At 43.1% G+C, this 144,179-nt stretch overlaps 1 protein-coding gene and 2 long non-coding RNA genes across 3 annotated transcripts; 2 read left to right on the forward strand and 1 right to left on the reverse strand.

Annotated features, from left to right (window-relative positions):
* Positions 1–37,311: 37,311 nt before the first annotated feature.
* LOC132328089 (uncharacterized) lies at positions 37,312–71,265 on the reverse strand. The gene is made up of 3 exons (XR_009486682.1): positions 71,162–71,265; positions 70,733–70,866; positions 37,312–37,466 (listed from the first exon to the last, which is right to left on the reverse strand). It is a non-coding gene; the product is annotated as an uncharacterized LOC132328089 (long non-coding RNA).
* On the forward strand, positions 62,914–87,071 carry ISX (intestine specific homeobox). Its single transcript, XM_059847869.1, has 5 exons — positions 62,914–63,085; positions 70,697–70,933; positions 81,370–81,521; positions 85,430–85,546; positions 86,230–87,071. Exons 1-5 carry the CDS (start codon positions 62,914–62,916, stop codon positions 86,464–86,466), a joined length of 915 nt encoding a protein of 304 aa, XP_059703852.1. The 3' UTR covers positions 86,467–87,071.
* Positions 87,072–130,247: 43,176 nt separating this feature from the next.
* LOC132328090 (uncharacterized) lies at positions 130,248–134,438 on the forward strand. Its single transcript, XR_009486683.1, has 3 exons — positions 130,248–131,283; positions 132,153–132,278; positions 132,814–134,438. It is a non-coding gene; the product is annotated as an uncharacterized LOC132328090 (long non-coding RNA).
* The last annotated feature ends 9,741 nt before the right edge of the window (positions 134,439–144,179 follow it).

The raw sequence follows: 144,179 nt of genomic DNA on the forward strand, positions 1-144,179 counted from the left end.
TTGAATTTTCTTAAATTTCCAAATATGCAGACTGGATGCTGGGCATGCTGACTTTGACTTAGGGAACATGGATCAGTCCGGTCTGATCTCCCTTTAACAGAAGAATGGAAAGATTTTAAATGGATTTAGACACAATCCCAAAATTTCTAGGACCTTTGAGGAATAGTAAAATGACTAAAAGTGTCATGGGAAGGCTGGGAATCTCAGTGTCAATGACTGAATGAGCACAGAGGTGGGTAGTTGATGTATAATGAATATTTTCACCAGAAAAAAAAAACTAAACTAAAAACAGAAGGGAGAGAGAAATGAGAGTTTTCCTGAGAATGACAGACTTCTGTCATCATTTAGGGAGCAGGAGCTGGGATTGGGAATTGACAGTGCAAAATTTGTCTGCTCTGTGGGAAGCTCTTAGGGAGGGACAGAACTGTTTACAATGTCAAATTGAAATGTTCTCCAAAACCTTGCTTGGCCTGTGTGGTGCTCGAAGATTTCTTCTCCTATAAGACACAGAATGTTTTTTGCTCATCTGAGGGCTTTCTGAAACAGATGGTAAGTCCCAATGTGCCATGTAAAATTAGAGAGGAAGACTGTCTCTAGAAGAGAATCTGCAGAGAAGGGAGAAAGGTCTTTATTAGTGATCTTGTCCTTCTCCTTTTTACTGTAAACCTGTGTAGGCTTCTGGGGAGGACAAGGAGTCACACAGCTCTGCATTTCTGATGAGCTGGAGGGCGAGGGAGCAGTTCAACTCTGGGATCCAGGAATGTTAAGTTGTACCCAAACCACTGGTACTGGCTTGGTGAACCAGAGCAGCTCTACTCACAGGAAAAGCGTGGGGTTTGCTGGAGACTGCTGCTAGGGTTGGGTATTTTTGAGGTTTTGCTGACATACAGAGTTGCATGCATGTGACTGTGCACAGGTTCGGAATATCACCTGGAGAGAACCGCCAGAGCTCCAGGACAGGCCAGTATAGGATTTATCTTCATGCAAGGACTAAAGCTTCAGTCTTCTACTTCCCTTTAAAACTCTGCATGTAACTAGGCTTTACTCCTTCAAAATCAACAAAGCATTATTGGCTGCACCACACAGTCTTTGCTGTCCTCTATAGCCTGCCAATGATGCTTTGACTGGCTAAAGTAAACTTTGCTGGCCAAATGACTGTTTTACTGCTTGGGTTGGTCAGTGCTTGTCCTTAGGCCTTTTGACATGTTCTGGCCAGGAGGAAATTATTCTCTGCAGAGATATGGATTTTTTTTCTGCTGTATGGGCTATCCTTTCAGAGCAGATGGGAAAGGCATATATAGCATTATATCTGCAATGTTTTAAAGAAGCTGCAAGAGAGGGAAATCAGCATCAAGCGTGATTATAAACAACATCTGGAGAATAAATCTCCATTAAACAAGGCTGAGGAGGAGGGGAAACTAAGAGGGCAGCTAAGTCAAATAGCAGAAAAAACCTCACTTTAAATGCTCTCCTGGACAAGCTCATATAGACTAATTAGCTACTTCATGAGCTGGCTAAAATGCAAGAGCTGGCACTTTTCTGTTAAGCATAATCATAAAAATATATTTTCCTCACCCTATTTTCATTATACCATGACTTAATACTACAAGTCTGGTTTTACCTCAAGCTATATTCTCCTGCACTCAGCCTTAAACCTAGTTGAGGATAAGGGTACCTAAATAATCTCTGTCTACCAGGCATAATCCTCCACTGGAAATGAAATGTTAAATTCAGAAACCAGCCAGGGGCATGGAATCACCAGGATATTGCTGGGAGAGGCAGTAAAAGCACCAAATCATACCAGATATATCTGGTAGCTTTCTATTATCATGAGGCTTTTTGTAAAGGGGCAAGCTGTTGCAGGAAGGAATTCAGGTAGCCACCATGAACTCTCTACAGAGGATAAACCAAACCTGCTAGCATGGAGAAATGCCTTCACTCCTGCACATCCTTGCTGCATAGAGAAAAGCAGTTAGCACAGGGAATTTGTCTTAATGCAGTTTTACACTTTAGTGTCCAATTTTGCTCAGGGAGGAGGTGCCTGGGGATTTCCAATACATCTGTTCTAAGAGGGAGGGCAGAGGGAAATCACTTTAATTAAAGTAACAGGACTACACTTTGAACCTTTACAATCTGATCAAACTGGAACAGAAGGAGGAAAGTGGGGGGAGACACAATGGAAAGGATTTATAAAATATAAATCATAAAGCAGAGAGGAGAGAACATGACAAATGGCAGGCCAGGTGCATCTTTCCTAAGTGGTGCTGAATTTAGCCCAAATCCCTCATGCTTTTTTTCCCCTTGGTCAACTGAACAGATGTCTGTAGCCTTCAGATAAATTATAAAATATGGAGGGAGGAATTCTGCTTGGTGCTGTTGCCTTGCAAAAAATCCCAGCTGCTGGTTTTTACTGTGTTTACATCCACTGCTCAGGAATTAGTGGGAAAGAATACAGTGAGCAGCTGGGATTTGTAGGGGACAATGGGCTCTTCCATCAACACATTTACTCTTCTTTTGCCTTCCTGTTGACCTCCCAGTGAGCTATCAGCTTTACTTCCCTTCATGTTGTTTTAAATATAGGCGGCAGGGAAATAAAACACTGTTTTTCTTATGAGTGTTCCTTTTCCTACCCCCTGTGTTTACTACCCTATTAGGAAAGTTAGATTGCAACTCATGAAAAGACTCGCAGACAGAGTGAATTCCATGCCACGCCTTTGGCTGGTGCCTTCTCTAGGCTGCCCCTAGATGAATTCCTGCTCATCACTTCCATTTTAGCCTCTTAAACTTCTTTTCAGTATGGCCTGCCCTTTCTGAAGACCAGGCACAGAGATTTATGTGTAAACTGGGATTACCAAGGCCATGACCACATAACCTACCAATGCCATTAAGGATCTAAATCCCTTTGTAAAGCTGAACTTCATTGAGTCTCTTTGTTTCCCTGCTGTCCCTACTTCCTCATGCCATTGCCAACTTCACAGTTTATGGCTGAAGGGACAAAGCCTTCAGATCCAAGGGGGCAGGATGCTACAGTGTCATCAAGAAGGGACCACAGCGTTCACTGTTGCAGGATGACTGAGGGATGAACTGGGGCTTTGCAGTGCACTTGGGCACATTTTACTGACTGGGAGAAGAAAGACCATCATATTCTGCAAATGCAATTTAGTTCAGACATAAACCAAAGATGTTAACTTAAAATCTACAGCCTCAGTCATCTATACACATTCCTAACCCAGTTAAGAGCTCTTCCTAAAAGCAAAATTCTCATGCACTTCATCCCTGTTCAAAAGCACAGGGAAACCACTGCAACCACCATGAAAGCTGTACAACGACACGTTGGTGTCTTGCAGCCTTGGAACAGGAAAGACAATATCTGCACCTTTCACTTGCTACAGACCTAGCAGGAGTTTTCTTTTCAGGTTTTGAGAGCAACATATCATGGCAACACATATGGGAGTCCTTCCTGCTTATATTTCTGGAAGTCCTTATTTCAATCCCTGGTCACCATAATGTTATACCTTGCACACACACACACACACTCACTCAACAGACTCCATATTTTTGAGTTCTGATTTAAAAGAAGATATAACAATTCTTGCAGCCTGGTATCTGTGTCTGGCAGGCCATCTGGTGAGCAGGTTGCAAGAAGAATCTTTTCCTATTCCAAGAATCTTTTCCTAATTCTTCAAATTAATTTTTTTCCCCTACTTCACCTTGATGAAAAAATAATCTTGAGCTCCTCATGATGTTGATCTCAAATGAGCTCTAGTCTATTCATTTCTTCTGTGAAGGATTTATTAAACAGAATGTAAAGGGTAGAACACAATAATGAAGCTTTAATTGTCAAACTGTTTACCTTGTTGTCCTCCTGCACCCCAATGAAAACCAAGAAGTACCTGATATTGGAAATACTAATTATTTTATAGATAATTAGCTGCAATTAGTCATAAACACACCTGATCTCACTTAATAATAGCAAGAGGGGGAAGTGAGAGGTGTGGGGAGAAGAAAGAACCCTTTTTGAAATGTTGAGATATGCAAAAGCAACAAGAGTAAGAAAATACACCTACAAATTAGATTTGCCAGTGTCAGTCGTAGAAAGTAATAAGGCTGCAGAATAGGCAGAATTCTAGAAACGTGATGAAATAGTTGAAACTTCAGCTTTATGTAGTGAACTAAAAGAGGCTGCATTTTGGTCTGGTTTCCTATCAGAAGTTTACATTCTTGTGTTTTGTGAGTATAATCTCTTCCTCCACTCTCCAGCAAACAGAGTGCTGAATTTTAACCCACTCATTCGACAGAGGTGACATCAAGTTTCACTGAAATAGTTTGCTTATACACAAGTGCATCTCCCTTGAAGTCAGAGGCAGAGATCCATCTGTGAATGAAAAGCCAAGCAATCCACATGAATATGAGTCTTCGTTGGACGCCTGGCAAAAAGTTTCAGGCAGACTTTGTACCTCCTTAAACTCCAAAGTCAGCGACCAAGAAAGATGTCCTTACAGACATGATGCTCAACTTGCACCAGAGCTCCCAGAACTCATTCTCTTTTCTCACTTTTTCTCACTGTAGTTATCAGTGAGGAAAGGAGCACCAGCCCTCCTCCCTTTGCTCTGTGACATGCAGTGTGACCAGGAGGTGGTGGTGGGTCATCAAAGGCCACGTTCACCTCTATGGGTGCTGTAGTGCTGCTGCCAGGGCAGGGGGCATGGCAGAAGGCTCAGGGGGAGCAGACAGGAGGCACGTACTCTGTGTGGCTCCCCACACATGGCCCAGCTCTGTGACTCTACTGTTACTGCAGCAACTCCCCTCTCACATCTTCTCCCTTCCATACTTGGATGTATCTTTATAAGGACAACTCTGCAGCTTTTCTTTTGAGCTTCCCACCCTTTAAAGGAAGACAAAAGAAACTAGAAATTTTTATGGTATCTGGTAACAGGCCTTCACCCAGGGGGGATTGAATTGCCAGTGCTATTTCTCCCAGTGAGATCAACAAGCTACTGTGTGTATACTTTAGGCAGTACTTTATGGCCTTTTAAATCAATGTGCTCACAGATCTCTCTCAGCATCACCTATGGCACAAATTCTTTTTCTCCAATTTTCTGTAAGCTGCCATAATTAGATGGATTAGAGGAGTAAACAGTCCATCAATGACCTTCTTGAATGTAGTAGATGAAACTCTGCTATACAGCACCACATCCCATTAAAAGCCTGCCTCACTGAACACAAGCTATTTCACAGTGACGGAGGTCTTAATAACCATGCCTAAAGGGAAGTTATTATTGGAAAGAAATATCAGGCATATAAGCCATGGCAAATGCATGGATGATGTTAGGGATGGAAACTCACATCATCAGGTTGTGATCCAGGCCAGCAGACAGCAGAGCAAATATGCTGCTGGACTGCTGTGCATAATCTCAGAGTTCAGCATGTGTACCCCATGTACACCCCTGACTTATGTCCTGAAACATGCAGAAAAGAACTGAATTTCATTTCTGCCTGTAGTGCCTTTTGCCCTATACCCTTTCTTATTTATGAGTTTTAACCCAGAGCGTGCCACACTACCAAAGTCTCTGTACAGTACAGAGCACTGCCTTACAATCCTTTTTATTCCATATGCCGATGCTTTTGACAAGCCTACATCCTGGTTTCTTTTATTTGTACTGGTTTTTGTTTTTTTGGTTTTGGTTTGGGGTTTTTTTTGTTTTGTTTTGTTTTGTTTTGTTTTGTTTTGTTTTGTTTTGTTTTGTTTTGTTTTGTTTTGTTTTCTAACATCAGCGTGAGGCTTAGTTCAATAGCACAGCCTTGAAAAATTATCTAATTGCTTCTCTGATGCAGTTGACAGACAAAGCATTCTTTAGAAAGGTGATATGGGCAGATTGAGTTACACCAGGAGAGGTTGCAAAGATAACCCCCAAAAAATGCAAATTCTCTCTGCTATTTTTCATAGGACCATCCTGTTCAAGTGCTTATTATTTTACTACTTTATTCACAAAAATACCAAATGTTTTCTGACTGTTAGCATGGATGATTACCATCTGACTCCCACAGTCAGACAGCAAATATTTTGTTGCTTTTTTCTTGCAAGTACTGACTTGTGGGACTTTTGAGGAAATGTGTTGCTCTTGACAAAACTCCCTTTTTGAAAGATTTACATCCAGGATTAAAGCTATATTCATAGGTGGGTGAGACCATACAAATGCAGATCAGCTCAATAACCCCATTAGTTCATCATTTATTTAGGATGTAATACAGCTACAAAATTCTGGTGAACCAAGATGGACAGGGACCTGAAATCCTCTACAAGAAATTGATGCTTTAGATAATCCAGGATGTAAATTCCTCTTTCTTCACTTACCCTCTTATTCCTAACTCACATTTAAAAAAAAAATGTATATATAAACAGAGGGTAAAAATTCTCTATTACTCCCTCAAGATTGCTTACCTTAAAATCCAAAGGATGATATTATTTCTCTTCTCATTCAGACAATTCGAAAGCCTTTCCCACTCACTGAGCAGGTGCAGGGGGAGTCAGAAGACCACTCAGCTTTATACAGCATTTTCCTCTACTTCAAACAGTAGGTATGGAACCTTGAGTTCCCTATATTTTTGCTAAGTTCTTAGAAAAACAACAAGGGCTTCTGTTCCAAAGAATTCTGCATATTTGGTGAATATCCTGAATCAGCTGTCATGGCCACAAATCTGCAAATACTACAACATTCAAGTCCCAGCCTTAGACATGTAAAATGGAGCTGGGTGTTGCTCCAAATGGTTTAACGTGGAGACTGAAACATCTCGCTGCCCTCAGGGAGTTTCTTGCTCAGTACAGCTGACCATGGTCAGCCAACATTCCACAAACAGCATCATAGAATGGTTTGTGTTGGAAGGGACATTAAAGATCACTTTGTTCCAATTCCTGCTGCCAAGAGCAGGGACACCTTCCACTAGGCCAGATTGTTCAGACCCCCATCCAACCAGGCCTTGAACAATGTTTCTGGAGATGGGAAATCTACAACTTCTCTGGGAAACTTCTTTTGTTGCCTCGCCACCTTCTGAGTAAAGTTGACGAACAATTTAGACTCAAATATGTTGGTGTTGTTTATCTACTGTTAATGAATAACAAGCACACCTCTAGAATAAGGACTGATTTTCACAACCCCCTGAAATTTATCAATTAATTTTTCAGCTGAACCATTTACCCACCTGTGATAAGCTTTAAAGGAATGTATCTGTACAGTAGAACTGGACATCCTAGAAATGCAATAAGACCTTCAGATGTCTTAGTGTAAGCACAAAATAACGGAGTGTTCGAAATATATATTGTCTCCTAGTAGTTACAAAAAAATGCTGAAAGTTGAAATGAAGTATTTCTGTAAAAATAAGACTTTCAAGAAAGCACCCAAAATTCTGGGCAGCATGAGGTTATGGTCTTCCCAGTAATAGCATCTCTGCCAGTCAGTGTGGACTCTGGATCTACCTTTCTTCTGACTCAAGAGTATGCCTTGAGTTAGCTAAGTCTGGTCCAACAAATAAGCCAAACCACAGCAAAATTCACAAATGCTGTGGCCCAAGATGATGTAGGGAAATGTAACATTTAGACATGATGTGGACAAACATGAATGTTTGGGAAATGGAGTGGGGCATGGTATGTGGCTGATTCTTCGGATCCTGCACAGCATCTGGATATAAGCATGGAAAGGTCTTCAAGTGAGAGGGAAGGAGTCAAGGGAAAGGTGGAGATGAGAGCCAAAGCTAGGAGCACTTTTCTCCATGCTACTATTTTCAGCACTGCTGCAGATAATTTGTGTTTGGATATGAGCAGCTGTCATCCCTGTGCCTTTTACATCTCCATAGAAGTCAATCACGATCTGGCACAACTCTCTGCTCTCCCCAGGTCTGGCTGCTGCTGGAAAACATTGTTTCAGCCTAAGCATTGCAGTTCTTGGTATGCATGATTTTAATGTGAACACTCAGCAGTAATCTCATATCCTTTCTGTTGGACAGTTTTGCTTTGGCTCATCTAGTTTTGAATGTTGCTGAGTTTTATAGGGATGTTCTCAGTCAGTCTTTAAAATTAATAAAATAAGTCCTTTAAAACCCAAGCGTATTTGAGGTTCATCATGCCAAAATAAACATACAATGACTTGTAGATTGCTGACATGATGCACAAAGAAGAAATTTTAAGCCACGCCAATCCCATACCAGAGTGAGCCTTATCCTAGCTGAGGAATAGATAACACCAGCAGAAGGAAAGAGAAGTGACTGGGCATCATATCAGATATGATGAAATATCAGTGGGAGGAGAGCTTTCAGAACTTCCATGATAATTAATTTGAGGTTGGAGAAATGAAGGTCACAGACTCTTTCCAAGCTTGATTTTACAAAGAGCAACTAGCAGCAGGAAGGAATGCTGTGAGTGGTGCCCAGCCCACCAAAGCTGCAACCAGGTGCCAGGGTGTGTGAAGATGCTGCAGCAGAAGGATTTCATACAAGTTGGAGCACTGGCCCTCTGAATCAAACAGAGCCTGTCATGCTCAGGAAGGTGAAAAAGGGAAGCTAGAGAACTCATCAAACATCAAGCTTCTCCTCCCTCCATCTCTTCCTCTAGATCATCCTTTATTTTTAATTGCCATAACTCACCTGCCATTACTTAACTGCCATTTCTCATCCCGAAGGACCAGGCATTCACACTGACTCTAGACAGAGCCCCTTGTCACAAAACATAATGGCAATGCTTTCAATTCACAAAACAGTTCCTTTCACTCTTCAGTATGGAGCCTGCCAGGAGGGAAGCAGGGCAGGGGTATCTGTTCTCTGTGAACTCGGAGCTCCCAGTTTTCCACACAGTTCAGGAAAGTCTCTGATGTTTGCCCTGCTTCTCCTCATAGAGAGCAAAGTTTCCTCTTGGAAACCAAAGATGATTGGAAGTGCTCTTCTAAAGCAAGGGGAAGGAATACAATGAAGGGTAAAGGGAAACACTGTCAATCCCTTGGGTTGTGCATGCACAGGTATGGGTGTGGATGTGTGTGGGTGTGTGCATCTTCCCTCCCCTTCCCCTTCCATCTCATTTCTTACAAAACAGGCAGGAACTGGAGACAGATAAAAGGATGTGGCTTTCTACCCCTCCCCTTTCTGTACTATAAATTCTTAAGCAGGTCCAAGAGAGAGAGTAAATTGCTTTTTCAAGTTTTATCAACAAGAGAGCAGCCCAGAAGAGTTACAGTTCAGTGCTCAAAGATTGCGTTCATATTTAGCGTGAAGCTTCCAGACCAGAAAATAATTAAATATTTTCTAAAAAAGAATTTTTTATATTATATATATATTTATATATATATATATATATATATATATATCAGGAGGGGTGACTCCCCGCTCCTGATGGTATAGAATTTGCATTTTGTGGATGTAACTCATATACCTGATGCATTTCTAAGTTTCCAGTCTCATCTGAAGTAAATTGCTTTCTGTAATCAGGGTTATAATAAGACCTACCCGAGCTGGGGCACAGGAGGGATGTGCTGGACCATGGAGATAGCTCTACTTAGAGCAAACTATTTCACAAGGCATTTTCCAAAAATGATAATTTGGGATTTTCAGATATGCAACACTCCCCTGAAAAGCAGTTTTTTGAGCCTGCTCTGTGTCACAATTCCTTACTTTAGAAATATCAGATGCTATTTCACGAGTTCTAATTTTCAATTAGTAGCAAAATTGAAAGATGGGGAATACTGAGAAGAGGACATATTTCCACATACATGTACATGTACTAGTCTGTGACAGAAAATTAGAGAAAAGGAATGCTGATAGATGATATCAGACAACAACATGAAAGAGAACCTTTTCCTTGAAAATTAAGAATGTATATTTGCAACAATAATTTCTGTTTATTCCATTCAAATCCATTAGGTTTTGAATTACATTGTTCTTTCAGAAAAACTGACCCTCTTTTCTGAAAGCTTGGGAGAACCAGGAAGGGTCTAATCTGGTTTTGGTTTCAAAAATGAGCCTTGGGAAGAATTTTAGTCTCCCTGTGACAAATCTCCATTTAGGGGGTACAGCATGGCAATTTCTGGTTCCTTCTTCTCTATCAAACTGGTTTCCCTCCCTATTAAAGTAAGAGAATAGAACTTAAGAAATCCAAAGCAAAGCATACCTCATCAGTTCTTTGAAAGAAGAGCTTTTTATAAAAGAAAAAAAAAACTGGTTTTTTTTGACAAGGAGGTGTGCTGTATTGCCAGCCAGTCTTCCCACAGCTTTCTGTGGAGTGAGATGATGAGACAGCAGCAGAAAGGGCAGGCGTGTTAGGGGCCAGCTCACAGCTCTGTGATGATCCTGACTATGGAGTCTGTGGTTGAACTCTCTTACTTCCTGCAACATATCTCCTGAAGCCAAAGGGAACTAACATGCACTAAAGTTCCCAGGAAATTAGGATTAATAAAGTTCTCATCATCTGCTCCTGAAGCCATAGGCTTGGAATTAAACTCCAAACCTATGCTCAGAGTCCTCCAAGCTGCTGGTTTTGGCTGCCTTCATATTTAGGTTGACATCACTATGGCAGTTATAATTTTAGTAGAACCATAGAATTAGAGAAACTTTTAGGTTGATGAAGACCTTTACGACTATTAAGTCCAACAATAACACCACCAAGTCTGCCACTAAACCATGTTCCTAAGTGTCACTTCTGAACAACTTTTAAACTTCTGAACAACTGAATCACTACCTCCAGGGATAGTGATTCAACCACTTCCTAGGCAGCTCATTCCAATGCTTGGCCACCCTTCTGGTGAAGAAATTTCCTGGTACCCAATCTAAACCTCCCCCAGTACAACTTCAGGCCAGCTTCCTCCCGTCCTATCACTCATTACCTGGGAGAAGAGTGACTACCATGTGGCTACAGCCTCCTTTCAGGCAGTTATAGAAAGTGATAAGATCCCCCCTGAGCTTTCTTTTCTCCAGGCTAAACATCCCCAGCTACCTCAGCTACTCCTCATGGGACTTGTGCTCCAGATCTTTCAGCAGCTCCATTGCCCTTCTCTGGTTATGCTCCAGCACCTCAGCATCCCTCTCATTGTGAAGGGCCCCAGAACTGAACACGGGATTTAAGGCACCAGTGCTGACTACAGGCCTGCTCATGTTCAGTTGCTGTCACAAGCACCCCTTATGTCCTTTTCCTCCAGGCATCTTTCCAGCCAGGCTTCTGTGGAGCTCAGCCTGTGCCACTGCATGGGGCCATTGTGACCCAACCACGGGACCTGGTGCTTCGCATGCTACCAACAACGTGGCAGCAACAGCAACGTGTTTATCCCATTCATGCAGGGAAAAAGGCCCTCTGCAGTTCTTTCATTCCTGGAACAAGGAGCACAGGCACAAATCTGCAATCTCTGATGTAAAGATCATTAACTAGTAATCCCCCCTTTCACTATAGATGAAGCCCATTTTTACTGTGACTTTGTCCACCTTAGTGGACGCATCAGAAGACCTGTCATTTTTGTCACTGACTACTTGTGCCAGTGCACTAATATTGCTATATAAGTGTTTAAAATAATAATTAGAATGGAATGAATAATGAATAAGCTGAATAATTTATTCAAATATATTGCAAAACTTGAAAAACTTAGTTGATTAATATATTTAATAACTTGCCCTACCCCTATCTTTGTGAACAATATGTTTAAACTGGATGAATAATTTGTTTTTAAAAAATTGTAACATTTGTTATATAAATCATCTACTTAATATTGTTCAACCAGCTCTAAATAATAGTTCATTACCAGCAAGTTCCTTCTTAAATGGTCACTCGAGGCCCAAATAATCATGTCTGAGCATTCTGGGAAGACTTTTTGCTTATGAAATACTTATTGTGATTAAATATGAACTTTCTAAATTAGGAACTAATTTTTCTTTTTAGTGGACTAACAGAAGACAAAGCAGTAGCAGAAGGGAATAAGGATGTCTCTCTTTTTCCTGAAACCATAGCAATAGGCCCATCTTCAGATGGGATGAAAGCTACCACACATGAAGTAGTACAGGAGGACAGAAGTGAAATTATGCCCAAGTTCCTGTTTCCTCATCTCCAGTGTCAAACTAGAGAGAGAAACTCCAGAGAGAAAGCACTGAGCTCTACAGAAGGGATCCTGAAAGAGGAAGTTGTACCTCAGGCTAGAGGGCTTGCAGTATGTAATTGCAGAGTTAACATCAATTCAAATAAAGAGAGCTTTCTTCAGTTGGGATATGAAGAAGGAGAACTCCAAAACAGAAGTGTCAAATAAGTAACCCTTTCACCCAAGGGTACTTCCACAGTGAGAGTCAAGGAACCCACATTAAGGCCAAGAAAGCAGTAACTGTTCCTGCTGCCTGATAATCACCAAAGGTCATGAGTGAGAGATTTTCTTGTCTATTGATCTAGTGTGCTTTCCCCAACCCTGGATGCTTTTGTTCAGCTCTGATAGATTCTCAGACCCAGGACTGAGCTTCCCCAAGGAGCCATGCAGTATACTTGGTAGCATTCCAGCTTTTGATATTGAAGATAATATTTATGACTCAGGGAGAAAGAGCTCATATTTTTTTCAACTCCTACATGGACTGACTTAGTTGGGTTTAGCCTTGAAGAAGAAATATATAGCAAAGTGCCCTTAAAGATTAAAATTGATTTTACTTTTTACAGCTTTGCTGTAAAGCCCTGGGCTGAAGTACAATTTGCAGTTGTAATTATAGTATTTTAAACACACAGTTCTTACTTGTAGCCTTTGTGGTTCTGGCTCAGATACCTCTGAACATGTGACCTTAGGGGTTTAATTCAAGTTTTCTCTCCACAATCATCTCATTAAAAATTTTATCATGTAAAGATGAAGCTCACAATCCTACTTTTCTCAGTTACCTGTAAAGCCTTTTGTACAGATAAACCCAAGGGGCAAAGTACACAGCCTCTCCAAAGACTACTGGGCACTGCCACGTGAAATGAAATTCACAGGTTGTTCTTGTTCTGAGATGGTTCTTCAGGATCCTCCATGACAGGTTTATTGGTTTTGGTTGCCCACTTGTGACCACTAGTCTAAGTGTTTGACCTTTGAGCATCTATCTGAGGGAAAGTACCGGTGTCTTTGATAAGGTTTGAGAGCTGTGTGAAACTGAATGTCTCAAGGCACCCAGGTCAGTACTGTGTGGGAAGATACAAGGCTGGAGTGCTGGAGCATTCTTGAGCTTTGCCTTAATTGTCTTACCTATGGAGCAAGTTGCCACATTCCAGCCTATAGGAAAACATTGTTAACTGAGGAGTTGGGGCTCCACTGTGCACCCATGTCTTGAGTAAGATGGAACCTTAACAGTCAATAGGTTAGTTGCCTGAACTGAAGATTATATTTTATTTAACATGCTCCAAGTAAAGACTGGAAGTCTCTTTATGTATCCCCACGTATACAAGGATTGTCTCTGCAACATTTGGGGTTGAAGTAACATTCAGTCTAGCTGGTCCTGATTAATTGAGAAGGACTTGGAGAGAGAGCAATTTCTGTACCAGGCTCAGCTGGATATTTCATACAGAAAAACAAAGAGCATGGATGGAAGAGGTATAAGATGTGTTAATAGCAATGCCTATGCTGGATTTATATATATTTCCAGAGGGCTGAACAAGCAATTACAGATGGGAGAATGTGGAACAGCCATGACTCATGTTTTGGGGAAGGTTGACAAGCTTATAGGCAAGTCCTTCCACACTGGCAGAATGTCCATGCACTACCTGGAGTCCTTGTCTCCTGCTGCAGGATACCAAGGGAATCTCACTGGCTTCAGTTGCTGCAGTTGTAACCAGTGGCAGGAGAATAGCTTTCCCTGACATGCCTTTCTCTATCTGTGAAACAGTGGGTTTAAAACAGGGACTCCACTATGAGCTCCTTTGTGAGAGTCACTGCTTTAGGACATGCAGACTGTGACCTCCTCATCTCTTGTTTTTATAAGATCAACATTCCATCTCCCTTGCCTTAAGCCATTGCAAATGTTCTTGAAGATATCACTCATGTTTCCAAGTACTTTAAAAGGTTTAGCTCAGCTGGAACTATGCTTCTCATTTGTGTGTATATCCTGTACAACTTATCTGTTATTTGAGCACAAGAGGCATAGAACAAATTCATTGCAGGATCAGAAAAACTCCCAGACTTCTCCATGTGTGTGTGTGTCTGTGTGTGTGTGTACATGCAGGGGCACATTTCTCTGTGGAAACTTTAATTGGACTCTCAGTCCCCTAAAAAAAGGTACAGCCAATGGATTTGTTTACAAAATTCAGCCACTGAATATTTAGTATAAGAAGAGCCAATTTCAAGCTGTGCACTTGCAAAATCAGGCAATGAACTGTACAGACATCTGCTATCTAGCCTCGATTTATACTGCAATGGAAAGCTCTGTAATGTAAAGTGATATTAAACTAACTGGTATAAAGTGGGCCTCAGCCTTTAACTGGCAACCTGGAATGCTCACAGCTCAGCTTGGCTGGACATCCAGGATTGCAGCCCATGAACTAAAGCATTGCAACCTCTCAGCTCCTTCTACAATGTTACTTCAATGTTATTTCACCTCACAAGGCAAAATAGGAAACCAGTCTGATTTGCTGCATATATAGACATGTTTGGGAACTTACTAAATCATTTAAGTTGTCTGCTTTTATAATATATAATCATGGCAGCTAGGCATATACAATGTTCTCATCTCAAGCACCTCCGCAATAGTGAATGTTAAATCTTTTGTTACAGTTGTATTACTGGCCTTTCCCATAATTTCAGAGAACACCTGATATGCACCAAGGTTGGAAAGATTGCTTCATAAGGTGTGGTTCTTGTTTGCTTTCTATAGTACATAGTCACATTGTCAATAAATGACCAGAACTGCTCTGTGTTTAATAAACTCCTGTGTTTAATAAACTGCCCTGTGTTTAACAAACTTGTGTGTTTAACAAATCTGCATTTTGCTTTTTCACCCATGTCTCTTTCTCTAGGTTGCAGAGTCCAAGTATATACTCCCCCAAGCATTTCATTTTTAGTGCAGTCAGAAAATTTGAGTTTTCTGCTATAATTTTGTTGTCTTTGAAGCCTCGTGCTCCTTGATCTTTACTTGGCCTTACATAATAACTAGCATCTCTGCATTTTTGCAGTTCATTTTTTGATCCCCCTTACTGAACATTCCCAGACAATTGTTCCTTAGGGTTTGTTTTGGTTTGGATGGGTTTTTTTGTTTGGTTGGTTTTTGGTTTTAGTAGGACACAGCTTTGTGTTTGTTTAATAATTCCTTCTTATTCCTTATAAAGCTTCCTTATCCTTCTGCTAAGTTTGGCCTATCATTGCTTGGTCTTTCTCAAATGTTTATGGAAAGGTAGTGTTTGCTGTAACAATGCACCATGGCATCTTTGAAAAATTTCAATGCTGTCCAAAAAAAAAGATTTTTATATTGTAACCAGTTATTTTAGTTCCTTTATACCAAGACCACTTATTTTTTGTGTAGTTAGGATTTTTTTAAAATTCATCAGTACAATAGCAGACCTCTTGGCTCTTGCAGGAGGAATGAGGATGTTGGACATACAGAACTGACACCCTTCCCAGCAGCTCTGTGACAGTAACCAAGTTCTGTACATTGGTGATGACTTCTCATTCCTTTTCATTGTATTGTATTTCCATAGAAAAAGAAATTGTCATTGTCTGAACTTTCAGCCCACACATCATTCCCCACAGTGAAGTTTACTCAGTAAATGAGGGCAATTGTAATCTTCTTTTATTGTTCTTTCCTGCTTTCCTGGATCCCCTTCAGTGTGTCAATCTCTATCACCATCTTCATCAGGCAGTGTGTACTACAGTCTTAGTGCTGTATTTTGCCTACATGGGACTGGATTTTGATTCATAGGGTTTCTGTTACATGCTGACAAGATTTTCTTGATCGTTAATTTGGTTTGACTCAAAGTTTCTTTCAGGCTATGATCCATTCATCTATAGAGATCATTTTGTCTTCTCAGTATCATTTTTCAAATTAGTATTACATTGTCCATATGCTTCTCCTTCCACAAAATCTCCAATATATCTTTTATGTATTTATATTCATTTAAATCTAAATATTCCTATCTCCCTTAACTGCTACTATTAAGGTAGATGTATGTATAAAATTACTTTTCACTTTCTTCTATCTGTGCCATTGTGCATTTGTTTGTAACTTGGCAATTTCTAGGTTTTGTACTTTGTCTCACCTGAGGATGAAGAGTTATTCTAATGTCAGTATGTTCTCCAAATCCTGTGCTCCTCAGCACCCTTCTGGGAGAACCCTCCTGTGCACCATCAGCAGCTGGAACTGCCCTGGGCACACTTTCTCCCATCCAGACATCTCTCTAGTCTCAATGTTTTTTTTTTGGTATCACTTATGTATATCATTTTCCAAACAGCATTACCTATTCAAATCTGCCTGGCCCAGAGTTGATTACAAGAATGTACAGGGGAAAGCTGCTAAGGAGTTCCTGCTCTTTTATCTCCCTATATATCACTGGGGATGGTGGCCACCAGCTCCTTCCCAATATTTCCCAGAACTCTAGCAAAAAGCATTGTGAGATGTGATGTTTCTCAACCTACAGGCAAACCAGGAAAAAACTTTTGCTGGAACCACGAGCCCAAACAGGGATATGTTTAATAAGCAGTATCCACAACACAGGTGCCCACTCCAGTCTCTCACATGCAACAGTTTCTTGTAATGTCACCCTCCTCACAAAACAAAAAAACAAACCTACTTCCCCTTCAGGAAGAACGTTTTCAGACCCACAGGCACACAGACCATAGTAGCAATCACAGACAAATAACAATTAGAGAAGGAAAATGGCAAAGCAACAGTGACAATAATTGTGGTGTCATAGCTGACCACAAGTCTGGAGGATGGCAGGATCCCTCAAGGACTGAGGAAATTGTTCTTACACCATATGAACACAAAATCAATGCACTATGTTTAAAGAAATGGAAAGGCAGAATCACATCCTGTCTTGCATGAAGAGTTTTCTCAGTTGTTTTTCCTGACCAAAACAGAGAGGCAGAGATTTTAAACTGGTGCTATTCTGTCGCTCCTCACACCCTTTAAGGAAGGTTTGTGCTGGGGCTGCAAAGATACCCTAGGCCCTCACACTTCAGCTGGCTTCATGTACTGGGCTACTCAAACTGAAACAACTCCAAGACTTTGTAAATCGTGGTAGAGACCAATTTCCCTTCCCTTCCCTTCCCTTCCCTTCCCTTCCCTTCCCTTCCCTTCCCTTCCCTTCCCTTCCCTTCCCTTCCCTTCCCAAACCTTCCCTTCCCTTCCCTTCCCTTCCCAAACCTTCCCTTCCCTTCCCAAACCTTCCCTTCCCTTCCCTTCCCTTCCCTTCCCTTCCCTTCCCTTCCCTTCCCTTCCCTTCCCTTCCCTTCCCTTCCCTTCCCTTCCCTTCCCTTCCCTTCCCTTCCCTTCCCTTCCCTTCCCTTCCCTTCCCTTCCCTTCCCTTCCCTTCCCTTCCCTTCCCTTCCCTTCCCTTCCCTTCCCTTCCCTTCCCTTCCCTTCCCTTCCCTTCCCTTCCCTTCCCTTCCCTTCCCTTCCCTTCCCTTCCCTTCCCTTCCCTTCCCTTCCCTTCCCTTCCCTTCCCTTCCCTTCCCTTCCCTTCCCTTCCCTTCCCTTCCCTTCCCTTCCCTTCCCTTCCCTTCCCTTCCCTTCCCTTCCCTTCCCTTCCCTTCCCTTCCCTTCCCTTCCCTTCCCTTCCCTTCCCTTCCCGGAACTTCCCTTCCCGGAACTTCCCTTCCCGGAACTTCCCTTCCCTTCCCGGAACTTCCCTTCCCTTCCCGGAACTTCCCTTCCCTTCCCTTCCCTTCCCTTCCCTTCCCTTCCCTTCCCTTCCCTTCCCTTCCCTTCCCTTCCCTTCCCTTCCCTTCCCTTCCCTTCCCTTCCCTTCCCTTCCCTTCCCTTCCCTTCCCTTCCCTTCCCTTCCCTTCCCTTCCCTTCCCTTCCCTTCCCTTCCCTTCCCTTCCCTTCCCTTCCCTTCCCTTCCCTTCCCTTCCCTTCCCTTCCCTTCCCTTCCCTTCCCAAACCTTCCCTTCCCAAACCTTCCCTTCCCTTCCCTTCCCAAACCTTCCCAAACCTTCCCAAACCTTCCCAAACCTTCCCTTCCCAAACCTTCCCTTCCCTTCCCTTCCCAAACCTTCCCAAACCTTCCCAAACCTTCCCAAACCTTCCCAAACCTTCCCAAACCTTCCCTTCCCAAACCTTCCCAAACCTTCCCAAACCTTCCCAAACCTTCCCTTCCCAAACCTTCCCTTCCCTTCCCTTCCCTTCCCAAACCTTCCCTTCCCTTCCCTTCCCTTCCCTTCCCTTCCCTTCCCTTCCCTTCCCTTCCCTTCCCTTCCCTTCCCTTCCCTTCCCTTCCCTTCCCTTCCCTTCCCTTCCCTTCCCTTCCCTTCCCTTCCCTTCCCTTCCCTTCCCTTCCCTTCCCTTCCCTTCCCTTCCCTTCCCTTCCCTTCCCTTCCCTTCCCTTCCCTTCCCTTCCCTTCCCTTCCCTTCCCTTCCCTTCCCTTCCCTTCCCTTCCTTCCCTTCCCTTCCCGGAACTTCCCTTCCCGGAACTTCCCTTCCCGGAACTTCCCTTCTTTGCCTCCTCTCCTGAGGCATTGAGTATAAGAGCATTCCCTTTTCAGTTATTTTCTCTGAACTGAGGGGCGGGGGAAATGTCACATTTGGGAATATGAAATCTGGCAAGAAGGAGAAGAGACAGGAAGAAGAGAATTATTCTGGTTTGTCCAAAAAGAGTTCTGAACTGCTCTGAATTGGGAAATTTTTCATTGGCTTTACAGTTAGGCCCTTGTTGGCAGAAAGACCTCAGCTGTGGGAGTAAAAGTCCCATGGTTTTGAGGTCTCAGAAACTAACAGGATCCTCTCTTTCATCTCAAAAGGAGATGTTTGTTTTACTGTCTTTCTTTTTTGTTTTACTGTCTGCATTACTTGTAGTTTCTCCCTTCTTTATCATCTGCTGCTCTCTGTAACAGGGAGATTCAGCACATCATTAAGAACAAGTAAACACCATTTAAAAAATTCCACCTCATTGTCACTGCATTGTTTTGAATTGGATTATTGACTCTTCAATAATTCCAGGGTTAGAGAGAAGCAGGCAGAAAGCTAGTTTTGAACCCTTCTGGGTAAACAGCCTGCTTACAGCATCCAAAGAAATGAGTTTACTCTAACTGCATGCTCTAGCTAGGAGAAACTCCAGAGATTTTCTCAACTGTAGCTCACACTCAGATGGCCCTATTTTGGGCAAGTTGCTGCTGACTAACAAATTTTCTTCAAGCACCATGAGGAGCAGGACATCACAGCACTAGAAATTTAAGGAAGAGGCTCCACAGCATCTGTAAGAACATGGTATGAATTGAAACACTAGTCCTTTTTCTGCAACAGATAAAGGATCTCACAAAAATTCAGAGTGCAGATGATTTGTGACTTTGAGACCATAAAATGCCTTCCTTACAAAGGAACTGAGAGATGGGACACTCTCAGCAATGCTGGGAAGATGTTGTTGTGTGAGTAGGAGGGAAAAATCACTTTAGTCAGGTAGAACCTGTGGTTCCAAGAGGTAGGGGGAAGTACTTCCTCCAAGGTCTGATCTAAGGAGAAGATTCTCGAGTGTTTCCTTGAAATATTATCCAACTCAGGGTGTACTCTCTTGGGTGAGAGGGAAGATGAAGTCTCTGTCAGACACTGCTACCAGGTTGTCCCAGGAGAGGTGACATGAGGAACAGAGTGAAGAAACTAATAACTTTTATTTAAAGGGACAGAAAATAAAAACTAAGTAAATGTAAATTTGGGGGTAAAGTGCACTCTGTGAGTCTTTCACAGAACAAAGTTGGCTTATGAGGTCTTTTCTCACAGTTCATCTGTCCTTGAACTCAGGATATGATGGCACTTGTTCAGATAGCCATTCCCCAGCTCCTTTTGAATCAGTCTGCTTTCAGTTTTGGGTATAGAAGCTTTCTCTTATTTTTGTATCAAGAAGCACCATGACATCTTTTTAAAATCTGTCTTTGGCATTTTCTAGCACAGATAGGATGGGGTCTCAGTTTCTTGAGAGATGATGTGCTCCTGCTGTTTATTCCCTACTTAATCCTCCAAGTGTGGCATCAGTCATCTCCATGCAACTCACTGAGACTTTCCAGGCACAGGATTATCAATGACACGGACTCCAGTGGGGAATGCACAGCAGGAGCAGATGCATGGTAGAGGCAGAGAAAGAGAAACCTGTTTTCATCCAAACAAGAACTCATAATGAAGTGGTTTTTTGGAAGAGAAAAAGTGGAGGCAGCAAATATGCAAAATATAGAAAATGTACCTGATATCCTGAAAAAAGGTATTGTCAGGGATCCTGGCAATTACAGTTCCATTAATTTAAATTCTATCCTTGGGGTGAAAATGAAGCAAATATGAGAGAAGGGAGGAGGAAAGAGAATCACTAAACAGCTGGAGATAAAATTTTAGTAATGTAATTTCAGTAACATGACAATGAGTCCTCAGCCCAGCTGGATCCTCTAGGCACCAGTAAAGTACAAATAATAAAAGAATAAATCTTCACAAATATAAGATATCTTCACAGATATAAAAGGGTTTAAAATAATTAAAGCAGTTGTGCCTACTGAAAATTCAGTTGTTACACCACATTTTGGTTTTCCATAAAGTATTTGATATTGCATCTCCCATGAATGTACTTGAATAATTAATTGAGATTGGCTTCAGTAGGAGCACTGCCATGGGGTCTACAAATTGGCAGAAAGAACATTAGCAAATTGTAATGATAAATGGCAGTGTTTGGATTTGGGGGAGGCAGCTACTGGGGTGCCACAGAGATTGGTGTTATGTCCTACCTCATTTATCACCCTCATTAATTGGTCTGGAAGAAAAACAAACAGCACATTAATGAAATTCGCATTCAATGCTGAACTGAGGGGGAGTTTTAAATCCTTGTAGGGATTAATAAAAAGTAAAATCAAAAACATTCAGGAAAAAAGAGAGGTGCAAGGACAGAGAATTTTTTTTCTCCTGAAGGAAGTAATGCAAGTGCTAGGTCTTACTTGGAATATTTAGGGAAAAAACATTGACAAAAAACTGATTCTTTTTAGAAGCCAAGTATTCTAAAATATGTGAGAACATGTCCCCTGGAAATGCATCCAGTCTTAATTACAGATTGCAGGTGATGAGTTCTAACTGTATGTTAAAGATTTGAAAAGAAAAAAACAACCTGAAAAAAGCCCAAACTGACCCAGAATAATCGGTTTATTGACTAACTACAGTACTGATTGATCAGTCATTAGTCAACGTATTTTATTACCAACATCATGGCAACTGTCTTGTTCTGGTGTTTTTTCTTCTCTCTCCTCTATATGTGTGTTCAAACCTTAGCAATCCTGAAGGCTCTTATTATAGTTTTCCTTTATTTTTCTCTCGGTTTTTTGTCTTTGTCTTTTGCCTATTTTTGTTTCTCTTTTCCTGATATGATCTGCAATTACTCACCAAGAATTAGTTTCTTGGACAGGCCAATTGCTTGATAGATTGCAATGCTTCCAGAAGCCAAATACACCTGTCGCTCAAGAGCCCTAAAAGAAAACTTCTTGTAAAATAGTGGTAGAAGCATAACAAGGCATTTCTGCATTTTCCTTTTGATTGTTCTTAGTATAATATCAAACAGATTTTGATGCTAAACTTAGCACATGCTTGGTTTTACAGGACTTTGCCTTGGTAATTGAATACTTTCACTTAAGTAGGACTCTCAGATTTATTTCTTACTAGTTTAAGTCATAAATGTAAATCAGAAAATATTTCTCAATATGGTGTACTGCTTTAAAAAGGTCAAAATGGTTTTCGTTTCCTGCACAGAGACTTTGCATCATTGGCTGTTCAGGATTCCAGTGGTGCTGCCGCCAAAAGTTGACCAAAGCAGAAAATAAACTAATCTATATTCAGCATTATGTCATCAGTACCTTCCCAGAAATAGGCAGCATGTTCTCCTTGAGGGGTATAGCACTGTTTTTTAGGGGAAATCACAGTACAACACATCCAGAGGAATTTTCCATCAGTTTGACAGCTCTTCAGCACTAAAACCTCCTCTTCCTTGGTCTTGAAAATTTTGCAGTGAAAGGTGGTAGAATAACAGAATCATCAAGATTGGAAGAGACCTTCAGTATCATCTAGTTCAACCACAAACCCAGCACAACGATAATCATCTGTAAACCTCAAGTGCCACATCCAAGTACTCCAGATCCTTCTGCAGCTTCATTGCCCTTCTCTGGACACTCCTCAGCACCTCCTTGCTGTGAGAGGCCCAGAACTGATTCAAGGTGCAGCCTCACCAGTGCTGAATACAGGGAATAATCACTGCCCTGCTCCTGCTGGCCACACTGTGACTGATCCAGGCCAGGATGCCATTGGCCTTCTTGGCCACCTGGGCACACCTGGCTCATTCAGCCACTGCTGGCCAGCACATCCTTTCTGCTGAGCAGCTAGCTCAGCAGAAAGGGCGCGGTGGGCAATCTTGTTCAAGACACTCTGCAGCAGAGCAGATGAACAAAGATTCTTCTCTACATGGCTGCAAATGCAGCTGGCATCTCCTGTACTGTTCTGAGCACCACATCACTGGAAAGATATGGAAAAGCTGGAGGGCCTTCAGAGAAGAGCACAATTATTATTAGGTAGTGGAAAAGCTTGATTGATATGGAAAGATTAAAAGAGCAAACAGTGTACGTCTTGGCAAAGCAATAACTAAGAGGAGATATGTTACTCATCTTCAAATACGTTCAAGGAAAATCCCAAGAGGAAGAGACTTTGTGCAGGCTAAGTACAATGGGGCATTGCATAATAGGATGAACTTCAGAGAATAAAAAGTTGTGAAGTTTGAATGTTAAGAAAAACTTCTTCCTTTCTAGTAAGATGTGGAAGATCTCTGGAGAGACATTTCTCTAGAAGTGCTTAGATTATACTGGTCCCAGTAGAAGAGAAGATTTCAGCAGCCATTCCAGGTGGATCAAAAGAGGGAACACTCTCCTGACATCAGATGGCCGCTTCCTAAGGCCAGAGACCCTAAATGGCTAGCTGATAGTTTTTGTGAGAGAGGCATCCTCTTGTCTTTGAAGCTGCCATGGCATGTGCTGTTCAGTGAGAATATCACCGGGGCTGCATGCACTGCCAGCCCACTCACTGCTTCAGCAGGGTGCTGTATTCTAAGAGAAAGGCCATCTGTGAGATGTATTCAGGAGATTCCTTTATTAAGACTTGACATAAATTAATGTGTACTGAAGAACAAAGGAAGGGGCGGTGCCATATCCCAGTATATTACAGTAACTCTATTGAATTGCTTGTCAAAAAGAGACCTTGATTGAAATATTGCAGCAAGGATGCAGCAAGAATGCAGCAAGGATGCATCCAATAGTATCTGCTGGCTCACAGTCATTAGTCAGCGCTGGATTGGTAGTCATGTACAGCAAACTGCTGCACCAAAGATGTTGATTTGCCTGGAAGGGCCAAGTGGGAGGGGCTTTTTTTTCATTTATACAGAACAGATATACAGGATTGCAAGGTATCATTGTGTCAGATGCTGATCTCTGCAGGAGAAGAACTTGAAGAGCGGAGAATAGCTTTTCAATAAAAGAATCTAGGATACATTAAGATGTTACTCGTTGGGTCATAGGTCCATTCCTTTAGATGCAATAGCAGTAACAGCAAACTCTCTAAGCTTCTCTGCAGTAACTCTCCTGGTTATACTTTTACCCCATGACAGATGTGAGGTAATTTACTTAGGGGTGGCCTTACAGGGGAATGGAGGCACTGTAGCCAATTCTACTAGGTCCCAGCACAGCTGAACTCTGCAGCCTGAGGATCCCAGTTTCCCTCTGTGCCTGAGCTCTCTCAGATCACCTCGCATTTATTCAGGCATGAGTGCAAAGGTTACTGGTTACCTCTCTGTCACTTAGTCAAGTGTCCATAACCCAGCTAAACACCATATTTTCCCAGAGGAGCTAGATATTTCCATTATCTTTTTGTTCCTTTATTTACCTGAATATTGACTCCCTTCTTGAAATATTTACCTGAATATTTCTTCACCTTCTCTAGGCCTGTGGAATAACTGTAGTGTTAGCAATTATTTATGGGAGAGCTGCTGATGCATGTGACAAGAAATAGTGCTAATGGTGATGTCTGTTAGCCTGTAAAACAGCTCCCCCAAGTAAACTGGTGGAAGTCACATTACTTGGATGTTTTAAAACCATCCCGGACAAAGCACTGTAAAATATACTGCAGGGAGCAATCTTGGAATGGCAGCAAGATTAATAATAGATTACTCTCTCATTCAGCCTAGAAAAAAACCATATGAGAGTATTTAGAATACTCCAGAGACGGGCCAGTTTGGCTTGTCCTTTCAGGGGTCTATATGGGCTGTGCTCCTCTGCAAACACCAGGTTGGATTTGTCTTTATGTAGGCAGAGAGGTGGAAGAAAAGGGGAAAGAGCAAATATGAGAGCATGGTGTGTTGCATATATTGCCCCGACCACCTTTTTTTAGGACATTCCCCTTCACTGCCCCTGTGCTAGTCATCACTCTCACACTGTAAATGTTTCCCCTAATTGAAACATTTCTTTACTCTGATCAGCTTCAAATCCACCTGCAAGAACCCTGAAAATCCTGTTCTTTACATCTTTTAGCTCCACATCCCTGTATGTCACTGCTGGTGTCCCTAGTGAACCAATGGCTGGCTACTGTGAAAAGGCTGATGTGCTCAACCCCAGAACACAACCCTGATGGTTTTGTACAGATTTGGCCAAAAATACACACCATGAAGAGGTTAACAGCTCATACGGTTACACCACAGTGCAAAGTGCACACTTTAAACTAAGGAGCAGCCAACATAAAAGTCATAGTGATTAGTCTCTGCTAACCTGACAGGGAATGATAGATTTGATAAGTGATGCTACTTTTCCACTCCTTGCTATATAACACACCTTTAAATCAGGTTAAGGCTCACCAGACAGGAGCAATCATTGTAAAACATGTTTGGCTAGGCAGTGTCCTGCACTAAAATATCTTTCTGAGCCAAAAGTGGGGGTTCATTAAATTTCTACAAGAAGAGGCTGAAGGAGCCGGACTTTTCAGCCAGAAGAGGCAAAGCTGAGAGGATCTAACTCACTACTACTCCACTACTGTTCCAACTCTCCTCTACTACTACACTGCAGGGATACTCTCTACTGGCTACCAAACTGGCTGGATAGCCAAGCCCAAAGAATGGAGGTGAGTGAAGTTGAATCCAGTTGACAGCCAGTCACTAGTGGTATTCTCCAGGGCTCAGTATTTGGGTCAGTCCGGTTTAATACCTTTATCAGTAATTTAGATTGGACAGTAGGAAAAATTTTTTCAGCAAAAAGATTGTTAAGACTTCCCCGGGAAGTAGTGGAGTCACCATCCCTGGAGGTATTTAAAAGAAATGTAGATTTGGCACTTAAGAAGACATTTTTAGTGGTGGACTTGGCAGTGCTGGGTTAACAGTTTGATTTGCTGATCTTGCAGGATTTTTCCAATCTAAATGATTTATGGCTGTATGATACTATAGAGTGTGCATGGCAAAAGGACAAGAAGAAAGGTCATCCTTTGCAACAATGGAAATTTCAATTTAATATAAGGAAAGATTTTTACCATAGGTGTGGTGAAAACAACACAAGAGTGGCCCAAAGGATTTGTGCAATCTGAGAGATTTTCAGTGCTCAGGTAGGTAAGATCCTGAGCAACCTCATCCATTTTGGTAGTTGGCATTCCAGAAGCAAACCTTCTGATATAAATGGTTTTATTGTTTTCTGATTTTGCTTTTTAAAATGTGGCTGGCTATTTTCGTGTTCAGATAAAAGCTCCAAAACCCTTCTGAAAGTGTGTGTCAGGCACAGCAAACAGTGTCACTTGGGAAATTATGGCTTTCCATCTCTTCTGTGCCTCAGTTCTTCAGTTGTTGCACCATTCACAAATCTCAGTGCTGTTGTGCTCCCTAGGTACTTGAGAGGAAGGAATTAAATACAAATGCTTTCCATAGAAGTGAAATTCTAGGAAGGAATCACAAACACATACACTCTTTAGACAATTTAAAGCAGAATTTATTATTCTATTACTTGGCTTGCTGACTTTTTGCCTGTCACAATGGCTTTTGTTGATTCCACCTCGTCCCTGAAGACAGAAAACTAAGCTGACAAATGCCTGCCAGGCAGGCAGCACTAGCACTGTCATTTGCATTTTCTTAGAGTAAAACTGGAATTTGTTGTCAAACCTGAAATTTCTCATGACAAAATTTCAGTTATGCAAAAACTGGTTTTAGGCAGGATGGTCTTTAGCTAGCTCCTAATAAGAATTTATCCTTTTCCTTTTCTCTTTCTCATCCACTTAGCCTTTAAATGATTACAGCTCTTGTTATAAACTTACCAGACAATGTAACATAACATTTATCTCCTGTCAAGGCCAAGGCATCTAGGTTTTTCTTTTAATAGCATTATTTAAAAATAATGGCTCAAGTGTTACAGCCAAGTGGAAGCTACTGCTTATTCCAGCTTCAGAGTTTGCTCTGTGACTTAAGGAAAACTGCTTAAAACTGTCATTTGTTAAACGAGAATACTCTTTTCTATCCATAAGGAGAAGCAACTTCTTAGCCTGGAAGGTCCAAGTTTGGTGCAGTTTGCAGCCCTGTCTGCTTCTGCCCTCTCTTCTCCTGCCCTCACTTAATGGGAAGGCATCATTCAGCAAGGAAAGATAACATGGATAGGAAGGTAAGGTCAGATTATGAGAATTTATTTTGCTCATATTGCTGCTGCAAACCAATAGCTTGTTGCTTGAGGGTCTTACCCTTTGCTCTGTGGGGTCATTTAAATCTTGCTGAAAAATTCCTTCTCCCTCTCAGCCCACAAGAAACCCAGCTGCTGTTTTCCTACATCTTGGTCTCTGCTGCTTCATTTGTGATGTTGGTATAGCTAACAGTTACTTTCTTGCCTGTTGGAAAAGGACTAATGCAATAGTCTCCCTCCTGCCACCATGCTCAGGAGTACTGGTATGAATGAAAATTTTCCCCCTACTATAACTCAGGCTGGCCAAATCTGACTTAGTTTCCAAGAATCCATCTCAGCAATGATCTCCTGTAGACCCCAAGAAAGCTGGTGATGCTCAGCTGGTGATGCTCAGTCTTGCTTCTCATCTTGCTAGAGTAAAGCTTGGGAATGCTCCCTAGAAGGAGGTGGTTAGGGAGGTCACTGTGGGTGTGCTCCCCTTCCAAAGCCATTCTGCAAAGACCTTGTGGTGTTTGTATTTCCCACCTAAATATGCTTTCCATGGGCACTGAATTAGCCATGGGAAGGGAATGGGTCCTGGCGCAGCCCTCTTCAATGCACAGACTAAAAGGTTTCACCTGCAAGATGGGCATAGCTGGCTGAATGTCGGAACTCAGGACATCCCTTTGGGAGTCCGGAGTTTCCTGGGACCCTTGCCAGGGGGCTTGGAGACCCTGGCACACAGCCCAGAACACCAGTGGGTTCGATTATGAACCACGGAATAACTTGTCACCTTTATAGAAAGAGATAAAAGCCACAATAGTGTAAATAGTGTAAGAATAAATAATTACAGAGTCTAAATGTAGGTTTTAAGATTTTTGGTATAGGGGTTTCTGGTGACAAGATGGAGGGATTTGGGCGTGTCTAGCCTTTCTTCTTCTTCTCTACCTCCATCTTGTCTGGTGATGTTGGCACTTTTAGATTGGTCTAAAGTAGAAACTCACTGTCTAATATAGATGATAGGTATTGGAAAATAACTGTAAATATTGTACACGTAGTTTGTAGTATATAAAGATAACACCGCCCTGGAGGAGGGGGGAGTGCCTCTGGCTGTCCTGCCAAACGGATCTCGGCTGGACAGGGAGAAAGAACTTTATAGATAAGATGCAATAAACAATCTTGAGACCGAAAAAATGAAGAGCCCTGACTTCTTCTTCAAGTACCGGGCTGGGAAAAGGAACTTTCGAACTTTAGTCGGGGTCACTCTGACCAGCTAGAAAGAGAGACCCCGGCAGCTGAATGACTGAGTTGTCTGATAGTTCAGAGACAAACCTGAGACTCCAACTGAAATGCATTTGATGGCTGGAGTTCAGCCTCTATTAGGCAAGATTCCACATTGTAAAGTGAATCAGCTTTGCACCTGTTTTGTCCCTAGCATCTCTTGGCTAAGAAAGGCCCACCATTCTGGTAAAAGGCATTAGAAAAATATAATAATATTTTAATATTATTTTATATTTTATTTAATATTTTATAAATATTTTATCATAGTAATAGATCCTATTAAAAATACTTTGATCAAAGATCTTTCTCATTTTCTTTCTTTGTTTTCTTTATTTCTCTTTCTCTTCCTGCCCCCTCTATTGTCTGATTATTCTAGACAACTGTGTCTGATGACCTGGGAGAATTGGTTGTGGTCGTAAAATGTCCATGAGGCTGGAGGGTAGGAGCATATATAAGTACCAGATAGATAAAGTGTGACATATATACATGTAAGACTCACATGCCCTGGTGCTGGCTCACAGTAAAGACAGCACCTAAAATGATTAAGTACAGAATAGCTTTGGTCTGTGTTTCCCTTTCCAATTGCTGACTTTACTGTGTCTCCTGGAGTCATTTGAAGATACTCACCTTCTGCAGTCCTGTCTCCTGACTCTCATCTCCCTGCTCCCACCCCTCCAGCAGCCCCAATGTGACACTTGGATGATCTGTGTTCAAGGCCATGTTTGACCATAATCCTTTTGAATACCCTTGTTTGGGGGTTTTGTGCCACTGCCACCAGTGTGTCAGCTTGCCATCTATACAGAGAAGGATTAACTCTGCTTGCTCTGTGTGTGTGACTCCTAGGATGAGGCCCTACCTACAGCTCTGAGCTGGGCTCACCTGGCTAAGCCCAGAGGCAGATCACAGCAGGCTCCCATCCCACTGTGCCCCCTCTGTGGGGACATGCCCTGAGTGACTGATCATCACACTGACACAAACAACCCCAGCCCCTGAGGGACTTTATGGCACATATCACACTGGTGATGTACAGCATAGCTTTTCTATTTCCGTAAAGTGGAGGTATCTCCCCTGCCCCTGTAACCAAACTGTTCGTCTTGCCCTCCTTCAGAAGCCTGCTCTGTGATCAAGGGAGCTTTGTGTCACATTTCACAGATGCCCGGTTGAGGCACCCAGGCTGGGATCACTGAAAAGAAAAACCTCCATTTGTTCTAAAGGCATCCCTCCAAATCTTGTCACAAGCAATCAGACAAGCTTGGCAGAAAGAGCCCTTAGTTTTGTGTTATAAACAGAAAAAAATAGTATATGATCTAAGCTCCTAACTGTGCTTATATCTGTTTATTCTGATATTTCCCTCAGCACATATCATCAAAAAATATGTTAGCCAGAATATTTTTCTCTCTGACTATCTTCCTGTCTGCCTATTTTTAATTATATCAGAATTAGGTGATTGCTGCTGTGGATTATGTTTACCTGAAGAATTTGCACACTGATGACAGTATTTTCATACCTTAGCATAAGCCTTTTGGCTTAGTAAAACATTAGAGTTCCGAAATGCAATGTCCCAAAGGCAAAATACCCTGAGAAATAATGATATGTCTGCAACAGCAACTTATCTGCACCTAGACACCCTCTATATTTGAAGGTAATGAATTAACAAAAGCCTGAAGATGATCTTATGTGTAACAAATGAATCTGAAATAGAAAACAGTTAATGTGTTCAAACTACTGTGGTTAAAATTTTGAACTTATTTTCTGTCTGATGCTTGAGAGATTCCATATCACAGCCTGAAGACTTGATTATCCACACAAACAGAAAGAACTAGCCCTGGCTGTCAGTGAAGCTGTGGCTACTTGACCCTGGCTGGACATGAGGTGGCCACCGAGGCTGTTCTATCATTCACCTCCTCAGCTGGGCATATGAGAGAAAATAGAGCAGAAGGCTCGTGGTTTGAGATAAAGACAGGAAGAGATCACTCACCAGTAACCATCACAGGCAAAGCAGACTAACATGGGAAAATTGATTTATTACTAGTCAAAATCAGAGTAGGGTAATGAGAAAGAAAACCAACTCTTAAAACACTTTCCCCTCATCCCAACTTCTTCCTGGTCTCAACTTCGCTGCCCATTTTCTCTACCCCTCCTCAGCTGCACAGGGAGTTAGAGCATGGCCTCTGTTGTCAGTTCATCACACACAGTCCCTGTCATTCCTTCGTCCTCAGGGGGAAGACTCCTCACATTCTTCCCCTGCTCCAGCACGCACTCCTTCCTACTGGAGACAGCTCTCCATGAACTCCTCTAACATGGGTCCTTCCCATGGACTGCAGTTCTTAAACTCCAGTGCAGGTCCCTTCCATGGAGTCAGTCCTCCAGGAACAGACTGCATGTGCAGCAAGCCAGGAGGCTTGAAGCAGACCTTGAGTGTGGAAGCCCCTGCCTCTCCCTGGGAAGGAACACAGAGCTCAAACCCACTCCAGGTAAGGCAAGCAGCTCCACGGTCCTTGCTGAATCTTCAAAGCACTGAGGAGAAGGATGCCCTGTGCTGCAGCAATTCCTTGACTGATGGCAGGGCAGCAACTTCTGAGTCAGCTCTGCCCCAAATCAACAACAGCTCAGAAGACACCAGAGCCCAGCCTGCAGCAGCTAACAGGTGATACCTGAGTATCTGCAAGAGTTCAAGTCCAGAGGATTGCTTGGTCTGTTGGCTTTTGTTTGGGTTTTGTTTTTGTTTTTGTTTTTTTTAACTAAACAAAACATGATAACATACTGTTTACTATAAAAATATTAAAATTAAAAGTTCTGGCACAGTTGGTAACCCACTACGAACACTGCTGAACAGTGACTCTCGTTCTACCGCCTGCTTGTTAGACAGGTACCACAAAACTGGACAGGGCAGTCACAAGATGTGATTCAATGACTGGGAGTGGAGAAAGAATGAAAGAGCCCGCTGCCTTTCAGGGAAAGACTTAAGGAGCTCAATCTGTTTCAGTTAATCAAAAATAAGATTGAGAAGCGGTGTGGCTACAGGGTATAATTACCCACATGGGGAGAAAATACTGGCTACAAAAGGGATCTTTAATCTAGCAGAGAGACACATAAAAAGAACTAATTACCAGAAGGTGAAGCCCAGCAAATCTAACATAGTAATGGGCACAACTTTTTAGGAGCACAGATGATTAATCACTGGAACAAAATACCCAGGGAACCAGTGGGTTCTCCATCTCAGCGGTGAGGTTGAATGCTGCTCTGTAAGACTTGCTTTCAGCATGAGATGCCAGACTCCCTAAGGACACTCATAGTGGAAACCTGTGGCCCGTTTTGCACCAGACCAACAATTCTTTCACCTCACATCCACTTTACCTCAGGATCTCTTCTGCACAAAGGCCTTTAATTCCACACCAATAATGGTACTTTCTCACCTTAACTTTGCCATTTTTTCTGATGTTTCTTCCATGGCCAGTTCTGGGAATAATTATTGGATACTCAGCCTTTTATTGCTCCTGATTGTCATGCTCTCCTCGGCCTGGACATCGGCCCTATTTTCCCCACACCATCCTGTGACATCTCTCCACTTTTCTCCTCAGAGCCTGCTCTGTTGCATTGCATGCATCCCGAAAAAAAGCTGTGTTACCCAACAGCTGAACCAACCAGGGCAAGGAGCCCCAGGACAAAATCTGTCACTCTCTGCTCTCACTTGTCACCTCAGAACTTCCTGCCTACCGTGACAACTACACGTTGAGGGACACACAGATTCAGAAAGGATTTCCCAGGCAGAGTTCTCCTTGTGCTACCACACACTTAGCAGCCTCTGGCCCTTGGAAAGTGTCTGCTCTGCCTCCCCCTTCCTACTCCAGCAGATGGACCCAAGGCACAGGAGTCAGGCTCGCCACCAACCCACCCCTACTGCTTCCCTGCAATATATTCCCTGCCACAGCTGGAGTGTTTGTAACCTGGCAAGTCCCTGCCACTCTGCAGACAGAAGGTTTCACGGACTTGATGTAGTTTTGTGATGAAGTGGCCCACCTGCTGGCATTTCTAGGCCAAACAGGCTTTTGAGGGAGGCTCTATTGGTGAAGTTCATTTGCCAAGAGTGGTGCAAGGCTCCAGTCCCACCAGAATCCTCATTAAACTACTCTTTTTTGTCATCTTCATCTTGCAAGGCAACTTTATCTCTTCCTTCCAGGAGTGGACATGGCTAATGTAATCTTTGGATTTATCAGCATTTGGATGGATTACTAGAAAAAAAAGCAAAACTGGGCCTCAGTTTAAGGCTGCCACTCAATTTTGAATAAAAAAAAAAAGCTGCCTTCTATTTGGCTGAAGCCTCAGAAGGCACACAGAGCTTCTTTCCTAGTACCTTCTCTAGCTCTTCAATAGTGTCTGGCATCAATTCCAAGTCTCATTTCTCAAAGAAGCTGAAAGACTGAATCTGTTCTCCAAGAAGGACCAAATTTCAATCCATGCCCTTGGTGGACAGCTCCTCTGAGCCAATGTCTCTGAGAATGAACAGCAAAAGAGCTCTGATGGAAGGGAAGTAAATCTGTGTGGAAATTGTTTAATTGGAGATCAAGAACACTCCCAAGCCTGGAGGTCCCTAAAGGGTGTCACTCAGCTTTCCTTGGAGGCAACTTTATTGGCACCATTGACACAAACAATAGAAAAACCTTTATTCTCCACTCATGCCCTTATTCCCTTGTAAGACAACAGCCTTCAATGAAGAGTGCTGGCCCCAGAAGGGAAACTGCAGGAGAACCCCTGAACCCTGTGTGGGAATTAATGAATTTTCTTCAAGTGAAAATTGCTTGGAGGCTGCAGTAACGGATGCAATATAAAACTCTACATATAAGAAGGAGAACTTGACCCAGAATTTCTAGGTCAGCTGTCAAAGCAATAAACCTAATTTCTTGCGCTTGGAAATGAGTGCTGAATAAGGGAATTGCAGAGATGAGGACTGCAGCTTGTAGAAGATGAAGTCTAACCCACCCAACTTCAACTTAATCCTAACATCAAATGCTGTTCCAGAGCTCACTCCACAAGCACTGTCACTAGACCTGCATCATTACCATTGCCCCAGGAAGATGTTGCAAATGAAGAGTTTAGGTGGAAGCCCAGGATTCTCCTGTGGCTTTCCTATCATCAAGATCCCTAAACTTACAATTTTTTTTCCCCCACTAGAGTTGGAAGGGCTAGGGGAAGTCACGAAGGAGCAATAATTCAGTACATTAAATATACATGCATGTGTATATATATTTATGAAGAGAGAGAGAGAAAAAGAGAGTTAAGAAACTGCAAATCTATGAGCCAATCACAACTGACCTTCTCCCCTCCTTCAATCTTTTTCATTTATAGTGCAAAATAGACCTTAAGTTCCAATTCCAAAGTAATCATTGCAGTAATTCCCTCTAGAAGATAATCACTATTTACTGCTTGCATTTTCACCTCAAATAGAAAATATCAAACTGTAAACATAGAAGAACTGGGGTTAAAAAAATGTATCCCCATTTTTCTCAGAATGGCATACCTGGAATATATATTGTCATGTAAAAATTGAATTGTGTATTTCCCACTGAGTTTTCAGTAGCAACAAAGTCCCGTATTTCTGGAGCCTTTGTCAGTGATACTTATATCTCCACAGTAACATGGCATGGAGTAAGGCCACAATCCAAACATTTTATCACACAATGACTGCATGTTGATGCACAGCATGGGGAAGCTGTGGTGATGAAAACCAGAGATACCCAAAAAGAACCATCTTTGTAACAGTTGTAACATCACTGGTGATATCAGCAGCCAAACACTGGTGATAACCTACTGGAATTTACCAGAAAGCATCAGAAGATATAAAATTACATTAGGATCATGCTTGCATATGCATTCAGGATAACACAGGGATGTGTTTGCCATGCTAACAACACTAATCAATTAACAAACCTTCCAGGCCAAACTAGAACTGAAAAAAGAGATGTTAATCCAGTTTCTAAAGTGCAGCAGTGCACAAAGTGTGGGCTCACTCCATATGTTCTCTCCCTCCTTGCAGAGTAAACCTCAGTGTTGCTTTTGCATGTTTAATGACAGTTTTCTACAAATCACTGAGCCTAGGAAATATTGGAGGAGCTATGAGTGATTAAATTCAGCTGGAGCAAGGCCAGCTCATCTCTCCATTCTTCAAAGCTGGTGGAAAATGTGCACCAGTAAGAGGTGAGGGTAGTAAGTTCTCCGGCATAAAGAAAGCAGCCGCCCTGCTGAAAGTTTGCCCCAGAGAGGCTGTCCTGCATGTGGTCATGCCTCAGCCCCGGCCAGTCTACTCAGCCTCACCCTCATCTTTCTACAATGGGATTGAATGTTTTGTACAGTAAATAAATAACCTCAGGCTATGAATCATGAGGCTATTATTCCTTCCAGGCTTTCTGTTCTAATCCAGAGCAGAAACTTTCTAATGATGCCATCAGCTGAAGGAAGGAAGAGGAAAGAAAGGAAGCTTGAGTTATCATAGCCTCTGGATAAAATAGTATGTGTGCAGTACACAATTGCTTGTTTGTTAAGATAAGGTGTTGTTAGCAGTGAGCCCTCTGACTGCCTGTAATAAGGCAAAATCAGTTTGATACCTGGCCCCACTGCCAGGTGAGAGCCAATGGCCTGTAATGCACCCACTCTTTTCCTTTCACTTACACCCTATGAGATTGATCACAAATGGCCCTTTGCAAATCATGAAAAATGAGCCTTATTTGTGCCCAGCACCATCCTATCATGCGTTTACTCCATCTCCACAGACCCCCCCACCCATTTCCCTCCTTCCCTCCCTTCCTAGAAGATGCTATGTGGGTCAGGAATGTGACAGCTCACACATGGCTCTCTATTCCCAGCTCTGCCATATGGCTCTACAGGCCAGAACCCAGAGAGGTCATAGCAGCTGCAGCACAGAACTTTTGGGCTTGTATACTCAGACTGGCATCCAAAATCTGTGCTAAGGGCCCACAAACACTATGGTGCATGGACAGAGGGGGCTGGTGTGTCAGAGCAGCCTGAATATGACACTGAGCAATTTAGTGAGCACGTGCATGTGCCAGCTTTAGCACTTGGTGTGTCCTGTCTTTTGGGAGAGTAAGAGGGCTCTCCCCATCATCAAAGGAAGATGTTCCCATTCCTACTTTCCAAGGATGGAGAGTAGAAGTTTTGTCCCTATCCAGTGATGATTCTGGGGCAATCTCTTCCTAGTGGGCAACCAAGTTTGTTTCTTTGCCTAGTAAAGACAGACTCGTATATCTTTTCAAACATTTGAGATGTGTAACAACCTGCCCATCTTTTAGGCTTTCCCAACCCTTAACCAATTGTCAGACAGTAAGGAAATACTTTTGCTCTGTTGCTCTCTACTCCATTGATTGGAGCACTTGCCTCAGCAGGCAGAATGTCTGGGTTTTGCATTTTACCCTGTACAGTTGTTGAAATGTAAGGTAACAACTTCCCAAGGCTGAGCTTATTAGCTTGTTCACATGAATGTGACTTGAAATCTTTCAAACTGGAGCTCGCCTTGCAATGCACTGCTGCATTGAGGAGATACCCAGAGGGCAAAGGGCTGGCTCTGATCCCTCCAGGCAAGTCCATCATTACAGGAAGTGCCACAGAAGAGCAGAGAACAGAGCATGCATGGAAATCCCAAGTGTGTGGCAGTGCTCTGATTGAACATCCCATACGTGCTTCCAGAGCTCTTACAAAATCCTTGTTTACTACTTACCTTTCAAGACCTGTTGCTAACATATCGTCTCCTGTCTTCACAACCTTTGGCAGATGCCTGCAAGAGTAGCTCAGAGACTGGAAAGCAATGCCCAGTAGAAAGAGTGTCCCCAATATTTTCCTTCAGTGAGCAACTTCCTCATCACCTTTAATCCCTGTGAGACTGGACTCCTTTTTGTTTGCCAAAGGCTGTCAGGTTCAGTGTAGGAATTGCAAATGTTCATCTCTTGATCAATTGCCAAATACTTCTTCAGGAACAAGGAGAAGGATGGCTGCTTATTGATGCCAGCCTGCATCCTGAACTAGAGATTTCCAGCTCCCACAATTTAGATTGCACCCTGTTTAGAGTGCAGCAAAGAGAGGCCATAAATTACAGTAAGCTGTGAAGTCCAATCACAGAAGAAAGATCAGAATAAAATTCAGGAGTATTTTTCTACCCTGTCCTGTGTATGTTCCCTATAGATCAGTATAGCAGTAGGAGGGAAATGTGTACACCCTGACAAGAGTCCTTCATTTGCTGGGAGTCCGGGTCCTTTCAACACGTTTCAAGTTGTTGAAGCATTTGAAATGTAGCCAGCTCATTATGCATTGAGATTAGTTACAAGGTATTTCAGTAATAAAAAGTAGAGGCATGTAAACCTATTTTATAAAAGTCTGCTCCCCACACAGGCTGTACACATTGTGGTCATTCTGCTGGAACTACTCAAGGAATGCAAAGTTAACCATTTCTCTAGGTCTTTCCAAAGCTGGGGTTGTAAGGCAAAATTAGAGGGAAAAAAGCCTTTACAGTGCATGGTTGGTACAGGATTTTTAAACCTTTAAATCACAGCTAAAGAAAAATCAATTCCCTTCAAAATAAGGCTGGACACTGTGCAAAAGTACAGCTATTTACATGGCAAATCACAGTTTTCAACTTTCAGCCATTTTGCTCATGAGTGTTTGAGAAGGGTTACAAGATACAATGGGAGAAATGCATTCTGCTTTTCATTCTCACTCAAAAATTGTCTGAATACTTTGTATGTAAACTTTTCAAAATTATTCACCATGCATGGGCACATTTTAGTCTAGAAGGTAGGTACTTCACAAGCCACAACTATTGAAAAATACACTTTTTAATAAAGAACAGTTTACCCTCTTAAATATAGAAATAGTTGTCTCTTTCTTTAATAGCTGACATTGTGTCATTCTAAACATAGAAATAACACATCATTTTGCACCATGTACCTTGAATCTAGGCTTTTAAGACTTCTAGGATGAAAAAAAATTGCCAAAAAAAGGTGAAAAATATGAAGGAAATTGGAAAAATAATCAGGTTGGTTTTTTTCTATTCATTTTTGAAGCACAAGAAGAATGAAAGTACTAGTGCTTGCAGATGTTGCAATAAGGTGTTGACTTACCTGGTTTTACAGTGAGATCATTCTACTCTAATCTTGTAAGGATTTTTATGTGATCATTGTAAATGATTTTTCTCTCGGCTTTTCCTACACTAAACGAGAAACCCACGCAGCATTCGGTAGGAAATATTTTTTAATTTTTAATGGAAGATACAGTATGGTTCCTTGTGGCAGCAGATCTGCTCCATGGGAAGGGCTGGTCCTTGAAACACAGGACAGGCACTTTCCAAAACTGCATGGAAACTCTGGCTTCTGCCAGGACCAAAGCACCTGTGGAAAAACAACAGAAATGTCAACAAGCTTAACAGCCCTTTCTGATAACCAGTCAGTACGCAGTACCAGAGCATGCAATTCTAAATCTCCTCCCAAGAAACCCAGCTTGCCATTTGGTTCCTATGTCAGGAGAGAAATGCTGCCTTCTTTCTTGAAATGTGTACCTCCACCTGAACTGCCAAAGATTTTCTCTTTTTTTTTTTTGATTCCCTGATCTTCATAATAAATGTGTTCTTTAATATCAAAAACTATGCAATTCTTGGCCATTTGCACAGCACTTGCGCTGTCCTGAATTTCAGTTTCATGCAGATATGTGTGAAATGCAGGAGCTGGCACAGTTGAGATGCAGCTCTGCCTAGTCCACTGTCCTACCTCTGACAGCCGAGGATGCACAGTTACAGCCAAAGAGACAGTCCCAGCTCCACCCTCACCTCAGAACCATGGCATCTTTCTTCCAATGCTACCCCAAAGCTTCCGTGGCCACTGGGGGTCCCAGGCCCTGCCTGTACAAGCGCTGCACCCCTCCGTTCTGTTGTGAAAACTCTGGTGTCCCAGAACCACCACTAGGTGACAGAATGGCAGGGAAAATGCCTTTGGAGAGCAGAAGTTCACAACCGAATGAAAAGATGTCACACTGTACCGCCTCAGTCAGACACTGTGGCAGCAGCAGTAGCACTACAGCTGCCAGTAGCATTTTCTTCCTTCCTGCTTCGCTTTGTACTGCTCTGGAGTTGCTAAGTTGATACTAGCCATGCCTCTGTTGCCATTTGGGCATATGAGTGCTTCATGACGTGGTAGACTTTGCAAGGATGCAAAGATACAATCAAATCAGATCTCACCCTAGGGCAAAGAAGCAGACAGTCAATTCAGGCAAATTTTATCAAGTGATTTTAATACATTTGTTGTTCTTACTCTTTGGGGTAATAATGGGCAACAGCTTTGGGGACAATTGCACAAAAGGTGCCTCAATTAGGACAAAATATAATTTTGTAGGTGCACACAAAGAAAAGGGATAAGGAGAAAGGGAAATGATACAGTAAAATTTATGATTTATGAAGAATTCTTCATTTTACTGCAAGTCATAATGGACTCCTGCTGCTTATAATCTTATTGTAATCAAAGGGTTATATTCATTTCTTGCATAGTTACATGCACATAACTGATTGAAACTACTAAGCATTTTATGCTTGCTGTTAGGAGCAGAGGTGCCACACAACTAAATAATTTACTACAGCTGAATTAGAAACAGTGAAGATGGCCTAGAATGTTATAAATGTAGATAATGTTGCTCAAGGATGTATAGCATTGTCCCTTTGACCTTTTGCTGGGGTTAAGCCAGAAATGGTCACAGGCATTGGAGGCAATTGAAGGACAGGTTTCTTGAATACAGCAGTCACAGAGAACCTCAAGAAGCAAGGATAATGCAGAAATCAGGGGAAAAAAAATGTTCCAAAGCTGAATTCTTCTGAATTTTTGTGTTATTTTGAGTTTAGACTGATTTTGAAGAAAAGAAACGGCAGCAAAACTATCCTTGCCCCGACTTCACCTAAGAGATTGGTATCATTTGTCTTCTCAAGTGAGAAACAACATTTAATGAAGGAGTTTCTACCAGTAATTAAAGCATCTAGATCTTCAATGCTTACACAGCACACAGAAGCTCATGAATGTTGCAATGTGGAAATAAGGACAGATATCCAAATCCCTATTTAGCTAAAAAAATAAGTAGCACTTGTTCTCAGATGTGCCAGACCCCCCAAGGCTCCAGTCTAATTGCTCTCAGAGGCTGTGGACAAACATCCTTCTTCAGATCCAGCTGTGCTGCTGGGTGTTACCACTGCAGCTGCTCATCTGTGGTGTTCTCCATCCTCTTCCCACCCCTTCCCTCCTCTAGTGTTAAGCACCCTTTTGAACCAGCCCACGCAGCAGTTTGTGTCAGCATTCTGTAGTTTGTGCCAAGCCAATTCATTCAGCTCAGTTTAAGTGGTTTAAATAGGAGGTGGCAGTAGTGATTGTAGCCCTGAAGCACAAACTTTGGGCAGCAAGGCAAGGATAAATCATCATGCAGGAGCCACCTGGAAGCTGATGAAGAGAACGAAGAAGCTCAGGTGCAGAACAGAAGTCTAGTAGCAGTTCAGATCTAATAAGCCATTTTTTCATGATGGGAAAGAAAAAGTCCCAGGGAATTATCTGCACTGGGTCACTCCCATTGGCTGGACATACTGGACCAACAGGTCTTGTGCCATCCTGTATATCTGATTTTCCAGCTTCTCCCCTGTTCTGGGATGTCTCATCTGCAATTAATGGAAGGAAACTGTTCAAGTATGGCTGCCATCTATCCACAGTACTTGGGTCACATTCTTTGTTCTTCTGCCTGTACATGCTGAAGTACCAGTGACCTTCAAAATCGTTGGGGTTTGGTATTTTTTAGGGATTCAGACAAATATTTCTTGTCAAGTATCTTTGTTTAGCATAATCAGTCCAGAAAAACATGAATTTTCTGCCTCCAAGATACGCCCCTAGCAGCTGTGATGTAAACAAAGAGTGTCTAGCTCCCGATACCTGATGTGTTCCCATCCAGGGAACCCCAGTCCAAAATGTGACAGGAATACCTGGATGAAACACTTAAAAGGCTTGGCTGGTCCCAAAAACACTGTATTTGAAGAAGCAGCATTTGCCCTTACAACATCTTTTGGTCAGCGCCTCTAAAGAGCAAATCTTGCAGCCTTTCTCATATAGGAAGTGATGTAGGATGATTTTATCATCTCTCCCCTTTGCCCAACTCCAGCTGTTGGAAGATGCTGTCATGCAGTGTTTGCTAAATAATATGAAAGTCTCAAAAGGGTGGCAAGACAAAATAGTAGCACCCATGCAAGAGACAGCCCAGTCTCTATATCCCTGCCTTTGGGAAGCTGTGTCCACTGATGTATGAGATATCCTAGCAACTTTCTCATCAAGTGATTCTCAACTGCAGAGAAGTCGGGGATCCCCATCCAAATCAGCTGACCCAGCTGGAGAGGAAGTGCAATCAGTTAGAAACCAAATCAAGAAAGTATTAGCTAAAGTCACCTTGCTCTCAGTGAGGACAGGTCATAATCCTCCCTGAGTCTTTCTGGGAACAGGAGAGCTTAGATAATGAATCTCGAAGTCTCCTTTGTCAGGCACAGTAATGTGACACCTCTAGCTCTCCTCAACTCATCCTCTGCAGCTGACTGATTCCCAAGGAATAGCAGTGAACTTTCAGATTCTCCTCCAGCACACAAAGGGCCAGGGAGCATCCACCAAGGAGCTGTTCTTACATTTTCAGTTGCCTCCTGTCCTACCCCAGTCAATTATGCACTGTAATAGAGGCAGCTAGAAAGTGAAAGTGTTCTGCCCGAGAGCTTGCTCAATTCATAGGTGTGAGTGAAATCTGGGCTTCTCTCAGTTTTAGTATACTCTAGATTAAATTAAAGGGGAGATATTTGTGTTAATTTATCTCATAACCTGAGGAAGGCTTTAGAACAATTTGAAACATCAGACAAGTTCAGAGAGTGATTCTCTGAACTGATTCTGCAGTTATGCCTCATAACCCTGAAGAAGACAGTGCAAAGGCTTATAATAACAAGCAGCTCTTTTATGTATAGAAATGCTGATTCTAATTCCCCTAGCTTTACAATGGCATGGAACATTAAGGTGAAAGCAAATACTATTTTTGCGTAATTTTTTCTTGCTGTTACAACAGGGACAGACACAGGGAGAAGGGCTGATGGGACTATAGGTCTGATTACAACATATACTGGCTGCCATGCAGTCTCTTAGCCACAGGTTTGGGAGTGGCTGCTCCTTTTTCCCCACTTTCTTAGATAGTGGTTACATTCCACTCAACTCTACGCTACTAAAATTTGTTTAAAGACCTTTCTGCAAATGAGGACAAAGGGCTGTACACATTTTCTTAGATCAGTCCCTCATTTGTTTTGTTTTGCAGTGAACAAAATAATTTCTATGGTTCCTGTCAGGTTCCAGAGTTAATTTTGGAAACTTTCTAGAGAGGGATTAGAAAGTAGAAATTATCTTCTTGTGGTCGATAGAACCTGCATGCTCGAGGGTGCCTCAAAGGCTTTTGTCCTCATTATATGAATTCGTGACTAGTTCTTTAAGCTTCAATAAATTATGTCCTCAAATAAAGACAAGTAATGTGTACAACGTTACTAATTTCCCTTGTACAAGAAAGAAAAACACTCAGCAGTATGAAGGAGACCTACAGTATCCCTCCTTTATGACTCATGTCCATCCATCTTCACAGCCTTTTATTCTGGACTTACTGTTTGAAGTCTTTTTTGCTCTTCCCTTTCCAGAAAATATTCACTCTCTGAATGGCTTGGCTTGATTTATTAGGACAAATTAATTTAAATCACTGCTATTAGGAACATGGTAAACTTCTGCTCATGTACAAAAGATGAAAGGTAACAGCTATGAAGTGATTATTTCTATTACTAGGTTTCTATATCAAATTTCAGACAAAACATTCCTGCTCTTAATAGCTTGAATGTCCGAAAAGAAATCCATGGTAACTTCATCAACATTGTCTGAATCTTTTCATAGACTGGATGTTTTCAAGAAATAATATTTTAATCATCTTTCTTTATGAAGAAGAGAAGATCAGTACAATGTGCTCATTCTGTTGCTTAGGCACTCAAAGTTGGCACTGGCTTCACATTAGGGTTGTTCACTTGGTGACTGCAGGATGCTGAGGCCCCAATCCAAGAATGTAATGAAGTACTTGGGCCTGAACATAAGCCTGAAGGTAATTTTTCAGACAGTCTTGTGTTCATTGGCATAATCCTGCTCCAAACACCTTGCAGAAACGGTATGGGGAAACCAGAAGGGAAGGGAGACGGCTGTTATTTGCAAACAGTTTTGACAAAAAATTCCAAGTATGGAACAGCTGACACTACACAGTACATGAGGTGGTGGTCTCCTAAGCAAATCCATGGGATGTGAATCATTTACATCAGTCTCCTTAACCTCCTGGACAAAGCCATTGTGCTGAACTGCACTTCATTGGACTGCTGTAACTGGCACCTCTGAGCACAGTAAGCCTATTCAAGTAGGGATCCTGTTACTTGTTCTGCTCTTCTTCCTGTGACAATCAGTTCAAAATTACACCATTAAAATAATCTCTGCATCCACTGAGAAAGGGGGCAAGTGGGAACTACAGACAGATGTGGAGCACTGGAGTTTTTTAAGCCCAAGTTCACCCTCGGCCGGAGTCTGGCATGCTGTTCAGGCACCCATGCAGCAACCCCAGGCACGATGACACGTGTGGGCAGAGAGGGGATTCATCTCCCTCCAGTTTCTCAGAATCAATGGCCAGCAGAATCTGATTTGCCCTGTCTGCAAGTCTTCTGGTGTGAGAAAATAAGAAACTTTGGCTGAAAGGAATGGGTCCTGGCCACAGAAACCACAGACTGCAAGGTACCCACACAGAAAATTCTGTGATAATTATCAGGATCTTGTGGCTCTGGAGAGCCATAAGTAAAGCTTACTTTACCCAGTAAAGTAGGCATGTGCCTGTGTACAAAAAGGAGGATGTGAGGGTTTGGGTGCAGTAAGCTAGGCACACCTCAATTTGTGGGGACAGTCTTAAAGAAGAAATTGTTGCATTTTATTTCAAGTTAATTGTGTGCATATTTCTCATCAGTATCTCATCATCAGTCTAGACTATTGGAAATGGTTTTGGTATTTTTTTTTCCTTCAGCTACATTCCTATTCTTTGCAGGGGCAAAATTACTCATGAATCTTAAACAGCTTTTGCACAGAATCAGCTTAGCTAATGAAAAAACAGAGAAGATTGCCATAATCTCTTGAATCTAAGGAGTAATATAGAGAACTGATTCTATCAGGATGAGGAAGAAAGGAAGACATGAGAAAGGTGGCCAGGTGCATTATGAATTTTTTGCAATATATTTCTTTAAAATATGTGGGGGAGGGAGAGTTGACAGTATTTTAACAATACCATTATTTTACATCATCCTTCTCCTTATTACTTATGGACAGGCTGATGCTGAGATTTAGTACAGGAAACAGTTTTAAGAATCCATATATCTTGGCTACAGTTCATGTCCTCAGACTGTGCCAGAACACCAACTGAATGTTTAATATCTAGCCTAGCTATGCATTTTTAATGCAGACTTTACCATTATGTTGAAATAACAGTAAGCACTAATGGCAAGTCTTTTTCTTTTTTAACACAAATACAAGGCAGTATCCAGAAACTGTACTGAAACAGGAGTAGTCAGAACCAACATACACTGCAAAAACCTATGGTTTCTTCCCAGAGACAATGTGTCATTCACAATGACAATGGCATGAAATTAGATGTGACCACACTCATGAATAATGTTTGCTGAACTGGGAGCTTTTCACTTGGAAGATTTAGGCAGGTCTGCAATTTATTCTAGTGCTGCCCATCTGTATGCCTCAGCTATGCCACTTGAGGTGTGTTTGTCACTGAAGGCAAAATGAGTCATGGCTCTTCTGCCAATGCTCCGCAGACTTGCTTTAGATGCAGAGGTGGAAGTCACATCAGCCTGTCAGCCCTCCCACACCAATGTGGTGGCCCAGCACCTCACCAGTGAGGCTTTTTTGGATCCAGGCTTTGTTCTAGGGTCTCTGCACAGCAGTGCCCTGGGGTGTTTTCAGCACTAACTAGGTCAGAGATCTCTGACCAAGCACTGCTTTGAGCAAATGTTCCTTTAGAAACTATGAGGATTGTTATATGAAAATAACCAGAGGAGACATCTCCTCTTTCTTTCCATGGCCTCTCTTGTTCAGTTAAGCACTGATGGCTTCAAGGCAGGGATTCTTCCAGTGTTCGTGTAGATAGAGCACCTTCAGTTTCAGTGGCAGCTGCTAAGCACGAGTGCAGTACACAATAATTAATATGCATTAATTGCATATACCAAAGAAATCAGCTGACTGGCAGGTCCTATGTATCCACTTCTGAAAAGATTATTTGATCTTTATTATTCTCTTTGCTCTTAAATACATACATAACTGTATATACATATTTATCCTCTATGGAAAAAATTTTAAAAATGGACCATTTTAAAAATAAGGTATATAAGGCCTGAGGTCTGGAAAGAATGAGAGGGATGTTCCTAAGCCATGAAATTTTCTGTATTTTGAAATGGTGTCTTGAATTTTTAAAATTATTTATGGAACAAACATACTAGGTTTTCATTACTGCACAAGTCTTTGATTCATTATGCTTTTCTATTGAAAACAGAAAAAAAAAACTCAGTGTAAGGGGAAGAACTGGAGATCAGCTGCTACATAAGCAAATTAAAAAAAAAAAAAAAGAAGGAGAGACAATCTATATTCTTCTTCTTCTGCCTTCCTAAAACATAAAGCTTAATGGATTCTTTCATTGGCATTGCCTTTTGCAATATTCTGCTTTGGGTTTGCCTGGTACTAATTTAAAACCTACTTACCCCAGTAGTCAAGACCAATTCTGAGAAGTGATGCTTCCTCACTGGCACAAGGTCTTTCTCCAATAGACAGGGATGAAACCGTGCAGGAGGAAGCAGTTAGAGCTCTGCAGCAGCTCACCCATGGCCCTGAAGTGGGATCCCTATTCAATAATCAGGCACCAAACAGAAATATTTCTGTTTCTAATGCAAACAACGTTTCTGGGTTTTGCTTACTCATTCTGTCACTGAGACACCTGAAAAGGATGGGTGGCCTGTTATGTACCAAAAGCAAACAGTATCACATTTATTTTCCTCAGAAAACTTAAGTTCTCATCTCATGTCTTCATCCCAAGGTGTCCAAATACCATCTTAATTTCCTATTTCAGATGCTAAAGAGCAAGTAAGATGCTCCTGATGCCTTAGTTGTTTCTCTGGAACATGTTAGGTATTTTGTCATTGTTTCCTCTGTCAAAACTCATACCATGGACACACTGTGATAGGAAGAAGTAACTCAGTTGCCTAAAGAACCAGCACCTAGTTCTCACCACTGGCTAAAGTTAGTTGAAATTAATCCGACTCACTGCTACTTTCTGGGCAGCTCAAAGATACCTGTTATAAGCTGCTCATGCTGTGCCAGCAGTCCTGCTTCAATCAATGCAACACCTCACACAGTGAGACATGACCCAGCTACAGGCAGAACTGATTTTCCTGTTCTCGAAATCAATGAATTCTGCCATTGATTTTCCTTAGGACCAAAATATTTCTTTCTCTTCAGGATAATGATATAAGTATGGCCTTGATGGTTAAAAGCAAAGGTCTGTGCAGCCCAACAGATTAAAAAAAAAAAAAAAAAAAAAAAAAAGAGCAGAAGCAAGGCTGGGAATAGAGTGATTATCCCCATTCCTTTCCAGCAGCTAGAAAGTATGTTTTTACCTGAGCTTGTAGGTCTGTCTACATCACTCAATGCATACTTTTTTTACCTAACGCCAACACATTTATTTAGTTGTTGTTTTAATTTAATTTCATTTGAGCTTTCACGATTTCCTGTGGCAATGAGTTCCACAGCATCATCTCTTGAAAACATATGGTGCTTCTTGTAAACTAAGTGTCTAAGAAATTGTTCCTTCTGCCCTCGCATTTAAGATGTGAACACTGCATTGGTTTGCATGGTAAAAAAAAAGTATGTTTTTATCATGTTATCTATTTATTTCCTAATAATTTCTAATACCCCATTTGTCTTATTGACCACTGCTAGCTTTGAGGTGATTGTTTCTGAAGAATTATGTGTAATGATTCCCAAATCTGTTTTCTGAGTGGTAATAGCTCATTTAGAGTCCATCACTGTGAATGTATAGTTAAGGTTGTTTTCCTCCATGTACATTACTTTGCATTTATTGACACTGAATTTAATCTGCCACTTTATCACCCAATCACTCAGTTTCTTGAGCTCCTTTTTTAAGCCTTCACAAACAGTTTTATCTTTGACTGTGGTAAATAATGGGATGCCAGCAGCTGGATACAACAACTGATATTCACCTCTTTTCAAGGAGAGTATTTAGAGGCATGCTGTGCCTGTGGGACCACACCAACAATCTTCCTCTTCTGTGAAGAACATCTACAAACTGCGTCTCCAAAACACCCAATATCTCAGGAGTATCTAGGCCATGTGACTTTTCCCTGCTCCTTTGTAAAGACTCATGTCCACCCATAACTTTTTTCTATATTAAAACTCCCTTTCACAAAGCCAGGCCTCCTAGTCCCTCCTGGTCCCAGCCCATCGCGGGGAGGTGACGCTCACAGTTACAGTTTTCTTCCCGCTGTGTCTCACCAGAGAAGCTCGTCCCGCCCTCCCGCGGGAGCAGCCCTCGGCGCCCGCCGCCCTCCCGGAGCTCCTAGCCGGCGCAGCCCGTGCATCTCAGCCCCTCGGGGAAGCTCCAGGCCAGCCGTGCCCAGGGCTCCATCTGGCGGCGACCGGCCGGCACGGTCCCAGATCCCTACTAAGACCATCAGTCATTCCCTCCTGCTGCTCTCGCTGCCATAGTCCTTCCCAAGCCACGGCACTGTCACAGAAATTATGCACGTCCCAGCAACAGTGGGATATGAATGCTTTTACAGGGAAAAAAGCCCAAAAAATCCTGTTTACTATTCTGTTGCAATCTTCCTCTAGGGGAGGTGAACGAAGAAAAAATAACTGAAGGCCATGAAAAGGTATAGCTGATGAACAGGGAGCCCAGGACCCTGTCAGGGTAGCACACCTCAGCAGGGAACTTACCTGCTGTAACTCAGAGCTCAGTGCTTTTGTTAGCATGCTGCTAACTCATGGCAGACTAGCTATGTCTGTAGAGTGCAGAGTCAGAAACACTGAAAAAGAAGTTGCTTTCTGTTATGAACAAAAAAGTTACCGTTTTTTTTAAGAGAAGGGGCTGCAGAGGAGTTTTGAGTTGAGCTGGGAATTGATCGCTGGCCAAGAGTTCTTTGTTAGTGAAATGTTGGAATCACCCCTTGAGTATCCTTAAGTACCGCCGTTTAACTCTCTATTGTGGAGAATTCTTGTTTTTCAGTACCACCCTAGCCTGTTGCCAGGAGGATGACAACCTCACCTCGGACGGTGGGGAGAGGGAGATATTTGCATCTCAGGAGACATGCAAATTTATCTCAAACCCAAACTGCACTGGATCGGGACCTTCACCAAATCCTGGAAAATACCCCAAAAAAGACGAGCCAAATCAGAATTGAGAAGTCAGGGTGGTGTCTGGACATCAAGGCCGAGGTCCGAAGCCGGCAGACATGCTTGAAAACCTCGGTCACTCCTCGCCCCAACTAAAAACGATGCCAGTCGGACACAGGACCCCCTGGACTCATAACCTAAACTGAGAAATCTGCGTATACCCTTACTGTCTTTGTGAGGACAGGATTCCAGGCCCTGCCTCCTAGGGGACAGAGCTGCAAATCCTCTTCTGAGTCACTGCTGGGAGCGGCGGCAAAACTCCCCTGATCTGCCAAAACCCCATTTTGAGCTGATCACTCTAATAAAATCATTGAATGGAGGAAAATTTCCTGCCCTGTTTATCTCACTCTCTGCTTTATTCTACACGTGCTCAGAGAGAGGGCACTGAGAACAGGGGGGGTTCATCGCCCTCACTCTGGGCAGCACTGTGTGTCGAAACAAAAGCCAGTGCTGAAAAAAAAAACTATCTTCTTAGGCTCACACCCAAGGACTAAGTCACTTCTTTGGCAGTCTGTGTTAAAAGAGGGTTCCGCAGTAGAAACAGCATCGTGGTACAGCAAAGTCAAGCACAATTCTACTTGGAGAAACCAGCGTGTTTGAAACTATTCTGTACATCTCTGAACTGCATGGTGCTAACATGCCCTATGCATGTAGAAAACAGTTCAGATACAAATATTTAAAGTACAGCCATGGTTTAGGTCATCTCAGTCCAGCCCAATTCTACAAATGGCAGTGTGAAGACATAAAAAGATTTTTGTAGCTTTTTTTCCCCTTAAGATGACTGCATTAATTGGACACTTCTCATCTTACACAGAGAAGTGCTTCCTAGTTCTATACTTTTCCAGCATCTAGAACAAGGATGCCCTTAGGTATTAAAAGACAGTAAGCTGCAAACTCAGTCTAGTCACTTGAGAAGCCCAGCTAAAAGCTACATTTTGGAGCATTGAACAAGGATGGAACACAAAATCAATGAATAATATGACTACATATCCACAATTAAAAAATGCATCAGATTGAATCGTATTTCCAAGCAAACAGCTTCCATATTTACACACATTTGCAGGCTATTGGTCTGAAAGACACACACCTGAACTGCATGGAAAGGACCCACTGCAAGGTTGAATGCAGTCATGATGTGCAGGAGTGACTGGGAAGCCTCAGAGCCATTCCCTTTTCCTCTGACCAAGCACGTATACTATCTGGCCTTGGGGAAATTTCAGGTACCAAATGAGGCATTAAATCAACCTCAACTGGAAAGCTTTGTTAAGAGCTGCAATTCTAAGCCAAAAAGCAAAACCCTCACCTGATCACTATTCCAGGCCAGCCAACACCTGAATCATATACATTGCACAATTTATAAATGTAAACACTTTTTGTCTGTGTTTCTTCAACTGCTGCCACTGCACTTCAGTAGTGTGATCCAAAACCTAGTGCTTTTTTCACCTGTGAACTAAGTCCATATGAGGAATGCAGAAGGGCATTAATTTATTTCCTCCGTGTGTAAAGGTCTTCATTGCCCTTGAAATCTAGTACTTGAGCTGTGTGTGGTCCACGGATACTCAGCCATCATCTCAGGCAGGAAGCCTGACTGCATGGATCATAAAAAGCACACAGATTATTTGTTAGTTGTGTTTTGTCATGCAGAGGGTGGCTAAGCATACCATGGAATCACAGAATGGTTTGGGTTGAAAGGGACCTTAAGGATCAAAGGGACCTCAAAGATCATCTAATTCCAGCGCCCCTGCCATGGGCAAGGACACCTACCAGACCAGGTTGTTCAAATCCCCATCCAGCTTGGCTTGTTACAAAAAAATGACTTGTTTTCACTTGCTTTATCTCTCACAAAGCAAATAAAATACTCTCAAACTGCATTTATCACAGCTTCTTCAAGACAGACTCAATGCTGCGCAAATTCTCTTTCTCTGTGTCTTTAAAACATATTATCTGTATTTGGTCTTCTAAAAATGTTACCAAGAAGACTTATCAACAATTGCTTGTGAAGACAGTAGTGGGAGGAGAAGCTGACCATTAGAACTGAAAAGCAACTGCAAAATGGGTAGGCATGAGCCAGGTTAAGCAATCAGCTTGTACTTAAGGTTTAACATGTTATTTCCTCATCTTTCTCCTTGCTGCAGTTGCAAATAGAAGAAACGTGCAAGCTAGTTTAATCTTTGTTATAAAAAAGATGGGGAGTCTGTCAGGGTCCACACACTAAGGACCCATGCACTCTCTCTGGATTGAAGTGTTCTGGATTTGATTAGCTCAGTTACAGATGGGGAAAAGTTCTTAGTAAAAAGATTTTTGTGGAAGGCAGAGACTATCCTTTTTGAGGACAAAGGTAATAAAAAGGTTATGCTGCAGCTCTTCTTGATTTTCTGCATGTCCATTATCCATAGGCTGGATATTAACTGTGCAGTCACCTGTGGATGCTCCACACAAACCACTATGCGATTTCCACATCCAAAGGGAACATCAGCAGGGTGCTGCAGTGTCCCAGGTGGGACTTTGGTTCTACTGGACATTAGCTTCAACACGTCTGCACTGACAAGTGTTATGAACAAAAAAAGGGTTACCCTTTTTTTTTTTTTCCAAAAGTTGTAGAATTACAAGTTTAACCAGTTCTGGCAGAGAAGTGCTTTTGTTAGCTGTTTGTTGTAATCACCTGTTAAGTATCGGGTCGTTAGCCATCTATGGTTGAGAATTCACTCTATTGTATCAGCATCACCCTGCTTGTGGCCAGGTGGGAGGATGGCACCCCCCCTTCCAGATGGTAGAGGGGAGGGAACCAGGCGTTGATATGCAGATAAGTTTAGAGCCAAAATGCAATGGGGCAAGCCCCTATTCCAAACGCAATTAATAAACCCCTAAACCAGGGAGCCAATATGGAATTTAGAGATCAAAGTGGTCTCTAGACATCAGGGGTAAGGTGAGAAGTCAGCAGAGACTCTGAAAACCTTGATGGCCCCTCACCACAACTTCGGAAAATGTTGGTTAGAGCCAGGACCCGAGGCTGCCGACTCCATTTGGGTTTCCTGGTGTGTATATCTGTGCTTCACCTCGTGAGTACAGATGCCCAGCTCTGCCTCCTGATATACAGAGCCGCATTTGCTTACTCCTGGTGGTCACTCCAGTGAGTTGCCACGGCGAACCCGTGGAACAGTCGGGCTTCCCAACCTTGAGCTGATCATTTTTAATAAAAATCACGAAAAAGAAGAGACATTTCCTGCCCTGTTTATTTCAACAAGGTCCCTCACCACATCCTTTGGTCTACTGTCTCCTCCCTGTATGTTGTCCACACTCTTTCAAATGCATCCTGTGCCAGCTGTCTTACTCCTTTTTGTGAATTGTGTTATGCCTTTCTGTATCACTATTACCTTGCATTATCAAGAGAAAAAAGTCCTTGCCTATGTATGACTTTTTATGAGTGTGTAATTATTTTACTGCTGTGTAGCTATGTTGTATTAAGGTGATGCCAACTGAATATTTAGTGATTTAGCTTGTTACGCCCGAGGTGGATTTTTATTGAAATGTGATATTTCTATTATGAAATGTGATATTTCTATTATTGAAATGTGATATTTCTATTATTGGGGCTATAAGCCCCAAGTCCAAAATGTGCATCTTCAGAACTCTTCTCAGAATATTCTCAGAAACTTAATTTCAAATGTATTTGGTAGTTGCAACACTTCTGTAATAATGATAAAACACAGACATGCTGCAAGCTTGATCCAACTAACATTTCAATCAAAGGAACTTTTTATTTTACATTTATGGCAGTCAGGGTGGGTCCATAACTTTTAAAGAATATTTAAGTGAAACTGGAGGTCTTCATGTATAACCAGGAGGATGCTTGAATGCAGCATTCAAATTACTTGGCACTACACTGTGGTTTATGTAGGACAATTTCTAAATAACCACTGCCAGAACATGAAGTGGGATCTACAGATACTTCTCATGTCCCTATTGTTAGACAAGTGACATTACATGTGCTGTTAAGTGAGCACTGAACTAAATGTGACAGATTTGGAGATGTAAAAATAATGTGACTTTGCTCTCCATTTTCTTCATTGTTCATCAAAGCAGTAACAGAAACTTATTCTTTAAAACAAAGTTAATAACAAGCTGATTCTTAACCACATTTCGCTCCTGCCATTAGTGTACTATCCTGTAAAAAAATTTAGAGAGTATTTACCAAAAAAAAACCCCTACCAAAGCTGGCTGTGACTGCCTTCTGTCTCCAGTACAGGGATGGCAATTAGTATGTAGTCTGCAGGGAAGATCCAGAGGATGGAGCACGAGGCTGTACCTGCCTTTGCAGATCCAAAGGAATAAATCTACATGATGCCCAAGACAGATTAATGCATAGGAGTGTGCCTGGAGCTCCAGCTCTGCTTTGATGTAAACAACATTTGTGTTTTCCTTATTAAGAAATGCTTTTAGCCCTCCTGGCCATAAAAGAAAGCTGGAAATGACAACCTGTGTGTCATGGATAGAGCAACATCTGCTTGAATCTGCCGTCAGCGTCCAGCAGAGAGAAAGGCTGTACCTAGAGCTAAAAGGAAATCACAGGGACTTTTTTTCCCCTAAATAACTAAAGAAGACAGAAAAGATTTTTCATTTTTAAAAATTCCATTTTCATGGATTCCATAACAAAAGCATTGACAATCTGAAAATGTTTTCATTTTTCAAAGCTTAGTCCCATAATAAGGCAACTAAATGGAATATTTCAGACAATTGGTTTTATTTTTGGCAACCTAAACTGCAAATAAGCCTCAGTCTTCAGCCAGAAAGGAAATTAACTGTCCTGTTCCATTACCACTGCTGTAGGCAGGGGTGGGGAGAGAGAGACAGACCCTGCACAAGCTGCCCCAAACAACCCTCACCAATCTGTGACCAGATTTCTCTTTGGCTGTGCAGGGGCTCCTCAGTGCCTCGTTCTGGCCATGCAGAGTTCAGTTCCCCTGTGCTATGTTGACGTGTGGTGGGGGTAAATTTTCACTCTTTCCTCAGAATAGGCTGTGGAAATACTTACTGGATCATAAAATAACACTACTCTCGTAGTACTTTTCAGTGGCTCACCAGTGACTGAGAACTCATCACCAAAGGAGGCTGAATGAGTCAGGAAAAAAACACAGGGAGGGGTGATCTATCAAGCAGCTCTTGTCTTTTGCTTTCTGGGCTGAGAAAATGCCCAGAAATCCCCTCAGAAGTTGTCTCAACTAGACAATCCTCACCTACTTCCTTCTCTTCCTCCCCTTTCTCCTACCGTGGCAGTGCCATAGTCTGTGTCACAGCCACGGTGGTTTTAGCACCTACTGGGACTCGCTGAGAACACAGACAATGGACCAAAACGAGCACAGGGAAGGGGGCTGGGGGCCACAGCTGAGGAAGAAAGAATTCATGCAAATGAACCACTTTTCAGGTGATTCATCAGTCCTACCTGTGAGATGGAACATCCCACCTTCTGCAGACACTCTGGCCATTTATAAAAGCTTTTAGTATGTCCTAATGCATCTGCCCCTTAATGTATGAGCAGAAGCAATCTCAAATCTGGCATTGCCTTAAGCTTTCCAGTACTTGACTCTGCAGCCTCAGCTAATAATGTTCTTTAGGCAGACTTTCTGGTATGTGACGTTATGGATAAAAAGCAGACAGTTCACTTGAAGTGAGGCTGGGTTGGCACAAAGCTACAGAAATTTTGTTTTCCTATAACAAACTGCAAAAAAAAGAAAAAGAAAAAAGTCCAACTATATATAGCCCAAACAATTTTTATAGACTGTGCCAATGGCACATCAGAAAATACAGAAATATGTTTGAAATGTCTGTGGTTATAAAAACATGAGATGGCTTCTTGCAGGAAATTTATTTGAAGTGCATGAAAGTGGCTGTGTTAGATGTCACCCAGAGGAACTAAACTAGGGCTTTTCTTTCTCAGAGGCATAGACAGCTTTAGCAGCTGGATCTAAACTTTGGCTGAAGTGTGGGCAGTTCGTGGGCGAGACCACAGAAGGATCTGCAGTTAGTTGCAGGTCAGAAGTACCCACTTCTCTGAAGTTTGAGTTCTGGTGCCACTACATAAGTGGAAATACCATGATTCAAAGAGCAACTTCAGAAGAAAAACCATGCAAACCATGCATTTGCCCTGTAATTGGGCAGTTTACTTTGGTACGCGACTCAGTTTCCCAGCAGACCCCCATGGGCCCATCCAAACCCTTACAGTGACTTGCTGCTCTCCTCCAAAGATCCTTGAGTCACAAGATCCTCCTTCTACCCCTGCTTCTGCCACTTCAGCACTTGGCCTTTTTCTGGAAGGAGGCAGCAAGGAAGCTCTTAATGGGTCCCCGTGGGGCATCATAGGAAGTCCAGGAGTTAGGAAGAACATCAGGCACATAATTCATGACCTGCCTCAGGCAAAAGGGGGCAAACAACAACAGCAGCAACAAAAACAAAAAAGCTCTTCCCTCCAGAGTAGAGTAATAGGAGTTCCCACAGGAGCCCATTAAACAAAACAAAATGCTGAGAGCCTAGGAATATTGTGCACTTCATCATTTTCTCAGGATCCCCATGGATAGGGCAGGAAAAGTTGCAAGGCTGTCTAAGTGGAGGGAAGGAACCTGGGAGGTGTGTGGGCTCTGCCAGGCAAGAGGGACTTGTATCTCCTTGGCAAGTGAAAGAATGTCTCCTTTGTGTGCCTGCAGGTGATATTTTTCCTTCTCTAGTCTGTACATGGATATCTTGTGCTCTCCCAAGATTTTGCACAGCCTCAGTGGACTGTTTGCTTGTTCTGCCATTTTGCCATCTGGCCAGCCTAACACGACTGTCCCTGGCAGTGGTTGAAATTTTGATGTTTTGTCTAAATTTGAAAGTGACATTTTCCTCAGGTTTTGTAATTAGAACTAATGAATTGCTACAGTGCAATCTGTTTTACTTTCTCTTCATGGAGTTTGACCTGAATTTTAGCACTGACAAAGATGATGTGTTGACAGGATAGGCTGCAAGGGTAATATCTCCAGTCTGCTCTGCAGATGTGTCTTGCTCCTGCCCAGAATCTTCTCCTGCTATTAGGACTTTATTATCTATTGCTCTCACTCCTCTGTTAGCAAAGACATTATTCTCCTCTTGGGACTACATTTGTTATGGCTCTGAGGACATATCTTCATGCCCTCCTGGCATTCCTATTCAGGACCTGTAGAGAAATTAATACAAACCACCCCACCTCATCCTAAAATAACACTTAAGGTCTTGTCAGGCAAGAGGATTCAGGACCAGTTCACTCCCTTCACTTTGTGGGATAAGTATGGTTTGGGGTATTTGACAGAAAAAATCACAAATTATTTTAATCTACCCCACTATAAACTTCTTAAAAAATGCATGTATGGGTGCTGCAAAGACTGAAGTTTAAAGAAGACAGGAAAACTCTCAACTTCTCTTGTGCTTTCTAGAATAAGTCACCTGAAAAACAGGTTTTAGCAACCAGCCTTTAACTGATTTTAATTTACTGGCTTTCCTTACAGATATTGGGTGCTCTATAAAGTTTCCTGAAGAGGGGAAGTGGAGAAGAAGGTGCTGATCTCTTCACCCTGGTATCCAGTGCTAGGCTGTGTAGGAATAATTCAAAGCTGAGCCAGGGAAGGTTTAGACTGGACATTAGGAAGCATTATTTACTGAGAGGGTGGTCAAACACTGGAACAGTCTCCCTAGAGAAGTGGTTGATGCTCCAGTCTTTAAGAGGCATTTGGATAATTCCCTAAATAACATGCTTTAATTTGATCAGCCCTGCACTGGTCAGGCAGTTGGTCTGGATGATCACTGTAGGTCCTTTCCAACCAAAACATTCTATTCTATTCTATTCTATTCTATTCTATTCTATTCTATTCTATTCTATTCTATTCTATTCTATTCTGTTCTGTTCTGTTCTGTTCTGTTCTGTTCTGTTCTGTTCTGTTCTAATAATTCTTTCCCACCCTGAAAAGCTGCAGAAACCCTTTTATGCATAAAATCAAGGTTGCTCTTGGCTTATAAATCACAGGCTTTACTGTATGATATAACTGCAGGAGAATCCTTGCTTGCAAATCAGATGGGTAACACTACCACTTCTCATTCTGTGGCATCTTTTCATCGTGGGAATGTCTCAACTTCAAGTGGAAGATGAGGATGTAAGACAATTTTCATTTCCCCACCTGGGCTGTCACAGCCCTGGTGTGCTCATCCCACAGGACATACTGCCCTCTCCTGCTTGGCTTTGAGAGGCAGAAATAGTTCAAGCAGTGATCCCCTGATGCTGGCTCTGTCAGCCTGAACATTGAATTAATTAGTGGCAACTAAAGCACTGTTTCACAACACTGTTTGGAAAGCCCATCATGTGAAAGGTGGTTAAAATCCATGTAGGGTGTCAGAGCCATTTGGGAACTTTATGACATGGTAATGCTTTTTCTTTGTGGAAACCACAGCAAATTTAGAGAAAGGTAAGGTTGGCAAATCCATACACACTGAAATCTGTGACCATCCCAGACAGATAAAAACCCTCTTACACATGCAGTATAGAATTTCTTTGTTCCCACATAAATTATTTATGCAGTAACTGTTTTCCAGGATACCTCGCAGAGTGGACTGCTGAATTTGAGAAAAAATATCTGCAAAAAAAAAATGGGCTTAACAACATAATATTATAGTTAACTATGCATCCTGTTAATCAGGACAGACACCACCCTTAAGAAAAACATACATATTACAACTTTCTCTAAATATTTTTTTGCATCTATGAGACCAGGAAACTGGGTCACCTGCAAAAACGTGCATTTGCTCTGCACACACAGAGCTCTGCACTACCTGGGGGTGCTGGGGTTGTTTAGATTCACTGTTCACTAAAATTAAATAAATTTTTAAAACTCTTCATGTTCTTGATACATGCTATTCCAATAGTCTTTAAAAGGTCATTTTGCCATGTTCAAGATTATTGCTTTATTTAAAAATGAATTTATTACAGTGGAAAAGTAATTGAAAGTTCAACAGCAAGACAAAACATTTTATTATGATCAAAATGAAATATTTTTATTGAGCTGAGACTAACAGACTGAAAAAAAAAAAACCAAAACCAAAAATGCTAACCCAAAACAAAAATTGAATTCTTTTTTGAGTCTATCAGAGTTTGACTCTTTTTTCTGGTTTGGTGTGGGAGCTTACAATCTCAAAATCTTCCCAGCATGGGAAGGCTGCTTCCCATGAAACTGTACCTAGGCTGTGAATTACTTCCAGACCAGTAATCTGTTGTCAGGAATGAGACAACAGATGCCAGCTCCACCCCATTACTGTAATATGAACATTTCCCTCACAGCCAACACACTGATGGTCAGCTAAACCTCGCTGACTTCTGCCTAAGACTCACTTGGTCTGTCTGTGCTTTTTTTTTTCATACAAACACACTGTGTTTGTTCTTCTGGTTAAGAACACAGAACAAAAAATAACTTAGTCTCACACTCCCAGTCTGTGCACTGAATGGTTGGTTTGGGAGTGGAGGATGTATGTACTGTACTCCAGGCACGTCACTTTTAGATAAATAATCTACACTGCTTCTTGAGGCGTTTTCTCTTGAAAATATAGGAATCCTGAGGGGTGTTAGGAACATTTCCCTCAGACATTTGCCTAAGGATACCTTTAATTGCCCATTGGCAGAGCCAATCACCTCCTTGCTGGCAAATAAGAGAGTTTGTCATGCCACTGTTTCAAAGAGTATCTTCTGCTGGCATCTCCTTATGGATTGTGCAGTGAAAGCCTAATCCTTTAACTGCAGGTACCCTGCAGGACAACAGCAGCTCAGCATAGCACCAGTGATTCCTAGTAGCATTCAGTGCCTCCTCCTTCATCACCTGGATGATGAAGAACCATTCCAGGTCACCAGAAGTTCATTTCCATGCATCACCACAGACATATATTCAGTACTAAGCTACAACCAATTTGAAATAATGAGCTGCAGGTCATGGACTTTATGTTTTACTCTGTTATTGATTCCTTGGGCTTTTCCCTCCCCTTTTTGTCCCTGGAGAATTGGTTTTATTTCTGTACATGTGGATGCTGTAGCCTTCTTCAGTAGGTGGGGAGAGAATTGTTGTTCTCCCCCAAGTTTGCAAGGATGGACCTCATTAAGCATATTCCTTCTTTATTTTTAGCTTTCCATCAGGCAAACAGCAAAAAAATCAAAGCTTGTTTATAGCCATGCTGGACAGTTTTCCATGTCAATTGTTGCTCCATGGCCTGAATTGTTATGAAAAGGATAACCTTTGATCTCTGCAGCCCTTCCTACATATAACAGCTCCTGCTCCATTCAAAGCAAATTGCTCCCTATCATTGACTAACTAAAGATTTTTGATGGAAAAACCTCTGCAAAGGGCTATGGGGAGCAGGCAGTGGAGAAGAAGCTTTATGAAATACAAGAATGGATTAAACAGAGGGTGAAGTTGTTAAAAAACACCTCTAAATTATGTAATCAGTGACCTGGGCTCAAACTGTTTGTCTCCTTCCTCTACTGCAATCCTGCTGCTGCTGTTACAGGTTTTGGCTTGGGAGAAATATTTTTCTGAATCTGTTTCACCTTGATGGATTATGATGCCATTTTAAATGTCAATTGATAATAACAGTGCCATTAAAAAATAATAAATGTTATCTGTTTAAACCTACAGTGTCCCTTTTATTAATATTTCTAATTTACAAGCATTTTGAGGAATCTACAGAGACCATGGGGCTAATAAACCTGAGGTGAGAGGGGCTCCAGAAGCAGGCTGGGTGAGATTTACGCTAGATCACTGCCAGCTGCTGAACTTTGAGGAGATCAGAGCAGCTCAGATGTCACTGGGGAGATTGGTAGAGTCCAGTAAGGCGTGAAGGATGGAAGACAACCTGCAAAGACATGAGGCTCCAGAGGTGATGTGGGCAATTTGCAGGTGCAGGTGCACCGGTGTGTCTCTGGCTGCCTGAGCTCACTGACTTGCTCTGAACAGCTCGGTGAGCACAGGCCCTGGGAGATGATCTGCTGTGAGCTGCAGCATCCACGCTGTGCATAAACACTGCACAGCTCTGACTCTGAGTCACATTTCTGAAGGGAGTTTAAAGGAGATGCTTCAGAGGCATTGGGAGGAATATCATTCCATTACTGCCTTTATCCAGTGGAAGTGACCAGTCCTTTTTCATGACTGACAGGATAAAGACAATTCTTCTTCCCCCTTGAGATAGACAGTATAGGACAAAAAATTCCAAGGTATTGAACCCAAGTTGATTTTAAATCTATGCATCCAGAATTTTTCACTTTCTGAAATTCTTTAATTTATAAACCTCAGGGGTTCTGTGGACCTCTAGATTTGCCTGGCACTGAGAGGATGACTTGGTAAAATCAACATGGCACAATTTTGTTCTAGACAGCCACCTTCTGCTGTAAAGGGTTTCCTTCAGAGCTCAGCAATCCCAGAGGAAGATGTGTTTCCTGCCTCAAGGAATTTATAGACTAAATTAGATGGGTAGCACAATAATTGTAACAAATGAGAGTCATCTGCATTTCCAGGTCAAGCAGAAATATAAAAATATCCCCAAACTACCCTGCAAAAGCCAGCATATTAGAACTTGGCAGAAAAATAACTTCATTCTCCACTAATTTAAAAGTAAATAATTTCTTGTTTTGAACTTAAATAATTTGTTACATTTCAGCAACTCTATCATTTGAGAAAGGGGGTCAACTGAACTATTTTAATTTGCAAAATGTTCATTTGCATTTCAAGGGTCTATTTTTTGCCACTCATCTTTATTTTAACATAATACAAAGCAAGGAAATTCTGGGCGAGCAGTCATTCCAAAGGCAGCATTTAATTTTTTTAAAAATTAATGAAATTGTATTTATCACTATTTTTCCACTTCTGTATTAAAAGTAGTAAAATGTTCAAGTCTTTTGGTACTACTTAAACATTTTGATATCAAACCTGCCTTTTTTCTGAAGAAACTTTTGTACACAAAACATGGGATTTATGCATCATTACACTGCTGCTTTCTAATCCCCTTGCAAGAGTTGTCACTTATTTATCCTATTTCCTCCTTTGTGCTTTTTTTGTTTTCAAATATAGAAGAACAAAAATATATTTCTTAGTTGACATTGCCTTCAGTTTCAATAAAAAAGTACAATACAATCAGACAGAACAAAAATAAAGCCTTCACAAGGACACTTTCAAGTTGTAAATTTGCATATGAGCATCTAATTTAAGCACACACAGAACATCAACTTGTCACTGCAAGCAGCAGGGAGGTTTAAAGTTGCAGACTGAGACAGACTAGTTATACAAACATGCACAATTTGATTTTGTGACATGGGACTACAGAATCATCTCAGCAGGTACCTGCACAGAGGGAGCTGGTGGCAGTGGACATAGGCAGTGCAGGCACTCTGAGTATGGGGTAATGGTGAATTCACTCGTGACCATAGAATAAGTATTTATTCTATTCTGAGATGGAAACTTGGAGTCTGCCTGTCTCAACTGTCTTTACTTCAGAAATTTTTTGACATGAATGCACATGTACTTCTGCCAGAAGGCTGTGTTTCTCCCTTTCAAAACTGCGTGCGTTTAACACAGCAAAAATGGAGCTGGGGCAAGGATGAGGGATAGGAGGTATATTTTTTACCCTGCAAGTCTCTAGGCTAATTTACTCAGCTATTTTATCCAAATATATGGATCCTCTCATGAGGCGTACTGGGATCTATCAGACTTTCCTGTGAAATCCTCCTCTTCCTCCTTCTCCTGCCCCTGCAGCAAGATATGAACACCTAGGTTTTAATAACAAATCAAAGCTAAAGTTTTCTATTGCAAAGAAAAATGTAGCCTTGCTTCATTTAATAACTGAAATAGACAAATCCATAGGCTTCACTCCTGCACCTATGTAGATCCTTCAGAAAATGGACAGCAGAGAAGGCTTAAAACACAGATGTCCCTAGATCTGATTTTCCTGTGCCTGAAGCTTACAGGTAAAAGTAGCACAGTAAACATCAGAGAGTTCAGACAAGGTAATATACACTAAATATAATGAAGGCTGGGTCAAGGACTCTCAACTTGAGGCACCTGGGAAGTAAGATTTGAAGCCATTGCTGTATAGGAAGCCAGAAAGCAGGAAAAGTGGCTCTCTTCTTAATGCCTCAGGCAAACAGAGTAGGGAAAATAGGGTGTTTGTAAAAGAATGTACTAGGTTGCTCCTTGTGCTTTTTCATGGGTTTTGAATCAGGAATCACAAGTAAAAAAGGGAAACCCTCTTATTAAACAGGCAGTTTTAATCCAGGATATGGATTCAGAGCACCTTTTTTTCATTTCTCTCTGCATACAGACTCACCTGTTCTCAGCCCATAAATTACCCACTCTCTCATTCTGCCTGAGCAAAGAAGGGGGACACATCCCTCTTTGTGTGCCCAGCCGGGATAATGGACTCTGGCAGCAAAGCTGGAGAGGACAAAGCTTGGCTAGAGGGACATTCCTCCAGTGCAGGGATTGAAACAGGAGGATGTTTCCTGCTTAATGGAGAGGGCCACAAGAACTTTTGCACCCACACAACAGCTGCCACCTCATCACACAGCCAGGAAGGCACAAGATCCTCCTTTATAGAAACAGCAGAGGGATATGAAGGGAACAAATGAAAACACTTCCCACTCTATGCCATGAGTTGCTTGCCTGTTTTGCCACTGGTACTTTTGGAGGACTGGAGCATTTGGAGGGTTCCTTAAGCTGCTTTTGCCAACTGGATCTGGACAACCAGTGTTGTCAGTGTGAAAGACGCTCACTGGTCTATCCTGCCACCTGGGGAGAGGTTTGATTCATAAAATCAGATAATTAAATGTTCTTCATCACAACTGGCTGCATCATTTTGAACCTCTTCCATTGTTCTTTTCCTCATCAGCCCCCACCGTTTTCCCAGTATCTAGAATCTGGAAAAAGCCGAAAGCCTTTCATCTTATCAGGTGTGGTTTATTGCCCCCTGGTTACACAGTAATTTTGGTCTCCACTCCATGAAAAGGTCATATGATGGGATATCAGCTCAAGAATTGTCAGTTCGCTGGACAAATAAGGCAGGGACTGCCAATACAATTATAAGAGCCTGATAAGGAAGGCACAGAGAAGAGCCAGCAGGAAAGGGAGAAACGACCGTAGCAATTTAAAAGGTGAGGGGCAATCCCAGAAGAAGGCAAGAAATGCCCCTGGGGGGAGGGAAAGAGAAGAAACAGGAATGTATCTAACCACATTCTTCCCAAAATAAAAATTAACAAGAAGATAGAAGTGGCTCAGGAGAGGAATCACAGGTATTCACCCTCATTAACCGGGAAATCTCCTGCTGTGCTAGATGCCTAATTGGGAGGCTTAAGCAACTGGTAGGATGATTATCAAGCTAGCTTGCCTCATAGCTTAGGATGGAAAGAAAATAATGTTTTCTCTTTACAAGTAGAGATGAGGGGTAGAAGGCACTAATTCCTACTCCTACACGTGTTGCACGGGCCATCTCTTTTTCTCTTGTGACTGATAAGATGGGATGATGTTGAAAAGCACCTGCTTGGAAAGTTCAAAGGGTTTTCACAACAAAAGAAAAGAGAATCTGAACCAAAGTTGATGGCTAGGAGGGATGGCTGAAGGAAAACCTGGGAACTGCCGGCGAGGAAGCTTTTCATATGTGACACCTCCTTGTATGCAAGAGAAGTTTACAGCTTCTCTCTCTTGCTAGTAAATGGTCCGAGGTTCAAGCATTTGTCCTGCCAATTATTTTCTTAACTCCATAATGGTACAAATCCAGTGGGTTTTTGCAGGTTTCAGCCTGAAAGCAGAAAAGGAAGATAACTACCCCACAAACAGGATTTACTAACAAGAGGCAACCCTTCCCAGGGCATCTTTCTCCTGGTTCTGCGAGGAGCACGCGTCCTCCTGGAACGGCCATACGATTGTTCAGAGCTCCGTAAGCACAAGAGGCAGGGGGAATGTTTAGCAGTGGGTGGGGTTGGTAAGACTTTCAACCCCACTTCTAACGCTGTCTTCCGAGACGCAGGCAGTGCAGGTGCTGGTCCCAGGGTGATCCGCGGCGAAGAGCAGGCGTGTGCGCTGACTTGCGGGTGGCCTTTTTCTCCTCCCAGGCTGCCGCGGGTGACCCGGGCATGGGTGGGGAGGGACACGCACCATCCCGGCCGCGTGTCCCGCGGGCTGCCCCGGGACCCAGGGCAGCGCCGCCTCACTCTGTGTCCCACGGCCGCTGTGGCAGGAATATGACGGACCCCCGGGTGTGTGCTGGACAGAGGAAGCCCAGCCTGTCCTTCTCCATTGAGGAAATCTTAAAGAAACCTTCTGGCAGCGCTGTCCCGAACAGTGAAACCGGGAACAGAAGTAGCTATGCTGAGAGACCTCCGTCCCTAAAAGCAGGGTCACCGGCGGCCTTCGGTAAGTACCAGTCATAAAACTGAAGGAAAATGCTCCTTGCTTTTTGGTCCCGAAGGCTGTCAGGTTCAGCCATCTAGAATTTTAATTAACTTTTATAGAAATTTGGGATTTCCCTTATCTGGTACAAATCATTCATTATATACTCAGAAATAATATTTTAAAAATAATTTGCTTTCAACCTCGCTGTAGATTGGACTCTGGGGTTTGGTACATTGTAAAGCCTCAATGTCATTGCAGAGGTGAGTATGCAACCTGAGAAGTTATTTCAGGTAGCTATCTTCAGTGAGGAGTGCTTATTGTAAAAAATACAGCATCTTTCCTTTTAAAAACAATACTCTTGTTATCTGGTAGGGGGGAAAAAGACAAATAAGTGAATGCCGTAAGGACAGGTATTCAGGCTCAAGAAGTGAGCCTAAGACTGCTGCAACTTAATAAAATTTTTTGAGTTTCACTTATACCAGGAGTTGACTATTGTCTGGAATTACAGCCAAATCTTTTATCAGCATCCTTTTCTGATAAATTTGACCACTCACCCTCAAGCAGGAGAAATGATCTGTAAGGGTAATGGTAGCTACTGGAGTGTTAGAACCCAATTGCTGGAATAAGAAAAGAGAAAGCATATATGTTTAATAATTTCTTTTTATCATCATGGACACTAGGTTCTTTCATGAACTAAATAAAAACAGCTAGGAGAAAACTTGCATGATTTAGATCTTAGCAAACCAGCAAGTGCATTAGACTTTTTGACCAGTTTTCACAGTTTAGTTACTCTGGCCTTGAGTGAACTTCTACTCCCACAGAAATTGTCTCCTTCTTTCGTTAAACAAAGAACAACGTCCAGCATTTTCTGGATTAAGTATTTTTTCATCTTTTTCAATCTGCATTTTCCATAAAAAACAAATATGTATACAAGCTGGTCCACTTAAACAAAAAATGACCTGTACTTTTGGCACAAAATTTTCACTCACCTGTCACTCAACTGCTTTCAATAAAGCTTAATGCTACACTAATTTTTTTTAATATAGAGCGATACTTTCATGGACCAGGACCCCATTTTCCAGGACACTGGATGAGCCAGCCATTAGTAAGGGAGAGAGTCTTTTTCCAAAAGCCTGTCAGTCCAAGAAACCACTCACATAGCAAGCAAACAAGACCGAACGGTGAGGGAAACTACTCGCTACTGTAACATTAGTTACTGGGGTTGGACTCAAGCACCCTAACACTGACTCTTAGTCATGCTTTGCACAAGATTTGGACTTCTTTTTGTTCGTCTGTGACACGGAATGACTTGTCTCCTCACTGTGTGGCAATCAACCCACCGCTCACCTCTCAGCATTGGGGTTCAACATACCACTGCTGCCTTTGTGCCAGTAACTGCAGCTTCCCGTGGAAACTTGTGTTTGGGAAGGAGAGATAGCATTGTGTTGGTTTTTCCCAGAACCATAGGATAACTGGGGTTTGGGGGGACCTGTCCTGGTCATCTGCTCAAAGAAAAAGCAGTTCCAAAGATAAAACGAGGTTGCTGAAGGCGTTGGCAAGTGTTGCTTGCCTGTTTTGCCACTGGTACTGTTGGAGGACTGGAGCATTTGGAGGGTTCCTTAAGATGCTTTTGCCAACTGGAACTGGACAACCAGTCCTGAAGGAAGCAAGATCTTGGTAGTTTGTAGAGGTGGACAAGGACATGGCTGATGCTGCTGCTGGTGCAGTAGAGCCCTGCAAGGGTTGTGAAGGGGGGAGAAATGCTGCTGTGAGCTCTGGCAGTGTGGTTTTGTGAGCTGAAAGTCCTTTCCCAAAGGCCCATAGCAGTAACTTTGTGCCACTGGATCCAAAGAGAGACAAATAACACCACTGAAAATTCAGTCAGTGCTTGTTCACAACAGGGGCACAGAACTGCATTTCAACAACATGAGAGTGTTCTCTGGGAACACAGACAGGACCTTTTTGTATTCTTTTCCACAATCAATATGTTGAAGCCCAGTTTCACTGAGTGTCCTAGCCAAGTGTGTCTTGGCCGCTGCAAGCACGAGGGTCTGACAAGCCTGCATGAAGGATGTGCTGGGTTCCTGGGACTGCACCACTGCCCTGCCAGTCCAGCTCACCCCACGTTGTTCCACCTGAGTATACAGTCAGTTTTCCATCTTGAAAGCAATGCAGGCAGACCCATCAGGCCTTGCCTTTGGGTTTTCTTCACCACCTTCACACCAGAGAGAGACTGTAGCTATAGCAAGAGAATATTGTGACTCTTCTTTCCCCTGCTAGAATGCAAGGCTGGATTCGTAAACTTAAGGGAAGGTAGAATATTAATTAATGAAAACAGTATATATATATATATGTGAAGATTCATTTAATTGTTGCTGGAAGTGGGAGAACAGGAAAGCCGTAGATATCTTCCAAAATGTTGTTGTACTTTGTTTTTGCAATTGATCAAGGAATTAAAAAAAGAAAAAGGGAAACAAAACTTTTTCACTGTTTGTTTCTTACCTAAGAATGCGGTACCTAAATTAATTACCTTTTGCTTTCTGAGCAGAACTGTGATTTATTAGATAGAGTTTATTTATTTCAGAAGTGCAATACACTGTGCTGTACATCTTGGGATAATTGTTGTATTCCATCTAAGTCATTCAGCTTCATGCCACATAACACTGTCATTTAAAAATTGTGTAAATAATCAGCCACATCTAGTATGGCTCAGTGCTGGCCAAGGTCAGGGAACTGAAATGAGCTAGGGAACTTGCTGGAAATTCTAGGATGGGACACAAATCCAGCTTCTTTCTCATAACAGTTCAGCAGCAGCAAAGAAGGGTACTACAGGTCAGGGGTTAGTTACATCTTACTAAGGATTTTAAGAACATTCCCCACAATCCTCTATGGTATTTATCTGACAAATGCTATGATTCATTTGAGACAGGAAGATCCAAATGGCACCACATAGGCTACTGTAAGGTAAATACTGAGGCCAGAAATTACCATCTGATGTAGACAGTCTCAGTGCCAAGATCACACTTGTCCTGGAGTCTAAATCTACTTATGAGCTGAGGAGATGGGTAGGACCAGGGGAGCAGAAGGTGCAGAATGTCCGAAATGGTTGGACTTGGTGGTCTAATATTTGGAGTCAATGATTTTCAAGGTCTTTTCCAACCTATGATTCTAAATGAGGGGTGCAAACCAAGATTCCCAAGAAAACCAATGGGTGCTGGATCAGATGACTTCTAGAAGTTGATTCTAACAAATTATTCTGAGTCTTGACAAAAAGGATGTTGTGTTCTACAGTGCAAGCCTCTCACAGAATGGTGGGCTTGATCATGTATGGGAAGATCTCTGGCCCTGACTCCTGAGTTCATATGTTTTTGTGAGTGTAATTCCAGTGGGACTTGGAATAAGAAGTGTGCAGTGTTCTCTGAAGCATTTGGCTTTCCAGTTGCCGTGTTAGTCATAGGGGAGTTCACTGCACAGACACAACAGCTAGAGGACCTGGAGCTGCAGTTACTGAAGCTGTTGAAATCATTGAAAGACTCTTACCAAATTAAAAAAAAAATAATGGACAAGAAGACATTTTAGTATGTGTCTGTGCTTTTTCTTTCAACCTTTTGTCACAATGCTTAGAAAAGGTAACCATGGCCTTTGCAAGGAACACAATTAAACACCCAGTGAGTGCTGATCTCCTCCTTTGTGCCAACTCTTTCATTTAAAACACAGAAGAATATCAGGCCTATTTCAGAAAAAAAAATATTCTGAAATTCCTGGGAACCTGATTTTAATGTATTTGAAATTACATCTGAAGTGATTGTTCATTACTCCCCTGGTTTCTGCCAGTGAGGTTTCACCAACAGGAGATCCTTTATCAAGTCAGGGAAAGCTTGGGATGAGAGTGTTACACCTGGGAAATTAAAAATGAAGCTGTAACAGATATGGTAATTTTGTCATTCTGCCGGTGTTATGCTCCATCATGTTAAGGATATGCAAATTAATAAGAATACAACCACCACTTCACACACAAATGTCAATATGGTGATTGTTCACCTTTAGCAGCACTCCACCCATCTCTATCACTAAAGAGGAAACAAACTGAAGGAATCTAACTGAACAGATACCATCTGGCTAGTAAGACCAATTCACCCCACCTACTGCAAGGAAACCAATAAACCTGGAAAGCAAAAAATATGAAAGAAAGAAAAATATGTAGAAGAAATAGAAAAAAACCCACAATTCAAAAATGCTTCCATTTCTCAGTGGGAAACTCTTCCCTGTTCACAGCCTTAGTAAGACCCTAAAATCACAAACCTTGTGCTTCCTCAGGTCTGTCTCTCTCCAGTGATTACACAAGAAGGCTTAAATGGAACTTAGGTCATCTGAAATAACCTCTGCATTCAAAGTGAAACCCTACTATCTTGCCTGAAATTGTCCATCTTGTCCTATGCAACTGAAAGTCAAGACAAAAAGACAAAAAGACCATTTTGAGCAACAAGTCAAAATAATTTCTGTGCATGACAGTAACAAGTAACTCATGTGCTGGGCTGAAATGTCATTGCCTTCTCTGGGGAAAAAAAAAAATTTAAAAAAAAAAAAAAAAGAAACCCCTACATTCTCTGGAGGAAGTTTTGCCTCATGTCAGTTTATAGCTGTTTTTCAGAGCTCCCTGCTGGAGTCACATGAACATGTACCAAAAAAATTCAAGCTGACCTAAAGAGCAACCACTTCAGGCAGGCTTTTTACTTGATCATAACAACAAACACCAGAGAACATTGCAATGCAAACAGGATTGGGGCTCCTAACTCTCAGCTATGTGCTGTAAACTCAGTATTATTAAACTCTGCCTTCAATCTTATCCTCCAGAAAAATTCCTTGATTAATTCAGAGGTTCATACTTTGAGGTTCATACATCTTTGATCTCAAACAACAGATCCGCCCACTCCTTTTCACCAGTTCACAGAGACATTGGCATTTTCCAATCTGCCTGGGACTGTCTTCCATTTCTTCCCTGTTCTTTCTACTTCAGTCTGTAATTGCTCTATCTGTGCTTATACATAACTTGTGCTCATCACCAGGGTATGTGAGCATCTCAGGAAAAATATAGGGGAGGAAAGTTGTATATAAAGAATAAAGACATGTGAAAAGTCTTCTATAATTTAGGAAATGCTAATGTCATTCTTAGAAAGCTTTAATCACTCCCCATAAGGGCACCTTGCTTAGGTACCCTTACATTTTTCATTTCTGTAGGATATAAGCATCATCACTTTTGTAACATATGAATTCTCACAACATCACATCTAGCAAAGGAGTGCAACTAGTCCTTAATTTAGGGATAGGAGACTAAGATAGAAATCCTGAGCTAGGAACCTATGCCAGTACTGATATCCTTGATCATCTGTTATTTAACCCCTGCCTCATGCTAGTGACAATTCCCAGGTCTAGCCTTCTCCTTTACCTCACAAATATTATTCAAAACCTCACCTGTTTTTTCTCCAGAAAACTCAAAGTTAGGTGATACTAAAGGAATAAAATTAGTTCCATTTTGCACAATGTGCCCCAAACGCAGAGGTGGGCCAGGTTTTTAAGGTCCACGTGACTGTACACATGTAATTGTGATTAGAAGGTTACTCAGATTGGTGATATTTTAAATAGATAACATTTGAACATTTGAATTATTCTTTATTGAAATTGGGCTTTGGCTAATTTTTGGACCTCTTATAACTTCATTTTCTTCATGCAAGTGTCAACCCTCTATAAAACTCCTATTGTGAGACCTCTTAGTGAGGGCAGAATCAGAATTAGGTACTTTGTCTCCAGATGTTATAATTATCATTGCTCCAAATCTGCTTTCAAATAGAACTTGTTTGTTTGAGAAAATAAATCTCTGACAAGTCTAAAAAGTTAGATATTTTGCCAATGCCAGACATGACAACAAATATATATTATATATATGTGTGTATATTATATATATATATATATATATATATACACATAAAAAGTATATTAAAAAGTGGAGTTTCTTCAAGTACACCCTGTGGTGGTTCACACCTGCTGCCATTTGGATATGAGAAGGGAGAGGGGACCACCCACAGGTGCTTCAGAACTCAGATGTGGGAGTCTGCCCAGGAGTGCAGTCCATTATTACCTAAGGATTTTAATGTTCTTTGGCAATAATAGCAGACAAACCTGTACTGTCATATTTGCTCCCAGGCCATTCAAACAATGAAACCTAAATTCCACAAAAGGTACCTTATGTTTATGTGTTGCCTTTTACTCTGGCTTTCCAAGCAAAGAAATGCAGGTGGGGAGGAGGACTAGAGCAAATTCTGGGTTTGCCATTAAAGCAGCACAGACATAGAGGTCTTGTCTCTGAAGAGACAACTGAGCCATGATTGCAGCTACCAAAGGCAGCACATCAAACATTCAGCATCAGGGTTTATGGCAAGGCTATAATATAGAAAAGGGAGGTGGAGAGTGGGGTATTTGGTGTAACTCTCTTGGGGTGCTAACAGGCACAGACAGCTCACTGCTGTAAACCTCGAGGCTTCCCAGCGTGTTACATTTCAGTGCATGGCTTTGCAAGGTCTGCTTACATTCATAAGGAGGAGTAAGAACTCATACTACATTCATGAGGGCAGAGAAGTCATCTGGAAGGTCTTTGTAGTGCCCCTACTACACAGCTGAGGTAATGGTGTTAGTAATAAGGCAACACTACGGCTGAAGAAAGATTGTGGCTTCTGGGGCCAATTTCCTCAGCACTTGGGGTCAGGTGTCCTAGCACATGATATCACTGGATGCTGCTGAGGTTACTGTAAAGTTTGTTTATAATGTTCATGCTCAAATTTAAGTTAATGTTACAGCTGTGCTTAGTGAAAATAGGCCAACACACGCTTCTCCTGTTTGTCCAGTCAACAAGAGAGTACAGGTGATTTCACAAAGATGAGTTGGCTGTCAGTACCTTTCTAGATATCACCAGCATCACTTGTCACAAAGGCAGAGGGGAAATTTGACAGCCTGGGCAGAGGCTGCCTTTAGAATTGTCCAATGCCTAAATCAGAGGAGCAGGCAGCCCAGGTGGAGAAACAAGGACAGAGGGACCTGAATTGGGGAAGACACTGAATTTTAGCCTAATCATTGGCCCATTTTCCTATAGGGCAGATGTACCCTATGCAGGGACATTTAGGAAAGGACCAGACTTTTAAAAGCATTTGGCATTCCATGGCAATCTTGTTGACAGATTTTCAGAGCAGCTCAATATCTACTTTGTTTGCAAGTTCTTCCAAAAAGGCAGCCACAAATTTGGATACTGACAGGGAAGCTGAGATTTCTTGATCTTTTGGTTATGTCTCCTTATTTTTTACAGTCCTTCTTAAAAAAATCTCTTTATAAGGATCATTGAAAGTTTTAAGGTGAAAGGAAGCAGAAAACAGGCAAGATTTGGGGGTCAAATTCACCGAGATCCTGTGTCTGCAACATGGGCTAATCTTGGTATTGAAGTACAGCACAGAAGGATTAGAGCCATTTTAAATATGATCAGGTTTGAATGGTACAATATCCAGACCACTTTTTTCACACAAACTGGAAGGTGTGCTGAATGGTGGCTGCTTTATTCAAAGCTGACTTGTGCCGTGTCCTTCACAGATTCCAGCAGCCAGAGTCAGTCTGACTGTGACTTACCTTCAGCCAAAATGCTTCTTCCCACCACATGTGCTACACCCATGGCCAAAGCAAGGAGAGTACAGGTAGCTCACTGCAGAAGACCTACTGCCAACCCAGTGTCCTTCCTGGGTGAGGACATGGGATGTGAACGTCTGGAAGGCAAAAGAAAACATGAGGAAGATCAGCTATGTGGCTTCCCCGTGGACCATCCACTTCACAGTGAGTGCCTCTCTATCCAGACTGTCCCCTTCAACGCCCCAAAACAGAGCTGTTATCTTGCAATTATGTACATGGCGATACCAAGCAACAGACAGCACGAGTGTTTCCATTGGCTGAGTCACAGTAGATGGTCATAGCTCTTGGATGAGTCACAGAGACAGTTCTACATTCTTGCCATCAAAAGACTGAAGGGCCACTATTTGCTCTAAAGTTCCAGCTCAGTCTTACCAACTCTACCAATGTTGGTGGTAGGGACTGCTTTGGGTGTTCATTGCCCTCCTGCTTGGGGTGTGAGGAGCTGCCACGTTCTGAGCCTCACTGCCAGGGTTGTGCAACGCCCATTTCCTGGAAAATGTGCATTGCACAACGTGGGGAGAGAGACAGGTGAATACGCTGAGTCAGCTCAATGTGTTCTGTATACCTTGTACCCACTGTAGAGGTGATGAAAAGGTCATCAGCATGCACACAGGCAAACTGGCGACAGGCAGTAGATCTGGCAGGATGTGTCAGGCACAATTTTCAATGCTGGCAATGTTGGTGAATCTGCTAATTTAATTAGTTGTGAGCATTGGTAAATAGTGGTCTATCTCCTAGCCAAAGCACTGGACAATACAAATATCCTTTTCCAATATGTTGCACAGAGACTTTAGGCTAAGCAGGATACGTGGTACCTGAATAAGATAAATTCCTAACAGACAGACGGCAATTAATTAGCAGCATGTGACAGAAATTTCTCTAAGTTCTTTGTGTTTGAGGAAAAGTAAATACAGACATTCAAACTACACTCCAGAAAACAGGTTTTCAGCAGCAGCAGAAAGGGTTTTTTGCATAGTTTGTTATTATTTACTCCAGGGAAAAGAAGTCATTTTAAGTCCATTGAAGATGGCAGATGTGGGGTTACTCAGCTGGCTTTCCTGAGATTCACACATCATCCTTGCTCCATATTCTGCAAGCTGGCAGGAGAAGCAACACTTTCTGTGAAATACATTTGAAAGAAAATCCTTGTTTCTGCCACTGCTGCCATGGTGTACATGAGTCTTGTGACAAGCTGCTGTCACCTTCTCCTCCTACACGAGACAGCCATCAGTCTTGATGCAGGGAGAAGCCTTGTAAGATAACTGGAAATTTAGCTTTCCTCTGCCCTGTAAGCTGCACGCAGCTCATGACAGCAGGGCTAAATCATGTGGCCTCCTCATAGAAGAGCCAGGGCTGTATGCATCTGGCTCTCAGAGTTGCCTCTGAGCATAAAAGTAGAATATTCACATATTCTCTGTATGAGGCAGTCTCCAGCCAGGAGGCTCACACCATAGCTGGGAGGTGGCTATCCTGATTTGGCACTTAGCCTCGTTGACCAGCACCATGATGGGTACCAGCCTCATCAGTAAAGCAGAGGAGGAAGCATGCAATTATCTGCACAAAACAGAGCCAACATGAGCAGCCCCCTTCAATGACAGCTTGTATTTTAAAGGCATTTTAAACAAAATCCCTCTGTTCCCTGGCCACAGTGAGGTTTTGAAACCAAGCAGAGGTTTAATGATCTGCCATTTTCTAGGCTACTGGTTCCTGCAGTTGCCGAGCCTTTGATAGAAACTGGCTGGAGAAGGAGGGATAATCCTAAAGCACTGGAACGACGTTTTCCCCGTGGTGTGCAAACAATGATGTTTCGGATCCTGTTCATACACTATGTCATTCCTAGCAGAGAGCTGGAGGCCTGGGTTTAAAACACTTTCCTGTATCTCAAGTTTCAGCCTCCTTTTTCCACTTTACATTACAGGGGAAGAGCTGGTAGTTCTTTTTCTCCTGCCTCTGGCTGTGGCAGGTTATCACCTTTCTTAGACAAAGTCAGCAACAACACCTGCAGGAAGGGTAGACTGCATCATCCCTGGAAGCAGTCTGTAGTCCAGCTGATAGCAAATTAACTTCTGTTTATGCACCTGTCAACTGTGGGGGTCTTCAGACATGCTTTTGGCATGGCAGCTACAGGTCAGTTGCAGGTCCTCTGACAAGGCACCTTGGCAGTCCCAAATGCCCATAGCGTATCCATGTATGTGTCTCCAGGACCTCCCTCACACCCACACCAGATGCCTGTAAGCACTCAGAGAAACATCACCAACCTCAGCAGCAGGAGACCTTTCTGATATGAAAAGACATCAGAAGCCTTTAGCGGGGCTTCTAAGACAGAGCCCTGACCTCTCTGTGTTAGAACACATCTATTGATGGTTTGTGAGGACGGGCCCTGGGCTCTATCTAGACACACACATCTGTTGTCAGGGAAGAGAAGAAACCAGGTGTGCTATACAATCACCTTGGAGGCAGGAGAGCTGGGCTTTGGGGCTATTTTGGATGGGAGGAGAAAGGTGAGGAGGAGGCTTTGACAACAGCGTCCTTCATGGGCATGTGGTCTGAGATAACAAGAGCACCTCGACTGTGACCCTGAGTATGGGATTTGGGGCATATTTCCAGGAAACTCTGTAACAATTCCCTAAAATTTTTCTTTTCCCCACAAAATGGCTTCTGCCACTAAGCAGTTTATAAATGCAGTGTCATTTATACTAAATAGATTTATGCCCTTATCACAAACCACTTGCTGGAAGCAATGCCTCTTGTACTTTGAACTTAGAGGCTGCATTGTAAGCAAAAAAAGAAGAGGCCTTATATGCTAAAGACATGCTGACACTGGCATTTAGTTTTGCTAAACCCTTACTTGAATTTGGGTGCCTTCATCCTGAATGCTGTATGCCTTCACCTATGGCCTTCTGCATGGAAAGCTCAGCAGACCTTTTCAGAAAACCTGGATTCTTGGAAAGCAGCACTGATAAAGACCATTTTAGAAGGAGAAACAGCTTGGATAAAATGTGTTTTAGAAGGAGATATTTGAAAGAAGGCCTTAATTTGAAGCTGCAAGTACAGACTCTGTTTGGGCCGGCTTCTGTGAGATGAGTCATTGCAGCCCCTTTGCCATGTGCAACCACCATTGCTGCCAAGGCATTCAAAACATCAGAGCAAGCAGGGAAAACTCCTGTGGTTGTTGGTCGCCCTCTCAGCGCCTGTCTATGCAAACACCCAAATCCTGGGCTTCCACTTTCCTTAACTTCTCTCTGCTCTGACCTCCCTGGGACTCAGCTTGCCAGTTCAGAAGAGTGAGCACTGGAGCCTGAGAGGGTAACACACCCCCATGCCTGCCTGACCTGCCTACCTGCAGCAGCTCCTGGTGGAGATTGCAAAGTACAAGATCCCAGCCTAGTTTGGATCCTCCTAGTCAATAATTTTGCAATGAGTCTTTTACACGTGCTAGGTCTAATTGTATACATTGGGCAGGTGTGCACTGTAACTACATCCAAAGGCAGTGCGTGAGCGTGCCCTGCTTTGCACACAGATAATGGTTCTGCTCAAGCAAAGGAGCAGCTGCTGCCTTGGAGAAGCCAGGTAGCAGCATCGCCTTCAGACACAGGTGGATGTCTGGTCCTGTGGGATTTCTACTCTGGGCAGTTATTCAAGGACTGCGTAGATCATGCTTCAATAAACAGAGCTGGCTCCTAATTCCACCAGAATCTGAGGGGTTCAGGCTATGAACCACATGTAGTTCACGGTTCATGTTCTTTCCTGCAGCTCATGTCTTCATTATTTGCTATAGAGGAGGCTGCCCTAATGAGTCAACATCACCCAAATATTTCCATAGCAAAAATATTCTGCACATTATTGACTGTGAGCTCAGGGATCTTTTTATTAATCTAATTGTTTTATTGTTATGTTAGCATCTGTGATCCCAAGGCATATTGATGAATTCTGGTGGCAATTTTCATAAAGACAACAGAAAGTATAGAGATAATGTCAGTTCTGGAGGAAGTCCAGTATAAGTCATGTTTCCTCTGTACCGATGCCAGTTGCAGACATCCTTAGCTCAATGTTTATGTTTTCTCTGAAGTCATAAATTCACTTGTACTGTTTATTTGTGGATGATATGGTTAAATCTGTGTACCCCTGTGAAACAGCATGGTTTATCTCTCATGGAACAGTCTTTTCCTTAATATGCTGGCTTACCTTAATGCATTTCTGAAACACCCAAGAGACAATGAAGCACTGTGCAATCACAATCCCAGATAAATATCAGCTGCCCAGACTACACCAATGGGACTGTGAGAAAGGGCACAAGCATCTCATTGTCCTGCAGAACAAAAGAAAACAATTTTAAATGAAAAGGTAAAGCAAGAGGGAAAAAAAAGGAATGCCCATATATATAATTTGGCTACCATTAGCTGTCTTACCAGCCTTTTGTTTATCTGTGTGAATAGTCCCTGCAGCCCTGTCTCTAAAGTACAGTGTTCCTCTTATATACACTTGGAAATGCCCCAGACCATTGACTTGTTTTGGTGGGTTTACTTGAGGTATTTTTGAAGGCTGATTCCTTGTTTTCTCCCTCTTTGAAGACTGTCTGTTTATAAGGACACCCTGGATGTTAAATGAAAACCTGAATCCTTTACACTCACCCTTCAAACTCCATTCACATAGAAGTCTCACTGGTACAAGTAAGCACTGAATAAAGCAAAGCTGTCAGCAGCTGGGAACTATCATAAATTCCTTTTGTGTTGTTTCTTCATGGGTTTTGGGTTTGGAGTTTTATTTATTTAAAGCAAATGTTAAGATTCAATGCCTTCCTCAAGCAGTTCCTTCTTTCCAGGGAATTTTGGATCCAAAGGGTACATTACACAGGACCCAGAGGTTAATTTGTTCCTTCTAGTCGAATCTGTATGGTGTGACCACTTGTAAAGCTGATGGCACATCGTGATTAGTTTATTTCAAAGGTCTTAATGAGTATTTATTGGCTTCTCCAAAATTGTCCTAGAACTTTTTATTAAAGCCCTGGGGTATGATACTGTTTATTACTGTTCTTTGAAATTGAGGGCAGGTCTTTTTCCTACTGTTTTAGCAAGCCTTTTATGCTTAAAGGGGAAACAGCAGAGGCAGGGATGCAAATAAACATTTCTGATTGGTGTCTAGATGTTTGCAGGTACAAATAATCACAAAGAGCAGGAATAAAGAAAAAAACAGGCTGTCTGTGCTACCTGCAATAAACTCAGGTTTCTCCCTGCTGCAAATGGTTGGTTTCTCACAAGGGCTTTGGACCAGAGAGTGGTGGGGAACTTGTTTTCTTTGGTGAGAATCATTATTGGCTTAAGCTGGCCACTGCTTTTAAGGTGAGGTTTGGCTATGGTAAACATTCACTGAAGTGAATGTGTCAAGTGTCAAGCTTGAGATTTAGCTGCATGGGGAACCTACACATGCATCTGCCCCAAATCCACTTGGGCCTGAAGGAGCTCATGAAGGTACTGGCCCTTTGGCCTAGGTACAGATCTGATGGTTTGCTTCAGCCTTCAGATGCTGTGCTGACCACTGGCTGTGCCAGAGCTATGCACACCATCCTTTCAGGCAGCAGCATTTGTAAACCCTGTCATCACTTTTCTGGCAGACAGGAAAGGTTAAATTCACCAGGGGCTCAAGGTTGATGGTGAGCATGATCCTCCAGAACAAACTGTCCGCATGAATGGTTTCCTACATGCTGTCTACTCCTTGCCAACTCCTCTGACAAGCAGACTTAAGAAATTCCCCTGACCACCACTGTACAGCCTGCTTAAACAGGTTTCTAACTTGGTATTTTTGCTCACACCCCTTGAAGTCTGTACATCTCTGCATTTCAGTCTTGATGTCAGGTGATTAGGTGCCGTACTCAGTGCCAGGGTAGAAGCAACTCTATATGAAGGAGTTTTGGACTGAAGGGAGGAGGTCAAGACTTCAAAAGTTCAAGTTGTGATTCTCTGAATTAACTTTGGCAATGCCTGAACAGGCAGCAGCTGGATGCTAAATGCTGTGTTTCACTAGCAGGAGGCTCTATCTGGAGCACATTGTACCCATCCAGTTAGGATCAGTCTCACTGGCTATGCCAGTCCTTCTTAGGCTGAAAAAACACTTTAATAAAGATTAGCCACCCTGCAATACTCATGCCTAAATAATGCAGCACAAGCTCTTTTGAAAGCCATGAGCCACCTCTTTAACTAGGTGAGGGACTGCCATGGGCACATCCCTTTATACAGACAAGCAGGTTTTGTCCTGATGCCATCAGCACTCTGTAATAACTGGAGGTTTTTGCTATGGGGCTATCTGCCTTGAGCAGAATCTCACCACATAAAAACAACATTCAGAAAAGCCATGAGAAGGAACTGGCTGGGGGAGCCACAGATCTGAATTACAAAGAAGAGAGAGAGAGAGAGAGAGAGAGAGAGAGAGAGAGAGAGAGTGATAGGAACTTCTCTGAAAAAGGCAAAAAAGGATGAAACAGAACTAACCCAGATAAAATGAGGCTCTTTTTCAACACACCTGAGTTTCTTTCTGAGAAAAAATTATACAGTCAACTTTGTTACACAGAGAAAAATATATTTCTGAGAATATGTAGCTAAAGCCACTTGCTTGCTTATGAAACTGCTTTCTCCTTGTCAAAGAAGATGCAGAATCTTTGGATCTGTCTGTCACATACTGTGAGAGGGTGTCTGTCCAGAAATGACAAAGAAGATTGCAGAGAGATAAACTGATCCTACCAGTTTTCATCTCCCTGGATTACCTACTTCAAGGCAAATATGTGCTAGTACTGATTTCCAGCCCTTCTCCTGTGTTTTTAATTCCTTGTCCCGCCAGTGTATGGCCAAAGTAGGCTTGATACATTTCTAGCTGCTACTGGGGTGAGTGCAAATAGGGGGTGCAGTTGCAGAGATCTCCCTGAGGCAGCATTTTTCTAGCTGGTTCAGATATGCAGCTAAGAAACAGGAGTGCAAGGTGTACCACAGGCTACTTGCCTACTACAGAATGTAGTCCAGAAGAAATTTGCCCCAAGTATAGCATTATTGCAGCTGTGCAGCTTTTACTTTACAAACTGCAAATGTTAACAAACTTTTATGAGTAGTTATCAGTATTGGTTTGCTCATACCTCAAGTTTCCTGGAAACTGTGTTATACTGGACAGTGGAAATAAGCTGCAATATGCTAAGCTAAAACTGTGTATATAAGCAATTGCAAATCAGATGCTTTGAGCTGTGCTTAGTTTAAGGCCTTAATGCCGTAAGCTACCTTAATTTTTTGGGAAGGAATGATGGGGGGGCTTTACTTCATATGGTTATTTGGAGGTCAGAGATTACATAACCAAGTAAGTTGTGAGAGACCTTTGGAGACTATCTTGTCCAACCCGAAATCTAAGCAGGGCCAGCTAAAATCAGGTGGCATAGGCTTTTGACCAGTCAATTCAGAGTATCTGCAAGGACTGAAACTTCACAGCCTCTCCTGGCCCACATCAGACTACCCTCATTATGAAAACATTTTTTACCTATTATGTAACCAGAACTTCCCTTGCTGCAACTTGTAGTCATTGATCTCATCCTTCCACTGTGCACCTTCAAGAAGAATCTCTATTTCTACAAAGTTCATAGTTCCAACTTGCTTCAAGTCTGACCTAATAATAAAGCAGATCTGCAAAGGACAAATGAGCCTGATACCGAATTTAAAGGAACTATCCTGCTTTATCAGCGTGGAGAATCTGGCCCTTCCAATGTCAACAGTAAGGCAATGTATAGACAGCTGTATCTCTAAGCATCTGAAAATGCTGACACGTTTAGCTGCCTCGTATTTTCAGGCTTGGTTTCAACAGCCAGCTAACCTGCAAATGACTTTCACGGAGCATAAAAGCACACTTGAATATCCCCAGCTTTTACATAAAAAATAGCTCAGGAAACTCAGACAGAGTCTTATTTCCCCAGAGACTCTAGAGCCACATTTGAAAAGCCAAAGTTACACTTCCAACACTTCCTAGTCTTACATCTTCCACCCACATTCTTTATTAGACTGTAATTCTGAATGCTGTTGTTTGCTATGGGATCTCTAAGCTGAGGTCCCAAGGCAAAGGGAACTATCAAAGCTACAGTCAGAGAAAGTTTCATCTTGCAAGAGAAAATGTTAACATAGAGTCCCAAATTTTTTGCATTTCTCAATAGTTTTTAAAAAAAATTTAAAAAAGAATGACTGATTACTTATTGGAAAAAACACAGTTTTCTATATTCCCTGCTGGCAAAAAGTCTTGATTAGTTCACAGGAGTCTATTTTGTTAGCAATTTAATTTCATATATAGTCAAAATCAAATTTTGTCCTTCAGTCTCTACTGGCCCATAACTGACCTTGTGTAACTGTATTTTGTTCAATCTGAGAGTTTCAGCTTTGCAAAGTCTGGTTTCAGTAGGATTGATGCTTCTCAGCACTGTGCAGATCCTCCCCTTACAAGAGTCTTGTCTGTAATACAGTTCACCTTTCCAGAAGGAAAAATGTGGAGGATTTAGAGTGGACTGATAGGGAGTTTCTTTTGGTTATCACCAAGATATAAGGGTCATTTTCATATCCAAGAAGCTGGTATGAGACACCAGAAACTCATGTGTCTCTCTGAAGCCATGTTCTCTAGTCCTGGACATTTCTCAGGCGCCAGCAGGACAGAATATAGGAAGCCATATATAAAATGGGAGGTGAAAATCTTCCAAACAAGAAACAGCATTATGAACTGGGAACCCTGTCTTATCTACAGGGGATGTAGTGTCCTAAGATTTCTACTGACAGCACTGATATTTCACTTTTCTTGCATATAGCAGTAAACCCCCTTTGCAGTAATCTTTTGAGAAGGTTCAAGTAAATGTAATCAGGGCTTCTTAGGAGAAGGTGCCCTTTATACCTTCAGCATAAATGCACACGAATAATTCTCATCTCAGATCTCTGCCCCCATAGCACCAGCAAGATCCAGTGGAAATAACATTTTCCTCTTGAGACTGAAGCCAGTGCTGCAGTTTAATGAGTAGTACTTTGATAGGCTGGTGGAAAGTCTAATGACATTACAGATTTAACTGTGTTGAACATCAGCTTTATTAGGCTGTTTCTGAGACATGGTAGTATTGACAGTTATGATAAATGACACTCCTCAGTTATTCTTGCATGTCTGGTTTCCTTTCAAAATCCCCAAAAGGTTTAGAAAAATGAAATATTCACAATGGTATTGTGTCCATGCTCCTTCCTACCAAGCTGATGAACAGAATATTTTAATCCTTATTTTCTGTGTCCACAGAGTCACAATAAGGTTTTGATTACACAATGAAAAATATCATTTTCTGGTTGGCACAGAGCCCACTTTATATTGGCCTAGGTGTTTAGTTACCTTTCCACTGTGTTAGCCCTCCAAAGGATGCTAATGGCCGAACAAAAGGGGGGAAAGGTACCAGGTCTCTTTGAGGGGCTAAGCTAATCTTGTCTGGTTAATTGTTCCCATTAGAAAGAGTGTGCCTCTAGTTATATAGTATGAATTGTTAGTTGTCATCAGACCGTGGAAGACCAAAAGCAGCCATACAGAATAGCAATTTTTTCTAACAACATGGTTTCATTGAGAATTACTTCCGGTCACTGAGTAGCAAGCTCATCACAGTCAGTAAAATATTATTAGAATTTTTGTGCACCCATCAGATGCAGATTTCCAAGCTCAGTAGAAAAAACTCTGTGGTTCATAATGCTTGGGGTATGGCTTTTTTGTGCTGGTCACTCAGTGTCATCTGGAAGATACTCTATTTGTGCATCAGAGAAGATTCCAGCTTTAGGATGAGGCTGAACTTCACATTCTGCAGCTGCTTCTTCCTCTTCCTTGCAAGACCTTCAGCATCATTTCAGAGCAACTGAGACCTCATTCTAACTTACATCAAGTGCTATAGGGAGTTCATGATCTAAATAAAATATCCTGGTGTAGGAGGGCCTTTTCAAAACATTATAGGAGTGTTTAGGGAAGTAAATTTTGTGATCACACTGCAACAGGTGAAGCAATGGAGCATTGGAATTCACAGCACCTAAACTTCTGCATGGGCTTTAAGGCCTTATTCTTAAGGTTAAGTTCTTTAGGTTAGGCTTGTTTAGAAAGTCCCCTGACCACAATGTCAGAAAAAAACCTTTTCTTTGCAACAGCAGAATTAAACTGCTGGCTATCCCTGCTGCTGTAGGAACAGTATGGGAAGAGAACAGCAGTCAGGGGTAGGTGGTTGGTCCAGCACTGAAGGACTTTGGTGACAAACCCATTGCAGGGCTAGTGTAGTTAAAATATATAGGCGTTTGTAGCTGTTGACATGCAGTGGATCCATGGAATTAGCAGTAAAAATGGATACTTTTGACTCATTCCTTTAATGATAAAGGAGTGCATTCACACTGTCTGCTAGAGAATGTCAGGAGCCAGTCACCTATGATAAGTACATGTCTAGAAGGAGTTGTAGATGCCATCCCAGCTGAGGAGCAATTTACAGAAATTGCTGCATCTCTGAATCGTCTTGTGGTCCTGTAGCCTTTTCTTGTAAAAAGCAATACATCTGTCCTTGTTTTTCACAGCTGAGAGGAAAGGGAAACGAAGAATCCGGACAACGTTCACAGCTGAGCAGCTCCAGGAACTGGAGAAAATTTTCCAAGTGACTCACTACCCGGATGTCCATATTCGCAATCAACTGGCAGCAAAGATAAACCTCCCAGAAGCCAGAGTTCAGGTACAGTGTGTCTCCAAAAGGCTATGTTCACTGCAATTCATTCATTATTTGGAGTGCATTCTTAATAGTTTATGCCTGGATGGCAGTGCTAACGAGATACGTGGCCTCTCTCTTACCCTACAGACAAGGCCACTGTCACTGATCTCTGTTTACAAATAGGGAAAGAAGTATTTTTCGCCCAGCTGTGACTAACCACATGGAATTAATCAAAGGGTTAACAGAAGCTCTAAGCATACTAAATGCATAGCTGTGACTAACCACATGGAATTAATCAAAGGGTTAACAGAAGCTCTAAGCATACTAAATGCATAGCAAATAGGAGTTGCAGATGGTTATGAGTAACCTGTTGGACTCTGTAGCAAAAGAGCAACCATTTATGAAAATATTTATTGATCATTTATCAACCATTTATGGGTTAATATTCATCCAGTACAAACTGTCATCCACATCCATCTTCCACATGGTCTGAAAACACGTGAAAATAATTGCCAAAATGGAAGTGCTTCTTGGTGTTCTGTATTTCGATAGGACAGGCTATAAATGCCCTGGCTATAATTTCAGTGCACAGAAACTAATATGGTTTCCCCCAGTTGTAATATAATGTTGCTGACTGAGCTAAAAATTGACCCCATATTCTTTCTGCATAGGAAATCTGCTACATTAAAATATACATACCACTCTGTATTGGCATTTGGTGTTGCCTAGCAGGCACTGCAGTGATGATTTTTGCATGAGGCAGTTTCTGCACTTGCTGCAATGCTATAACCATTGGTGTACTTCTTTGCATCTATCCCTCTCTAACAATCAAAGTTCAACACAGAGCTGTTTATTGACTGTGACATGCCTGGGACTATTGACTAGCCATAATAATATTGCTTCATCGTTAGGTGACAGGGAGAACTAGACTGCATTGCCACAATATGCCCATTAGCAATACCAGTACTCCAACAATGCGTTTCCAACGGCATAAAAGACAAGCTGAGATGCCAGTCAGTGTTCTCCACAGGGCAATGAATCACATGAAAGAATAAGGTATTTTTCTGTTTAAAAATAATCTGTATGGGGAAAAATAAAAATTAGTTTTTACATGAAACATCAACCTGGAATGTAAATGAAAGAAGTAAAAAGTCCCTCATGTATGAAGTGCAGATGGCAAATTCCCAATTCAGACAGTGTTATACATGACACAGGAAATTCTGTCTTTGACCTCATCCTGGCTGATGAAGGGAAATCAGCCACAGAACTAAAAATTAGCAGTAATTTAGGTTCAAGTTAGAAGTTATAGTTTCAATTGACTGCATTTGTCACACAAATCAAACAGCACACAGAGAATTTGCATGTGCTCTTGCTACTTTGAAATTTTTAGTTTTCACAAAGCTAAAAGCTTTGTGTAAGTTAAATCACCTCAGAAATATAACTTAACTATGGAAAAAGTAAGTGAACAACCATTTGTTAACCAAATTAAACCCTTCATAACTGTGAAAAATCTTGCGTCCTCCAATCAAGAAAAAAAGTTATGATTGCTGTGAAACAGCTTAAATGGATAGATGAAACTGTATAACTGCATGTGTTACACAGAAAAAATTAAGAATCCTGTGTGAGTAAACATGAGAAACAAGAAATTATAAAAAATAAATAAGCAAAGCAGAAGGGTGCAGGCCAAAGCTTTGGTCAGAAAAATTAAGGATTAAAAATACCAATAAAAGTCAATTAAGAACAAAAAAAAGCCCCCCAAAGTGATCAATTATATTGATCTGTTACTTTGTAGAAACAGTAGGACTGTCAAGGATAATGCATAAAAGGCAAAGATGTTCAGTCATAATTTCTGCTTTATCCTTGGAAATATGTCAGGTAACACTTTCTAAAAGGATAATGTTGAACAGCAGCTGCTACAGACAGGTACTTTTTAATCTACACATCTAAGTAACTTACCTCCAGTGGTTCTGAAAAGCTGAGGAGTAGTTTAGGTCATCAGTGTTGATATTTAATCAGTTCTAGAGCATGAGAGACATTCCGTTCCAGGGGCCTTGAAGAAATCTAATGTGTCAGTATTTAAAGGGTAAACAGGACAACCAGATAATGACTGGCCTGTCAGACAAACATTGATTTTTGGCAAAAACTGTGAAAAGAACTGTATATTTTGTTAATGGAAAGTCAAAGAGAAGATAACATATTTAATGTTTATCAGCACTGGTTCATCAAAATACACACTGCCAAACTCATCTTTTTATGGTGAGATTATTAGTGACAATTTAAAACTGAAAGAAGGTATATTTACTTTGTGTATGAGGAAGAAATTCCTTATGGTGAGATTGGCAAGACACTGGAGCAGATTGCCCAGAGAAATTGTGTGTGTCCCATCACTGGAAGTGTTCAGAGTCTGACTGAATGGGGCTTTGAGCAGCCTGGTCTAGTGAAATATGCCCCTGCCCACAGCAGAAGCATTGGAAGTAGATCTTCTTTAAAAGATGCATTCCAACTGAGACCAGTCTATGTTCCATGTATTTGGTTGATAAAGGTAGACAGAGCATGAGGAATAGGTTTAAAACACAATTAAAAGGACTCACACTGGGTATGGAGAAATCATTTTAGATGTAAGGGTGCTGGAGAGCTGGTTGGGAAAAAAAGAGCAGCTTGGTCTGAGAAGTGTTAAAATCTTTGCCGTTAGTTAAATAAAGTAAGTCCATGAAATGAGAACTTTATCCCATGTGCAGATCTTAGAAGGAGCACTTCAGAGACTGAATGTTGGCTGGAGTACCCCCTTTGCCCTCTGTCACTTTGTGAGTGTTAAATGGTGCTGTTTTGCTGTATAACTCCTGCATGGTAGAAAGGGAATGGAAAGGTTCATACCGACTAAGCAGTTTCCAGACACATGCAAACCCACATAAACAAAACTGTCCTCTCAGTAACCCCAGATACTTCTATCAGCAGTATAGCAGGTAACTATCAGCAATATAGCAAAGGGCTCCTGACATTCCCATTACTTCTTGTGACAGAGATGCAGAAATATCTGAGCTGCTCATTATTTGGTTTAAAATACATATGTATTTACATCCAGTAGCACCTGTCTTCAATAACCAACACTTTGTGTTCATGTGAACCCCTTGCTTACATTCAAACAGCATGTCCCTTAGCAGGCTACAAACTACAATTGAAGGGCGCTTGCACTTTTCACAGCAGTGCAGCAAGATGCACAACTGCAGCTGCACAATAAAAACATTTATGCCTCTGCCAGAAGGCAGACTGGTTAAATCAGCTGACAGATGAAAGGAACTCCCCAGAGAAAATTAGTTGTCGGCTTTCCAGTGCAAATGAGATGGCTGACAGCATACTCAGATTGCTGAGTGATCCCCTTGGGTCTTCCACTTAGGTCCCTTAAGTGAATTTCCAAATGCTACTAGCTAAACATAGGTAGAACCCTGTTACTACATCTCCACTGGTGACACACTTTTATTGCAGCCCAGCAAAACATCTAGGTGGGTCTTTTCTCAATCCGTTCACTTGGAAACAGGGTGGAAGAGCTCTCTCATGAGATGTCACACCTTCTAGGGAAAACAGAATGCTGTGTGCATTGACCACTGCACAGCTTTGTCCACAGAAGGATCTGCTCTCCCCAGAGAGCCCTGGAAAACCTGCAATACTGTCTTTCCTTGAACAGGATGATCCTATTTCTTCTGTACCTACAGTAGAAAACAAGGTATCATGATCCAGAGATCCCATATGCTATGTAAAGTGTGAAAAGTGCTCTATCAAACCCAGTGGTTTACTTTAGATTCAACCCCTGGTTCTGCTGAGCTGGAGGTCAATGTTTTCTGATGCTCTAAGTTTAGGGAAAGTAGTTGGCTGTGAGAGGTTCCTCCTTCATATTCTGTTAATTTCTGTACCTTTTCTTTCTTGCCTTTATCCAGATCTGGTTCCAGAACCAGCGAGCAAAGTGGAGGAAACATGAAAAATTCAGCAATTTTGGTGGCCTTCAGTATCTGACAGAAGTCGATTTCATTCCTGCTCTCAAGTCAGATATCACAGTGAGTATTGGACACTTTGTGTCAAAGCCAGTGAGGGAGAGCCAGTTATCCTTCACCAGGTAATCACTTCACCAGTAATGCCATGGGACTATTCCAGAGAAGGAGCACTGGAAAAGACAAAACTGACAATGTGATGACAAAAAATCCCACCATCAATCCACTGATCAAATAACACATTTCTTCATAGAATTAAACCTATTTTGTAAATATTCTGCGAGGTATCTCTTGTTAGGCGGTCCTTCCCCATTTTGCTTCTGAATCACTTCCCTGTAAATCATACTTTGATTCAGAATGTCTTTACAATCAGAAATTTCCTGAAGAGGAGGATCTAAGACATTTGCAGCCCCAAAGTCATGTTCATTTAGAGACAGAATCTCTTTACAACATCCAGCCTTGGTTAGGCTGACTGGTACCTTGACCTATGCTTAAACAGTGCAGGACTGTTATTTTTTAGGTTGCCACATAGGCTCTTTCCCTGACAGCAGTTTTTTCATAGCTGGAAGAAAGAGTGTTTTTCTTTGTGTCCTGGGTGACAACACACCACTGGGTTTTAGGAAGTCTGTTTTTCTAAACTTTTCTTCTTAATTACTGATCACCAGGGAAACAAATAAGGTTGATTGCAAATTTCATCTAAGTAGAAGTCCATATTGATTCACCTGAGACTACGCTTTTATTCTTGAAAGGCTCCTAGCTTGATGCCAAGAAAGTTCTCTGCTTCCTGTCCTGCCGTGGGATACTACTCACCACTGCAAGGACAGCTGACAACTGCCTGGCTGCCCAGCACGCTCTCCTTCGCTCCCCACCACATGGAGCTGCTGCCCTTCCCAAAGCCATACTTGCTCTTCAATGTCCTGCCCCCTTACAGCTCGCTGCTGCCCTGCAAGTTGGAAAGGAGCAGTATCTGTGCCAGCTCCTCATAGAGGACATGGGGCAGGGGGGCTTTGGGGATGCCTTTCTCCTCATGTCCTCCGTGGAGGTGTGCGGTTCCCCTCCTCAAATAAACCTGCTGGGATGATGAGTGGCAGTGGTGCCATGTCACCATGCTGGAGGAGAGGTGCCAGGAGTTTCCACAGCCCAATGGAAGAGGGCAAGAGGCACCAAGGACCAGAAAGGAGCTCCTCATCTCTCTGAGGAGCAGCACGCTCCGTGGAAACACAACCCTTCAACCAAGAGCCTCTCCCCAGCGGGACAGTGCACCAAGCAGCCCTCTAAAAGGATTTTCTGGGATTTTACTCAGCCATGAGACATTGGATGACTCTATTGCACTGATGGCTGGGGGCAGGAAAGATGCCTGGGGATAAAGTGTACATGGGCCTAAGGGCCAGCCCAAAGTGCTTTTCTCTGTAGGTTTTGGTCCCTTTCCTCATACATTCTTGTCTTCGTGTACTGGGCTGCTGCAAAGAACACGTTTAGGTCAAAAATCAAACTTTCAAGATACTTTTTTTTTTCCAAGTAGTCAAATGAGGGGGAGGGGGGTTGATTTGCTGTCTGTGTTTTTGACTTGAATAAAGGGGAACAAACACAATCTGAGCTGAAATATTACAGTCTGAGCTCTGGATTTGGTACTGCAAGTCTCTGGGGGCAAGAGAATTCTTCAGCTGGTTAATTAAAATGCTTATGAGGAAGCCTCTCATTTTTTGACCTAAATTAAGAAAGCTCCAAAACTCCCCCAGAAACAATAACAAAAAGAGACAGACTGAGTTTAATCTGCTAGCTCTAATAGGATGATATGACCCCACAGTTTAGTTTAATTGTAGATAAATAATGAGAGCAGCCTGCCCATTTACAAAATGTCTCTATCCCTGTTATTTACATAATACTCATCCTCTTCCAACATATGCTGCTTTTCTCTCCCCTGCTTATTCAGTGTCCAATCCTGCTTCCACTAATGTCTGCACTGTAAATATTGTATCTGCACTCTTACAGGTCTTCCACAAGACCTTTCCTCATGCCTGCTTGGATCTGAATTCTCTATCATCTTCATCCCTGTCATCTTATCAGTCACCTGAAGGACACTGAGTCAGATACAGGGCTAAACTTCAGCTCCAGCAAAGAGCTTAAACACCTAACTGATTAAAATCAACACAAATCAGTTGTGGTGTTCACCTCATGCAACTTCAGATGATTGCATTGTAGCCACACACACTCTCAAGGACCTTGAGCTTACTTAAAAGAAGAAAAAGTGATCACACTAAAGTTTCTGAATTAGGTGCAGGTCACTAATTAGTGCAGTTTCTGGAATGTGAATTATCCTTACTCAATGATTATCTGGAGTATAGGGATCATAATTATCTAAAGCTAAGGGGACACGACTCTGCACAATAGCCCAGGGACTCAGGCCAGCACCTGCATTGAGATAGCTCTTCCTGCATAAATATTTCTTTAGCCTAGTGGAAGATTCTGGGATGATCACAAAATGACCATTGTCCTTGGTCAGGATATGGAGGCAAGAAGCTTAGGATGCTACTTTTACATTGTTTCATACTCTGATATTTCCACATAATGCTGGGTTGGACACACCAGTCCTTGGGGCATCCTCAGCTCTGCAGTTCTTCAGACATACAGGTTTGCTTTGGGCAAACATGTCTTAAACCTGGCAGAGAGTTGCTTGAGGGAGAAGTCATCCAAGGAAGCTGACCACACAAGACATGAGTATAGAAATGTAGTCAGAGTTTCATCCTAGCTTTCTTCACCTGACATCAAGTGATTCAAGTGACAGGGTTTACAGGCTGCCTGGGAGGAACTCCTGCAGTCTCACAGCTCTCCATGACACCCACTTGCATTTTTCATATGACAGCTTCAACCTTTAATCTTCCCTAAAACCCTTTGTGACCAGAACAATTTCTCCCCCTGGCTTATGGCCCTGATTTCCATTTTCACATTCACTTTTTGGTGAAAGAGAGTAAGAGCTAGAAAGCTTTCTTGTTATGGTTGCTGCTGTTGTTTTGTGGGGGTGGCTAGAAAAGAGAGCTGGGGTTTTGAGGGGGTTGTTTACTTTTTCTTTTTTTTTTCATCATGTGTTTACCATGTGTTTTGATCACAGTCAAAAAGAGAGCATGTAAAGAGGGTGATGCCTGCTCTGCAATTCCACGCAGGTACACACTAAACCTTGGGTCAAAAACAGCTGTGAATCAAAGCAGCCAAACATCTGGTTCCTCATGCTTTTTGATCAAGCTCTATGTCCCCTTCCCACTCTATGCTCTGACCTGACTTTGCTGAGTGATTGTAAAATATCCTTTCTCTGTTCCTCCACATCTCCCCTTAGCCTGGACAATGGGTCTCACCTAAGGGCCTACTTCTCTTTTCTTACTCTGCTCACATTTTGCCTCTGTGTAGTTTGATTTGGCTTTGGTATGAGAAAACAATATCACTTCTAGCTCAGAAATCATCAAATGAGCCAATGTCTGTGCATCTCAGGGAGATTAACCCAAAAGACTTGGTGTCAATAAGGGCTTAATTCAAAATAAAATGGTCATTGAATTAATTCAGATGGGCTTTTATCCAACCAGGAGAGTTTGGCTCTTCCAAGAAGGTCTCCTGTGACACTTCCTCCCTGCTTGTGTCCTTATGCAAACCTGCTCTCTTCCTGGGACAGCACTACCCCACTTCCAGGACATGTTCTTGCTTCTGCTGAAATCCATAATTTACAGCATCTATCCAAAGATACCAGCACAGAATGATTTTATTTTCAGGTGGCTAACAATAAAAACTCACCTCCTGACCTGAAGCCCTGCAGAATGGAGAGGGTGGGAAGGGAAAATGCCTTTCTTTCCAGGTCTTCAGAGCTGGAGCTTCTGAAAGGACTCTGGAGTTTGATCAAAAATGAACCTAGTGTCAAAGCCATGAGGTGGGTTTAGATTAAATGCTTAAAAGGAAACTCAAACAGGTTTGGTTTTCAAAAAGCTCAAAAAAAAAAAAAAAGAAATCTGTGTCTCAAAGTAGCAAGTGATTCATTATTCCAGCAGCTATTAGATAAATATTATATTGTCATGGGCATTTCAAGGAGAGGATGTCCCCTCATGGGACAGCTTGCATTGGCTCTCTGACCCTTTCTGGAGCCATCATATCAAGTGGTGCATGTTGGCCACCTGAAAGATATGAAACCTGTTTAAGAATTAAAAGAGTATCAGCCAGCAGCCACGTGCCAGGAATCCGTAGTAGCTGTTCCTTCCTCTGCATTTCAAACTCAAGTTCTTTGCCATAACATTACTCGTCTTTGTCACATGGCTGATGTTGAGCTTACAGGACAGAAATTCACTGAATCCTTCGTCATCTTTGATTAAATATAGATGCTGCTATTTACAGCCTTGCAGACCCTGGGCCTTGTCAGCTGTAAATGCATTCCAATGCTTCCGATAGCAGAGAAGAGACACTGTGTCTGTCCCTCAATAATAGGATATGCAAATTTAACACTTTCTTTCTCTGCAGGAAGCACATTCCTGACTGTAGGGTGACCTTTCCTCTGCTTGTGACTACTGAAGCTAGGAAAACTTCTAGGGCTCTCAGCAATACCAGTCTTGTCTATCCCTAATCTTCCACTCTCTGAAGCCTTGCTTTTCCCCTCTTCCTTCCTTTTGTCTCCCACACACATGAACAGGACTAATGCCCTTGCTACTTTTGCTTTATTCCCTCCACTAGTATCTTTTTGCTGCTCTGAACTTAGAGCTGTCCCGTACAAGACTGCCAGGATTTCCCAAGCAGAAGTAGGTACACACTCTTTTTAGGGGCGCCTGGCAGGGTAAACACCTCCTGAGAATGACTACCATGAAAATCTTGCTGGTGTAAGGACCTGCTCAGAAGGGCCTTTTTCCTATGTTTTCCTGGACCAGAAGTAACTAGGTGTCTGGTGTTCAGGGTCTATCATATGAATCCCAAGATTATCTTTCTCACACTTACAAAAAAGCAGGTTCCCACCAAGGGGTCTTAAAGCTGAGCCTGCATGACAGGTGTTAGCAATCTTTTATTGATTGCATTTTACAGCACTCCACAGTGCAATTTGGCTGCTCTCAGACACTTGGAATTTCAACAAATTTTAACTTTTAAATTTTGACATTTCTCTGTGTTATCTGTCTGCCTCAGGCCAATGTCTTAAATCTAAGCAATTCAGTCCCTGAGGCTGGGGAAATTACGCTTTTTAACTCCAGGTGACAAAATTTTGGTGCCCTTTTGAAAACAGCACTTGAAACGGGAGCTTGAAATCTGGCACAGAGGTGGCCTTTTCTGTTAATTTTGCTCTTTGCCATCATTGTCACCAACTACTGTTATCTGGCCAAAGTATTAGTCTTTGAAAAGTGTTGGTTGCACAGGTTTTTTCTGTATCCTTTAGATGATAGCAATTACATTCCTGATGGAGTAGATGCTCCCTAGGAGCGTTTACTCTGATGGCTCAGTACAGTCTCCCCCACAAGTTCAGTTCTTGGCTTGCTATGAACAACACGTGGCCCAGATTCTCATGAAAGCCAGCAGGGCCTTTTTCCCTTGCTCCCTGAATGCCCCACTGCCTCAATCACAGGATCAGGCTGGTGAGGTAATCTCCTCAAGCCTAATAGTGAAACACATGAAATAAATAATTTCCTATGATCTCTTGCAAAATATGTGGGGTGCTATGGGGCAAACACTGCCTTTTGATCTTTACCTTGCAAAAATCTGCTGTTCAGCTCTCTGTAACTTGGGGCTAGGAATGTATTCAGGAAGGATGTAGGAGTCTGGTTCAGTCTCTGCTGTTACCAACAGGAAAATGTCCATCTACCTTGGCAGAACCAGAGATTGGTATGTGCTGGAAAAAACCACCTCTAACACACATACTCACTAGAGAAAACTGCAGTCAGAGGCCTGTGCATGTTGCACAGGGAGTTATTCAAATGCAGACCAGCATTAGCATAGCATCCCAGGAGTTAATATCATTCCAGGCAATTTAGTGCTCTCCAGTATTAAAGCTGCTGTCCTGATGAAAACAACAGCATGTGGTAGCATCTTATGTTTTCTGTGGTTAGCTGAGCTACTTCAGACAAGCTGCTTTAATAAAGTCAGATTTGTACTCATGTTATAGTGAATGATAGTGCTGAAAGAGCTATGAAGATTAGAAACTCCTCTTCTGGGAAGCCAAGTCGTCTCAGCTCATGTAGGATCTGTTGCAGCACACTGCACTTGCCCGGGAAATGTTTTATCACACTGTCATAAAATAACTGCTTCTTAGTGTAAATGTTTACTAGGAACAAAATTAATCTTGTGCCTTCATTTTCTGCGGGGAGGATGTGATCAGGTAGAATATTCCCAGTCCTGCTTCTCCCAGCAGACCAGTAGATCCTGCTTGGGCTCTTTGATTGCTCTCCTGGCCCCACAGCCTTTGCATTCCTGCCTGCACCATGACCCTGCCTGAAAAGGGATCACCCTCCTTGCCCATACCAACCAGACCTGTGCATCCCATCTTCCTCAAGGCAGAGAAAACTGAGGGTGCACATCCTGATGAATAGAAGCTGTGATCAATAGGTCTTGGGTCCAGCTGTGGCTTTTGGCCTGGGAATTGCAGCAGTGGGATCACACCTTCAGTGCTGGTGGTAGCAGATACCCTCAACAATGCTGGCTGTTCCCACCTCTGAGAGGAATTATTTTGGAGTGATAGGGGCTTTTGAACTTCAAATATGCCTAAATCTCACCACAGAGTCTGCCTAATTCAGGCAGTCCAGATGTGGCCACAAAACTATGGCTCTGCAACACCTACTTGTATCAGGCATGGTCTGGATACTGTCCTCAATGTAAGGTATATATCTTAACAATACTCCTCTTCTTAGAAGGCTGTCTTCACATCCAGCATGGGAAATAAGGGATGCCACACTAGGTATACTCAGTCAGAGTCACAGAACACCTGCTCCTGAACCACGCGTAAAGAAAGAAGGGGAAAAAGTCTTAAACAAATTAAAAATCAGATGAGGATAGCTTAATTAAAAGATAAATGCAAATGAAATCACAACAATCAATGGTAGTTCAACTCTAATTGAATTTTATCATCAGCAGAGCTGCTGTTGTTTTTCCCTTCCTCCCAAAATGAGAAGCTCTGGAAATGAAATGTCCCTCATCAAATTTCACATTCAGTTGAATTAGTCTGGAAATCTTTTAAACAAAATTTTAAAAATGCAGCCTTGACAGAAAACTTTAATTCCAGCCAAGGCCCTTAAACCAACCACCCTGTGCCAGAAAGTTCAGTGACAGAACTGGAGGGTGTCAGCACTAATCAGCTGCCCCTGTTTTCTGAGGGTAAATTCAACATCTGTCTCCAAGCTGGAGAGAAGAGGACCTGGAGTCCTCCAAGGAATTGGCTCTTAATTCTGATGTGATGGCATCAGCTAATTAGCAGCTCTAACAAACCTCGCCTCCAGCCCCCCAGCCCTCTCTGGATTTTTCCTCAATTATGGCTAAGAGTGCAGCCTGCAAGGAGGGAGGTGAGGTGAGGGGAGTTGTCCATAGCTACTGAAGGTTACACAGCTGTGTAGAATAAAAATGATTGCAGCATTTAATGACACTCCTGTTTAATTCTGACAAACAGGAGTATTGACATCCTGCAAATAGGGACAAATTACCATGGGGGATACTGAGCAGAGACAAGCCCCAAAGCCCTTTCTCTGGCCCTTTGCACAGAACTAAATTTTACCAAAACCAGTTTTAGGGACTTGTCAGCCTTTGAACAGGATTACTCCTTCACATATGGGTGTGACTATAAATACATAATTTCCCTGAGGTTCTGCTTTAGTAAAATTATTAACTGTAGGGATTTTCTTGCTGCAATCTTTTTTCATACATATCATACAATACAGCAAATACTGTTTACCACGAGAAAAATAATCACTTACATACCAAAGGCAGAAAACACTTTAATTGCTGTCCTCAAAAGAGTTTTCTGTTATGCTCAGAAAGTTTGGCTGTTTTTTTTATTCCCCGGTGGCATTGGAAAATTCTCCCACTGAAACCAGTGTAGTCCATTTTTCATTGAAATCACAGCATTTCCCAACTGCCATAAAATGACATTATTTTAGAAATGCCATAAAATCACATAGAATTTTACAAACACCATAAATGTGGCCATGGAAAGAGTGAAAAATGTTCAAAGTGTGGTTCCATCTCTCCCAAATAACTGTGACACCCCTGTCACAGTACAAAGCTTTGGGACAGTTATATCACCACACATAGCAATGTAAAGCACAGATGATGACACAAACAAATGCTCAGTGCTGACACTTAAAAGAGCAGCTGTAAAAAATAGCAGTCCATGATAAAAAGCACAGCATCAGCCAGTGACTTTATGCAAAATATTATTTACTGTACAAACATACTGGGCTGCAAAATATAGCTAATAAAATAAGTGATTTCCCTGCCTGCTGCTTCCAAAATCACTCACAGTCTCCAGCAGGCACAGTTCCCTAGGGGTGATGGAAAGTATTTTCTAGCAGTTGACAAGAAACTCTTGATGAATTTTTTTCTGTTTTTCTGGCAGTGAAGAGCCACCCTTGACAGTCTGATTTAAACTCACTAAACTCATTATAAGGTCCCAAGTTTTAATTTTTAAAAAATTAAAAGCAGACACTCAGTTGCTAAATAAATCAAACAGATTGCACCTCCCAGAGACAGGACCTGTTCCTCCAGCTCCACAGTAGCCAAAGGGTGTGACAACACTTTCATGCAGCGCAGAGAACTGGCATGGGTCACCTCAGAGCAAAGTGATGTGACAGTTGAGGTGTGCTGAGTTTTGGCCAATGCAGAGCAATAACACGATGAGACACCAGCCAGGTTCAACCTGCAAGCTACTTAGGAGCACCAGCCCAGGAGCTGCACCACAGCAAAGTCCCCTGCCCTTGGTGGGGAGGAGCAGATGGAGAATCCCCAGGTATCCCACAGGTGGCTCCCTGGGCACTGTGAATGCCTGTGTTACACATACATCCTTTTTTATCTCCATCTCACCTGCACTTGTAATGAATAAAATCTCTCCCTGCATGGGCCATCAATTTTGAGACATATGTGCCAATAAAGATCAACTTGAAAAAGCTCTGGGAAGATCAGACAGGCCTCACAATTTCTCTATTGACAATGATGGGTTTTGCTACCCAAACACAAAACAAGAAGAAAACCTTCTGGTGATGCAGGCCATGTGACTACTAAACAGAAATAGAAATCCTTTTCCTTGGATGATTGCCAAATGATCTTGTTTCTTCTTAACAGGTTTGTATTCACCTTCATTTCCCCCTGTTCAAGAAAGCCTTTCACAAGACAGCCAGGCTCCAGAACAGGAAAGGGAGAGATGGACATGTTAGGAAGAGTTTCTTCTCACCAGCTCTTTGTTACAGAAAAGCAGTCTGCATTCACCAACTACACAAATTTGGAAGCATTTTACACAATTTGGATTCTGAGTTCCTTCCACAGTGATTTCACTCTGGCACCACTATATGGGCATAGATCCCCGAAAATGGGGGACAGCTTAGGCAAACACCCGGGCTCCCCAGAGATGCACAGCATGTCAGATGTGGACTGCCACTCACTGCTCCAACTCAGCTTTTCTCTACAGAGAGCTGCCTCACTTGGGAAAGTAATCAAAGAATCACAGCATCATAGAATGGTTTGAGTTGGAAGGGACCTTAAAGATCATCCAGTTCCAACTCCCCTGCCATGTGCAGGGACACCTTCCACTAGACCAGATTTCTCAGAGCCCCATCCAACCTGGCCGTGAACATTTCCAGGAATGGAGCATCCACAACTTCTCTGGGCAAGAATCAAAATATGTGAAACACACTGAGGTGGTTCATGGTTTCCTACAAAGGCTCACTGAATTTTCCTGGTGGAAATCAACTCTGATGTTTCAGGCAGAGTCTCCTGGGAGCATCAAGAAGTGAGCATAGAATGAGGGGACAACAAAGCTTGAGAAATCCAATTGAAAACAAAGCAATATCCTTTCTGGATAGTCTTTCTCAGACAAACTCCATTTTGTCCACTTGGGAGTTTCTTTGTTAGTTGTTTTTTTTGTTTTGTTTTTTACTCTCCTTGTTTTAAAATGCTGACACATTGACAGATGCTTCCCATATATTTCCATCCTGTAGTGTATTAAATCTTGGTGCTAAAACAGCTACAAGTTCTTTCTAGGGATTAGTTTTTTCATTGTTACACCTGGGTCATCTGAAAATCTAAGGGGGTAAATACACGTTCTCCACTGGCTCTGTGTTTAAAATTATTTATCTTGCCACATCTTGCAGCATCACAATGAGCAGAATTCCACCACCCTGTGTACAAGCTACTGCACAAAACTCTGCTAATGGCTTCTTTTTTCCAAGCAGGAATTGCTTCAAAGCCCCAGAGTTTTCTCCTTAGGCTGGAAAAATACCTGAGCCAAACCCAGATGGAATCAACACTCTAGGCAGGAGCTACATTAAAAACTCAGAGCAACTTTTTTCTCTCTTATTAGCTGGGCAGTGCAAAGGCAGCACCTGGGTTGATGACCGCAGGAATGTGTTCATTAACCAAAGGCATCACGGTTGCCTTCCTATTGCTGAGCTCTGCAACTCCCACCCACAATCAATGCTGCTTCAGTAGCAGAGTTTAATCTAAGCTTTGTCCCATTTATCCTAATAAAGATTAAAGATTTATCTTTTTTTTTTTTTTTTTATTGCAGCAAAATTCAGCTAAAAAATCCTGATTGCTTTATCACTTGCTCTAAGCAATGGTTGTATTGCCCACCATAATGGCAATGCCCACATGCCAGTCAAAAATGCCATGGAGAAATAAAATCATGGTCTTCTGAGTGATGGAATTGTCCTTTGCAAGGGAAGTATTTTGTTGCCCCACATCTTGGGTTTCCTGCCATGTGAAAGGCCATTCAGCCTGATATTTGCCCCTCAGCATTTGCAGAATTGTATGCAATACATCTGTGTCTCCCCACGTACCAAGTAGCACATGCCAAACACAGTCTGGCCCAAGGTTATCCTATTTCTTGATAGATGCTGTTCCTAAATACCTCCTCTGGAAAGGCAAAATGCTTAGAGGGAACTGGCAGTCACCAGGGAAGTTTGGTGCAAGGTCACACAGTGAGCATTGTCAATAACAGCATCAGGTGTGACACACATCCCCCAGTCCTTGCTTTCATGTTCCCTGAGCAGTACCGTGCACTAGCTGTGATCCTGCCTCACAGCCTGGCTTCACTTCTGCCACCTTTTGCCTTTTCCCTATACTGAAAGAGGTAGCTACCCAGGCCAGTGCATGGAACTGGACAGCTGCTTGTCTCTGCTTCCAAGGTACTGTCTGCTCCTGTAGCTGATAGCACCACCCTGCTCTGCCCATTAGGTGAGAAAATGAGGAATTGGAAGCTCATTTCATCAAATGATGAATGCTGATAGCATAGGTTTTACTACCTGGGACCAGCTCAGGAGAATCCCAGCTCCCCCTGGGTGCTCATGAGAAGGTGCAGTTTAGCAGTGACCTGCACCTACCACACACTCCGCGTGGAGCTGCACTTAAAGCTCCTCAGCAGTGCCCGAGTATGAGGAAATAAAGGTTTCAAAATAGAATTATTATGGATTTACACAGAGGCTGGGGACCATCACGAGGCTGGAGGGAGTACCTGACAACCATGACCTCCTCCTGAAGGAGGACCTCCCAAACCCTCTGAGGAGACTCAAACTATTCAAAAGCTCCAGAAAGCTGCCAAGCCCCATAGACTGGAAACAAGACTGGAAACAACTGTATCTGACAGACTGGGCAGGCCAGCAGCCTTTTCATTTACTTTTTTTAATCAGCCACCTGCTACATGACCCCAGTTCTGCACTGTACACGTGAGATAGGAGCAGAAAGACCTTCCTGCTGTCTGCATGAGACAATCAAGTCACTTAGCAGCAATTAGCCTCCCAACCAGCTTAGCTCATTTACAATTATACTATGGTTCCTGACAGCTCTGGACTTCCAAGATGTTGTTTGAGGAAGGTCATAAACCAGTCTGGAGTTTGGTGGTGCTGAAATGGAGCATGGAGCTAAATAAGGGAAAATAATGCGGCCCATAAAAAGGTTTAACCCTCAAGTGCCACAATGGAATCCATGATGTGCCATTTTAGGGACAACTGAGAAACATACCACCCTTTCCAAATCAAGTGACATAGCCGTGAGCAACTAACCAATGTTTCCAACTTCTGCTTCTGTGTCTACACAGAAAATAAGAAAAATATTCTTGTCTTCCTTCATAAAGAAAGGCATAGTTTTTTTAATTTCCTGAGAAGCAGCACTGTATAGTACATCCTTGCCATTTGCTGTAAGTGTGATGTTATTTGCATTCATCTATCTGGTATTTTTAATGTATTGGGATACCAGGACCCCTGATGGTGCTGTGGCTGGCACTTAACCTCATGTATTAGGTACAAATTCAGGTTCTTTCTACAGGTCAGGCAAAGACATGAGCCCCATTTCAGTTGCTCTAAACCATCTCATGCAGAGTCTTTCCTGATTGCAGGGGGAGCTAATTTTTGTAGGTTAAAATGACCCATTGCAAACCCACCACAAAAAGCCCTGCAGATGGGGGTTCAGTATATGCTCTGTGAACCATGTTTTCTTGTTTTCCTCTTGCCAGTGTTTTGTCCCCCTTATCTGACATCTGTCAGGCTAGGAATTAAAACCCCACCAATCCCTAACAACAACATCCGTAGCCCTGGTTCTCATCACTGCTCTCCACCTGCAGGTTCTGATGCCCAAGGTGGGATGAGCTACTGCTGGGCTGATAAGGTCTGATCTCTTGTGCTGTCGACAGCTTGCTCACTGACTCATGATGTCCTGGGGGACAGGGGGGATGTGGATAAAATTCTGCAGCCAGTTGTTAATCTGCGTCAGTCAATGCTAAATTTGTACTATAAACATTTGCCCTGACTGCATGAGCCATTGTGCATGCGGTGCTTTTTCTTGCCTGTTTGTGAAGCTGAAGAAACTGTTTTGTACCAGTTGCCTCATGCAGTAGTGGAGCTGCTCATTTGAAGAAATGAGGCTCCCTGGGGATCCCTGGAGGATGCAAACTCTAGATGGTTTTGCTTGTCTTCTGCTCCCAGGGTCCAGTCTCAGGGCATCTGACTGCACTGACAAATCTTGTAGTCAGCTGCAAGACTTTACTGAAAGAGGGTAAAGACATGTATGAGAAAAAGATGGCAAAACCTGGTTACTTGTCAGGAAGCAAGTAATTTTGGGGTTAACCATATCCCAAATGCAGGGCCAGTCCCTCTGTTGCTTTGAAGGCCACAGTTCTGTCAGTACCAGCACTGTTCAGTTCGCTTGAACCCTGAAAACTGGGCCTGGGATCTTTTCCCAGTAAACTGTCCTCTCTAGATTTGCTCTGCTGTGCCAGAAGCCTAACACACTGATCTCCCATCCCAAGCTGGCAACAATTCTTGATCCATGTGTCTCAGCTGATGATCCTCAAAACAAAGTTTGAAAGTGTTGTAGCCAGTAGCGCTGACATCTAAGGGAGGCCAGCACAGACAGGGAGACACCAAACCCCTCCAGGCAGCCAAAATGCTGACTTTCTCTGCCTTCCAGAGAAGCTGCCTTGTAAACCTGCTCTGTGTCCAGCACAATTTATTTGCAGGCAAGACTGTGTAAACTCTCAGAAGAGGTCAGCATGGGGGCAATCTACAGAGATGCCCTTTTTTTCCAGCCAGTGACCCTGTGCTTACTTTCTGTGACCTGTCCTTGAGGAAAGGGCTGGGCAGTGGAAGGCAAATCACACCAGGAATTAGGACTAAATGAAGAAAGAAACAGCACAGAGCATTAGGAAAAAAGAGAACAGACAGAGGGAGCAAAGCAGGTGAAAGAGTAAAACTGATAATGTGTTAACTTCCCCCAGAATGAAAGATTTTTCTGATTTTTTCTCAAACAAAACCCTAAAAGAACAGCCTGGCAACATGAGATACTAAGGAGAATAGAGAAGCCATCCATCCTCACTTTCACCAGTGACAGGTTTCAGCACTTTTCTAAGCTCTTGTCTTACCACAGTGTCCCCTAACTCCCCTGGCAGCCCATCAGAAAGCTTCTCTTGGCAGCTTGTTCCCTGCTGCATGTAAGTGCAGAGGAAAACATGGGAAAGGATGATGCACTTGTAGGCACAGAAGGAGTAATGGGCTTTTTGCTGGGGAATTAGCTGTTTGCCTGCCTGCTTCAGCACACCAGGCATCCCAGAGTGTGGAAATAGCACAACACCAGAATGGCAGCCTGTTCCAGTAAGAGCACCGGATGTTTAGATACGTTTTATGCATATTATTATGTCAGAGAATCTCTTCAATTCTCAGGGAAAAACATGAGTGTTTGATTGGCTTTGAGGAAATGGTGACATTTCTTCAGAGCAGTAACAGGGTCTGCTTGTGCACCCATTGTTTGGGAGCTATGCTCCCAAACAAGAGCATAGCCATGATTCACTGGAAGTAGTTTAGATTGCCAAAGTTAATTAGGTTAAAAAGTGCCAAAGACCATGAAATGATAAAGTTCTTGTGTTGCATACATTATAGTTATCACATTGCTGCTAGCTTGCTGAAGAAATTGAGTCCTTTTTTATTGAGAGAAGGTACACTCTGTTTAGTACTTCTCACACCTTCTAATAATTTGTTTTTAAAAAAATAATTACGAAATGAAGCATAGGGCAAAGTTATCTTCTTATCCAGTGAGCAACCTTATAACTTATCTATCCCCATCATTAGGACAAAGTTCAGGTGGGATGTTAAGTAATGCAGCAGTAGAAGCAGAACTAACAACAGCTGTGGGGTTCCTACCTCATTCCTGTCTCAGTGCCTTGGGCTGGCATCACATGGCAGGTGGGACCTGGAGTTTACAGTCAGCCACCTGATGTGCTTTGTGCAACTCCTGAGGCCTGGGTTTACTAGCTTTTATTCTTACCAATAAACAGTAAACCAATATTAACCAATAAACAACAGAGGCACAAGAAGACAGGTGCAATCTCTTAAGAACCGAGCATGTGTTTTATGCTTTGCCATGGTGAAGACATTTAACAAAGTTGTTGCCCAACTTAAAATGGCTACATGTAGTAAGCAGCAGTTGCTAGAAAGTGCTGCTTGCTAGAAATGGCAGAAACTGCAATATAGGCAATATACATGTAAGTATCTTAATGATAATTGCATCTAAGTCTTTTTGGTGGAGCACTAGGTGCCAATAGAAACAGCCCAGGTTTGCTTGTACTAAGAACTTCCCTCCAGGTAATGTCAGTGGTTTCCATCTGTGATACATCATGTGTATCATGTCTCAACTAAAAAGTTTATTCACCCTTCACTGGGCTTGAGTGGCACCATAGAGAAATTTGGGTTTCTGTTGTCTCTGCAGTGATCTTTTCAGCCAGTTCTCACTACTACCCACTGAATAACTTGACCCGTAGAAAGTGCACTTCAGAAGTCATAAACTTGAACAAGCATGAACTCAAAAATACAAGTGGAGCTGTTGAGAACAGTTCTGCTCTTTCCTTACTGGTACCATGTCAATAGGGGATTTGCTGTTTGTCGTAGGAAACTGCCAGGAAACATATTTAGATGCTGAACTTCTGAACTTCTCCTTTCACCTGTGTTTGAACCCTGCTAAATGATTTTACAACTATTATTGCTTTACAACCCATGACTGTAAATTCTTCCATTAGATTTTATTACTTAAGGATAAAAATGTGTGCCTGGGGTTTGTATTTATATTTAATAATATGTGTATGAGCTCCCACATGAAGTGACTGATAGATAAGATAGAAGGGAGAAAACGGCGGTTTGCATCTGAGAGCTGCGGCGTCCATCGCTGGGAGCCTCTGACAGGGCTGCAGCGGGGCGATCTGAGACACTCAGCCCCCAGTCACCTCCCCAAAAGGCCCTTGGGAGACCAGGAATGCTTCATGCTGGAAAAGGAAGAAAATACCAGTTTTGCCAGCCTCAAGCAATAAGAAAATTATTATTATGGCCCTATAAAATCTCTGGAATGTTTAAACGTACCATTTATAACACGAGTCACTTGGTTTTGTTCCCTTTTCTGAGGCTGTTGGTCTAAAAATTTCAATCTCTCCTCCATCATTTGAAGGGCTATGCTCTCCTTTCATTTTTTGACAAACTCTGAGACTATGCTATAATAGCAGGACTCAAAGGGCTTTATGAGGAAAACAAGGAAATTAACATTGTAACAACTGGATTAAAAATGATGGGAATCGATATCATCAAGTTCTCAATGCTTCTATACGCACTCACTGTCCGTCATATAATGAACTGTTGAGAGACAAAGCTGTTTCCTTCTTTTGGTTTCTTTATTCCAGCTTACTTTTTATGGGTTGTTTCCAATCAGAAATATCAAGAAAAGGTGAAGTTTTCTTCCAGGCTCTGGCTAGGGAAACTTCTGAGTGCTGGAAAGAGAATTTTATTTCTCTAGCTCCATCACTTGTCAGGAAGCCAAAACCTTGCAGGGTACAGATGGGAGCCCTGGACAGGAAAGCAAAGGCAGCTGCCTGGAGCACACTGTGTGCTGGAGCCACAGACAAACAAGCAGGGAGTGCAGGGAGAGCATAGAGGCCCGAGAGCCTGAGAGCCAGACACACCACAGGCTAAACCTTCTGACAGGGATTTTTATGCTGCTGGTACAGGGCTAGTTTTGCCTCAGGACAGCTTGACATCGTTCAAAGGCCTCCACTTTGCCTCCTTAAAAAGATGTCTGCAGGGGCTCCAGCCAAAAATACCCACTTCCACTGACAGAAGACCAAATGTCCTGCAAAGATCTCAAAGGGCTCACTTGAGAGGGCGGTCTGAAGCACAGAGGAGCTCAGCATCAGCCTGAGAAATAGGTAGCTGTGAAAGGGGTGGTTGAAGGGTTTCTTCTCTTCCCAGAATAGTTCTCCTATGCCTACCAACCTGTTGGAGATAAAATCAGGTTGAAAAAAAGGGTTTTCATACAAGGTTTAAAAGAGAATAGCAACTCCAAGAGAGTAGGGAAAACTCCACTCCCTGATGAAGAAAAAAACACTTAAGAAGGGACAGGAGTCTGGATGGACACTGAAAGTTTGGAGAGTGATTCAGGGTATTTCAAATTCACCAGCATGGCTCCTGTTTCAGATGATACAGAACTTGTATTTCACAGTTGCGCTCCCTGTTTCTCCACCTCATCTGTCTCCATTACTCAGTTGATCCAAGTAAAACTCTAAAGGTTTTGCTCTGCAAAATGAAGAATGGGTTTGGAAGATCCCAAAAGACAAGAAATGTGCATTGATAGCATTTTTTAAATGGTATTATCACTCTGCTTTAAGAAATTTTAAGGCAATTAACTCCCTAAGAGCCTCAGGTGGCTGATTTCCCCCGATTACTCAGCCAGAGGGAATGTCATTGCAACTGCAGCAATTAATTAATTAACTCACACCAATTGATTGGAAGAGTCACTCCATTATTAAGCCCTTGCTTCAGTCTCTTGTCACTTTTCTGACACTGCTGGGAGTTTTGTTAAGGATTTCCTGGAGTTTTGCTTCAGCTGGAAGGCAGATTCCTTTTAACAGTTACAGTCAAAGCAATATGTCAACTATTTCCTTTTCCAAGAATGAAAAAGCCTGGGCACAGGTACTAGGTGACCACCAAGTGTGGTCAGATAATGCAAATAAGTCCTTAGAAACTGAGAAAAGCCAACTTTTGGGCTGCTTGTCCAGCTGGGATTAATCAAACCCACCCATGATTTCTCACCACAGCGGCACGGGGAGCAAAGTGATGGCATCGTGGCCAGATTCAGCCCTGCTGCTGAAGGCATTCCCTTCTGCAGACAGCGATCTTGTCTGAGACAACAGGGTGGGAAGACAGAGCCAACCACTGCACAGGTTTGGAAAGCGTGAGGAGCCAAGATGGTCAGACTGCCCAGCCTGGGTGGGAAGGACACTGATTTTCCCTCAAGGATCAGCACTGATTTTCCCTCAAGGATCAGCAGAAGGATGGGGCCTTTGTCTCCAAGCTCTTTGCTCCTCAATACTGAGCTATGATTGTGTTTTCTTACTCTAGGAAGTTTTCTGAGATGCACAGGCTGTTGTCTCCTGCCAAGAAATAGTAGTATCAGGACTGCATGCCATAATTTTTCTCTCATTCTTTCCCACACTGATGGCAGGTTTCAACTTTTTGGGCTCTTTTCCAGTTGCTGTCAGAATTCTTTGGTGTGCTAACAGATTTCTTTGGGGTTTTTTCCCCTGCAGAAAAGGACAGCACAGGGAGCACAGGCAAGAGGGGTGCTCAATCCTGATGCAAGCACTATGCCAGGGACATCACCACATTGCCAAGCCAAGATGGCTCCAGGCTGGGCAAGAACTATAGGGAATAAAAATACAGTGCACTTCCACTGGCTTCTGCAAGCATGCAGACAAAACAGTTGCCCTCTAAATTTTCTTCAGACAGGCATACTTTGTATGTGGGTGGCATGACTGGAGAACCTGCATGGTCCTGTAGTGCCTGTTTATCCTCATCTGGCAGCTGGAGCCCACCTCGGGATCAGGCAGCACTGCAGGAAACCTATCAGACAAACACCACAGACTGACCTACAGATCTCACAATGGCTCACAGTCCAAAGGTGATTGCATACAGACTGGACAAGGCTCATCCACTGCTCCATGAGGTCCTGTCTGGTTTGTGTTTCTCCTCACAGCCCCAGCTGTTTATCTCCATACCCCTGCCCTTACCATCCCTGGTAACTTGGGCAGGGAGGGCAGGGGGCCCATCCTCCAGTGTGTGAGCCTTCTTTAAACTCTTTGGAAAGCCATACTGAGAAGGGTCCCTAAAACTCCTGGAAATTATGGCCCTTCCACTTCAGGAAAATGACAAAAGCTATGTTTCCCAAAGCTAAAGGAAGGTAACAAAGTGGCCTAGACACAAGAGCAGCAATTCTGTGTGAGTTCTGCTCTTGGCAGAGCCAGGAGCTATGAACCACTTCTACGTCCCAAAGCACAGCCAGAGCTGTAATTCTCTGTCCATAAACTTGGACCCTTGCTTACTCCCTCTGCGCTGGTCCAAAAACAAAGGCATGAGTAGGAAGGACTGAGCCAGTCATGAAGGGAATGCCTCAAGAAGATGCCTAATGGTGTCAGCCCAACTTCACAGAGAGATATTTGTGAGCAGTCTGTATATGCTACAGCTGTGGCAGTAATGATTCACAGCAGGGTTTAATCCAGGCTTCTTCACTGCCATCCTGTGAAACTCTGTTAAGCTACTTGCAGCTTAAGTCTTTCCTTGTAGACAGCACCAGGGACTAATTAGCCCTTTTAAATGTGCAATGTCAGTAAGTGCTGAGCTCCTTACTTATGACTGACTGGGATCTGATTGATGTATGAAAGTCTTTTCCATGACAACAGCATCAGGCACTAGCCAAGGCTGCATGGACTGCTGCTGGTGATGGTCCCACTGCAAAAGCCAGCTCAAGCTTCCCCAATTCCCTTCTTTCTCAGTTCTCTGCATGGTCACTAAGTCTCCAGATTAGCCAGTCTGCATTTTTGTTTCTGCTCCTAGTAACAACACCAAGCCTGTGTGAATAAAGCTAACCTGCAGTCCAGGAACAGCACAGGAGCCATAGTCACAAGGGGACAGTGACAAGAATGACTTAAAATAACATCAGCCTGGGAATCCCCATCTCTGGCAGTGACCTGTTGTGTGTTCTTGGGCATACGTGTTCCTACTTCTCTTGACAGTTTCTCTCAAGTTCATGCTGTGTCTCTTTTGGTCTCAAACGCTTTTGGGTGAGGACTGTCTCCAGCTCTGGGCTTGTAAAGCTCTTAATGCAACAAGATCTTGACCAAATTCTCCAAGCACTCTAAGTAAAAATATTCAATTCATAGGGCTGTATAAACATCAATAATTTTTTCCATCTTTTACAGAAGAATGGTTACACTGCCCAATTTGAGGTAGGGCTGTATTTCAGGATGGTATCATCATACTTAATTGATCATTCTTTCAGCACAAAAAAATAAAAAAAGGAGGCCCTACTCTTTTAATCTAACCCACTCTTATTGTCATACTTGCAAACCCTGTTTGCTGCATTGTCAAAAGTTATATTTAATTTTTATCTTTCTATATCTAATAGAGCCTGCCAACATCCATTACAGAGCAGGACTCCTGTGCTGTTGCATGAGCACAGAAAAAAAACCCAGTCTTTGCCCCAGAGAGAGATATAAATGCTTATAAAAACAGCGATAATTCATTCTCCAAACACTTTTGTGAAGTAAGCAGTATGATTATCAACCTCATTTTACAGATGGGGAAGTATGTCACAGAAAGGTTAAGTGATTTATCTAATAACACGAAGCATGTCAGTGACAAGAAAAAACTGGAACTCTTGATCCCAGACAGAGTTCTCTAGTCTATAAAGCAGATCTTTAGCAGTAAAACCAGAAATGAGGACCACAATTACTGACACAACTGTTTTTAAAATGCTCAGCTATTTTTGAGACAGAAAACTATGAAAGAAGAATTTCCCAACATTACTTTAATCTTTTGTCAATAATTCAAGTCCCTGAGCTGAGAAATCTTACATTTCCTAAAACTATTCCTAAACAAACCCATGTCCCCTTGCTGTGTTCCTTCTTTTTTATTACTCAGTTTTCCTCATTTCAAAACCTCACCTCTAAAAGTATTTACCTAAAGTAGCAAATGTTAAGCCAGATTTTTGTTTCTCATTTTTCCTGGATTTTTCCAAGCAGCCACTTGTGCTCTAAGAAGTGTTTCTGAAATGTATCCCACATGGGTCCAGCCAGAGTCAGCCCTCAGGGCAAGTCTGGTCCCCTGCCTGTGCCTGCTGTGATTTCCTGCATGGAGGGAGGAGACCCTTCCTCACTGCTGTCCCAGGTAGCCTGGGACAAGCTGGTGCTGAGCTCTGCACCATCACTCCTTTGATGAGATACCTTGAGGGTCCTGTTTGAGGTGTAGGACCTCTGGGCAGCGGGCTCCAGAGCAGCATTCCCACACCTGTTCTGGCACCTTGTTCACTCCAGCTCGGCACTGAGCTGTGCTGCAGCCCCTGTCCCTGCAAACAAGCTCTGCATCCTCAGCCTCAAGTGTGCCACCACCACCTGGGAGGGATATTTATGCCTCCTTTTTCTGTCGTCCTAAATTCAGCTGGCAGCAAAGCCACAAACACTCTCCTCCAGCTTCAGGCCAGAAAGAAATGTTTGTCTGTTTTCTGAAACATGATTAATGTTTAACTTGCCCAAAGTAAGATTCCAGCCTAGCTGGCAGATGTGAAACCTCAGGTGCGTCTGTCACCTGTCCAGCTGCCCAGCAGAATGAGGGCAGGCAGTAGCCCTGAGGTGCCAGCCTGCCTTTCCTGCATGCTCACAGCTCCCATTCCAGCTGGAGAGGTTTCTCTGGGAAATGGAGTCCAGAAAAGTCTCCTCTGCCACGTCCCCCAAAGGGTGCAGTAGTTTATTCCCTCTTTACCTTTTCACCTCTGCTTGACCTGTTTGTAATGTGGAGTTTATGATGTAATTATATCTCACGCAGCTGAAATTGTCCCTTGATCACCAGACTGATTACACTTAACAAGGCATAAACTCCCTCTCTCCTTCTCTGCCAGGAGTGCAATTTTAAGCTCTAATTGTTTTATAGGCCTTTTGCACTCCGGAGAAAGAAAAAAAAAAGGAAGAAAAAAAAAGAAAAATTAGTTGCCATTTACACATGTTGCAAAGGCACATTTTTCAACCTCCCATCCACACAAATACCTCTTGGGACTGCCCAAATGACTAACAACCCAATAGCTTATACACCTCAGTGCTTTCCTAATGATTGCTAGAAGCCTCAGCTTTTCTCTGTCTCAAGTACAAATTGTTTCTTAGAGGTGAGCAGCAAAGGCCCCTTTCCAGAGCAAGAGTTTCTGCTCAGGGTCACCAGCAGCTGCCTGCTGGCACAAGGGGCTGGTGACAAGCCAGAGGGCACCGAGCTCTGCTCAGACCTTCTCCTGCAAGGGCTCACCCAGGGCACCTTGTCTTGAGCTGAGGGAAGGTATGCAGTGAGTTATTGTGGCTCAGCTAGGACAAGCGGAGTGATTTCTCGCTCTGTAGGAGAGTGGCCCTGAGATTTCACTAGCAGCAGCCAGGGGGTTTTCCTGCTTCCTATTTTCCTCTTTGAAAAAGGAGGACACACAGTGTTAGCTACAGACACGAGGTATCATGGTATTACTGTCATTTACCATCTTGTTCTGAGCAATAGAGCCCAATAGATTTGTTGTTTTCAGGAGGAGATTCACCAAAAGAAAAGGGGCAATGGGAAAAGATGGCACCTAAGGAAGGGAGGGAAGAAGGTAGAGGAAGCAGGAGCCCATGGGGTCAACTTTCTCAGCATTAAGGACAAGGCTCACTACCTCTCAAGTAGCCCATGCTCTTTTTTAATAGCAGCATTCTGCTCACAGCCTGTATCCACTGGTAGCAGGTGGTGTGCAGGTTTCTAAGATAGGTTTTTGGTCTTTTTGTGCATGTACAGCACCTTGTACAGTAAGAGTCCTGCTACCTGCGGAGAGACACTGCTGAAATACAAGAGAATGGGATGTGACCCAATACTAAGAATAAGAACTTGTATAAGGACTAAGAAAAAGAACTTGTATAGGTGGACCATCAAAATAAGACGGTGGAAGATCTCTACAGGGAGTACAATTAATGGCATTTTCAGAGTACAGAAGTCCGTGCTGATGGTCTTCTCTGATCTGGCTCTTTTCCAGGTCTTTCAGCTGCTAGAGTTGGCTTATTCCACAGTATCTCTTGTTTTTTCCTTTTCCCTCCTTCATTCCCCAAGCTCACTTGGCCCTAGGGACCTTTAATGCCCTATTTGCAGTCCAGGCAAATGGTCTTTCATAAAATCCCAGCCAGATGTCCAGCTGGTGAACAAATCATATAGCTCAATTGATTTCTGTGGAGCTATAACAATTTATAGCAGCTGAGGCTCTGGTCCTATAAATTGCAGCGAGCTTGGAAGGGAACTGCAAAGGGTTGCATTCACCACAGTTAAGGATGAATATTGGTGTTTGGGGAACTGGGAAAGGTTTGGAGATAAATGTAAAGCAAAGCTGAGGAGCACAAGGAAAGCTTGTGGGCTGCTAAGCAAGCTTTACAGGAGCACTGTGTGTTAGGAGCATTGGGAAATAACTGAACGCATTGGGGCACACTAGCTTGCATTCCTGACACACTAGCTAAAAATATTATGATGGGAAAAGAAAATGCACCAGATGCAGTTCTGCTCACATTGGTAAGGAAGGAATTTCATGGAGCAACTTGAGAGTTCTTAGAGTGGCAAAACAAATTCCTGAAGGCATAGATGTGGATATAACAAAGCAAGAGCAAAGCCTGCAAGCTGTGCCCAGTGGCATGTCTCCAGTAAGGGGAGAATCAGGAGGGGTGTTGCAGCAAGATTCTTACTGTTCCCTTATTTATTCTGGTTTTATTAATATCTTCATTTGATATGGGGAGTAGTTGGGGGGGAAGAGTAGAGAGGATGCGAGATTCTGCTTTCAAAGGCAAGCAAGGAGAAGAAATAACAAACTGTGAGCTGGAGAAATTGAAACTACAAGAAGAAATTACCCAAATGAAACATTAAGCTTGGGGGAAAAAGTAATTATCTGAGATCAGGAAGGGAGGAGGAAAATAACCCAAACCACAGGTGCTTAATGGCAAAGATAGCTGCAACACTGGAACACTAAGGGCTATAATAGAGGGAAAATTGCATATGACTTTGGCAAGACAATGTAAGTCACTTGTTTGTATACAGAAGCACTGTATAGATTATGCAGCAGCAAGGCATGCTCTTCTTTCTCTATGGATGTCACACCTAAACTATTGTTCTGTGTTCTGGGCATTTCAATACCCAAAATCTATTGACAGAGCAATATATATTGATTACCAGAATAGACATCTAATTATAAGAAAAGGTGGAAAGAGCAAAGTTCGTACCAGTTCGGCAAGCAGTGACTAAAAGTAAGTAGGATCATTTCTGACAAGGAGGCAGGTATAAAAGAGGGACAGCAAAACTACTGGAAGGAAGAGAAACATAAGAAGGTATAAAGAAATCAATTAATTTAGAAAGTCTCAGAAAACTTTACCACGAAACATTAGTATGCTACTTGGTATAACAGATTTCTCCAAGGGAAGGCAGTGCATCCCAGTGACCTGGGATATTGTAAGGTGCCACAAATCACTAAGAGGGTTTTGTAGGCAGCTTGTAGGGAAATTGGCAGTTGCTAATGCCAAGTTTTCCTGATGTTTTGCAAACATTTATCTATATTTTGGATTGTTTTGTTTTTTTCTTGATGCAGACCATCCACACATTCTTTAAACGCTATCCAGGAGGTGGCATGAGCTTCTTATTGTTAGACATTCTTCAAGGGGCATCTTCCAAACCCCAAACCCAGACTTACCAGGCCTGCCTGTTTCCCATTACCCTTGAACCTGCTGAACTGCTATTGTTTTTCAGCAGCATTACAGTTTCCGAAAGCATCAATTCAAGGAAGAAAAGCAGGACATCCCATTGTACTTTCAATTGCACAAGACAGCAGAGGGTTAAACTGAAAGTGGAGTGAAAGAGAGAAGTTGGCTTTATTCTTCCCTTCATACTCCCAGCTCTCCTCTTCATTTTGCCATTACAAGAGGCCAGAAGGACAGAAAACCCTATATATTTCTTCCACTTCAGCTGATATGATCTGTCCCCAAGGGATTCCTCTACTTTGTATTACCACAATTCCCAGGCCCTTCTTCCTCTGAGCTTTCCTTTTCCATTATTCCTCAATTATTGTGTCTGATAAAAAAATCAATTATTCCATTCAGTCTTCCCTAGACAGCTCCAATTTCGAAATGGACATGCCTAACCTGTTTCTAGTGTGTGCTAAGCACTGCTGCTAAAGAGAAATCTCTAAAACCAACCCAGCAATCTGAAGCCACACACATACACACTCCATTTCACAGGGGATTGCACACTGTTGTAGCAGGTAGATTTATTTTTCCAAACATAATGATCTGAACTGTCATGCAGCAAATATGAACTACATTTCCTTTTCTCTTAGTCTCTTAGTCTTCCCCCCTAATCCCCCCTCTTTTTTTTTTTTTTTTTCATAATTGTCTGAAAATTTAGTAGCAACTGGGTGCTCAGTTACAGGCAGAGAGAGGAACTCAGCATTAACTCAGCATGAACCCTGGAACTCTGGTAGCTCTGATTTGCTGCCAAGAGAAACAAATTAGGTCCTGTTCTGCTAATAGGACTGTGTGTACAGAACATGATCTAGTAAGCAATGGCATTATCAGAGAAATGGGAGAATCCTCAGGGCCATTTTAAGGGTGTGCTGGTGCTTCAGTGGCAGGATCCCATCTTTGATGTTGTCTTTGAAGAACACCTGGGACAAGAGCAAACATATCTGAAAGCAGAATTGCAAATAAGTAGCAAATAATTAGTGTATACCCACAAAACACAAAATGTAGCTCCATCTTGACTCTTTATAAAGCACTAATAACTGCCTTGATTAAATCTTAGTCTCATTTTCCCTTTTTATAAATGCACAGAAAGCTTGGAGCACCAGAAGCTATAACGTGTGTTGTCCTGCACAGGCTCTGTGGCCCAAAACTATCTTCTCAGAAATCCTGCCCTGCACTCTGCCACTCCCTGAGACAAGTGGCTTAATGTGACACAAATCCTTGAGGCCACAGAAGAATATCAGGTCATCCAAGTATTACAGACACCTCTTTGCTGTATCATGGAAATAGAGGAGCAGAGAGCTCTATTTTCCACACACAAATTGATGAATCATGTAATCCCTCATGTATGAACTCATAGTCTTGCACCTGTGTAATTTTGCATGTGTGCTTGCCTGTTGCACACATGGGTATTTATTTATATTGCCAGTGAGGGCCCATCAATGTACTAAGAGTCCTGCAAGAGGCCACCAGTTGGAAAATTAACCTTACTTCGACACTGGTCTGTGAAACTCAGTCCTGTGCACAACATCTGACAATGGCTGTGACAGTCAATGAGCAGTTCTTCCTGCTTTCCCTGCTAAACCACTGGTTTTAGGCACTGTTAATCTCTTTTTCATCTGCCTGTTGACCATGACAACTGGCCTGGTTGCACAGGCAGCTGTGCTGTCCCCTCTCTGGAGGACAGTGTCCTGGTTTCATCTGGGAAAAATTTCTTCCTAGTAACTAATAGAATGCTGTGTTTTGGATTTAGCATGAGAATAATCTTGATGACACACTCATGTTATAGTTGTTGCTAAGCAGTGCTTACTCTAAATAAAAGACGTTTCATATTCCCATGATCTGCCACTGAGGAGCTGCAGAAGAAGCTGGGAGGGGGAGAATGGCCAGGACAGCTGATCCAAAGGGATATTCCATACCAGAGAATATCAGGCTCAGTACATTAACAGGCCAGAAGGGGCTGATCACTCCTCAGGGACAGTCTGGGCATCGGTCATTGTGTGGTGAGCGATTGGGTTGAGAATCACTTGTTTCTCTCAGGTTTTATTCCTCTCTCTCTCTCTCTCCTTTACATTTCAGTTATTATTGGTATTATTAGTATTTGTTAGTAGTATTATTATTTTTCCCCCAATTACTAAACTATTCTTATCTCAACCCACTATGTGTATCTTTTCTTTCCAATTCTCCTCCCTACCTGGGAAGGGGTGAGTGAATTGCTACATGGTGCCATCTGGGGTTAAATCACTACAGCAGCTGTGTTTCAGGTGCAGTGTCAGCTGCTAGGCAGCACAAATAAAACCATCTCAGGGTAGGAGGTATGATAGTTTTTAGGTTGGCTGGGAGACCTTGGGCCTTGGAGGCACTGGTGGGGGTTTGCTGGTGTTATCTGGAATGCAGATGGAATGCAAGATTGGAAACTTAGCAGAAGGCTCAGGGACAAACATTTGGATTACAAAATTAATCACTTCAAATTTCCAGGGAGAAATACTTGAAAGAGCCCCACCTATCCACCACTTTTTGGGGGGGGGGGGGGGGGGGGGGGGCGTGAGTTTCACAAATCAGCAATCATTTGTAACCATAACCTGCAGGGAATATTTCCTTCAGATACAGCCATCCATAAAGACTTTGCATTAAGAGACATGGGTATTTGCAAGCACCATCTAATTTTGAAAGCTGTCAAAACACCAGCATCAATTGCATTTAGTCAGAAAATTAAACTTTCCCACAGTTACCTAGCATTTCCAGCTCTTGCACTGGATTTCCCTGAAGATGGGATTCAAACTGTGCAGCCATAAGCCTGACATTGTAGACTTTCTGAGTCCTCTCATACTGGCCTTTATGTAGAAACATATATTTTTATGAAGAAAAACATTTTACAGAGCTGCTTCAGAGGACAAGCTGCAGTTGAGCTGCCCCACAGAAAGAGACATCATTACAACCACATCATCCACAGACTGTGGTGGTAGCTCAGCAGCCGGGGCTGTGCACTGTGCTGATGCTGAATACTGCACAAAGCCAGCCTTTTAGCCTCATTCCTCTGGCCATGCCTTACTGCTGCCCTGGTGACTCTCCCTTACTTGGTTGTGCCTGTGTCCTTTAGGTCCTGAAGTGACAGCTATTGCAAGCAGCAGAAACATGGGAGAGGGAAGGAAGACCAACAGACCTGGAGAGAATACAGGCTGGAATGAAAAAGAAATCCGTTCCCCCTTAGATGAATATTGTAAGGGGAGTATGGAAGGGGAAAAAAATAGGTGATCTGCAACAGATATGCAAAGGGAGAGAGGAAAACCCATAAAGCAGTGAAACTGAAGGAGGCTTAGCAGACAGATCATAAATTCATACTCAATCAGGCCATGAATTATAGCAAGGACAAGAAGCTGGAGGAACCTTGCCTCCAGCTGTGGCTCTTGCAAAGGCAAGGAGTTGCTGCTATTAAATGCAAGCTCATCCTCTCCTCCTGCAGGCTCCCTTGCTGGTGCCAGCAGTGGGACTGGGCTGAGCCCTAGTGCTGGGACAGGTTCTGGTGAAAACCATCTGCAGCAGCAGTGGGAAGGGCAGTTTGCTCTGTCCATGGAAATCTGCCACAGCTGACAGAGGAGACCTCTTGGATGGAGAGCACCAGCTAGCCCAGGAGGATCAAGGCAGCTGCCTGGTTTGCAAAAGCTGAAGTTGATGGCCAACAGTTTACAGCTCCTGCAGCAGTATGTCCCTTTCTTCCAGTCCCTGAGGTGCTCCAGGAGGTAATAGCCCTTTCCAGCCAGACAGCACCCAGAGCTGAAGGCTTCTATTCTGCTTTCAGCATCCAAGAGACAGAAACATGCCCAAAGTGAACAGATTTCAGAGGAGAGCTGTAAAACATGATAAAAGGGTCAGAGAAGTTGATTTACAAGGAAAAAAATAACATAGTTTAGCTTGGCTCTACAGTGACTGCAGGGGGACCACCAGATAGCCAAGAAAAATTCGAAGATCTGAAGGTGTGGAGGCAGATGGGCACACCAGCCCTCTCTCTTGGAGAGATATCCCTTAAAAGGGTCATGGTAAGATCATCTCAAAGTCTCCTGGATTGAGAAATCCTCCGTGGTCATGGTGAGTTCCCAGCATGCTTTGGAACCCCATGTAGATTTGTTGGGACTGATTGGTTTTCCCCTTTGTACCACCCCCGCTTTTCCTCATAAAATCCCCAGTTTCTGCCCTGTTCAAGAGGGACATGCTGTCACTGGCCTCCTTTGCAGGATGCTGGAATGAAGACTACCTCTGCAGAACAGCCACATAGTGCTCCTGTCTCTTTGTCCCTGTGTTGGCCACACAGTACTGCCTCGCAAGGCAGAGCTGAGATCACTGAGAGCTGAAATCACTGCTAAGACCTGAGCTGCCTGCCCCTTACTGAGGTTACCCTGCAGGTGAAGGACTGCCTAAGACTCCTAGAAAGTTGTCTCTTGCAGGGCCTCTCTCTGGGAAGGTCGCAGCATCCAGGTCGAGCCATTAGACCCCTGATCAGCCACCTCTACATGAGAGTGGAGAGGGAAGCGGCACTGCTTCTTGATCGAGAGGCTTTCATTAGTAGTAGCAGACTGAGAATCTCCGGTAGAGATGGCTACAAAGAAAAGGCAACCACTGCCTAACAGAGATGTGCTGCTGTCGTCCCCACTGGGTAGAGGCAGGCTGTCCCTCTTCCCTGCCCCTACCACCACTGAACAAGGGTGTCACTTCCCAACAGATGAAAAAGGTCATTCCTCCTCTGAATTGACGCTACGGACAGTTGTGACACTATCTGTAGCAAAGACACTGATTTCACCAGAACTGAGATTCATCCTTCCTGACAAAAGCAGTTACATAATACTGCAACAGCAAAATGCATCTCTCTTCAGACTGTGCCAGTATTAGCAACCTTCATCCCAGTTGTCATCCCACTGCAGAAATGTTTTATGGAGGCTCCTGGACTCCAGAGGAAATTGCCCAGAACGTGTTTCTGGAGGAGTATTCTGGCTTAGCTAACCCCAGCACGAGTTGTTACAGCTGATGCTGTGTGTCTACAACTCTGCCCTTAGCATATGATAAAGTAGTTTGCCCAGATGTAAGAACAACAATACAAAAGTTGTTCCATGGATTTGCTTACTCTGCTACATATTCAGCTGTTATATATTCCAGAGGATATGGAGATATAGTGCACCTTTTCCCAGTCCCCTCTATTTCTGGACCTGCTTACTGGCAATGAAAAACAATTCAGAGCACATATACTGCTCATTTCAGCTTGCTGCTTGTTGGCAAGAATGAGCAAGCAAGCAGGCAAAAGCATGATGGATTCCACTTTGCACAGGTGCTCCTCCATGAGCTGATGCCCAGTAGAACATGGAAGTAACTTCCGTGACATTTCCACCTTCCTCTGCTTGACAGTGTTCCCAGATTTCAGTCCAGCTGAACAGCAAACAAAACTATAACAGCAGGAGAGGGTTGGGATACTCCCTTTGTGTGTGCTTTCCAGTCACATCACAGCACTCATAGACCAGCAGAGATATTTGTGATTTTGCCCATTGTGTTATATATCCTCTCTCCTTTTGAAAAGCTGTGTGGTTGTTTGAGAACATTGAGCTGGAAACAGGATTATGGATAGTGGGGCCAATACGTAATAGGTAGAGCTCAGGATGTCACTCACCCACAGCAGGCACCCAGCCCCCTGCTCTGGTTTCTACCACTGCAAGCATCCAATTCTGGATGAGGGAGGGCCTTTTGGCAGATCCCTCCAGTTGTACACACAGAGACATATCCATGCGGCTATAGCTGTCAGTGTCCTTTCCCATCCCAAGCAAGGTGGCACCACTACCTGTTGAGGGAATTAGAGAAGTTAACCAGAACAATGACTTTGGAAGGCATCCAGAAGGCAATGAGAGGTAAGAGCTCATGTTTCACTGAAATTATAGTATCTATGTGCCTATGCAAAGGGCTTTAAGAAGCAAGAACATCTTCATAGGAAATACAGCATGTGTGCAGTGTAAAGCACTTACGAGAAATGCTGAGGAGTACTGGCAGCTAGTTCCATACTCTGGAAAAGTATCAGTACTTATTCACTCAACAGGAGGCACAGATGAAGAGAGAAAGAAAGAGCATAAAAAGTCAGACAAGGTTTTTTGCACATAATGTATGTCCAAAATGCTGTGCATCAAAGCACTAGGCAAAGGGTCTCCCCTTTGGATATACAACCAATTCATTCCTCCAGAGCACAACACAAAATCCAGACAGCACATACTTCCATGAAAGACAAGATCACCACTTCACAAAACCTATAGTATCCATCCAGCTCAAGCACAGTCCAAAAGTATCAACCAAGCATGTCATTTCACATCCCCTTTATGACTGGCCATGGCATAGAAAATACATGGCACTGGTCAAAAGTCCTTTGAACACCCTCAGACCAAGTACTCTTGGAATGAGGTATTCTGGGAAATACCTTGTCGGAACTCAGGACATTCCTCTGGCTGTCCTGGATGGCTCGAGCCCCTGCCAGGGGGCTCAGAGACCTTGGCACAGAGCCCAAGACACCTGTGACTTTGATTTTGACCCATCCAAAAAATTACCTACCTTATATGAGGAATTACAAGCCACAAAAGTTTAAGTAGAGTGATAGTTAGTTTATCACAGGGTGAAAAGTAGAATTTTGGGGTTTTTAGAATGGGGGCTCGGGGTCCCAAGATGGAGGAATTTGGGCATACCTTGTCCTTCTTCCTTCTTCTTCCTAGCCTTTGCGTTCTGGGTGATGCTGGCACTTTTGGATTGGTTTAAGGTAGAAAATTACTGTCTGACATAGGTGATAGGTATTGGAAAGTTATTGTAAATAATGTACTCGTAGTTTTTAGTATAAAAGACAATACCACCTTCGAGGGTGGTCAGTGTGCCTCAGCCCAACCTGCCAGACAGACCTCAGCAGGTCAGAGAAAGAATGGTATAGTAAGAAATAATAAACAACCTTGAGAACGAGAACAGAAGAATCCTGACTCTTTCTTCGGCTGCTGGGCTGGAAAATAGAGACTCTCTATCACATCTTGGGGTCTCTCTGACCAGCAGAAATCCCAAGAATACCTTATTCTGTATCTGTGTCATTTCTTGAGCAAATCTGATGTTCAGTCTGTCTCTGGACACATCCCCAATCTTAGTGTTGATAACAGCAGGCAAATTTAAAAATTTTGCTGAACTTTCTACTTTTTCTCACACCTGTAAGAGCCCAGCATGAAAGCTCATTCCTGCACCTCTGTTTGGAGGGATGGAGGAGGCAGGCGAAGGCATCTCTCCTCCCAGGCTGAGCTCCAGCCAGACCCTCAGCGATGTGGCAGTGAGCATGGCTGGCAGCCTGGCCCTGCTGAGCTCAGCACAAGTAAATCCCTGTGCCAGGAGGGAGTAATGCAGCTGCTCAGAAAAGTCTGTGGACAGCAGGGTTTTGCACAGCATGAGGGAACAAGATTTTGAAATAAGATGGTCATTGCCTGCCTGTGTGCAACAGGCAATCAGTAAGCCTGGGCAGGTCTCTCTTACCCCAGGTCCCTTACCTATCTCCCAATCCTAAGCAAAGATGTGCTATGAAAACCGCATACTTTGACCTGCTGCCTCAAGTCCCTGTGGGGGGGGGATGAGGGGGACTGGAGCCAGATGCTGAAATAGTGCCATGCTGTGAGTGTCCCTGCCTCTGTTTCACCTCATCTCTCCAGGCAGTACTAGTCCAAATGGGCTTGGCATGATGGAGCTGTAAAGCAGCCCCCTAAGCAGGTCAGCTCACAGCAGCCACCAAAACCCACCTTGCATCTCCAAACCCAGTCCATGAAACTCCCTATCCCCCAGTAAACACTGGTCAAACCATGTTTGCATCGGATTTGGAGCTTAGGAAGAGCGCTGCAAGGAGAGGAAGCCCTCAGCCGGCACCTCCCTGAGCAGTTCTGTCTGGAGCAGAGAGCAGGGAGAGAGGATGGGCTACACAACACTGTGGGCAGAAGCACCTTCCCTGTTGCCTGACAGGGATCTCACAGTGCCCAAAGCAAAGTCAGCGAGGGGACCCAGAGCCTCCCTCCCGCAGTGTCTGCACCAAATTACCGATCCCCAGGTACAAGAAAGCTGAGCAGCATCTGAGCCCCAAGGGAACCAACAGGTGAGCAAGCTTTTGGTGAGTTCCCCTTCTTCCTCCAGGTTGGCATCTCCCCAAGGAAAAGCTGAAGCACATTGCCAGAGAACTTGTATTTCCCTTCCTGTACTGCTACTACTCACTGGAAGCAAAAAATTGGTCAAAACAGGGAAAAGAGGGATCCCACAGTGCCAGACAGACAGAGGGAAAGCTGCTTCCTAAAGCCAGGCAGAAGCTCAGGAATTTGCTCTTTCATTTCTAGCAGAAGAGGAGCATCTGTCTTCCCACCTGTTCCTCTTAAGCATAACTCCTGGATTTCAGTTTCTGAAGCTGACAGCTTGCTATTAGTTAAAATGCATTCCCATCACAAGTAAACATAGTACCCAGTACTTTAAGTCAGCACTGGTTTAAGGGAGTAATTTTAACCACATTAATTTATACCTGGAAGGAAAGCAGTCTGCTTCTAAAACATACATTTCTTTGGAAGAAAGGCTTTGATAGTGAGGGAAATTAAACTGAGGCAAACTCCCAGAGATTGCTGCACTAGGGGTCAGACCAGTTTTCATCACCTGTGATTCTTTTTCATTAATTTTTCAAAATTTTAATGTGTCAGTTACTGATGCTGGTAAAACAGCATCATGTGTTTAAACAAACTCACATCTTGCCAGCCTGTCTTTGCATCTTATTAGATCCAGCAGTCCTCATGCTAAATTTGTGCCTTCCTGTTTATTTCCACTGCACCAGATTGCAAGGAGCTGTTGACTGTGTGTTCTTATAAATAATGATAGTGCTTTGCATTTATATAACCTTCCATCTGTGGATCAAAGAACTCCACAAAGCAAGGTTTGATGTTCACATTTTATTATCATCTTCGCTTCTTGCACAGGGAAAAGAGGAAGCACTGTGTGAAGAGCTCCCATTCAGAAGCCAGTTTTATTGACTAGGGAAGAGCTCCTTTTCAGGCCAAATTTTATAAGCCCAGGACGATTTTCAAGACCTTGAGGCCACACCTGAACTTAAGAGGAAGATGTAGGTACCCAGGACCCTTTTGACTTCAAGCTTACCAAAAGCCCAACATGTTGATGCCTGTGTGGGTTATCCTACCTGGAGAAGACAAGGGACAGTCTAGATTCCTTCTGTGGGCAGATACTGGGTCATCTCCAGCAAAGCAGGAGCAAGACAAATGTGCTAGCCAGTGTGCTGGCCATAGTGGACAGGCTGTCTCTGAGAGGGACTTGGTGAGGTGGATAACTGCTTTCAGTCCACTCAGGGCATGAACCCTCAGAGAAAAGAGCAAAGCAGCCAGGACAGAGCCTCATTAAGTGGCTTTACTCCAGAAAGACTTTCAGTCAGAGTAAGCAGTGTAGGAGCCTCTAGAGAATTAGTTGCTAGAAGTCAAATACCAAGAACAGAATAGACAGACATAGCAAAACCAATGCTCCTCAAGGCCAGGCCTGGTGTGGCCACTCACTCAAGTTCAGGTAACATTTCTGGCTGCCACCTCTGTCCCTGCATGCACAAAATAACTTCTGAGTCAGCAATCACTCCCTATTCCAACAGCCTTTCATCACTGCCTAGTTGTTTCCTCCCTCCAGTACACAGAGTTTAAAGTTGCTATGTCAGGATACAGCACCTCAAGTGCCTGGAAGCTGCTCAAGGTGCCATTTTTGTGGTGTCAGTTTATTTTTGCGTGTCCTAATGCACAAGGAAGGTCAAGGCTCAGTGAGAAGTGGAGTGGAGATGTCCTGCAAAATATCAGCAATGGTTTTTAAGTCTCTGAATGGAATTTCAAGGAGAAAGGAGCAAAGCAGTTGGCAGAGGCACCTGCTTTTAGTCTAACTATTTGCTTTCATGCTGGTTTCTTTAAGTCCTCTATAAAAAAAATCTTGTGATGCTCTCTCTCCCTAAGATATTTAGACATCACTTTTCCCTTCGAAAACCTACAGCACAGTGATTCTGAGCAGCTCTTCCATTATCTACTGGTTGGAGACACATGCCAAACAAATACTCTGTATCCCCTCATGTATTCTTACCCATCAAAGAACAAGCATGGCTTTTGGCAGCATGAAAGTGATTCTGCATTTAGTATTGTGTCCTCCTTCTTGCCTTCTAACCACCTGGACCTACTGAGCAGCCCCACTCTTGTACACATGCACACTGAAGCATAGACTTTGTCTTCACAGCATGGAAGACAAGTCAAAAACGTCAGTTTAAATATGGCTGAGGGAAATGTAGGAATAAGGAGCCTGCAGGCAGCTAATCTGTGCATAGGACCTCCATGCAATATTCTTCAATAAGAAGAATGGCACTTAGGGCAATGGATGTACTAAGTCAAGAATATACTTCTAACTTGTTTTTCCAAAATATGTAAAACCTCCAGATATGTTACATACGTGCCAGCACACTGATCCACACTGGCTTCATAGGACCCATCATCCTACACTCCTAGGTGGGATGCCAAATCCCATATGGTCCTAAACCAGTCAACCCCGGTTTTAAGGGACATTCCCAGCTATTAATTTTTCAGAAAATTCTGGTCCAAAATTTTGAAAGTTTTATGTATTCTCTAAAAATAATTATTCTCGCTGCTCAGTGAAAACCAGTCATTAAACCTCTTTTGCCCAACTAAGCCAAAATACATTTGTGACTGTGTTCTTGTATTCTCCACTTGATAAACAGTCGTGGTTTTGTGATCTTTTATAAAGGATTGAAATACTATTCCTCTAAAGCAGAGGAAATTCACTTTCTGTGGCTTATCTGGAAGTTGCTAGGGTGCAGTACTAGACACACATGCAAGGCCCTCCATATGTCTCTGCAGCACTGTATTGCTTTCACCTTTCTGACACCTCTCACACCAGTCACCTCCAAAAGCACACTGAAGTCCAGGAAAGGGCTAAGGACACCATGTAAGCACAGAGCAAGCTCTCCTTCCCCAAAATGCTTTAATCCCACCTGAGAGAGATGCAAAAGCAACAGTGACAGAGCACACCCAGCTAGCCCACGTGTCAGACCTCAGCATTCTCTGGCATCACAAATCCTTCTTATTAACCATTTGTTATTGATTTTGTTTTTATGAATGGAAACCTTGGCTAGAGAAAGGCAGGTGTTAGGTACCATAATAAACAAAAAAAAACCAAGAAGAACCCCAGTGGTAGCTACACTGCTCATCCAGAGTGGTCATGGGCCTGGCCAGAAGCCACATATTCAGGGGGGTCCTCGTAAGTAACACTAGATGTCTGTGGAGGCTGCCCTTCCTTCCACTTCCATGCACCACCTTCAGTCCCAGTTCCTCTCTCTGCTTGGAAAATCCCCTTGTCCTAACTCAAGGCAGCAACCAAGAAAAGATGCAACGCTAAGGGTGATGAAGGCTGGGCACATCCAGACCTCTTTCGGTCAGTAGTGTGAGGTACCAGCACCAGGCATCACACCCCCATCACATCCCCTGGTCAGGTACACCTCAGTGAAGCTGACAAAACCATCACGGAGAACAACAGAGAAAAGGCACACACAGGGAGAGAGAGGGAGACAAGAGAGCTGGCAGGCAGCTCCCCGAGGACAATGTGATTCTGTAAGTCTCAACAACACCAATCAAGAACCGCAGATTTTAATCTTTGCTGTAATTAACTTTATCCAAACGAGCAGCGAGTTGACTGGCTTTCTCTGGGAGTTTTCTGGCAATTTAATGTGTCTTTAAAATGACTTGGCACTCCTAGAGGAAGAGGAGAGGGAGCAGAAGATTGATGCAGTGCCAAGCATTTACTCCCACTAATGAAAAGGGATTGCCAAGGCTGTTTGATTATATATTGTACACTCTTCACTAGGTGCTGCTCAAATGGGAGCACTGCTATGACCACGGTGTTCCTCAAAACCATCAGCAAAATAACCCACTTTACAACACGTGCATGGAGTGGAGTGCAAAGCGAATGGCACAGGTATTTCAAATTACATCTGCAGCATGTTAAAAGGTAATGCAGCATGAAATCAGTCTCACTCACTCTGAAGCAATGGAAATGACAGTCCCTGCAGTTCTGGGCAGGTTTTGGCTCTGAGGTTTGCCTGCTGCCCTGACCAGCCAGGCATGCTGGCACAAGGGGCTGGTGCAACAAAGGCCTCTGTTCATTCAGCTCTTTTGCTTGAGATGGGGATGTGACTTGCTAAATAACTTGCTGTAACTGCCTTGGCCATCTCAGAGGTCATCTCAGAGCTTGGGGTGGAGCTGAGAGATCTGTGACAGAGTGAGAATTGGCGGCAACACCTGGCCATAGGCATATGAGTTAAATACTTCTTCGCAGTTGGTACTTCATGCTGACTGTTTTCACACCTTATTTAAGACCCCAAAATTATTTCTTAAAGGTCTTAACCCTTCCTTATAAGTAGCATGGAAACTTTGATGAAATTTAGACCAGCCAAATGTGATAAATTCTCTTAAGTTATTTATAAAAACTGCTTTTCTTTCTGCACTTGTTTCTTTACCGCTCTAGCAGATTTCATGGGAAAAAAGATGTGGTGAGTACCTGGGGACCTGCATGCTTACTTATGCTGGGAGTTGTGCACAGGACCAACAGGCCAGGATTAGGTTTCTACTTCTTTCAGCTTTATAGCTGCTACCAGCATATTGTCATGAGGTTTCCCATCTCAAGAGTGACATGGGTGGAGCTGGACTTTGGGGGGAGCAGGCATGGGGTGGCCAAGAAGAACTAAGCACCAGTTTCTTGCTGTGCAATAACATCCTTTCAACACAGTTAAGATTTTTTTAACACTCTCGTAACAGCCTTGGAGCTGAAGGATCCATTTCTGTCCATTACTGTCTGGTGCATTTCTTTCCTGGAAGATTTCCCAGCACCTAATCTAAACATTCTCTGGCACAACTTGAGGCCATTTCCTCTTGTCCTGTCACTTGTCAGCTGGGAGAAAAGACTGACTGGCTACAACCTCCCTTCAGGTAATTGTAGAGACTTACAAGATTCCCCCTTGAGCCTTTTCTCCAGGCTAAACCAACACAGCTCCCTCAGCTGCTCCTCGTAAACCTTCACCAGTTCCGCAGCCCTTCTTGGTCACACTCCCTAGGCCAAGTCCATGGAGCGGCCTGGGGCTGCCCAGTGCTCTGCCCAACACTCAGAGGAAGGCAGCTGTGTGCAAACTGTCACTGGGGAGGGGCCTATGAAGTGATCCAGTTCCCAAACCATGCCCAGAAATCCCATGGGCAAACATGAGCTGGCACAGGCCAGCAGTTTGCCTGAGAAGGCTCCAACAGGACAGCAAATAACAGCCAACATCCAGGGGTGTTTCTGGGCACTGTTTTTTTTCACTACTGTAATTGTAACTACTATGTCCCATCCTGCTAAAACCATATTTCATCATAAATATCTTCAATGATTATTTCAACTTCTTCCAAAGGTTTAGCAATAAACAAGCTGATTCACCACCTGCTATGAGGACTGTTAGACCTGCAAGGATTAACATTTAGGAAATGTAATGGAGTGTGGCTAAGATGAAATACTGCATTGATTAAAGACACAAGAAAACCCAGAAGTGAAAATGAGAGAGAAGCTACATAGACATTAAACTTGCTGTGTACTGGGCATTACTGGGCATCAATCCTGATATGGTTGGGAGTGGGGGTGGGCTCATTCCCATGTTTCAATGCAGATTGCTCAACAGCAGAAGTGATACCAAGCTCCTTCCTGCCAGCTGCCTGTAACAGGACTCTCAACACCTGCACTGGGCTGCTTCAGCTACTTGGAAAGGGTTTCTATGACGTTCAAATTGCATAAACTTGGAAAAACTTTTTTGAAGCTAGTGGGATCCTTAGGGCTTCAGGTTAATTAAGGGAGTATTCCTTTGGATGGACCAACACACCACCCACTCTCCCTAAATCCACATTCCTCATTCCCTAATAAAAGTGGCCAAGGGACACGAGCGCTCATCTGCACAGTGAGCTTCACGGTGGGAAGGCAGGCCTCTTTATAGCTCAGTAACATCTTAGTGTGCAGCAAGTTCTGCTGAGTTCAGGGGCTTTATCCCAGGGTAAATCCCTAATTAAAACCAACATGAATACAGGGAAAACTGGCCCCATTGCTCCACTCCATTTTACAGTTTATTAACTCAGCTTTGTTTTGTAGTCAAGTCTAAGGATTAACTCTTTTTGTTTGCTTTTGGGTGGTGTTTTACTTTTTGCTTAAAAATAGAGCATTTATTGAGAAATCATTGACTGAACATAGCCTTGTGCTCCTGTAAGAATCTGATAACAAGATGAATGCCTAGACTACTTTGCAATGGACAGATCAATATTACAATATGAAAGTGAGAAAATGATTTAGGATTAGAGGTGGCATGCTTTGTTCTGATCTCACACAGGATGTAAATCAGACATTATGCCACTACAGTCAATGCCAGTGCCCTGGGGTAAATCTATTAACACAATCCTGAATCAAACCAAATAATTTTCAGGGTTGTGGAAAGTGAGAAAGAATGGTTAAGTGAGACAAAACAGCAAATGAAATAATGTATGGATCAATTACACACTGTTGAAAGAAAAAGTCCAGCTTCTACTTGCTTAAAATGGAGGTGCTCTGGATTTTTGCTGCAAGAGGAGAGGGTGATGGAATGGCTTTGTGCATTTATTCCTAAAATGAGCTGAAGTACACCACCACCATAAGTGCATGAAAACCAAACAAAGTTCCATGGGGAAAAAAGCATAAGTTCTGTTTAAGTAGAAATCTTCCTCTTTCTACCGAAAGAGCAGGTAGCAAAGTCTAGCTAGCCTAAAGGAGTACTTGTGGTGCAACCTTTCCGTGGCCTGAGGAGCTAACCCGTATCTGGCAGACTGTCTTGGGCAGCAGCTTCTGTTGTTTCTAAATCTCTCTCTCTGTAGCAGCCTCAATTGTTACTTCCAGAAGGAAAAGGTTGGTGACCCCTCAGCATTACCCAAGGCCTGCAAATGTACCATTCACTGTGGCACTCAGTAACACACTCCCTGATTTCCAAAGCACTAGTCCAGTCCATTCTGCTTACAGTATGAATTTTCTTAATCTGACACCAGAATAAAAATCTGGTAAAATCCAGCATCACTACCCTCCCTTGCTTATTATCTTTTTACCCTCACCATGCAACACACACACACACCAACGCTGCTGCATCTCAAAGCCTTTCTGTAAAGTCAATCCCCTTCCTTTTGTAGAGAACCAAGAGCCATGCCAGGATTAAACTGCTCATTTAAGAGCAATCAAGTTTACATGTGTTGTGCTTTCTTTTGTTTTACTAAAGAAAACACATGAGTGAGTGATTAAAGCAGACACTTGGGTTGCTGCAATTCATTGAGATTGCTGTTGTTTGCTTTGATGAGATTCCAGTCTGCAGTAAATTTCCTCCCCATGATTAGCTTGGTGTGGAATACACAATGCTTGCTCCACTGGAATAGACCTGGGGAGAGCAAAGGCAGCCTGTTTATGCACTGATGTTCTTGATTATTTATCATCTCTGTGGGATAGCACAGGTTAACAGCGGAGCTGCAGCTAATCCATGCAGGAGCTCCTACCCTTCCTTCATTAGGCATTACAGAATGATCCCTAGCAGGGAAACAATGTTGGTCTTACCCAAAATGATCCCTGCTCTGCACCCCACAAGCAGCCTGTGTCAACTTTTAACACTCTTTGATAGCCACACTCTCATTGGGGAAAATCTACAAGGGATTATGTGACTGCCCACTATGCTTCTCTCCCTCAGTCAGCGTTTTTTGTCTGCTGCCACAGTTTCATAATCATACAGAGCTTTTGCTGCGGAGGGAAGGGGGACCCAGGGAGAAAGCCCACAGCCCAGGTGAGAGGGAGGACAGCTTTCCTCTCTGAGTCCCTGTACCTACAGACTCGGGTGGCATCTCTTCCCCATGCAATCACTGCTTCCCCATTAACTCAGTGCAACAACTCAAACTCACCTCCTGACAAGAGATTAGCATGAACGGTTGTGCTTGTGCTGCGGCGTTAGGGACAGATTCAAATCGTCTTAAATGCAGCAAGCTCATGACTTGCATGAGGCATACTTTCTGCCTGTGCCACAGACTGCTTACACAGCTGGTGTTCCAGCTGTGTCCACAGCACATCTGGAGGACCACCTCCACGTCACTGTTGCACGCAGATTCACTGCTCACCACAACCCAACACAAAGCTGGAGGATGCCGGAGCTCAGACACTCTCCCGGCCCATGCTGTGCAGTAGTGCTAGTAGGAAGCCACACAAAGACATCAGCAGAGCTCCTGGAGGCACATGTGAGGGGCTTACGGGCTATGGAAAAGGTGCTTAAAGTGGCTCTAAGCATGCCCAATGCACCCCTCCTGCAGCAAATGTCCTGCCACGGGTTTTGCACTGCACCTGGGCTGTATACAGGTCTGTGGCAAGCAGGAGCAGATATTAACAGTTATAACTAAGATATTTATAGTTTAAAAACAAACAAACAAACCACCAGGGTTAACTGGATAACAAAAGTTTTGCCAACACTAATCCACTGCAGAACAGGCATGCCAAAAATGCCAAGAATTTCATGGACTTTGCTCTTAGATAGAGAGAGAAATCTTGATTCAGCATCATGGATAGCACTGCAGTCACCTTCACCCCTTTTTACACCTCCTAGGAACATTGCCACTGCACCTTTGTCAGCACAGCAGGAACCCTAACCAAACCAATGGCACGTGGGGATACCCAAGCCCTGAATGAGGTTTGGTCTGCTCCTAGCATCAGGGCAGCTGCACCACCACAGGCTCCTTTTACTCCCACTCTGTTCCTCTGGAGGTTACTCCAATGCATCTGGACCTCTTCTGCTTTCGGAACAGATCCAATGGGCGCTGTCTCCTGCTGCCTTCAGCAGCCATGCCTGGAGTGCCCCAGGGATGGAGGCTGACCACTTACCACAGCTGTCAGCATACCCTGCAGAGGAGGGCTGAGCCCCCATGAAGCAGAAAGCCATCCAGGGTTTGTCTGCCTGCTTCCCCTGTTTGCTACTTATCACCTGTTCCTCAGTGAAATCTTAGACTTGGGTTTTGCATGAACAATTTTTTGGGTCATTTCCTCACCACTTTGTTGCTTTTACTCCCATTTGATCACATTCAGCATCCTCTTCATCCTCCCTTCTAGAGCTTTTCCTCTTATCAACATTCCTGTCATAGACTACCTTGGTCCTATTGCCTCCTACAAGCACGTGTGTGTTCTTATTTCACCTTTGTGGCAAACACTACCTGCCACATGCCTGATCTGCTGATGTATCTTTTTGCCCATCACAAAACAGCTGCCAGAACAGACTTGTGTGTCTCTAGAAGCTCTGACAGTGGAAGTCACACCGACCCTCAGCATCCCAGAAACCCTTTACTCTCCTGGGAGCGCTGGATGCTCTCTACTTGGAGCATGGCAGAGCAGTTTTCTGGCTATCCAGATGGTTTTCCAGAGTCAGGTATTCTCTTCCTTCTGTCCTGTGCTGAGCAGAGCCTGGCCCCCTGGCCTGGTGGAGCTGCTTTACTTGCAAGTAGCCCTCAGCTTTGCTGTCCTGGTGAGAAGAGCTTGTAGCCCATCTCTGTATTTCACATGCAGGGCACTTCAGAGCAAATACTCTGCCCTGGCAACAGCAATTTGCCCTGCCTGCTCTGTGCCAACATAGATTGCTTTGTGTCCTGAGGGGAGTTTCAGAAGAGCTTTATTCCTGGCAAACAAGGCAGGAGAGATAAGGAAGGAAATCGTTACCTTTGGAAAGCAGTTTCATAAACCCTCATAGTCAACAGTTGTCTTTATGACAGACAGCATATATCGTGGAGCAGGCTGTAAGAGGGTGATCCCATATTACAGCCTGTCCTTCCCTCTGATGCACCATCTTCTCTATCCCTCTCCCACCTTTCTCCTAGCCCCAGCCTGGGGAGCAGCAGGCAGGAGGGACTCTGCAAACACATGCTCCTTTGGTCACCTCACATGGATGGGCACTGCCACCAGGCTACCCCACACAGCAGCACCTAGGGTGTCTGAGTGTCCTGATCCACACTTCCTTACAGGGAACCCCTGGCATCCATCTTTCCAGGGCTTCTGTGAGGCCAAGGAGTGCAGGGCCAGGAGCTGCAGAAGTGTGTGGCTGTGATGGATCTGTGCTCTCCTGAGTAAGCAAACTCTCCTCAGGAGTCAGGGTCAGGGGAAGAAGTACCCTTTGCTGTCTGCATTTAGTTTTGGCTCCTTCAGAGAGAAAGCCAGGCTAGACTGGGCTGAGACTGCTGTTGATGTCTCAGAAATTTGGTAAAATATTAGCATTGAAAAGATTCTTTAAAAAAAAAAAAAACAAAAAAAAAAAAAAAAACAACCCATCAAACCCATCACAGGGTTTGGTATCTGCTCATCTTCTGAACTGATTTGCTCGCAAGTCCTGGCCTTCAGAAAACTCTACCAGATTCTCCAATCATATTGGATATAAGGAAGAGGGGGGGAAGGAACCATAATACTGTCAATCATTCTCACTCTTAGATCTATTAGGCTTTTTTTCCCCTATCTTTGTAATTACAATATTGTATAAAGTGTAAGATAACATTCAATCACTGTAAAATAAGATTTAATTATGTCATGATGAGATTCATTAGTTAATATTTGTATAGTGCTCTGAACATGGAAAGTGGTTAGCAAGCACTAAGTATTAATCTTGCTGTTTCAGAAAACAGGGGAATTTGCTTTGGGGGAGCAGAAAAAGCACAATAAACACATGCATTTGGGGTGTATCTTCAGCTGGAATAAATCACTGGCTGGGTCACATGTACCTTTGGCAGGACTCTGCTCTTTGGACAAAGTTTCATCCACGAGGCCCTCAGTGATGAGTCTCTGACGAAGCCACTACAGGAGCACAACAGGTCCCTTTGTTCCTGGACTGTTCCCCACTTACAGCAGAGGCTGTTCTGCTGGTAGCAGCTATCCCTTTCTTAGTGACTACAGCACCCTGTAAAATAAAACCAACACTAGAGAAGTATTGCAGGCCACCAGTTCTGGTGCACCAGCAACTTATCTTTCTTGGGGACCCTGACACAGGGAGAGTGGGAAAAAAAGGAGTACTTTACTATTATGAACCAGATCATGATGGCCCCAGCAGCAGCATCTTTCAACATGGCAAGTGGGAGGTCTGGCACTTCTGTACTTCAACAGATGGTCTGTGCAGAAGCACAGAAGATGGTGTGGAGAGACAGGCACTTCTTTTGTGCAGCCTCCAGCACTGGCTTCTATTCATTCCTAAGAAGGAATTAATCCACCGAGGACCACACTATGAAAATGCAAAAAACATGGGGAAAAATAAATTTTTTGAAAGGGGCGTATTAGTATGTACTAATGAGTGTTTCCTAACATGTAAACTGAAGGGGCTAACCTAAGTTTTGCTTGGCTTGCAGGAGCATGTAGAGAAGAGAAACAAGGAGCAAGCCAAAATACTATCCAGCAGTGTCACCAATTGGATGGCTAGCCATATCCCAACCTACCCCCTCTCTGTTGTAAGAAATAGCACAGTATATCAGCTCTGAGAAGAAGCTACAATCTCCTAAAACTGGCTGCCCTGACCTCCTGGCTTAGCTTCAGTTCCTGGGCATCTGGGACATTGCAGTGACAGGGCCAGGTCAGTCCCCCCAAAAGACTCTCTTGAAAGAGCTACCCAAAAGGCAACAGCCCTTAAGGCAGTAAAAGCAGTGAGCTTGTCCCTGTATGCCACAGGGTAACCCAATAAATTCCTACTTGCATGAGTGCTAAGGTTCATATGATTTGGACTACATCATTTGTCCCCTTAACTCACACTTCTTGCAATTCCAAGACAAGTACTATTAAGGGCATTCATTTATTTTCATCATCCCCATCTTCTCTCAAGCATGCAATGATATCCTCTTGCCAGAAGCCCATTGTTTAACTCTTAGCATCCAGTCCTCCACCTTAGTGGGTTGCAGGGGAAGGTTTACAGAGCTGTAACCCTGCAGGATCCATAGATGTGTCCCCAGACGAATCCCACCTTTGGAGATTCACTCGGGCCCCTCTAGGCCGCAGCTCGCCACGCTCCGGGGCACGGCGGCGATGGGGAGGAGCCGTGCGGCGCTGAGGGCCGCGCCGCGCCCAGAACAGCCCAGGGGCCCCTCCTGTGAGCCGGGCAGCTCACAGCACACCGCACACCGAAATATTTATTACTGCTGGAGCTCTTCAATTAAATGGCAACAGTCGGGAGAGTAAACAGAGAGGTAAAGCACCAGCTTCCCGTGCAGGAACGCCTCCACCTACAGGTAAATCTGCTCTCTCTGCTCTGAAGAAACTCCCGCTGCCCCCCTCGTACACACGCTCAGAGAAGCAAGAAGCCTCTATCGTTCTCAGTCATGCCGGAGGAAGAAATCTTCGCGGCACGCAGGTTTGGCAGCACTCTTAGAGCGTCTTAGAGGGCAGCAGCCAGGCTGCCACACTGCCTGCGAGTCCTCCTGTGCCAGCGACATGTCACCCCGAGGGTCCGGGCAGGCGTGGCCGCACGCTCAGCCTCCCTGAGGAGATCCCTGAGGTGTCCCTTGCAACACCAAAGGCAGCAGCCACCCCCAGCTCACCCCCTTCATCTCAGGACAGCTGGGGGTCAGGGAGGCATCACATCTCTGCAGCTCTTCCTTCCTGTGCCAGCTCTTCTCCAGCCAAACTGCCGGCTCATCGGACAAAAGCTCATTTTCCCCACAACCTCGGGCTTGCAGCAAAATAGGGCCTAGAGAGGTACCAGGAAGACACAGCAGGGCAGAAATGCCACAGGTAGTCCCTTAAATCGAGAAGCTAGGGCTGGTTGCTTTTATATTTTTAAGGCACTTAAAGAAACAGTTGTATTTTTCACAACTACTGAGCTCACCAGGAGCTCTGCAGAACTGGATTCCTTATTATGGGACTGCTTCAATCTGGGATTTAGCCTCAATTTAAGTTGTAATTTCTGTTTTGTTTTTTTTTTTTTTTAATTCAACAGCCAATCATAAAACAATGCATCATTAAAATGATGGTGGACCCTCTCCAATGGTTTCTTTCACTAAGTCTGAAGCTGGGCTGCTGGTGCTGGTGTTCCTAAAGAGAAAGCAAACCAGGATGCACAGGACTTTCTCCTCTTTTATTTAGCTTGTCATCTCAGCTTACTGAGCAAACACTTCCATCTAGTGGCCTGCTGCACACATGCTGGGATGATGGATGTCCTTGGGAGTAACAGGTGATCAGAACTTTCTGCAGAGGAAAAACGATGATTTTACAAAATAATCAGATTATTTCTCACTGGCAAGAGGGGCTGGATTGTGCCAAGCCACTTAGCTTTCCCCTCTGAAGCCTAGGGCTCATTATCATGTAATGCTGTAGAGCTGCTACGAGTAACATGCACTTTATAGGAGTAATCAGTAGTAAATTACTTCTGAGACAATACTTGGTTGCATGTAAATGATTACTTTGGGCAGTCATTTGGAATAGATGAGTTTTGCAAAGTTTAAACAATCCTGGTGGGGGATTTTGCTCTCCTTCTGTCCTAAGGGGACAAATTGCACTGCTGAACAGCCAGCACAGGGGAGTGCATGCACACAGGTTTATTCAGGTGCTGCTCCTGCTCTGCTCCTGGCCCTTGTGCTCTCTGGGGTAAATTGTTTAAACTCTTTGCCTACTTTCTCTACCTGAACCATGCAGACAGTCTGTGAGCTATCTACCATGTTACTGGCTGGTATAAAAAATAATGCCAGCACAGAATTCCTTCTAGGATAACCTTTGTGCTGGCTCTCTGATGCCTCACATGGATCTTGGCATTAAAGAACAAGTAGGGAATATTAAGGGAGAGGGCTGCCATTGGTATCCTCTATCTCAAAGCATACATGAACAGGTCTGGGATGACAGCAGGGAGACATTGATTTTTTACCTTCAGAGCTTAATTTTATTTTTATGACAGCACTGGAATATTATCTTAGAGACTGATGACTGCCAAGATCACCTGAAAAATGTCTAGAAACACCCACCTCCCAAATGCAGTTACATGTGTTTCCCAGACCCTCCCTTAAACAGCACCAATGTTTCTTTACATTACTATATGAATTTCAACAGCAGCTGAATTCCCCATGTGACACCAATCCCTTGGACCACTGCCTCCTCTGCAGAGTCAAAAGCAAGAAAACGAAAGCCTCAAAAGAAAGCACACACCAGACAAATTCATCTTGTTCTGCACCACAGGTATGGACAGAGGTGACAGTGGACACCCATGGCACAGTCAAGGACAGCACTGAGGCTCCTGAAGTTTCTATCCAATGCCTTATTTGTTAGGTTATTCTTTCTCCTTCAAACATCTCACTGTGGGATAAAACCTTCAGGCAGCTGTGAGAAGAAGTTTTACTATTATTCTTTCTTTCAGGGCAGAACAGCTCTGCTTAATACATTTTTAAAGACTATATTCATCTAGGAAGACTATTAATAATTTAGAAGAAAACAATATTATTATGGAAATTAAGGCACCTCTGGGTCTGTGAGAACATGGTATTTCCTGATGACTTACTGGCATCTCTTCTAGCTCCCAGACAAAGAGCGTGGAGAGCAGGAGACATTTGTACCCCAGAGAGACTACTCTGTTTAGTCCAGTCAATGCACAGGGCTGATGCTCTGTAATTAAAGACAAGCTGTCAAATGATTTTTCACAATTTTTCAGTCTTTCTTTGCTGTTTGCATTAAGGCAGTGAGAGAGCCTTCCTCCCTCCTTGTCCTGTCATTACAGGGTCACTAAAGAGGTTGATGGCTGTGATGGACCAGCAGGAATCCCAGCTGCTCTCCCATGGTGGGGCTGCAGGAAATTCCAGGCTTCTGCAGATTTCAACACGCAGGACTACATTGTTGGACGTGGTCATCATGTTTTGAACACACTCTGCAAGTGCTAAATGGCCTGTACTGGACTTGAGAAATGGAGGACAGGCCTTTGTGCATTTTACAAGAACCACTGGCACAATTAGGGTTACACACAGTCCTGCAGCCAGATACTGCAGCATATGTGAATATTTCTCCAACAGGAGTTCCCTGATGGGCCCTACCCATCTGGAGATGTCTGTGCTGCAGGGATCACTGCTTACCAGACAGAATTTGGCTGGTTTGGACACCAGTAGCTGTGTAGCCTTGGCAACATCTGAGTTTCCTAGGGCCTTCCTGGAGAGTACTTAGAGCTGATTTCCCTTTCATTGAAGGCCAAAGTGGTCCCTGGACATGCTGGGAGGTGCGAGTGACAGAAGGAGGTCATTGCTGCTTTGATGCCCATAAGTGGAGGTTAAATACAGGGAATGGAGCAATGTCATAGGAAAAAATGGCTTACTTCTCTGCAGTTCTTAAAATCAGATAATCTTCTTTGGACTGAGCAGTGCTCCTCTAATCTGAGAAGGAAAAAACTGCTCCCTCTCCCAGTGAAGAACCACTGATGAGCCAGTACCCCACTGCCCACAGGGCTTGTGGGTACCAACAAAAACTTCTTCCCCTCTTACTTTCACACGTTCTGATTCCCTCTCCTTTGAAAGAGTGGTGGAATGAGCAGTATATCTGCAGTATGTCTGTGGCAGAGTGGCCACCAGAAATGAAATTACTACTCATCAGCTGAGCTGCTGTAGCAGATTGGACTCAGGTATTCATTGCTCCGTCCAGAAAGGAAATAAAATTTCTTGTCCTAGGTGACCTCCATAAAGTCACTGAGCTACACGGTAAGCTACAGACTAAGCTACAACTCACTTGCCTGTGCTCCCAGAGTTTGCATGGATAAACTGTTTCAGCCTTTTCACTCATCTCTGTGCCTACAGAAACTTTTCCTGGGGTCTGCTCTACATGGAGAGCTACAAATAAGTTCAATAACTTTTAGATTAAACTTTACAAGTTGTTCCTTCCTCTCTAAGCAATGCAAATAAGGATAGGTGTGTCAGGTGGGCCAAGTTTTAAGACTTTCCTGCCTTCCAATGTCTTCATTGAATACCAGAGCCCTCAGCTCAGACTGGGAGAAGTTACTAAGTTGTTGCAGTGTGAAGCGATATCCTGTCCCTCAGGTGTGCCAACTTCTTCTTTCCCCTCCCCCTGCCCCCTTGCCTTCTTCCTAACTGCTGTCTGTCAAGTCCCACATTCCAGTAAGGGTGTCATGTGATTGGCAGAAGTTCAAAAGATGCTTCTCAGACCTGGGGTCATTGGCCTGTCCAGGTGTCATTGTCCCCTGAGACCCTCCTCCTCCCACCTGGTTGGTGGCTCACCTGTCCTCTCCCTCCCCCCTCCCTGTGGGCTTAAAAGACACTGAAACCATGCGGTCGTTATTCTGTTGGAGCTGTTACCGAGATTCAGAGCTCTGTCATCCTGGAATAAACTCTGGATTTAACCCTCCGGTGGAATCCGCTCTCTTTCTCTTCACATCGCCTGAACTTTTTCCACTAGAGGTAAACTGAGTTGCTACCGTGCATGGACTCATTCTGAGTGCCTAACTGCAACCTCCAGCTAACCAAAGGTGTCTCTGAGGTGAAACATCCACAGCTGCTACCTTTGGTTCAGAGCATTAGGGCCGGACGAGCCCAGGCACGCCCCACTCAGCAATATTGGGATTTTATCCCAATACTAAGTGACCCCAGTTTCAGCTCAGACTTCTTTTCCTGTGAGCAAGTAAGAGTTAATGCTACAATACCCCCTTCTCTGCAGGGCACTGTGTGCTAGAGGGTGCTTTATGGTCAGTGAGTGGCTTCAGCTCTACTCTCAGTGCTGCTTAATTTATTTACTATCAGAAAGAGAGAAACAAATTGTGTGTCAGTGCCTACCTATTCTTTAAGGTTCATCCTGGGGAGAGAAATCAATTACTTGATCTCTTCTTGAAGCATCTACATTAAAACATTGGGAGTGAAGTCTGACATTTTGTGTGTGTGTGTGTGTACTCATGGTTCAGCATTGCCATTCATCTTCACTCTCCAAATCAACAATTATCTGGAGTCCCCCAGGAGGGAAATGCACTCCTCTCATAAGCTTGCAGTAATGACTAGGAAGCAGTGGTGTGTAACAGGATCCCCAGTGCTAAGCTTTCCCTGATAACCACATACACTAATAAAATAACCCTAAGTTGGTTCCAGTCCTTAACATTTCCTTATTACTATTCCATGGGGCCTGTGTTGGGAAGAGAAACATCACTTCCTACAAACTAATACCCAAATGCAAGTCGTGCTTAGCATCTTACAAGGGTCCTCATAAATTTGAGTGAGTTCCCTGTGTCTTCCGTCTCTTTGACCTGACAGGATGATCACTCCCTGCTACCCATGAGGAAATATTCTGCACTTATGTATTTCCTTCCTAATTTCTTGGTCTATAAATTTCTTTTGCCCTTCCTCTGGCCACTTTTGGAAGCAAAGACCAGTAACCCTTGAGTTTTTTGCTATGCATGCCCGATCCATTTTTTGTCAGAAGACCAGAGAGAAAGTTTAAGAAGGTTAACGTAAGAAATCCATTGCAATAAAACTTTCCAATAAAAATTTCTTTACTTTGGGATGAGATGGTACAGTGCTGAAAACACACCTAAAAAAGAATCAGCTACTAAAATATGGTTTACATCCAGCCCAGCCTGACATGGACAGTCCTTTTCCATATCTCCTTGTTCTATGTGTATGTGCTGATTGATCTTTGTGCTCACATAATTGGAGAGAGCAGGAGCTTGCGTATTTGCTCTATGATATTATTGATTATGAACTCTTCCCTGTACATAAATCTGCTTGCCTCCTTACAATTATAGCTATATAGAAGTTACAGCTATTTAAGCCAATTTTTAGTTATATATTAAAATATGTCTGTCTCTCACCCAGGGCACCTTGACATTGGTTAAAATTGCAGCCTACACACACAGGAACAGCTCCAGAGCATGAAAGACATAGCACTCATCATGTGGTCCAGTAGGCTGTGGATTCTTGTGCCTACATGCATATGCATTTGTTCTAGCCAGACCCTGCCTGGGTATGATAACAGCAGCAGAAGCCCAGACAAAGACAAGGGTTAAGAAGCAGGCAGAAACAGAGAAGAGATTGTGGAGAAGGCAGGGGAAAAGAAAGGACAGCAGAAAGAAAACATAATTCACAGGTACACAACATCCAAAGACAAAGAATATATTCATATGTACCTGCTCTCATGTACAAACCACAAAGCTCTCTGCCAAGAAACAGTCACCCCCATTTTACCCGCCAGGAAACTCATCGTCCAAGGGGGAACCTCTTGTTCAGGGTTGCTCCCCAGGCAGGAGGCAGAGCTGCCAGACTCAATATCACTTCCTGTGTCCCACCAGCCCAGCCACAGCAATGAGGAAATCCTCAGCTTTGCCACCCACTGCTGGGATGCACTTCCCAGGAGCATGGCTCTACCAGAGACCCCAACTCTGGTCCCAAAACCCCACACAGTGAAGAACAGGACCATGGTATGGAGCAGAAGAAAGGTGTTGTGTAGTGGTGCTGGGAGGAAAGTGGGTCCTGTGCTCAAGGAATCAGGGCAACATTCCTGACTGAGTGTCATGACACCAGGGAGGCTGGGGGACACCTTCTGAGTACGGCAGGTGGCAGGCAGTGAGAGAAGCCAGCCTTGTCCTGCCCTGTGCTGCTTTGGCTACGGCTCTCTGTACTGCAAAGGGTAATTTTCCATAACTCCTGAAGCAGCAGGGAATTTCCACAGGACTGACAGAAATCTTGTGTTGTGCTAATATTTTAAAAGGGTAAAGGAGACAACCCAGGTAATTATAGGCTTGTCAAGCTGACATCGATCCCAGGTAAAATAATGGAGCAGCTAATAGGGGAAATATAATTCATGCCCATCAACAGGTGCTTATGGAAAACAGACCCTGTCAAATGAACTTAATATCTTTCTTTGCTGTGATTACAAGTTTACTTGATGAAGTCAGTGGTGTTGATGGCAAAAAAAATTAAGATTTTCCAAAGCATTCAACTTGGTGCCACACACTAGCTAGATTTAAATCCTAGAACAATACAAAGCCAACAGAGTATGTAGTAAATGAATTAAAGTGACTGACTCTGAAAATATGACAGAAACCAGAAAGGTGTCATCATGGCAATTGTCTAATGGATTGGGTCCCACAAGATGAGGTGTGTTGCATGATGGTATTTTACTTTCATACCTGTGGTCTACTGAAATCTCTAACTCAAATCTGTCGTACTGAGATTGGAAGACTAAAAAATAGTGAGGAAATGTCACTGTTACAAAAATCTTTGTCATTTCTTGGTGATCTTGGAGGAGCATGTATGGTAGAACTATATGTGTTTCAGTTGAGTCCAGCGTCAAGTAAGCATATCTAAGAAAATGTAGGTGATACCTACAGGACAGGGAACAGACAGGAATGCCTTCAAAAATGAGTTGGGAACCCCAATTAGTCATGCATAAATATCCAGTGTAATACTGTCAACAAAAGGTCTGGTAGAGCACCTGATCAGGGCCATCTGGGCAGCCAGTAAGAAGATAATTTCACCTTTTCTTTGAAACTTGCAACCACACCAGGGACCCAGACTGCTCAGTTCAAGAAACAGTTTACTGAAATGGAGATGCTCAGAGAAGATTGAGGACAATATCCCTGGGATTTGCAAACCTGCCTTTCTAGGCATGACTCCAAGAGCCAAACTGCTCAGTTTACCAGGGTGATGGCTGTGGGGGTGATCTGACCATCATCTTTTGGCAGCCAACAGAGAGGAAAGCATCGATAACAAAAGTACTATTGATTTTGGTGGGGTAGCTACTTGCTGAGTGATACCTGCTCTGGAGCTGGTCCTTGATAAATAACTCTACTCTGAGTATTTATCTCCTGTACCTGTATGTAAGGAACATTACTTGCCTGCTTGTCAGGACATTGCAACAACAACTGAGATAACAGCTGAAAAGCACTGCCTCAGTGCCAGCTCACTATATAGCTCTATACATTTTATTATTGAGTCTGCTCAGCACTGAACAGACTGCAAAGTCTCTCTTTTGCCCCAAATGGCTTCCTTTGCCTCAGAGGCATCAGAAAAGGCTCAAAATAGCCAGAGAGGCTCTCACAGAACCTTCCTGTAGGGAATACCAATGTGCGCCATGCACAACCTAAGTGCACATCCTGTACTGCGGTTTAAGCCATGATACCAAGTTGAGCTAGGGCAGATGGCTGTGCACTATTAATTGATTGCTAACAGTAATAAATGGCTTCATAGTGTGGACTTGTAGTCTTATAAATAAGGTCCCTGGCATTTGTATTGACAGTAGGAAGCATGTGGAAATGTTGTGGAGAGAGGTGAGCTCCCAGCCCCTGTGGAATGCAAGCTGCCACCCTGCATCTTGGCCAAGAAACTATTTACTTTGTAATTCAATTAGAAAAAAGCTCATCAGATCCTTTGGTGGAAAAAAGAAATTAAAAATAAGGCTGACCTCCAAGCCCACTCTGGGGGCTAAATTTTCTTATTTGATTAATATTTCCCAGGTCCAGAAATAGAAAGGGTAGCTGACTAATAGACTTAAGATCTCTGAGGTGAAATGATGCTACTGACTGAAGAATATGCATTAGCTGGCATCAGCAGAGCCAGAAAAAAAAAAAAAAAAAAAAGGAGAAATCCACTTAGAGCTGCTTCTCCTGTAAGATAAGCCCCAGGTTCACAGAGTGAGATGCCTCCTCCCTGCTGCAGCAGTGAATTAAGTTTGTCATTTGTTATTGTGTCTTTCCAGCACACAAAATAGCAGCCCTGGGCTGTAATCTCCACTCATCTGAGTCTGCACAGTAATTGCTGGCAGCCATGGAAACCAAACTTCCCACAGTCATTTATAAACTTGACCCTCCTTGCTTCCTTATTGCTATATTCAGCCAAGCCCTTGATGGGGGTAAGTGAAGAGAGAGGAAATCGTAAACTGCAAGAAAATCCAAACGTTTGGCGGCAGAGCACAGAGAACTGGCCAAGAGCCCATCTGTGAGTGGGAGCCTTTCCAATGTCACCGCTGGCTTTGCAGCAGGCTCCTGGAGAAGGAGGTGGAGCAGAGCCATCTGCTGCCATAAGCTCCAGTTAATGACTAACGGGCCTTTATCTGCATCACATGCGATGGGAGGATGTCTCCTCACTTCCAAATCCCACCACTGGCTTCCCAGGGAGCCTTGGCCATGCCACATGACTTGCTTTCTGCCTGAGACATCCCAGCTGTAAACTGAGGATAGCGTTTCACAGGATCACAATGAAGGTGAAATGATGAAGGCCTCTCAGTAGATCAAAGATTTGGACCATAGAAGGCCAAAGAACTCATGTTTCTATTTTCCTCAAGGGTACAACAAAGATTCTAAAAATGTTTCCAGCCCAGCTGAAGGTGGAGAACCTTGCCTACGTGACATCTCACCAGAAAACTCGATCAATCACCAAATACACACTACATGCACAGTCTTTGGATGGCTGAAGCCAAGTGAGACTTCTGGCATCACTGTTAATTACACAACTTTGTGGCCATCCAGAAACCTGATCATCTTATAATTGCTGTGAAATACCTATAGCAGCAATAAAAACCAAAGAAATAATTTGATAATGGCTAGATTTTATCTAGTTTAATTATTCAAGGATCCTCAGCTGTCACACTTCAGGAATAGCAATGACTGAATACTGACAGGAGTTTCAACACTGCTGAAAAACACAGCATTGACCTTTGGGAGCATTAGATTACACCACTTGACAAATGACTACATCTCATTCCTACAATCCACTTGTAAGGGTTTCTTTTCTTTCCCCAATACTTTTGCTCTGTCAATATTATTTGATCTAAAGCCCAGTCCAAAAAGATAACCTTTTCTTCTTAACATGCCACACCAGGTTATGATATCCTGTCAAAACATGTTAATCCAGGCTCAGTTATGTTAAAAAGTGACACATCTATAGCAGCTGCAGGATTCAAAGATGGTCTTTTCTGGCATGGTGAATTGAGAGGTATATCACCTTATTTATTTTTTTTCCTTTGGGAAGAGGGAAACTAATTAAGATATGCTTAGCTTGGTTGGTTGTTTGTTGTTTTTTTTTTTTTCCTAAAACACAGACCTCAGTAACTATTTGGACCTTATTTAAAAGGAAAAGAATATGCTTTGGTATCATTATTTACCCAAGAGCTGTGTGCTAGATATAAAGTTTGGCTCTAGAGGTTAAATTTTCTTGTGTTCAGATTTGTTTTGAGCCAAGGTTTTCAGATTGAAAGAGTGTTACACCTCTTAGAAGGATTTAGGCTCTTCCTTCCTCTTTAAGTACTGCCTGATGCTACATGCTTCTCCTGGTCATAGGAAAGAATAGCAGCTGCACAACACTCCCTTTTCTTTTCCTAAATCGTTGTAGCCATTTCATCTTCCCACAACATCTGTATTTAAATTTCCCATCCCTCTGCATTATTAAAAAGCCTACATGGAGCTTGTGGGAGCTTTGCACCTCTGTGCTGTACTTCACAGACTGAAAGTGTTGCAGGAGAGGAGTTCAAGCAGCAGAATTTCCTGTGCCCAGTTCCATCTGCTCAAATTTGGCCTATTAAAACCACCAGAATATCAACGTTTACCATCTATGCTTTCCTCTGTACCGTGCTAGCAGCTGGTCACTAAACTTAGTCATGAGAAATGGTGCACAGAGGCATCTGGAAAAAATATGTGATCATGATAATCAATAAGTGCACCATAATGAACTGGCATGAAATGCTGGGCTTAAGCATGGAGAGAATTCTATTTTTTATTTTCAGCATCCAGTATTTGCCTGAAGATGCTGAGTGTATCTTTAGCATGATTTGTTTTGAAAAGAGACAAAGATCTAACTAGGTAAGCCCACTACCCCTAAATCTCTGAGTAGTTTAGAGTCTGCATGTAGGTTCACCTGCTCTAAAGCTGCACACATGCACATCAAACACATGCACCACACCAGAAGTGCTTTCATAGCTTGAAGTCTTTAGGGAGGCTAATGGGACAGCATGTGAGCAAGCTCATCAGGTCAAGAAACATACTAACAGCACCTTTCTCACAGGTTCCAGACCCACCCAGACCCTCTCTGCCCAGAGTGAGAATTCCTGTCTGCCCCTGGAGTCAGCTCCACTTCACATGGTCACCAACTGCTTATCTTCAGCACTGCCCACAGCCCAGGTAGGGATGACCACCTGGGATTTGCCCTAACAAATTTACCAGGGCTTCAGGTACAACATTGAACAAAACAGAGTAAAACGCCAGCTTCCTCAGCACCCACTTAATTCAGCTGCTGTGATTTCTGTGTATTGACATGACCTAAATTATTTAACAAGTGATGTTTATTGGAACGAGCAGCACATATGCTTGCCCTGTTCTTGTTCTTCTCCAGGCATCTGTCTATGGCAGCAGTTTGGCAGGGAAGGGGGGGAAGGAAGGGAAAGAAAGCTACTGATTTTTGTTTGGAGTTGGTTTTTTTCAGGCTGACAAATTCTCTGATGACTACAAAAGATATTTAATGGGTAAGGTAGAAAAAGGCCCACTGAAATTTTCCATTTGCTGCAGGGTGTGGGACCTAGCCAGACTGGATTGACCCACTCCCCTTCCCAGCCAGGTCCATGAAGGTGCTGTTCTGCTGGCTTTGCCAGTTCACCCCATTGTGGGGAGTTACGGCTGCACTGGTGCCCTGTGGCACAGAGGCTGGGTGCAGTGGGAGGGAGATGCTCAGACAGAAAGGCAGCAATATACTCTTCAGACCAGAGGGGAGGAGCTGGGGGTCAGCACCAGTGTCAGAGGGTTTCAGGCCTGATGATCTGGAAGAACACTGTCAGCCTCACAGTATCAGGCACAGATCCTCACAACCACAGACATCAAGTAAGCAATATGAAGTCCCGAAATTTTCTTCCAAAACTCTTCTAGTGATACTTCAATAGGTAACAAACCACCAGACCCTTTCCTCAGAATCTAGCTATGGCAGGATCCTTGTACACTGGGCATAGCATAGTGTTTGTTAGCTTTACTCTCCTTGGAGAATTAGATACTTTGCTTCCAGTCTTTATGCTGTCAGCTGCTCTACCCAAAAACAGTGCCTGGGATTTGACTTTTAAAAGCTGTTTCTGGGGGCATACAGCACTCTGGTGGCAATGCTTCCATGAGGTTTTACATGTGTACTGCTTCTGAAGTCCATCTGTTCTTCTCAGAGAAGCTGGGCTCCACTGCTGTTCACCCCAAAGGATCAAGAGAAATGAAGGAAGATATAACGACTCGTCTGGACCCATTCTTCAGCAGGAGGTAGGAAAGATGCAAGTGGGAAACTGCTACTTCTGCTTCCTCCAAAATCTAACTGCACATAGCAAATTGGGCAGGCAGAACATGGATTGTTACATCCTGTAGGACAAACAGGATTAACAGCCCTGGTGCTAGCCAAACACAGAAATTTGAAAAATGGGATGGAAGGGCTCAAACAACATCTTTTCCACCCCAATTCCACAAGGCACCATCTGCTGTTTGCCTAGTCAGCTCTTAAAAGCTTCCCACGATGGAGATGTCACTGCCTTCGCAGGCAACTTTCTCCACTGCTTTTTCTGCCATTGCTGTCAGGAAGCTTTGTTCTCATGCCAAACTTAAGTGTCTCTTTTTACAATGTAAGGCCATTATTCCTTACCCTCACCAAAGCAGTTAGGAAAAAAAATATTCTGTTTCCTTACTGAGGCTTTTTGTGTTTTTAGAAACCATTGTCAACTCTGTCTTCAGTCATCTCTCAGTTAAGCCTAGTTCTTTCACTCTTCCCCCCCTTAAGACATTTTCCACCATCTATGCTCTCTATCTGTATGTCACCTCAGAACTCTTGGAGTGTGGTGACAGCATGTCCAAAAGAGGACCCAGCAGTCTTCCAACTGATGATGTTCGTCCTTGAACCATAAACTATTTTTCAGAGTCACTTTTTCCATAAGGCATTTCAAATCCTTCCTGCCAGACATGCATAGAGCCCTTTCCAGATGTGTGTAGAGCTCACCCTCAGCTGCAGATTTAATAATCCCCTAGCCCATCCACCAAGCTGTTTTAATGAAAACATGGTCTTATAAAGCACCCACTCAATAAATCTTTACAGTCTGACAGCAAATCATTGAAAACTTATCTCTAGATCTGTTTATCCTTTTTCCATTGGATTGTTCTCTAGTCTGTGTAGCTCCATGTCTATAGCAGACTGACATCCTTGTTTTGCTCAGTTTGTACAGTGAAAGCACCAGCAGCGTAGCACCAGCATGAGTTTCCAAGGGAGTCACACTAGGTGCAGCCTCCAAAGAGATGGATTTTTCCCTTGCAGGTGCTCCTAGCACAGCAAGGAGAACTGTAGACAGTTGAGCTTCACTTCTGGTAGCTGCAGTAAATGAAAGGCTGGGCTTCACAGTGTGTTTAGGAAGGGAAAGCTTTCTGGAGCCATTAAGTCACTAACATCCGTGTAGTCAGACCTGAAAGAAAGGTGCTGAATTGATGGATGTACTTGTCATATTTATAGTTTGTAGCAGAGTGATGAATGTGCTTTGTGGTTTATAATGTGATGCTCATTTAACTCTCCTTTTTAAGATCTGGCTGATTTATAGAAGCCAGTGTTACGATTGCATTTCAGTGGGGTGACAGAGATAATATTAGAGCACAGAGGTTTGTCAATTAGTCTTGAATGACAAAGCCAGGCTCCAAATGGCTGCCTCTGATTGGGAAGATTTAACACTGGAGAAAATTGATCCATTTTAAAGACATCTCTGGTGCAGTAGTGACCCACTGATTTATGTCCTTACCCAGCATTTTGTGCAAGTCTTAATTTATGGGGATACAGCTCCAGCTGCCTCAGTGAGTCAATTCATAGAGGTGTGTTCCAGCACACAGCACATCTCTGGCTGCAGCAGATGTCAGGTACCACTGCCCAGCTGTAACAGAACACCCCAGAGCCATCCCTTCCCTACTTTTCTCATGATGGCTAATGGTTTGGAGTACATTTGTTTTTATTACCCATGGAGAAGCACTTGATTTTCGGGAGTCAGGGGGTCAGTATGCACCAGAAAGGTTGGGTGCAAGGTCTCTCATCATGTGAGTCAGGGCAGGCACTGCTGAGAGCTTTGACTTATCAGACTTAACAGACATCACTGTCCATGTTTTCAGACTCTGCTCTG

This window comes from Haemorhous mexicanus, chromosome 5 (genome assembly GCF_027477595.1).
Source record: "Haemorhous mexicanus isolate bHaeMex1 chromosome 5, bHaeMex1.pri, whole genome shotgun sequence".
NCBI lineage: Eukaryota > Metazoa > Chordata > Aves > Passeriformes > Fringillidae > Haemorhous > Haemorhous mexicanus.

Bases quoted from the DNA above. Each gene is read 5' to 3' on its own strand.
- ISX (XM_059847869.1), top strand. From the start codon at position 62,914: ATGACGGACCCCCGGGTGTGTGCTGGACAGAGGAAGCCCAGCCTGTCC. The intron at 70,934-81,369 runs GTGAGTGCCTCT...TGTTTTTCACAG, and splicing joins CGTGGACCATCCACTTCACA to CTGAGAGGAAAGGGAAACGA. The intron at 85,547-86,229 runs GTGAGTATTGGA...TATTCTTGAAAG, and splicing joins CTCTCAAGTCAGATATCACA to GCTCCTAGCTTGATGCCAAG.